The sequence below is a fragment of the Ranitomeya imitator genome, chromosome 2 (genome assembly GCF_032444005.1).
Source record: "Ranitomeya imitator isolate aRanImi1 chromosome 2, aRanImi1.pri, whole genome shotgun sequence".
Lineage (NCBI taxonomy): Eukaryota > Metazoa > Chordata > Amphibia > Anura > Dendrobatidae > Ranitomeya > Ranitomeya imitator.
In genome coordinates, this window is record NC_091283.1 from 513,850,256 (window position 1) to 513,972,151 (window position 121,896).

The window sequence follows — 121,896 nt, forward strand, 5'->3', positions numbered from 1 at the left end:
TGTAAAAAATAAAAATGTCTTATGTAAGTATATAATGGCTTAGAGGATAAATGGCAGACCATTTGGGCAAGACACTATTAGATGGGAAGGAAGACACTGAAGAAACAAGGTCATCACAATTAGTAAGACAAAAAGTTGAAAGTATAAAATATAATATTTATTGAGACAAATCATAAAAGGTAGGCAATGTTAGCACTTACAGCACTTAAAAAGTCCCTGCAAACACCGGAAGGACCACACATATGAAAGGCAAAAATAATGTGAATACCGTGGAACGTGAATGGTATGGCATGGTATGGAAATATACATGAATAACAGTAATGTTAAAAGGATATTAGATACCACCATTCATAATAGGATACATACTGGAGATGCCTCACAATGTGAAAAAAAAACATATTAATATGTATGTAAACTGAAAAGGGATCAATAAAGAGTATGTAACAAGTATTGGGATTAGTGCTGAGATGTAGATAATGTGTGGCAATGGGGAATACAATTAATAGCAGCGCTACGCAATATAAATCTACAATGGGTGTATGAAATAAGCCAAACTGTGCTGCAAAAAAATGAATCAGATTGCCCAGATATATAAACACTGTCCCTATCTGTGTGAAATGATAGATACAAAAGATGAGAGGCTAAAGTGACATGATTAAATAGGGATTACCTGTGCAGTCAGGCGGGTGGATGCAGGAACGCGCCCTGACGCGCGTTTCGGAATATCCTTCGTCAGGGGGTAGGAGGTATTTAATCATGTCACTTTAGCCTCTCATCTTTTGTATCTGTCATTTCACACAGATAGAGACAATGTTTATACAGTGGGGCAAAAAAGTATTTAGTCAGTCAGCAATAGTGCAAGTTCCACCACTTAAAAAGATGAGAGGCGTCTGTAATTTACATCATAGGTAGACCTCAACTATGGGAGACAAACTGAGAAAAAAAAATCCAGAAAATCACATTGTCTGTTTTTTTAACATTTTATTTGCATATTATGGTGGAAAATAAGTATTTGGTCAGAAACAAAATTTCATCTCAATACTTTGTAATATATCCTTTGTTGGCAATGACAGAGGTCAAACGTTTTCTGTAAGTCTTCACAAGGTTGCCACACACTCTTGTTGGTATGTTGGCCCATTCCTCCATGCACATCTCCTCTAGAGCAGTGATGTTTTTGGCTTTTCACTTGGCAACACGGACTTTCAACTCCCTCCAAAGGTTTTCTATAGGGTTGAGATCTGGAGACTGGCTAGGCCACTCCAGGACCTTGAAATGCTTCTTACGAAGCCACTCCTTCGTTGCCCTGGTGGTGTGCTTTGGATCATTGTCATGTTGAAAGACCCAGCCACGTTTCATCTTCAATGCCCTTGCTGATGGAAGGAGGTTTGCACTCAAAATCTCACGATACATGGCCCCATTCATTCTTTCATGTACCCGGATCAGTCGTCCTGGCCCCTTTGCAGAGAAACAGCCCCAAAGCATGATGTTTCCACCACCATGCTTTACAGTAGGTATGGTGTTTGATGGATGCAACTCAGTATTCTTTTTCCTCCAAACACGACAAGTTGTGTTTCTGCCAAACAGTTCCAGTTTGGTTTCATCAGACCATAGGATATTCTCCCAAAACTCCTCTGGATCATCCAAATGCTCTCTAGCAAACTTCAGACGGGCCCGGACATGTACTGGCTTAAGCAGTGGGACACGTCTGGCACTGCAGGATCTGAGTCCATGGTGGCGTAGTGTGTTACTTATTGTAGGCCTTGTTACATTGGTCCCAGCTCTCTGCAGTTCATTCACTAGGTCCCCCCGCGTGGTTCTGGGATTTTTGCTCACCGTTCTTGTGATCATTCTGACCCCACGGGGTGGGATTTTGCGTGGAGCCCCAGATCGAGGGAGATTATCAGTGGTCTTGTATGTCTTCCATTTTCTAATTATTGCTCCCACTGTTGATTTCTTCACTCCAAGCTGGTTGGCTATTGCAGATTCAGTCTTCCCAGCCTGGTGCAGGGCTACAATTTTGTTTCTGGTGTCCTTTGACAGCTCTTTGGTCTTCACCATAGTGGAGTTTGGAGTCAGACTGTTTGAGGGTGTGCACAGGTGTCTTTTTATACTGATAACAAGTTTAAACAGGTGCCATTACTACAGGTAATGAGTGGAGGAAAGAGGAGACTCTTAAAGAAGAAGTTACAGGTCTGTGAGAGCCAGAAATCTTGATTGTTTGTTTCTGACCAAATACTTATTTTCCACCATAATATGCAAATAAATTGTTAAAAAAACAGACAATGTGATTTTCTGGATTTTTTTTTCTCAGTTTGTCTCCCATAGTAGAGGTCTACCTATGATGTAAATTACAGACGCCTCTCATCTTTTTAAGTGGTGGAACTTGCACTATTGCTGACTGACTAAACACTTTTTTGCCCCACTGTATATCTGGGCAATCTGATTCATTTTTTGCAGCAGTTTGGCTTACTACATACACCCATTGTAGATTTATATTGCTTAGCGCTGCTATTTATTGTATTCCCCATTGCCACATATTATCTACATCTCAGCACTGATCCCAATAATTGTTACATACTCTTTATTGATCCCTTTTCAGTTTGCATACACTTAATGTTTTTTCACGTGTCAGATACCATGCTTTGGTTTTTTAAATATTAATGTTTTTTTTCACATTGTGAGGCATCTCCAGTATGTATCCTATCGTGAATGGTTGTATGTAATATCCTTTTGACATTACTGTTGTTCATGTATGTCATGGATCCCACTCCGTGGTGTCACTAATTCGTCACGTGTCCGCTCTCACACGTGACTTGGGGTTGTGCCTGCAAGGGTTATCTATCTCCCCTCTCTCAGTCCAGCATTCGACCTCTGTCCTATGCTGTAATGGGAGCATAAATCACACACCGACCCAGGCCACACACCTGCTCATACACGGGCGATGAGTCCCGGAACTAATAATACTAATAATGTCTATCACTCATAAGGCTCACACACCTTAGGCTATGGATTCTTTTAGAACATTCAAGGTTCAACTTGTTAAAGGTTTATACTTTAATAACAAAAGGGTCAGTGCTTACAATAAGAAAAAGTAAACAGAAAAAATATGATAATAAAAAGACATACAACTTATGCAAAACAGTATAAAATAAAGAGGAGAACTTGCAGAAATTATCTAACTGGTAGTTGCTTTCTGCTCCCTGAGGGTAGGACGAATGTAGATTGGATCACACCAGCTTCTCAGGCTGCCCCGATCATGTGAACACAATTCTCTGTCTGCAGCCTAAATTTATAACTTTGGTCTGGAGGTCAGGTTTCTAGACCGGCCCCTCAGGTTAATATCATAATTGCTGTCTGTTTGATTGGGCACGGCCGCTCTACTAATGAATATATATTATTTTCCTCTGGAGACACTTGTGAGATAGTTCCCAGGAATAGCTAACCTCAGGCCGCAATTAACATCTCCCCTCCAAGCACTAGGAGGTGTCAAGTGTTCCTTTCTTCTTTGCCCTAGCTAGACCTCCTGGTGAGATATGGAGACACAATTTCTACTAGTCCCAAGGAAGTACCTATTAACACCTAGGTGCGACTTGCCTTCAGGATAGATGTTACATTATCACTAGTCACACATATAACCCTAGACATATGTCACTACACACATACAGATATATCTACTATATAATTGTCCAAGGGTCACTTCCGTCTTTCTGTCTTTCCTTCTTTCTGTCACGGATATTCATTGATCGCGGCCTCTGTCATGGAAATTCAAGTCGCTGATTGGTCGCGGTAAAACAGCCATGACCAATCAGCGACGGGCACAGTCCGGAAGAAAATGGCCGCTCCTTACTCCCCGCAGTCAGTGCCCGGCGCCTGCATACTCCCCTCCAGTCACCGCTCACACAGGGTTAATGCCAGTGATAACGGACCGCGTTATGCCACAGGTAACGCACTCCGTAACCGCTGCTATTAACCCTGTGTGACCAACTTTTTTACTATTGATGCTGCCATGCAGCATCAATAGTAAAAAAAGATGTAATGTTAAAAATAATAAAAAAACAAAAAACCTCCTATTCTCACCCTCCGTAGTCCGCCGAGCCGCACGCGCCTGCCGCCATCTTCCGTTCCCGGCGATGCATTGCGAAATTACCCAGAAGACTTAGTGGTCTTGCGAGACCGCTAAGTCATCTGGGTAATTTCGCAATGCATCCCGGGAACAGAAGATGGCGGCAGCCGCGCGTGCATCGCCGGAGCTTCGCTGGATCCCAGGGGTGAGTATATAACTATTTTTTATTTTAATTATTTTTTTTTAACAGGGATATGGTGCCCACACTGCTGTATACTACGTGGGCTGTGTTAGATACCGCGCGGCTGCTATATACTACATAGGCAGTGTTATATACTATGTGGGCTGTGTGATATACTGCGTGGGCTGTGCTATATATTACGTGGCCACTGTTATATACTGCGTGGGCAGTGTTATATACTATGTGGCTGCTATATAATGCGTGGGCTGTGCTATATAGTACGTGGCCAGTGTTATATATTGCGTGGCCTGCTATATACTACGTCACCTGTGTTATATACTGCGTGGCTGCTATATACTGCGTGCGCTGTTAGGGCAATCCCACACGTCCAGATAATTCCGGTACCGGAAAAAATCGGTACCGGAATTATCCGTGTCCGTGTTCCCCTGCGTTTCTGTGGCACATCAGTGTGGCACACATGTGGCGCCCGTGTGCCCACTGGGTACCACACGCACCGTGCAGCAGACAGCGCTAAAGTTTAGCGCTGTCCCCTGCATCGTGCTGAAGCCGCGATTCATATCTTCTGTGCAGCAGTGTTTGCTGTAAAGAAGATATGAATAATCCATTTTTTTGTGGTTTTTCGTGTGTAAAATAAAGCTCCATGTCCCCACCCCCTGTGCGCCCCCCGCTGTTCTGAAAATACTCACCCAGCTCCCTCGTTGGCTGTCGCTGCTTCCTGTCCTGGCCACACCTTCTACTGTATGCGGTCACGTGGGGCCGCTCATTTACACTAATGAATATGCGGCTCCACCCCTATGGAAGGTGGAGCCGCATATTCATGATTGTAATCGGCGGCCCCACGTGACCACATACAGTAGAAGGTGCGGCCAGGACAGGAAGCAGCGACAGCCAATGAGGGATCTGGGTGAGTATTTTCAGAACAGCGGAGGGGCGCACAGGGGGTGGGGACATGGACCTTTATTTTATACACGAAAAACCAAAAAAAAATGGATTATTCATATCTTCTTTACAGCAAACGCTGCTGCACAGAAGATATGAATCGTGGCTTCAGCACCACGTGGGGGGGGGGGGCAGCGCTTACTAGAGCGCTGTCTCCTGCACGGCACACAGACTGCACACGGACACACGGAGACACGGTCCGCAAAAAATCAATGACATCTGCACAGATGCATTGATTTTAATGCGTCTACGTGTGTCAGTGGCTCCGGTACGTGGGGAAACTGTCACCTCACGTACCGGAGCCACTGACGTGTGAAACCGGCCTTATATAGTACGTGGCTGTTATATATTGCGTGGCCTGTATTAACGCATCGGGTATTCTACAATATGTATGTATATAGCAGCCACATAGCATATATAGCACAGGCCACGTAGTATTTGTCTGCTATATACTACATGGCTCCTATATACTACGTGGCCTGTGCTATATACCATGTGGCTGCTATATACATACATAAATACATATTCTAGAATACCCGATGCGTTAGAATCGGGCCACCATCTAGTAAACACATATTTCACCACAATGTATATTTCCATACCATTCACGTACCACGGTATTCACGTTATTTTTGCCTTTCATATGGGTGGTGTTTCTGGTGTTTGCAGGGACTTTTTAAGTGCTAACATTGCCTACCTTTTATGATTTGCCTCAATAAATATAATAGTTTATACTTTCAACTTTTTGTCCTACTAATTGTGATGACCTTGTTTCTTCGGTGTCTTCCTCCCCATCTCTCATGCCTGTAGTTTATATAAGAAGACATTGACCCCATATATTCGGTCGTACTAAAAGCTCGTCACATACATTATCTTTTTTATTTATAAGTGAACCCCAGGGGCGGAGAAACCATATAGGGGCCACGTCCACCTCCAAAGCAGCACATAAAGGCTGCTGTCACACTATCAGTATTTGGTCAGTATTTTACATCAGTATTTGTAAGCCAAAACTGGGAGTGGGTGATAAATACAGAAGTGGTGCATATGTTTCTATTATACTTTTCCTCTAATTGTCCCACTCCTGGTTTTGGCTTACAAATACTGAGGTAAAATACTGACCAAATACGGATAGTGTGACGGCAGCCAAAGGGGTACATAATGACAAACCAGTGGCCGGCGGAGGCCCCCAGACTGTTCGGTGTGCTGAATCCGGTACACATCCTATTGGGGGCACTGGCTGGGGGGATACAAGGAGCTCACTTTGTCTTTCAGGATCCCTGTGATTCAGAGGAACTGATGTCATTGTGTCACGGGGTATGCAGACTGAATGGAGAGGAAAAGAGGTGGTCTCTGGGAAGAGGAGGGAGCATGGTGATACAGCAGGACAATACCAGCCAGACCTTCTGATAACAAGCCCGCCAGCTTCCTGGGTGCTGAGGAGAGTGGGCCGTCAGCTGCTCTCCATCCTTCCTCACTGCACCGGCCGCCAGCTGCTCTCCATCCTTCCTCACTGCACCGGCCGCCAGCTGCTCTCCATCCTTCCTCACTGCACCGGCCGTCAGCTGCTCTCCATCCTTCCTCACTGCACCGGCCGCCAGCTGCTCTCCATCCTTCCTCACTGCACCGGCCGTCAGCTGCTCTCCATCCTTCCTCACTGCACCGGCCGTCAGCTGCTCTCCATCCTTCCTCACTGCACCGGCCGTCAGCTGCTCTCCATCCTTCCTCACTGCACCGGCCCGCCAGCTTCTCCATGTTGCCCCCGTGGCTAGCTTAGCCTTCTACAGTCCATTCCACACTCACACACACAGAAGTTGCCGCTGGCTGCAGCGCCCGAGAGCCTGGACGGCGGCGACCAGAACTTCCTGCGACAGTGGACGCCCCGTGTGTGTGGGACCCGTCCAGAGTAACACTGCCGGCCTCACAGGGCGCCGAGTGCAGAGGGCTCCGCGCCACTTGGCTTCTCCCGCTGCACCTGGACATGGACTCGGTGTTCGGCGATGACATCAGCATCATTGCCCAGGAGACATTGGAGGACGAGGAGGAGGATGACTGGGTGGACAGCCCCAACACGGACCAGTCCGGGGACCTGTGCTCCGCCTCACATTTCGCCTTGATAACTGCATATGGTGACATCAAGGAGCGGCTCAGCGCCCTGGAGAGGGAGAACGGCTCACTGCGCAGGAAGCTCAAAGTCTATGAGGGCAAGGTGGGCACCTCAGCTTTCCACAGTTCACAGCCTGGTAATCCTAGTGTAGAGGGCATGTGCTAATGACAACCCGTATGGCTATGGCGCTGACATAGACCGCAGCGCCTCACAATGTAGGTACATGATGGGTCACTGGCTCCTACTATAGCACTGCATGGGATAAGACAAGAATTAGAGGAAGTCTGACAGAGAGAGAGACTATCAATTAATTACCTGCAGCATATCAAGACGTATCCTAGATGACAAGTCACAGAATAGAACTTTCCTGTGCGGATCATTCATCTCATGTCTTATTGATAAATATCACCCCCGATTATTAGTAAATCTAGCTGGTCACTAGGTAAACATCACATTTATAGCACGATGTATCCTACCGCCTTGATGTGTAGCATAGAAGTCTCGGAGAATAACAGACATGTTCTGTTACATACTGATGTCACCAGATGCCAACCCCAATGATTTATCATCATCTTATGTATCTGAGGTGTTACATGATCCTCATCCTACCGGAGGACACCGGATCTGAGGCACACGTAAGACATAAGTTGACACTCAGGCTGCCGTCACACTAGCAGTATTTGGTCAGTATTTTACCTCAGTATTTGTAAGCCAAAACCAGGAGTGGGTGATAAATACAGAAGTGGTGACGTCTTTCTATTATACTTTTCCTCTAATTGTTCCACTCCTGGTTTTGGCTTACAAATACTGATGGAAAATACTGACCACATACTGCTAGTGTGACGGCAGCCTAATGGAAACATATGCCCCACTTCTGCATTTATCACCCTCTCTTGATATTGGCTTACAAATACTGATGTAAAATACTGACCAAATACTGCTAGTGTGACCGTAGCCTTACTGTTGTATACCAGGGATTTGCAATCACCAGACACATCTTATATGACTGCATTATCACATAGCCGATAAATGATGAGGATGCTGTCACAGATCAGTGATGGCCACGAGTCATTTAGAAGATGTGGGGTAACCTAGCGTGTAAATTATAGACCACACTTTCCATTAGCTAATACATAAGAGACATACAAGTTCAGAGCTTGTCTTCTTGATAAGTTGAACAAGAGGAAGTAAGAAAGTGAAGATACTGACCATGTAACTTTCATGTATTTATCAGATTATCGCTAATATATGATCACTTACGTTACGACTTCTGATATATGGTGAGGAATATGTATCACTGCTGCACACAAGGCAATGTAAAATATTATGACCCTTTGAGGAGCAGACACAGGCAGAAGAGCACCCTGTGCAGTCCAAATATTCAGGAATATGCCCAATTTCACCTGCTTTGGAGCTGCAAGTGGCCCCTTACTTCTTGGGCCCCTGTGCGGCTGCGCAGGTTGCACCAATGGCATGGACTCTTTTTACATGGGCTTATAATTAGCCCCTGTAAACATTGCAGCAATCTGCATCTATTATGCAGCCTAACATCTCCCCATGTAAAGCCTCAGTCAATGATTTTTCTTGGCCATGTGAGCGACCACATATTATAGTCTATGTGTTATATTCATGGAAAACACAGAGAACACGTATGTAATAACTGGTTGTCTGAATTAGGCCTAAATAGGATGTGCTGATGACAATGTGCAAATTGTCTGGGGACAAACGCTTGTTCTAATGATCACTGGTCCACCTACAGGTTGCAGTAGCTGGTGCAAAATGGACTTAGAACAACTACTGCACTTAGTATTTAAATAGGTTACTTGCGTTTTTTCATTGTGTCTTTGTGTGCATTTTTTTTTTAACATGTTTGAATCACTTTTTCGATGTTGCATTTTTTGTCTTTGTTTGATGTTTACACTTCCTGTTTTTTTTTTTTTTTGCTTTCACAAAACGTTATTGACATACTTAAGTGCAGATTACATGAGTTTTTGATAAGTTTTTTACCTGCGGAATTTCTGCTCTAATGCAAGTCTATGGGGAAATTCCACACAGAAAACACAGCGCACTCACAAAAGAAATTGACATGTTGCCGTTTTGAAGCATGCACTGCAGCTCAGTTTATGTTGAGTAAAAAAAAAGCACAGTGGCTAGGAGATTTCTATAAATCCCATCCACTCTGCTGGAGCTGTAAGACGCTGTGTTTTGTACGCAGGAAAAACACGCAGCATCAAAAACGCACCATAAGCTCAATGTGGGAACATTGTCCGATCTGTGAAAATAAAATAATATTTACCACATATGTTGAAAAGGAAAAAAAAAATAGAAACCCCAGAAATAGTGTTTTGAGTGAAGGTACTTCCACCAAAAATTCAATTAATAGAAATCAAACTGTCTTATGTACCCTAAAATGGTAGCAATAAAAACATCAGCTCAGCGCTAAAAAATAAGACATCGGAAAAATAAAACAGTTTCGTCTGGCTGAAAGTGACAACACAAATCAAATTTTTGTTGCAAAAACCCTGAATGTGTAAGGTTCTTATAATCACTAATGTACCGTATGTATCTATCTATCCCATATCTATCTATCTCATATTTATCCCATATCTATCTATCTATCTATCCCATATCTATCCCATATCTATCTCATATCTATCCCATATCTATCTATCTATCTATCTATCTATCTATCTATCTATTTATCTATCTATCTATCTATCTATCTATCTATCTATCTCATATCTATCCCATATCTATCTATCTATCTATCTATCTATCTATCTATCTATCCCATATCTATCTCATATCTATCCCATATCTATCTATCTATCTATTATCTAATTATCTATCTATCTATCTATCTATCTATCTATCTATCTATCTATCTATCTATCCCATATCTATCTATCTATCTATCTATCTATCTATCTATCTATCTATCTATCTATCTATCTATCTATCTCATATCTATCCCATATCTATCTATCTATCTATCTATCTATCTATCTATCTATCTATCTATCTATCTATCTATCTATCTATCTATCTATCCCATATCTATCTCATATCTATCCCATATCTATCTATCTATTATCTAATTATCTATCTATCTATCTATCTATCTATCTATCTATCTATCTATCTATCTATCACATATCTATCTATCTATCTATCTATCTATCTATCTATCTATCTATCTCATATCTATCCCATATCTATCTATCTATCTATCTATCTATCTATCTATCTATCTATCTATCTATCTATCTATCTATCTATCTATCCCATATCTATCTCATATCTATCCCATATCTATCTATCTATTATCTAATTATCTATCTATCTATCTATCTATCTATCTATCTATCTATCTATCTATCTATCCCATATCTATCTATCTGTAAGAATCTGGTATCACCATCAACGTACTTACCTTGAAGAATCATATTGCTATTTAATTTTCATTCCACAATAAATACATTATTATTATTATTTATAGTTATAGCGCCATTTATTCCATGGCGCTTTACATGTAAGGAGGGGTATACATAATAAAAACAAGTACAATAATCTTAAACAATACAAGTCATAACTGGTACAGGAGGAGAGAGGACCCTGCCCGCGATGGCTCACGATCTACAAGGGATGGGTGAGAATACAGTAGGTGAGGGTAGAGCTGGTCATGCAGCGGTTTGGTCGATCGGTGATTACTGCAGGTTGCAGGCTTGTCGGAAGAGGTGGGTCTTCAGGTTCTTTTTGAAGGTTTTGATGGTAGGTGAGCATCTGATATGTTGGGGTAGAGGGTTCCAGAGTAGGGGTGATACGCGAGAGAAATGTTGTATACGATTGTGGGAAGAGGAGATAAGAGGGTAGTAGAGAAGGAGATTTTGTGAGGATCGGAGGTTGCGTGTAGGTAAGTACCGGGAGACGAGGTCACAGATGTATGGAGGGGACAGGTTGTGAATGGCTTTGTACGTCATGGTTAGGGTTTTGTACTGGAGTCTCTGGGCAATGGGGAGCCAGTGAAGGGATTGACAGAGGGGAGAAGCTGGGGAATAGTGGGGGGACAGGTGGATTAGTCGGGCAGCAGAGTTTAGAATAGATTGGAGGGGTGCGAGAGTGTTCGAGGGGAGGCCACAGAGCAGGAGGTTGCAGTAGTCAAGGCGGGTGATGATGAGGGCATGGACTAGAGTTTTTGCAGATTCTTGGTTGAGGAATGAACGGATTCGTGAAATATTTTTGAGCTGAAGTTGGCAGGAAGTGGAAAGGGCTTGGATATGTGGTTTGAAGGAGAGATCAGCGTCAAGGATTACCCCGAGGCAGCGAGCTTGTGGGACTGGGGAGAGTGGGCAGCCATTTACTGTAATGCAGGGGTGTCAAACTGCATTCCTCGAGGGCCTCAGACCATGCGTGTTTTCAAGATTTCCTTTGCATTACACAAGGTGCTGGAATCATTCTGTGCAGGTGATTAAATTATCACCTGTGCAATACAAGGAAATCCTGAAAACATGACCTGTTTGCGGCCCTCGAGGAATGCAGTTTGACACCCCTGCTGTAATGGATAGATAATAAATACAATAAATGTAATAAAAACAATAAATAAATTTATTATGTAATAAATACATAAAAACAAAATACAAAAACACAATGGCAGAATTTTTTTTTTCCCACTATTTCAGTCCACATGAAATTTCAATCACATTTTCAGAACATTATATTGTAAAATCAATAGCATCATGTAATACTAGAATTTTTACCACAAACAAAACAAGAGCTAATGTCAGCCGAAAAATACAAAAGTTATGGTTCAAGGTAGAAGGGGGGGATAAGGGTACGTGTCCACGTTCAGGATGGCCGGCGGTTTGGACGTAGTGGCGAAATCGCTCCGCCCAAAGCTCCGCCCCCTTCTGGGGACGCGATGATGCCGGATGTGTTCATTGCACACATCCGGTATCATCGCACCCCACACATAGGGCCCTGTGTTATACCTTCCGGCGGCACAGCGTCGTCGCAAAGTATATGGACATGCTGCCATCTAAAAAGACGTGCCGCATGTCCGGAATCGCAGGGCCGCCGGATGCGTGTTACCACGCATAGTGGAGACGGGATTGCATTAAATCCCCTCCACTATGCTATAACATCTGGACGCTGCGTGTTTGACGCTGCGTCTCTATGCAGCGTCAATCACACAGCGTTTCCTGAACTTGGAAACATACCCTAATTGTGCAAAAGCAAAAAATATGCCTGTCATGCAGGATATATATGTGAAGTTAAATCGGTTCCAAAGGCATTAATTAAAAGGAATCTGTCTCCAGGTTTTTGGTACGTAATCTGAGAGCAGCATGATGTAGGGGCAAATATCCTGATTTCAATGATGTGTCACTTACATAGTAACATAGTAAGGCCGAAAAAAGACATTTGTCCATCCAGTTCAGCCTATATTCCATCATAATATATCCCCAGATCTACGTCCTTCTACAGAACCTAAATAGTAACATAGTTAGTAAGGCCGAAAAGCACTTATTGGGCTGCTTGTGGTAGTTTGCTAAAATCACTGTTTTGTCAGCAGGAGATTATCGCTAGAAGACTAGTAAACCTGTTGCCATATAGTCCAACCCCACACCTGTATAGCAGCTTTCTGCCTATGCACAGTGTACACAGAAATTAGAAAATAAGTGGTGGGGGTGGGTTATTCAGCATTCGGAGAACTGGGAGATTTACAACACAGAAAACATTTAATGGGAGTCTGTCAGCAGGTATTTGCTATTTAATCTGAGAGCAGCCTAATATAGAGCACAAGAGCGTGATTACAACAATGTGTCACTTATTAGGCTGTGTGCTGTAGTTTCAATACAATCTGTATTTTATCTGCAGATTAAGGCCGGCGTCACACTACCGTGTTTTACGGACGTAAGAGAGATGCTGAAAATACGGATTGCATACGGTACAATAATTCTCTATGGCCCAGCTCCTATCAGCCGTATTTTACTGATCCGTATTATACGGTCTTCTACGGCCGTAGAAAATCGCAGCATGCTGCGTTTGTCACCGTATTGCGCAAAAAATACGCCAATGAAAGTCTATGGGGGCGAGAAAAATACGGATTACATACGGACCAGCAGTGTGACTTGCGAGAAATACGCAACGGTGTTAGAGAGAAAAGCCGGCAATTCAGTGCGGCGTACAGTAAAATCACACTGACAGGTTAGAATAGAATAGGTGGAATAAATGTGTACACATGGAATAGGTATATATGTGTATATATATATATATATATTTATATATATATATATATATTAATATTTCATCCAGCGCGAGATAGCTTAAAAGCCGGTAATTCAATTGTCGGCTTTTGCTATCTCCTTCCTAAACCCGACATGATATGAGACATGGTTTACATACAGTAAACCATCTCATATCCCCATTTTTTTGCATATTCCACACTACTAATGTTAGTAGTGTGTATGTGCAAAATTTGGGCTGTCTAGCTATTAAATTAAAGGGTTAAATGGCGAAAAAAATTGGCAGTGGGCTCCCGCGCAATTTTCTCCGCCAGAGTAGTAAAGCCAGTGACTGAGGGCAGATATTAATAGCCTGGAGAGGGTCCATGGTTATTGGCTCCCCCCTGGCTAAAAACATCTGCCCCCAGCCACCCCAGAAAAGGCACATCTGGAAGATGCGCCTATTCTGGCACTTGGCCACTCTCTTCCCATTCCCGTGTAGCGGTGGGATATGGGGTAATGAAGGGTTAATGTCACCTTGCTATTGTAAGATGACATTAAGCCAGATTAATAATGGAGAGGCGTCAGTTATGACACCTATCCATTATTAATCCAATAGCATGAAATGGTTAAAAAAACACAGACAATATTGCAAAGAATTGCAAAGATGTTCCTTTTCTGGGGTGGCTGGGGGCAGATGTTTTTAGCCGGGGGGGCAATAACCGTGGACCCTCTCCAGGCTATTAATATCTGCCCTCAGTCACTGGCTTTACTACTCTGGCGGAGAAAATTGCGCGGGAGCCCACGCCAATTTTTCCGCCATTTAACCCTTTAATTTAATAGCTAGACAGCCCAAATTTTGCACATACACACTACTAACATTAGTAGTGTGGATTATGCAAAAAAAATGGGGATATGAGATGGTTTACAGTATGTAAACCATGTCTCATATCATGTCGGGTTTGGGAAGGAGATAGCTTAAAAGCCGGTAATTCAATTGCCGGCTTTTTCTATCTCGCGCTGGATGAAATATTAATATATATATATATATATATATATATATATATATATATATATATATATATATAGACAGTACATGTTTTTGTGTTTTTGGGAGCACATGGATCCATTGTATGTCCGTATGTCGGTTTTGCAAGTCTGCGAGAAAATCTCGCAGTACGGATGCCATACGGATTACAGAGGATGCCATGTGCAAAATACGCTGACACACCCTGCCTACGGAGGAGATACGGACCACTATTTTGGGTATTTTTCTGCATATTACGGCCGTAAATTACGGACCGTATTTTTATACGCTGAGTGTGACGCCGGCCTAACACTGCAGACTACAGATCATGTGCCAGGCTAATCAGTGTAACCCAGCTACCACCACTGTCAGCAGATTGCTTACAATTCACAGTGTACACAGGAAGGTGTCAGTGTGGGTGGAATGATACACAGCCCAAAAGGCTTAAGTCTGCTACATCTACCTGTAGCTAACAAGGATTCTATCAATACTGTATCAAGCAGTCCAGTTAGTGATACATTGCCGGAATCAGGCTCTCTGCTCTATATTATGCTGTTCTCAGATTAAATAGCGAAAATCTGCCGATAGATTCCCTTTAATCAAAACTGCAACCAGTAGAGTGGTACATTGCTGGTATCATGGTCTCTGCCCTTACATCATGCTGCTTTCAGATGGGGAAGTAAAAAATCTGGTGATAGATTCCCTTGAGGCTATGTGCACACGTTTCGGATTAGGCCGGCTTCACACTTGCGAGTTTTACGGACGTAAGAGCGCAGAAACTACGTCCGTAAAACTCGCAAAAAATACGGCACAATTACTCTCTATGCCCCTGCTCCTATCTGCCGTATTAAACTGATCAGTATTATACGGCTTTCTACGGCCGTAGAAAATCGCAGCATGCTGCGTTTGTCACCGTATTGCGCAAATAAAACGCCAATGGAAGTCTATGGAAGCCCCAAAAATACGGATTACACACGGACCAGCAGTGTGACTTGCGAGGAATACGCAGCGGTGTTAGAGAGAAAAGCCGGCAATTCAGTGCGGTGTACAGTAAAATCACACTGACAGCTGACATTAGAATAGGTAGAATAAATATGTACACATAGAATAGGTATATATATATATATATATATATATGTAAGTGAGACACATATATGTATATATATTCTTACTCCATACAGCCGCGATATAGCAAAAAGCCGGTAATTCAATTACCGGCTTTTTCTTTCTCCTTCCTAAACCCGACATGATTTGAGACATGGTTTACATACAGTAAACCATGTCTTCTCTCCATTTTTTTTGCAGATTCCACACTACTAATGTCAGTAGTGTGTATCTGCAAAATTTGGCCGTTCTAGCTCTTAAAATAAAGGGTTAAATGGCGGAAAAAATTGGCGTGGGCTCCCGCGCAATTTTCTCCGCCAGAGTAGTAAAGCCAGTGACTGAGGGCAGATATTAATAGCCTGGAGAGGGTCCATGGTTATTGGCCCCCCCCCTGGCTAAAAACATCTGCCCCCAGCCACCCCGGAAAAGGCACATCTGGAAGATGCGCCTATTCTGGCACTTGGCCACTCTCTTCCCATTCCCGTGTAGCGGTGGGATATGGGGTAATGAAGGGTTAATGCCACCTTGCTATTGTAAGGTGACATTAAGCCTAATTAATAATGGAGAGGCGTCAATTATGACACCTATCCATTATTAATTCAATTGTAGTAAAAGGTTAAATAAAACACAAACACATTATTTAAAATTATTTTAATGAAATAAAAACAATGGTTGTTGGAGTATTTTATTGTACGCCCAATCCAGTCACTGAAGACCCTCGTTCTGTGAAAGAAAAAACATAATAAACCAACAATATACTTACCCTCCGCAGATCTGTAACGTCCAACGATGTAAATCCTTCTGAAGGGGTTAAAACATTTTGCAGCAAGGAGCTTTGCTAATGCAATGCTACTCCTCGCTGCAGAACCCCGGGGAATGAGTCTAAATATAGATCAATGAGCTATATTTAGCTTCATTTGCGGTGAGGCGCCCTCTGCTGGCTGTTCATAGATCGTGGGAACTTTCCTAGAAAGCCTGGAGCCTGGAGCCTGGAGCTTTCTAGGAAAGTTCCCACGATCTATGAACATCCAGCAGAGGGCGCCTCACCGCAAATGAAGCTAAATATAGCTCATTGATCTATATTTAGACTCATTCCCCGGGGTTTTGCAGCGAGGAGTAGCATTGCATTAGCAAAGCTCCTTGCTGCAAAATGTTTTAACCCCTTCAGAAGGATTTACATCGTTGGACGTTACAGATCTGCGGAGGGTAAGTATATTGTTGGTTTATTATGTTTTTTCTTTCACAGAACGAGGGTCTTCAGTGACTGGATTGGGCGTAGAATAAAATACTCCAACAACCATTGTTTTTATTTCATTAAAATAATTTTAAATAATGTGTTTGTGTTTTATTTAACCCTTTACTACAATTGGATTAATAATGGATAGGTGTCATAATTGACCCCTCTCCATTATTAATTTGGCTTAATGTCACCTTACAATAGCAAGGTGGCATTAACCCTTCATTACCCCATATCCCACCGCTACACGGGAATGGGAAGAGAGTGGCCAAGTGCCAGAATAGGCACATCTTCCAGATGTGCCTTTTCTGGGGTGGCTGGGGGCAGGTGTTTTTAGCCAGGGGGGGCCAATAACCATGGACCCTCTCCAGGCTATTAATATCTGCCCTCAGTCACTGGCTTTACTACTCTGGCGGAGAAAATTGCGCGGGAGCCCACGCCAATTTTTTCCGCCATTTAACCCTTTATTTTAAGAGCTAGAACGGCCAAATTTTGCAGATACACTCTACTGACATTAGTAGTGTGAAATCTGCAAAAAAAATGGAGAGAAGACATGGTTTACTGTATGTAAACCATGTCACATATCATGTCGGGTTTTAGGAAGGAGAAAGAAAAAGCCGGTAATTGAATTACCGGCTTTCAAGCTGTATAGCGCTGGAAAAAATATTAATATATATACATATATGTGTCTAATGACATATATATATATATATATATATATATATATATATATATATATATATATATAGACAGTATATATATATTTTTTGTTCTTTTTGGGACACATGGATCATTTCTATAGCGGTATGTTGGTTTTGCAAGCCTGCGAGAAAACCACGCAGTACGGATGCCATACGGATTACATACGGAGGATGCCATGCGCAAAAAACGCTGACACACCCTGCCTACGGAGGAGCTACGGACCACTATTTTCGGGACATTTCAGCGTATTACGGCCGTAATATACGGACCGTATTTTCATACGCTGAGTGTGAAGCCGGCCTTAGGCTTAGGAATTTCTGGTGCAGATTCTGCCTCTCCTGGCAGAAAACGTACCTGCGGTTCCGCATCGTTTTTTGTGCGGTTCCGCAGCGTTTTTTGTGCGTTTTTGCTGCGGTTTTCTTGCGGATTTGCTGCGGTTTTTACCCCTGCGCTTTTCTATAATGGAATGGGTACAAAAACGCTGCAGATTCACAAAAAAGAGGTGACATGCTAGTTCTTTTAAAGAGCAGCATTTCCGCAGTGGATTTACCGCAAAGTGTGCACAACATTTTTTTTTCTCATTGATTTACATTGTACTGTAAATCAGTTGTGGATCTGCAGCGTTTCTGCACCTCAAAAAACGCTGCGGATCCGCAGAGAATCCGCAAAGTGTGCACATAACCTTAGGCTTCTTTTACACTTACCATTTTTTTTGTGGTCTGTAATTGCGGGCCTTTTTTGCAGGCCATATCGCTGCAATTTTCAAGGTCTGCCACAATAATGGACCGCAAGAAACTTGCGGATTGCTGTCTTTCGGGTTCCCAACACTATAGCAAAAGTATTGGGGAAAAAAAACCCGGCGGTCTGCAAAACCGGAAGTCACGGAGCACCGCAAAAACAACCTTCCGTTGTTTTTGCGACCCCATTGATTTACAATGGGGCCGTGTCCATAAGCCGTGAAAAAGATCAAGCAGGCGCGATCTTTTTTCACGGCCGTAAATACGACCCTCACAGCCACACGGGGCGCCGTGGAATAACTGCGGCCCCATAGAAATTTATTGAAGCCGCAAAATCACGGCATGTGTAAAAGAAGCCTTAAGACATACAGTACATATGGTGCACAGCAGGAGTAGCGCCATCATACAATGCCCCCTGTCTCATACATGCTGACCTCATGCACTTGTGAACATTTAGTGTCATAGAAACCCAAGAAATTACATACTTTCAAGAAACAATATATGTTAACCTGAAATAGTGTCACCGTTATATCTATCACATAAAAAAATTTCACTGAACCCTTTTGGGGCAAGTTTCTCCAACCTCTGTATCCAAAAAAAACTCCCTTTTCAGGAGTCACCTTGTGTTAACCCCTTGTCTCCCATCATTATACACTTTTTCCATTATTTGCCAGTGCAAATTGCTCACATTATGTTATTTTTTTCTAAATAATGTCACCCTACATTTCTTTTCTTCTCGATCCATTACACCTTTCTGCTTCACAGGAGGACTTAGGCTACGTTCACACTAGCGTTGTGCGCCGCTGCGTCGGCGACGCAACGCACAACGCACGCAAAAACGCGGCAAAACGCATGCAAAAACGCTGCTTTTTTTGCGACGCATGCGTCGTTTTTTGCCGAAAATCGGATGCAAGAAAAATGCAACTTGTTGCGTTTTCTTGGTCCGACGCTTGCGGCAAAAAAGACGCATGCGTCGCACAACGCAACAAACAAAAACACATGCGTCCCCCATGATAAATATAGGGGCGCATGACGCGTGCGTCGCCCGACGCTAACCCGACACACACTAGCATAACGCTAGTGTGAACGTAGCCTAAGATAGCAGTGTTGAGGTTCTTCAGCAGGCCTCTGGCTATCATGGTAATTCATTGGTGTTCCCTGCAATTGATCGTGTTGCAGGGTGTCATTAAAATGTCAGTGTTGATGATTGACAGCAGCATATAAATGATTGAACTGAAGCGATTGGAGAAAGCTCTGCTTGCTGCAGCTACAATCAGATGCCGGCTATTTAACACAATCTGCAGCCACGTGGTATGAAGCTGGCTATTCAGACGGATCATGCTTTCCTTAGCAACCTATAATGAATGACAGCCCCATTCATCTCTATGAGGCTGCCGTCACACTAGCAGTATTTGGTCAGTATTTTACATCAGTATTTGTAAGCCAAAAACTTTTCCTCTAAGGGCTCATTTCCACTTGTGATAGACAAATCGGTCCGTAATCTGGACCGAAAAAAGGGATGAAAAGTATGCGTTTGTCATGCGTTTGTGATGCGAGTTCAATGCGATTTTGTAATCGCACTATCCGTTTTACATCCGTATGCAATCCGTTTTTTTTCTCTGCAACTATTTTTATACAGTCATTTACAGGACTATTTACAGTGTTCTATGACACATAATGGTAAGGTATCCGTAAAAAACGGATGGAATACGGATCTTCCGTATGCCATGCGTTTTTTTTATCGCACCCATTGACTTGCATTGGTGAGTCTCGTCCGAGACTCGCAGCAAATCGCAGCATGCTGCGATTTTTTTCTCAGTCCGATTTCGGCTGAGAAAAAAATCGCAAATGAAAAGACACCTATTGAATAACATTGGTCCGAGTGCAATCCGATTTTTTATCGGATTGCACTCGTCCGTTTTACTCGCAAGTGGAAATGAGCCCTAATTGTTCCACTCCTGGTTTTGGCTTACACATACTGATGTAAAATACTGACCAAATACTGCTAGTGTGACGGCAGCCTGAAAGTTGCAAAAATCTGTGTCTATACAAATGCTTAAGATTACCTGTTTTAAGCCATAGAAATTTCTGCAATAAAATCTTGAGAATCCAACCAAGGTATATGGCTGCAATTGTTTTCAAGGGAAAATGCTTTCCTCGTGCTGTTTCTACAGCGGTGGCTTTCTCCTCCGTGAATTTGAAATAAGTATCATGGAAATTGCAGAACTGTTTCTGTATGTAAAATACAAGGGGCAGCGGCGCCAAATTAGCCCCGTTGAAAATGGTAACTCTTAAGGCCGGCGTCACACACAGCGTAAAACAATACGGTCCGTATATTACGGCCGTAATACACTGAAAAGTCCCGAAAAAAGTGGTCCGTAGCTCCTCCGTAGGCAGGGTGTGTCAGCGTTTTTTGCGCATGGCATCCTCCGTATGTAATCCGTATGGCATCCGTACTGCGTGGTTTTCTCGCAGGCTAGCAAAACCAACATACCGCTATAGAAGTGATCCATGTGTCCCAAAAAGAAAAGAAAATATATATATACTGTCTATATATATATATATATATATATATATATATATATATATATATATGTCAGTAGACACATATATTAGAGAGAAAAGCCGGTAATTCAGTGCGGTGTACAGTAAAATCACACTGACAGCTTACAGTAGAATAGGTAGAATAAATGTGTACACATAGAATAGGTATATATATATATATATGTCAGTGAGACACATATATGTATATATATTAATATTTATTCCAGCGCTATACAGCTTGAAAGCCGGTAATTCAATTACCGGCTTTTTCTTTCTCCTTCCTAAAACCCGACATGATTTGAGACATGGTTTACATACAGTAAACCATGTCTTCTCTCCATTTTTTTTGCAGATTCCACACTACTAATGTCAGTAGTGTGTATCTGCAAAATTTGGCCGTTCTAGCTCTTAAAATAAAGGGTTAAATGGCGGAAAAAATTGGCGTGGGCTCCCGCGCAATTTTCTCCGCCAGAGTAGTAAAGCCAGTGACTGAGGGCAGATATTAATAGCCTGGAGAGGGTCCACGGTTATTGCCCCCCCCCTGGCTACAAATATCTGCCCCCAGCCACCCCAGAAAAGGCACATCTGGAAGATGCGCCTATTCTGGCACTTGGCCACTCTCTTCCCATTCCCGTGTAGCGGTGGGATATGGGGTAATGAAGGGTTAATGCCACCTTGCTATTGTAAGGTGACATTAAGCCTAATTAATAATGGAGAGGCGTCAATTATGACACCTATCCATTATTAATCCAATTGTAGTGAAGGGTTAAATAAAACACAAACACATTATTTAAAATTATTTTAATGAAATAAAAACAATGGGTGTTGCAGTATTTTATTCAACGCCCAATCCAGTCACTGAAGACCCTCGTTCTGTGAGTAAAAAAACATAATAAACCAACAATATACTTACCCTCCGCAGATCTGTAACGTCCAACGATGTAAATCCTTCTGAAGGGGTTAAAACATTTTGCAGCAAGGAGCTGTGCTAATGCAGGCTGCTCCTCGCTGCAAAACCCCAGGGAATGAGGCTAAAAATAGATCAATGATCTATATTTAGCTTTATTTGCTGTGAGGCGCCCTCTGCTGGCTGTTCATAGATCGTGGGAAATTACCTAGAAAGCCATAATTGACGCCTCTCCATTATTAATTAGGCTTAATGTCACCTTACAATAGCAAGGTGGCATTAACCCTTCATTACCCCATATCCCACCGCTACACGGGAATGGGAAGAGAGTGGCCAAGTGCCAGAATAGGCGCATCTTCCAGATGTGCCTTTTCTGGGGTGGCTGGGGGCAGATATTTGTAGCCAGGGGGGGGGCCAATAACCGTGGACCCTCTCCAGGCTATTAATATCTGCCCTCAGTCACTGGCTTTACTACTCTGGCGGAGAAAATTGCGCGGGAGCCCACGCCAATTTTTTCCGCCATTTAACCCTTTATTTTAAGAGCTAGAACGGCCAAATTTTGCAGATACACACTACTGACATTAGTAGTGTGGAATCTGCAAAAAAAATGGAGAGAAGACATGGTTTACTGTATGTAAACCATGTCTCAAATCATGTCGGGTTTTAGGAAGGAGAAGGAAAAAGCCGGTAATTGAATTACCGGCTTTCAAGCTGTCTAGCGCTGGAATAAATATTAATATATATATACATATATGTGTCTAATGACATATATATATATATACCTATTCTATGTGTACACATTTATTCTACCTATTCTACTGTAAGCTGTCAGTGTGATTTTACTGTACACCGCACTGAATTACCGGCTTTTCTCTCTAACAGCGCTGCGTATTTCTCGCAAGTCACACTGCTTGTCCGTGTGTAATCCGTATTTTTCACGCTTCCATAGACTTTCATTGGCGTATTTCTTGCGCAGTACGGTGACAAACGCAGCATGCTGCGATTTTGTACGGCCGTAGAAAGCCGTATAATACTGATCAGTAAAATACGGCAAATAGGAGCAGGGGCATAGAGAATAATTGTGCCGTATTTTTTGCGAGTTTTACGGACGTAGATTCTGCGCTCTTACGTCCGTAAAACTCGCATGTGTGACGGCGGCCTAATACAGAGAGGGCAATTTAAACTCCATATCCACAGCAGAAACTTGGCTGTCAACCTCAGATTCCACTGCAGAAACTTGTTGGAATCCTCATGATTTGCATTCAGATTTTTATCAGATTTCACCCTTCACTTCGCCTGTGAATTTTCATGTTTATTTTTTGCTGACGTTTGCGGTGGATCGCAGAGGTGATTTAGTAATTCCACCATTTGTGATCATACCCTGCAATACCAAAGACTGCCCTTAACAAGAGTGGCACTATTTCTGAAGGACCGCAACCTTGTGACTTGTGAAAAAATTCTTATACAGATAATAAAAGAAATTGCTAAGAATTTGTTAATCAAGTAAGAGACCAATCGTGACCCACAGCTTCCACTATTATATAGAACAAAGGTGATGCTCTAGAGAGGGTCATAAAACAATCTGCAACAGAGAGATGAACTATATAGTATGTACAGTATTTATTAGTCAGGGTTGTGATCATTTATCTGTCTATGCAGAAAGTTAAAGGGGTTGTCCACCACTTCATTGCAAGTTCATAGACATCAAACATGTCTAGGTTCTTTTTTTTTTCTAAGTGGTGAAAAAAAATCCAAACTTTGCAAAAAAAAAAAATTGCACAATTTTCCGATACCCATAGCGTCACCATTTTTAATGATCTGGGGTCAGGTGAGGGCTTATGTTGGTTGGTGCAGATACAATCTTTTGATCGCCCGTTATTGCATTTTAATGCAATGTCGCTGTGATCAAAAAAACGTAAATCTGGTGTTTGACTTTTTTTTATCGCTACGCTGTTTAGCGTTCAGGTTAATCCTTTTTTTTATTGATAGATCGAACGATTCTGAAAGCAGCGATACCAAATATGTATAGGTTTGATTTTTTTTTTATTGTTTTATTTTGAATGGGGCGAAAGGGGGGTGATTTAAACTTTTATATATTTTTTTTTTCTTCATACTTTTAAAAACTTTTTTTTACTTTTGCCATACTTCAATATTCTCCATGGGAGGCTAGAAGCTGCCACAACTTGATTGGCTCTGCTACATAAAGGAGATGCTCAGACCACAGGGTGGTGCTCATAGCAATCCGGCATCAACAACCATAGAGGTGAGACCTCTGGTTGTCATGCTGACACACCAATGACCCCTTATCATGTGAAGGGGGGGCCACTAGTGCGCGCATATCCGACCGGATGGCCGGAAGTGCTTAATAAATGCCGCTGTCAGAGTTTCACAGCGGCATTTAACTAGTTAATAGGAGCGGGTGGATCACGATTCCACCCATACCTATTGCGGGCACATGTCAACTGTTTTGAACAGCTGACATGTCCCGGCTTTGATGCGGCTCACCACCGAAACCCACCTCAAAGCGGGCATACTACCATCGGATGTACTATTCCGTCCAATGGCAGTAAGGGGTTAGTGTTTGACAGCATCCAAACATAAAAACCAGATATAAATCTGGTACAGCTGTAATCGCACTGACCCAAATAATAAAGTCACCTAATCACTTAAACCATACGATTTCCCTATAATGAGGCAGATGGAGTCACTGTGGACGCCATTGGACCTGTGATCCGGCGGTGTCCGTCTTTTTAGGATTGTATAAAAGTGCCATCGGCCACAGTTTTCTGCACTTCTGGAAAGAAGGACACCGCTGAGCAGAGGCCAGATGGAGTCCAGAGTAACTGTTGCCTCATTATAGTGAATAGATCCCTCAGGGGGTTTCATCTGAATCACGTAAATTAGAGAATTAGATGGAAACCCCAAAGTAAGCGGCCAATAAAAGCTTCAATGCAATCCACATAAACAGCAAGTCCCAACTCAGATCTGTCGTCTGTTAACGGGAATATAGGGGGCTTTCACGTTACTGGTAGTACAAAGGCTCTGGAAGAGCAAAATGGCTCCTCAGCCACCAAAAGAAATTCAGCAAATTCTCCTCTCCCAAATCCAAATTCCCCCTCCTTTCTGAGCCCCACAGTGTACCTAAACAGTGTACACGTTTCGCATTTCTGAAGCAATGAGAGCATGCCTAACTTACGGGTGCATGTCTCCAGAAGCACTGGCTGGGCATACCCATGGAGTCAAAATTGTCACTACACCTGTAGATACATTTCCCAAGGGGTATAGTTTCCAAGAAAAGTTTCACTTGAGGGGGGATTCTGCTCTTCTAGCAATTAGGGGCTCTGTATATGGAGTCCGCAAACAGCAAATAGCTCTCCGTTCCTTCTGAGTTTCTGTGTATGGCTAAGTAGTACTGTACAGCCACCTTCTGTATGAGGTATTGCTATGTTCAGTAAAAATTGTGAGACAAACTATGGTATTTACCCACTCCTTGTGTGAAAATGTAAAATCTGGGGGTAAAACAAAATTTTGTTAAAAATGGAGTTATTTTTTCTTCACTGCCCAGTGGTATAAAATTCTGTGACACACCCATGGTGGCAATATGGTCACTGCACCGCTAGATGAATTTATTGAGAGGTGTAGCTTGTAAAATGGGGTCACTTATGGGGGGATTCTGGCACCCTGTAGGCTTTGCCAGTGGTCATGGCACCTGTAAACCATAACAGTAAAGTCTGGCGCTCTTTGCCTTCTGAGCTTTGCACTGTGCCTGAAAAATAGTTCCTGATTACATGTAGAGTATTGGCGCACTCACGATTAAATGGACCTCAGTTTGTTGTAAAAAAAATTTTCTATTAGCCCTTAGAACAATTGCAAATTTGGGGCTAAAACAACATTTCTGTGTTTCCAAACAGTAATTTTCTCCCTCCTATTTGGTATTGATGTACTCGGGAGAAATTGTACAACAAACTCTATGGTACATGTTCTCCCGTTACCCTTATGAAAATGCAATATACTGTATTTTGCTAAAACATATTTGTGGGGAAATGAGAGTTTTTATTTTCATTTTTATAGCTCAACGGTATCAACTTCTGTGAAGCACCTGAAGGTTCAAAGTGCTCACCACACATCTAGATGAGTTCCGTGAGGGGTCTAGTTTCCAAAATGGTGTAACTTGTGGGGGATTTTCACTGTTTAAGCACATCAGAGGCTCTCCAAATATGACATGGCATCCAACAATTGTTCCAGCAAATTTTGCATTCAAAAAGTCAATTGGCTCTCCTTCCGAGCTCTGCTGTGCTCCCAAACAGTGGTTTTATCCCTCATATGGGGTATCACTCAGGTGAAATTACAGAACAAATTTTGTGGTCCATTTTTCCTGTGACCCTTGTCAAAATAAAAAAATGTGGATTTGAAGTAAATTTTTGGTGAGAAAAGTTAAATGTTCATTTTTTTCCACATTCCAAAAATTGCTGTGAAGCACTTGAAGGGATAAAAAAAACTTCTTGAATGTGGTTTTGAGCACCTTGAGGGGTGAAGTTTTTAGATGGTGTTACTTTTGGGTATTTGCTATCATATACAGTACAGACCAAAAGTTTGGACACACCTTCTCATTTAAACATTTTTCTGTATTTTTATGACTATGAAAATTGTGCATTCACAGTGAAGGCATCAAAACTATGAATTAACACATGTGGAATTATATACTTAACTTCAGTTGTTTCACACTTTTTTGTTATGTCTTATATTCTAGGTTCTTCAAAGTAGCCACCTTTTGCTTTGATGACTGCTTTGCACACTCTTGGCATTCTCTTGATGAGCTTCAAGAGGTAGTCACCGGGAATGGTTTTCACTTCACAGGTCTGCCCTGTCATGTTTAATACGTGGGATTTATTGCCTTATAAATGGGGTTGGGACCATCAGTTGTGTTGGGCAGAAGTCTGGTGGATATAGAGCTGATAGTCCTACTGAATAGACTGTTAGAATGTGTGTTATGGCAAGAAAAAAGCAGCTAAGTAAAGAAAAATGAGTTGTCATCATTACTTTAAGAAATGAAGGTCAGTCAGTCTGAAAAATTGGGAAAATTTTGAAAGTGTCCCCAAGTGCAGTGGCAAAAACCATCAAGCACTACAAAGAAACTGGCTCACATGAGGACTGCCCCAGGAAAGGAAGACCAAGCGTCACCTCTGCTTCTGAGGATAAGTTTATCCAAGTCACCAGCCTCAGAAATCGCAGGTCAACAGCAGCTCAGATTAAGAGACCAGGTCAATGCCACACAGAGTTCTAGCAGCAGACACATCTCTACAACAACTGTTAAGAGGAGACTTTGTGCAGAAGGCCTTCATGGTAAAATAGCTGCTAGGAAACCACTGCTAAGGACAGGCAACAAGCAGAAGAGACTTGTTTGGGCTAAAGAACACAAGGAATGGACATTAGACCAGTGGAAATCTGTGCTTTGGTCTGATGAGTTCAAATATGAGATCTTTGGTTCCAACCACCGTGTCTTTGTGCGACGCAGAAAAGGTGAATGGATTGACTCTACATGCCTGGTTCCCACCGCGAAGCATGGAGGAGGTGTGATGGTGTGGGGGTGCTTTGCTGGTGACACTGTTGGGGATTTATTCAAAATTGAAGGCATACTGAACCAGATGGCTACCACAGCATCTTGCAGCGGCATGCTATTCCATCTGGTTTGCGTTTAGTTGGACCATCATTTATTTTTTAACAGGACAATGACCCCATACACACCTCCAGGCTGTGTAAGGGCTATTGACCAAGAAGGAGAGTGATGGGGTGCTACGCCAGATGATCTGGCCTCAACAGTCACCAGACCTGAACCCAATCGAGAGGGTTTGGGGTGAGCTGGACCGCAGAGTGAAGGCAAAAGGGCCAACAAGTGCTAAGCATCTCTGGGAACTCCTTCAAGATTGTTGGAAGACCATTCCCGGTGACATCCTCTTGAAGCTCAACAAGAGAATGCCAAGAGTGTGTAAGATATTTAGAATTGAGAGATCTCAGTGTGCAAAGCAGTCATCAAAGCAAAAGGTGGCTACTTTGAAGAACCTAGAATATAAGACATAATTTCAGTTGTTTCACACTTTTTTGTAAAGTATATAATTCCACATGTGTTAATTCATAGTTTTGATGCCTTCAATGTGAATGTACAATTTTTATAGTCATGAAAATACAGAAAAATCTTTAAATGAGAAGATGTGTCCAAACTTTTGGTCTGCACTGTAGACCCGTCAAAGTGACTTCAAATGTGAGATGGTTCCTAAAAAAATGTTTTTGTAAATTTTGTTGTAAAAATGAGAAATAGCTGATCAAATTTTAACCGTTCTAACTTCCTAACCCCCAAAAAAATTTGATTCTAAAATTGTGCTGATGTAAAGTAGATATGTGGGAAATGTTACTTATTCAGTATTTTTGTGACATATCTCTGTTATTTAAGAGCATGAAAATTCTAAGTTGGAAAATTGCAAAATGTTAAAAATGTTTGCCAAATTACCGTTTTTTTTCTTCACAAATAAACGCAAGTCATATTAAAGAAATGTTACCACTATCATGAAGCACAATATGTCACAAAAAAAACATTCTCAGAATCACCGGGATCAGTTGAAGTGTTCCAGAGTTATTACCACATAAAGTGACTGTAGTCAGAATTGTAAAAATTGGCCTGATGATTAACGTGCAAACCACCTAGAAAATACTTACACAGGCATGTAAAAGTTTGGGCACACCTTGTCAAAATTACTGTTATTGTGAACAGTTAAACAAGTTGAAGATGAAATCATCTCTAAAAGGCCTAAAGTTAAGCATGACACATTTTCTTTGTATTTTAGGAAAAAAATATTTATACCATATATTGGCATTTCTTTTCATTTAAAAATTACATTAACCCCTTTCTGACATGGGACGTACTATCCAGTCGAGGTGGGGTGGGCCCCCATGACCACGGACAGGATAGTACGTCCAGCGCGATCGGCGGCGCTCACGGGGGGAGCGCCGTCGATCGCGGCCTGGTGTCAGCTGTTTATCGCAGCTGACATCCGGCACTATGTGCCAGGAGCGGTCACCGACCGCCCCCGGCACATTAACCCCTGGCACACCGCGATCAAAGATGATCGCGATGTGCCGGCGGTATAGGGAAGCTTCCCGCAGGGAGGGGGCTCCCTGCGGGCTTCCCTGAGCCCCCCGCAGCAACGCGATGTGATCGCGTTGCTGCGAGGGTCTCACCTCCCTCCCTGCTTCCTCCAGCCCCGGATCCAAGATGGCCGCGGATCCGGGTCCTGCAGGGAGGGAGGTGGCTTCACAAAGCCTGCTCAGAGCAGGCACTGTGAAGGCTGCAGCGCTGCATGTCAGATCAGTGATCTGACAGAGTGCTATGCACACTGTCAGATCACTGATCTGTGATGTCCCCCCTGGGACAATGTAAAAAAGTTAAAAAAAATTTTTCAAAATGTGTAAAAAAAAAAATAAAAAAAAATATTGCTAAATAATGAAAAAAAATATATATTATTCCCCTAAATACATTTCTTTATCTAAATAAAAAAAAAAAAAAATAAAAGTACACATATTTAGTATCGCCGCGTCCGTAACGGCCCGACCTATAAAACTGGCCCACTAGTTAACCCCTTCAGTAAACACCGTAAGAAAAAAAAAAAAAAAAAACGAGGCAAAAAACAACGCTTTATTATCATACCGCCGAACAAAAAGTGGAATAACACGCGATCAAAAAGACAGATATAAATAACCATGATACCACTGAAAGCGTCATCTTGTCCCGCAAAAAACAAGCCGCCATACAGCATCATCAGCAAAAAAAAAAAAAAGTTATAGTCCTGAGAATAAAGCGATGCAAAAATAATTATTTTTTCTATAAAATAGTTTTTATCGTATAAAAGCGCCAAAACATAAAAAAATGATATAAATGAGGTGTCGCTGTAATCGTACTGACCCGAAGAATAAAACTGCTTTATCAATTTTACCAAACGCGGAACGGTATAAACGCCTCCCCCAAAAGAAATTCATGAATAGCTGGTTTTTGGTCATTCTGCCTCGCAAAAATCGGAATAAAAAGCAATCAAAAAATGTAACGTGCCCGAAAATGTTACCAATAAAAACGTCAACTCGTCCCGCAAAAAACAAGACCTCACATGACTCTGTGAACCAAAATATGGAAAAATTATAGCTCTCAAAATGTGGTAATGCAAAAAATATTTTTTGCAATAAAAAGCGTCTTTCAGTGTGTGACGGCTGCCAATCATAAAAATCCGCTAAAAAACCTGCTATAAAAGTAAATCAAACCCCCCTTCATCACCCCCTTAGTTAGGGAAAAATTAAAAAAATGTATTAGGGCTAGGGTTAGGGTTAGGGTTTGGGCTAGTGCTAGGGCTAGGGTTAGGGCTAGGGTTAGCGCTAGGGTTAGGGTTAGGGCTAGGGTTAGGGCTAGGGTTAGGGTTAGGGCTAGGGCTAGGGTTAGGGTTAGGGCTAGGGTTAGGGCTAGGGTTAGGGTTAGGGCTATGGTTAGGGCTAGGGTTAAGGCTACAGTTAGGGTTGGGGCTAAAGTTAGGGTTAGGGCTATGGTTAGGGCTAGAGTTAGGGCTACAGTTTGGGTTGGGGCTAAAGTTAGGGTTGGGGCTAGGGTTAAGGCTACAGTTAGGGTTGGGGCTAAAGTTACGGTTAGGGTTTAGATTACATTTACAGTTGGGAATAGGGTTGGGATTAGGGTTAGGTGTGTCAGGGTTAGAGGTGTGGTTAGGGTTACTGTTGGGATTAGGGTTAGGGGTGTGTTTGGATTAGGGTTTCAGTTATAATTGGGGGGTTTCCACTGTTTAGGCACATCAGGGGCTCTCCAAACACGACATGGCGTCCGATCTCAATTCCAGCCAATTCTGCGTTGAAAAAGTAAAACAGTGCTCCTTCCCTTCCGAGCTCTCCCGTGTGCCCAATCAGGGGTTTACCCCAACATATGGGGTATCAGCGTACTCAGGACAAATAGGACAACAACTTTTGGGGTCCAATTTCTCCTGTTACCCTTGGGAAAATACAAAACTGGGGGCTAAAAAATAATTTTTGTGGAAAAAAAATAGATTTTTTATTTTCACGGCTCTGCGTTATAAACTGTAGTGAAACACTTGGGGGTTCAAAGTTCTCACAACACATCTAGATAAGTTCCATGGGGGTCTAGTTTCCAATATGGGGTCACTTGTGGGGGATTTCTACTGTTTAGGTACATTAGGGGTTCTGCAAACGCAATGTGACGCCTGCAGACCATTCCATCTAAGTCTGCATTCCAAATGGCACTCCTTCCCTTCCGAGCCCTCCCATGCGCCCAAACGGTGGTTCCCCCCAACATATGGGGTATCAGCGTACTCAGGACAAATTGGACAACAACTTTTGGGGTCAAATTTCTCCTCTTACCCTCGGGAAAATACAAAACTGGGGGCTAAAAAATAATTTTGGGGGGAAAGATTTTTTTTTTCAATTTTCACGGCTCTGCGTTACAAACTGTAGTGAAACACTTGGGGGTTCAAAGCTCTCACAACACATCTAGATGAGTTCCTTAGGGGGTCTAGTTTCCAAAATGGTGTCACTTGTGGGGGGTTTCTACTGTTTCGGTACATTAGGGGCTCTGCAAATGCAATGTGACACCTGCAGACCATTCCATCTAAGCCTGCATTCCAAATGGAGCTCCTTCCCTTCCGAGCCCTCCCATGCGCCCAAACAGTGGTTCCCCCCCAAATATGGGGTATCAGCGCACTCAGAACAAATTGGACAACAAATGTTGGGGTCCAATTTCTCCTGTTACCCTCGGGAAAATACAAAACTGGGGGCAAAAAAATAATTTTTGTGGGAAAAAATTTTTGTTTTATTTTTACGGCTCTCCATTATAAACTTCTGTGAAGCCCTTGGTGGGTCAAAGTGCTCACCACACATGTAGATAAGTTCTTTAGGGGTCTACTTTCCAAAATGGTGTCACTTGTGGGGGGTTTCTACTGTTTAGGTACATTAGGGGCTCTGCAAACGCAATGTGACACCTGCAGACCATTCCATTTAAGTCTGCATTCAAATGGCACTCCTTCCCTTCCGAACCCTCCCATGCGCCCAAACAGTGGTTCCCCCCCACATATGGTGCATCATCGCACTCAGGACAAATTGGGCAACAAATTTTGGGGTCCACTTTCTCCTGTTACCCTCGGGAAAATACAAAACTGGGGGCTAAAAAAATAATTTTTGTGGGAAAAATTTTTGTTTTATTTTTACGGCTCTGCATTATAAACTTCTGTGAAGCACTTGGTGGGTCAAAGTGCTCACCACACATCTAGATAAGTTCCTTAGGGGGTCTACTTTCCAAAATGGTGTCACTTGTGGGGGGTTTCAATGTTTAGGCACATCAGTGGCTCTCCAAACGCAACATGGCGTCCCATCTCAATTCCTGTCAATTTTGCATTGAAAAGTCAAACGGCGCTCCTTCCCTTCCGAGCTCTCCCATCCGCCCAAACAGTGGTTTACCCCCACATATGGGGTATCAGCGTACTCAGGACAAATTGCATAACAACTTTTCGGGTCCAATTTCTTCTCTTACCCTTGGGAAAATAAAAAATTGGGGGCGGAAAGTTAATTTTTGTGAAAAAATATGATTTTTTATTTTTACGGTTCTACATTATAAACTTCTGTGAAACACTTGGTGGGTCAAAGTGCTCACCACACATCTAGATAAGTTCCTTAAGGGGTCTACTTTCCAAAATGGTGTCACTTGTGGGGGGTTTCAATGTTTAGGCACATCAGGGGCTCTCCAAACGAAACATGGCGTCCCATCTCAATTCCAGTCAATTTTGCATTGAAAAGTCAAATGGCGCTCCTTCGCTTCCGAGCTCTGCCATGTGCCCAAACAGTGGTTTACCCCCACATATGGGGTATTGTCGTGCTCAGGACAAATTGTACAACAATGTTTGGGGTCTATTTTCTCCTGTTACCCTTGGTAAAATTAAACAAATTGGAGCTGAATTAAATTTTTTGTGAAAAAAAGTTAAATGTTCATTTTTATTTAAACATTCAAAAAATTCCTGTGAAGCCCCAGAAGGGTTAATAAACTTCTTGAATATGATTTTGAGCACCTTGAGGGGTGTAGTTTTTAGAATGGTGTCACACTTGGGTATTTTCTATCATATAGACCCCTCAAAATGACTTCAAATGAGATGTGGTCCCTAAAATAAAATGATGTTGTAGAAATGAGAAATTGCTGGTCAACTTTTAACCCTTATAACTCCCTAACAAAAAAAAATTTTGGTTCCAAAATTGTGCTGATGTAAAGTAGACATGTGGGAAATGTTACTTATTAAGTATTTTGTGTGACATATCTCTGTGATTTAATTGCATAAAACTTCAAAGTTGGAAAATTGCGAAATTTTCATAATTTTCGCCAAATTTCCGTTTTTTTCACAAATAAACGCAGGTACTATCAAAGAATTTTTACCATTGTCATGAAGTACAATATGTCACGAGAAAACAATGTCAGAATCACTGGGATCCGTTGAAGCGTTCCAGAGTTATAACCTCACAAAGGGACAGTGGTCAGAACTTAAAAAATTGGCCCGGTCATTAACGTGCAAACCACCCTTGGGGGTAAAGGGGTTAAGGAAAATGGGACAATGCAAAAGTTTGGACATCCTTGGAGATTTGTGTGCTCAGATAACTTTGACTAAGGTTTCAGACCTTAATTAGCCTGTTATGGTTATGGCTTGTTCACTATCATCGTTAGGAAAGGCCAGATGATGCAAATTTCCCAGCTTTATAAAAACCCAGCCTCCTCTAAACTTGTGCTAAACCACAGCAGCCATGAAAATGGTATATAAAAAGATTGCAAAGCTTTTTCAAGTTGCCTTTTCCTCAGTTTGAAATGTAATTAAGGCTACGTTCACATTAGCGTTGTGCGCCGCTGCGTCGGCGACGCAACGCACAACGCACGCAAAAACGCTGCGTTTTGCGACGCATGCGTCGTTTTTTGCCGAAATTTGGATGCAAGAAAAATGCAACTTGTTGCGTTTTCTTGGTCCGACACTTGCGGCAAAAAAGACGCATGCGTCGCACAACGCAACAAACAAAAACGCATGCGTCCCCCATGTTAAATATAGGGGCGCATGACGCATGCGTCGCCGCTGCGTCGCCCGACGCAAACCCGACGCAAACTAGCATAACGCTAGTGTGAACGTAGCCTTAGAAATGAAAGTTAACAGGAACAGTAGAGGTCAAGATAAGGTCTGGAAGACCAAGCAAAATTTCAGTGAGAGCTGCTCATAGGATTGCTAGAGAGGCAATTGGCAACCCCCACATGACTGTAAAACACCTTCAGAAAGATTTAGCAGACTCTGGAGTTTTGGTAAATTGTTCTACTGTTCAGAGACACCTGTATAAATATGGCCTTCATGGACGAGTCCTTAGAAGAAAACCTCTCTTCTGTCCTCACCATAAAATTCAGCATCAGAAGTATGCAAAAGAATATCTAAACAATCCTGATGCATTTCGGAAAAAAAGTTCTGTGGACCGATGAGGTTAAAATAGAAATCTTTGGCCACAATGATTAAACGCATGTGTGGAGAAAAAAAGTGCACAGAGTTTCATGAACAGAACATCTCGCCAACCATTAAGCATGGGGGTGGATCAATCATGCTTTGCGACTGTGTTGCAGCTAATGGCATGGGAAATATATAATGGGTAGAGGAAAGAATGGATTCAATGAAATTTCAACAAATTCTTGATGTAAACATAACACCATCTGTAAAAAAGCTGGAGTTGAAAAGAGGATGGCTTCTACAAAAGGATAATGATTCTAAACACACTAGATGGTGGCCCGATTTTAACGCATCGGGTATTCTAGAATATGTATGTACTAGATGGTGGCCCGATTCTAACGCATCGGGTATTCTAGAATATGTATTTATGTATGTATATAGCGGCCACATAGTATATAGCACAGGCCACGTAGTATATAGGAGCCATGTAGTATATAGCAGACAAATACAACGTGGCCTGTGCTATATACTATGTGGCTGCTATATACATACATATTGTAGAATACCCGATGCATTAATACAGGCCACGCAATATATAACAGTGGCCACGCAGTATATAACACAGCCACCCACGTACTATATAACACAGCCCACGCAGTATATAGCAGCCACGCAGTATATAACACTGGCCACATAATATATATCAAAACAGACCACGCAGTATATAGCAGCCACGCAGTATATAACACAGCCATGTACTATATAACACAGCCCACGCAGTATATAGCAGTCACGCAGTATATAACACAGGCAACGTAGTATATAACACAGGCCACGCAGTATATAACACTGGCCACATAATATATAACACAGGCCACGCAGTATATAACACTGGCCACGTAATATATAGCACAACCCACGCAGTATATATCAGCCACGTAGTATATAACACTGCCCACGCAATATATAGTAGCCATTTAGTATATAACAGTGCCCATGCAGTATATAACAGTGGTCACGTAATATATAACACAGCCCATGCAGTATATAACACTGCCCATGTAGTATATAGCAGCCACGCGGTATCTAACACAGCCCACGTAGTATACAGCAGTGTGGGCCTGTTAAAAAAAATAATTAAAATAAAAAATAGTTATATACTCACCCGGCGGGATCCAACGAAACTCCGGCGTTACGCGCGTGGATGCCGCCATCTTCCGTTCCCAGAATGGATTGCGAAATTACCCAGATGACTTAGCGAGACCGCTAAGTCTTCTGGGTAATTTCGCAATGCATCGCCGGGAACGGAAGATGGCGGCCGGTGCGAGTGGATCATCGGACAACTGAGGGAGAGGATAGCAGATTTTTTGTTTTTTTTATTATTTTTAACATTAGATCTTTTTACTATTTATGCCGAATAGGCAGCATCAATAGTATAAAAGTTGGTCACACAGGGTTAATAGCGGCGGTTACGGAGTGCGTTACCCACGGCATAACGCGGTCCGTTACCGCCGGCATTAACCCTGTGTGAGTGGTGACTGGAGGGGAGTATGTGGGCGCCGGGCACTGACTGCGGGGAGTAAGGAGCGGCCATTTTCTTCCGGACTGTGCCCGTCACTGATTGGTCATGGCTGTTTTGCCGCGACCAATCAGCGACTTGAATTTCCTTGACAGACAGAGGCCGCGACCAATGAATATCCGTGACAGGACAGACAGACAGAAAGACGGAAGTGAGCCTTTGACAGTTATATAGTAGATGTATGTATGTGTATATAGCAGCCACATAGTATATAGCACAGGCCACGTAGTATATAGGAGCCATGTAGTATATAGCAGACAAATACTACGTGGCCTGTGCTATATACTATGTGGCTGCTATATACAAACATACATACATATTGTAGAATACCCGATGTGTTAATACAGGCCACGCAATATATAACAGTGGCCACGCAGTATATAACACAGCCCAAACAGTATATAACACAGCCCACGTACTATATAACACAGGCCACGCAATATATAGCAGCCACGCAGTATATAAGACAGGCGACGTAGTATATAACACAGGCCATGCAGTATATAACACTGGGCACGTAATATATAACACAGACCACACAGTATATAACACTGCCCACGTAATATATAGCACAGTCCACGCAGTATATAACACTGGCCAGGTCGTATATAGCAGCCACGCGGTATATTACACAGCCCACACAGTATATGACACTGGCCACGTAATATATAACACAGCCCACTCAGTATATAACACTGCCCACGTAATATATAGCACAGCCCACGCAGTATATAACACTGGCCAGGTCGTATATAGCAGCCATGCGGTATATTACATAGCCCACACAGTATATAACACTGGCCACGTAGTATATAGCACAGCCCACGCAGTATATAACACAGCCCACATAGCATCTAACACTGTCCAGGTAGTATATAGCAGCCACGCGGTATATTACACAGCCCACGTAGTGTGGGCACCATATCCCTGTTAAAAAAATAATTAAAATAAAAAATTGTTATATACTCACCCGCCGGGATCCAATCCAGCGAAGCGCTGGCGATGCACGCGCGGCTGCCGCCATCTTCCGTTCCCAGGATGCATTGCAAAATTACCCAGATGACTTAGCGGTCTCGCGAGACCGCTAAGTCTTCTGGGTAATTTCGCAATGCATCTCTGGGAACGGAAGATGGCGGAGGCCGCGCGCAGCTCGGCGGACTACGGAGGGTGAGTATAGCAGGTTTTTTGTTTTTTTATTTGTAACATTACATATTTTTACTCTTGATGCTGTATAGGCAGCAGCAATAGTAAAAAGTTGGGGACACACAGAGTTAATAGCAGCGGTAGCGGAGTGCGTTACCCGCGGCATAACGCGGTCCGTCACCACTGGCATTAACCCTGTGTGAGCGGTGACCGGAGGGGAGTATGCGGGGGCCGGGCACTGACTGCAGGGGAGTAGGGAGGGACTAATCGGACTGTGCCCGTCGCTGATTGGTCGCGGCAGCCATGACAGGCAGCTGGTGAGACCAATCAGCGATGCGGGATTTCCGTTATGGAAGTTGCAGACAGACAGACAGACAGACGGAAGTACCCCTTAGACAGTTATATACAGTGCCAGCAAAAAAATCTTTACAAGTTCAATGAAACCATAAAATCTTAATATTCAAGTGGATTCAAATGTTTTATTGTGGATATTTTATTACAATTAGTATTTTGTCATGTCACCCTTACATTTTATCACCATCTGCAGTGGTTTAGGCATGTATTCAGCACCCCACAACATCACACTGTCAGGGTGTCTAACAGTCTTAACTGTATATTTTGGGTCATACCGTGACACGGTACTCGGACGACGCACGACCTTTCAGCCTCCCCTGACCAGCCTGAAAGTGCTCTCATCACTAAACATCACTTTCTTCCACTCTCAGATGTCCAATCTTGACATTTCTTACAAAAGGCAAGCCTTTTCTTCTTCATTGCTGCTGTGAGCAGGGGCTTCTTTGCGGCATGGCAACTTGGTAGACCCAGGTCGTTCTGCTGGCGGTGACGAATTGTCCTAGTTGCGATGTTCTGGAGGAGCATAGTTTACTTGTTTTTTAGTTCAACAGCAGTTATAGAAGGATGTGACATCACTTCCGGCTTCAGAAGCTTATCAGTCCTTGGTGAAGTCTTCTTAGGTGCACCAGAGCCTGACTTCCTCTGCGGTACCATCCCAGGAGGCAATGATGCCGCTGACCACTTCAGTTTATAAATTGCTTCTTTTGACACTCCCAGATCTCTAGCTACAGCAATCACCAAATCCCCCTTCTCAAGCAGAGTCAAGGCACGGGATTTCTCTTCCGTTTTAAGCTTCTTTTGACCCATTGTGGGAGATAATAAAAAACTGAGGGAGATAATAAAAGACTGCATAATAGCAAAACTGGCTGAGCTGCACATAACAACCAATCAGAGTGCAGCTTTCGCTTTACCAGAGAAGTGAAAACTGAGCGTTGATTGGTTGATATTTGCAACAAAGCCAGCTTTAATATTAGACAGTTTTTTATTATCTCCCCCATTGTGTACACTTTTAAAAAGTGAAATTATGATGTTGATTTTACATGTAAAGTTTTTTTTTGCTGCGCAAGTGTAAAGATTTTTTTTGTCGGCACTGTATATGGATGTCAAAATCCACAATCATAGACTACCTAAAAAGACACAACCTGAAGGTTCTACAATGGCATTCACAGTTCCCTGATCTGAACATCAATGAAAATCTATGGCTAGACCTGAAAATAGCAGTGCGTGCAAGGTGACCCAGGAATCTCACAGACATAGAAGAATTTTCCAAAGAAGAGTGGATGAAAACCCCTCTAACAACAATTGAAAGACTTGTCTGGCTACAACAAGTATTTACAAGCTGTGATATGTTCAAAAGTTATGCTACTGGATACTAAACATCAAATACACAACAAAATTCCTAGTGAATTGATGTCCACCAATGACCATAGAACTAATATCAAAGTGAACATAAAACGATAATCACAAGGAAGAAAAAGTATAAAAAATAATTTTATTGAAAGTAAAAATAAAATATACAAAAAAGGAAAAGACAACTGAAAAAGCCACTTAGGCGAAACGTACGTTGGAGTCGGAGTCCTTGAGGGTCACAGATTATCTCCACACTGGTACTAGTATTTTTCCAGAGATTTATGCACTTTTTTGTCTAGGTTAGACTATTTATCATTGATGCATATGCACTTTATTGAGATGGATGGCTTATTATTAGTGTCATCTATTGGGTCTTTTTTGCACTTTGGAGGGTCATATATATTTTTCTAGTATATTTTTCTAGTATCTTTTATATTATATGGATCTGGTCTCCTCATTTAATATATATTTTGTAACATGGTGTAGTATTATTAGTTGTCTTTTCCTTTTTTGTATATTTTATTTTTACTTTCAATAAAATGATTTTTTATACTTTTTCTTCTTTGTGATTATCGGTTTATGTTCACTTTGATATTGGTTCTATGGATACTAAACATGCAGGGTACCCAAACTGTAAAAGATGAAAAAAATCTAAAATACAAAGGAAACATGTCATCTTTAACATTAGCTATACAATATCAAACATAACATGTCAGTAAAAATAGATATATTAGATGCACCTGCTTGTCCGTATATGTGGCACTACTTGACCGCAGAGGTTGGCACCCTAAAGATAATCACAAATGGTGCCCCCGCTCACCTTCTGTTCCTGTGATCCCGTAGGAAACCCTAGGTTTAAATGCATATCTACAGTGGGTACAGAAAGTATTCAGACCCTTTTAAATTTTTCACTCTGCACCCCATCTTGACTGAAAAAAACAGAAATGTAGACATTTTTGCAAATTTATAAAAAAAAAAACAACTGAAATATCACATAGTCATAAGTATTCAGACCCTTTGCTCAGACACTCCTATTTAAGTCACAAGCTGTCCATTTCCTTTTGATCCTCCTTGAGATGATTCTACTCCTTTGGAGTCCAGCTGTTTTTAATTAAACTGATAGGACTTGATTTGGAAAGGCACACACCTGTCTATATAAGACCTCACAGCTCACAGTGCATGTCAGATCAAATGAGAATCATGAGGTCAAAGGAACTGGCCAAGAGCTCAGAGACAGAATTGTGACAAGGCACAGATCTGGCCAAGGTTACAAAAGAATTTCTGCAGTACTCAAGGTTCCAAAGAGCACAGTGGCCTCCAGTGGCCTTAAATGGAAGAAGTTTGGGACCACCAGAAGTCTTCCTAGATCTGGCCGTCCGGCCAAACTGAACAATTGTGGGAGAAGAGCCTTGGTGAGAGAGGTAAAGAAGAACCCCAAGATCACTGTGGCTGAGATGGGTGTAGCTAACAGTGAACAGCTGAGAGCCTTAAAGCAGGAAAGCTTCCAAGAGCTCTCAACTGAGCAGATTAACCCCTGCACTGCTAAAAGAAATATGCACCATTTAATATGAAGGTGAAGTGCTTCTTAAAGTGCAGGAGTAGCAGAAATCAGCCTCTGCGGTCTTCTGGCTCCTCTTTGCCGCAGTAAACCCGTGACAGTGCCTCAACCCATTTCCCCTTTGGATAGTAGCTCATCAAGAGGCCCATGGAGTGAAGGGTATTCTCTTGAGTAATGGATGCTGAGCTAATAAGCGTGCACCTTTATGCTAATTTCTGATATTAAAAGTACCCATCTTGATTATGTCAAACTTTCCTGAATGCTAGAGGACGAACCTGATAGAAATAGTTATCCTTATTATCAGTAGAGTGCACTTGTCCAAAGCATTGATATCACAGAGCACATGTGTATCTCGTCTTGTCACTAGAGGTCACAGTGAAGTATACACACAGTTGGGGCATGCACACTTGTGATCTATACAGACGCCGAACATCTAATCTACCGTGTCTGACATCAAGCACATGCGCATACATCAGACTAAAAATATCCTACATAGATGCTAGAAGACAATATGCATTGTACATTTTTGTTATTCTATATGTCTCAAACTTTCATTTAAAATAAGCACTGGGGCAGATTCCCTGGGAGATCAGTGTCTGTCACAGAGATCTTAACAGCTCATTTGCATATTAAGAAAAACTGGATTTCTGGGGAATAAGACATCGGATAGCAGATATCAATATATCATTTTATTCAGCTTCCTATGAACCACATGCTCATATAGACAGGTTAGGAGGATAGATCCGCTAGGTGATAATTTAACGGAGGGGAGGGCTATCTTATGTCTATATCTGGGCAAAATTTTTCACGGATAATAGTTATGTCTTAATTACAGTGAACATGTAGGCAATTTATTTGAGAATGGGATATTTTAAAACAGTCAATGTGACGTTTGTCGCTGATCCTCTTAATGACTAATGTTGCCGTACCCTGTGTTATGTCATAACTCCCTTCTTCTTACTCTTAGTATCCAATTATCACTGAATTTGGGGATGAGCAGAACTTTTCGCCCTATGATACTAAAGAAGAATCTCTACTTCGCAACGATATCTCCCAACATGAGGTGAGTGGGGAAAATTCTTCAGCTTCGCTTGGCACAGCTCCCACCTTTCTTCATAGCTATGTATATGTATATATATCTCCGCTGGCACTGCTACCCCAATGACTCATGCGTATATAAAATCTCATTCCACCCCCTCTCTCCTTTCTAGAGTAACTACTTATAGTAATAATGACACACTGCGTAAATGGCAACGTACTCCCACCTCTTTCACACTCTCCTAGGGGTGATTCTCAAGAGGAAAACAACAATATGGCAGTGACATATTACACAATAATGGCACTAGGTGACTGCACTTTGAGTCCTAAAAACAATATAGTAAGGTAACAAACAATAGGAGGTATGTACATTGGAATGAATATAACATATGAGCTGTGGCAGTCCCTTTGTAAACCAAAAGATATATCGTTATTTAACTTTTTCAGGTGTTACTAGTTACAAAAATATATATATAATTTTCCTGTAGTGGTTATGTGAGGACATGTCTTATGTGTCAGATTTACTTTGGATTGGTCACTCTGACAATCCAGACCCTGGCATCACCACAATCTACAGACTAAACAGCACCAGCTCGAAAAAAAAAGTCTTATATGGTCAATACACCCAGAAAATGTCCAGTAAGCCCTAAAAATAACTATTTTTTTGTTAAAAAACGGAAATATGGACTGGTTATCACTACGTGATAAGTCTAACTATATTGTTTATATGCCTTGTTATTTTAAAATTAATAAAAAGAATAAAATAAAAAAACGAAAATATAAAAAGTTCTGCCACAATACGTTTCCAATAACCATGTTTTACAGTGCCTAATAATGATATGATACAGTTCAAAATAATAGTACCATACAGATCCCACATAATAGTGCCATACTCTACCAATAACTTTGTTACATGGAGCTCTAATGTTACAGTACAGTGGGTACAAGGACGGGTTGAAGAAGGGCAATTGCACCAACAGATTACTAACCAAACCTTTCTATCTCTGCCAGTGCATTAAATAGATTTTTGTAACAATTATTATACGTGGAAAGTCTTTTATTCAGATTTTATCAAAATTTGACTATTAAAAGGGTTATATAGGAATTTAACAATCATAGTTGGTTTCTGTCATGGATGCCTATAGCTAAATTTCTACTTTCATGCTTAATGCAAGTCTCTAATTTAAAGGGTCTACATTGTGTGCAGAATTATTAAACAAGTTTATAATGATTTTTATGCAGATTTTCCAAATCCAAGCTGTATAAATTTGAATGTTTATTGGATGAAGCAGGTGATGTGTATTTGTGTAATGAGGAGGGTGATAAAGGATACAACAGCCTCTATCAAGGTGTTCAGAATTATCAGGCAGCTAGTTTTCCTGAGGCAAAATGGGTAAAAAAAAAAAAAAAGAGATTTAACTGATTCTGAAAAGTAAAAAATTGTTATAAGTCTTATCCCCCAAGTGCCCTCACTTGTCTTCCCTTCCTTTGAGGTCCATGCTGTCAGACTCTACATCCCCTTCTCCATGCGAGTGGCGGTGGTGTATCGTCCTCCCGGCCCCTCTCATCAGTTCCTGGATCACTTTGTCACCTGGCTTCCACACTTTCTCTCCTGTGACACCCCCACCCTCATCATGGGTGATTTCAACATCCCCATTGCTTCTCCCCTCTCCCCATCTGCTTCTCACCTTTTATCTCTAACCTCCTATACATAAAACAACTCAGCACAGACGGCAACAACCGTGGCACACGCTGCAAACACGTTTCCTGCAGCGGTGCTCCAGGTGCGCCGAACGTCTGTGGAGAAAATCTAATCTACCCGAAGATTTCATCGATTATAAGTTCATGCTAAAAACATACAACTCTGCCCTTCACCTCTCCAAACAAACCTATTTAAACACCCTCATCACCTCACTGTCCAATAACCCTAAACGTCTCTTTGACACTTTCCAGTCCCTACTCAACCCAAGAGTGCAGGCCCCAACCACGGATCTCCGCGCTGACGATCTGGCCAATTGCTTCAAAGAAAAAATTGACCACATTCGACAGGAAATCCTCTCCCAATCTCTTCATACCATTCACTGTCCTCTCTCCCCTACTGCATCTAGTTCACTTTCTGATTTTGAACCAGTTACAGAAGAAGAAGTAATCAGGCTCCTTGCATCTTCTCGCCCAACCACTTGCACCAGTGACCCCATTCCGTCACATCTCCTCCAGTCCCTTTCCCCGGCTGTCACCTCTCACCTAACAAAAATATTCAACCTTTCTCTCACTTCCGGTATTTTTCCATCCTCATTTAAGCATGCCATCATACATCCATTACTTAAAAAACCATTCCTCGATCAAAACTGTGCCGCTAATTATAGACCTGTCTCTAATCTTCCCTTCATCTCTAAACTCCTCGAACGCCTGGTCCACTCCCGTCTTACCCGCTATCTCTCAGATAACTCTCTTATCGACCCTCTTCAATCTGGTTTCCTCTCTTTACACTCTACTGAAACTGCCCTCACTAAAGTCTCTAATGACCTACTAACAGCTAAATCTAATGGCCACTACTCCATGCTAATTCTCTTGGATCTCTCCGCAGCATTCGACACTGTGGATCATCAGCTCCTCCTCACTATGCTCCGCTCCATCGGCCTCGACACCGTTCTCTCCTGGTTCTCCTCCTATCTCCCGATCCTTCACTGTATCTTTTGCTGGTTCCTCCTCCTCTCACCTTCCCCTTACTGTTGGGGTTCCTGTTATGATAAGGTAATTCAGTACCACAATGGACATAGAAGTCAGAGCACATACAGTGACCTGACAATAACCCAAAAACATAGAACGAGCTCTGAGACGTGGGAACTCTGCTGACCGCAATCCCTAATCCTCTCCAACCACACTAGAGGCAGCCGTGGATTGCGCCTAACGCTCCCTATGCAACTCGGCACAGCCTGAGAAACTAGCTAGCCTGAAGATAGAAAATAAGCCTACCTTGCCTCAGAGAAATACCCCAAAGGAAAAGGCAGCCCCCACATATAATGACTGTGAGTTAAGATGAAAAGACAGACGTAGAGATGAAATAGATTTAGCAAAGTGAGGCCCGACTTTCTGAACAGAGCGCGGATAGGAAAGGTAACTTTGCGGTCAACACAAAACCCTACAAAAACCACGCAAAGGGGGCAAAAAGACCCTCCGTACCGAACTAACTGCATGGAGGTACACCCTCTGCGTCCCAGAGCTTCCAGCAAGCAAGAAAACAATATTAAGCAAGCTGGACAGAAAAAATAGCAAACAAAATAGCAAAAGCAGAACTTAGCTATGAAGAGCAGCAGGCCACAGGAACGATCCAGGAGGAAACAGGTCCAATACTAGAACATTGACTGGAGGCCAGGATCAAAGCACTAGGTGGAGTTAAATAGAGCAGCACCTAACGACATCACCACATCACCTGAGGAAGGAAACTCAGAAGCCGCAGTACCACTCTCCTCCACCAACGGAAGTTCACAAAGAGAATCAGCCGAAGTACCACTTTTGACCACAGGAGGGAGCTCTGCCACAGAATTCACAACAGTACCCCCCCCTTGAGGAGGGGTCACCGAACCCTCACCAGAGCCCCCAGGACGACCAGGATGAGCCATATGAAAGGCACGAACAAGATCGGGAGCATGGACATCAGAGGCAAAGACCCAGGAATTATCTTTCTGAGCATAACCCTTCCACTTAACCAGATACTGAAGTTTCCGTCTTGAAACACGAGAATCCAAAATCTTCTCCACAATATACTCCAACTCCCCCTCCACCAAAACCGGGGCAGGAGGATCAACAGATGGAACCATAGGTGCCACGTATCTCCGCAACAATGACCTATGGAATACGTTATGTATGGAAAAAGAATCTGGAAGGGTCAGACGAAAAGACACAGGATTAAGAACCTCAGAAATCCTATACGGACCAATGAAACGAGGTTTAAATTTAGGAGAGGAAACCTTCATAGGAATATGACGAGAAGATAACCAAACCAAATCCCCAACACGAAGTCGAGGACCCACACAGCGTCTGCGATTAGCGAAACGTTGAGCCTTCTCCTGGGACAAGGTCAAATTGTCCACTACATGAGTCCAAATCTGCTGCAACCTGTCCACCACAGTATCCACACCAGGACAGTCCGAAGACTCAACCTGCCCTGAAGAGAAACGAGGATGGAACCCAAAGTTGCAGAAAAACGGCGAAACCAAGGTAGCCGAGCTGGCCCGATTATTAAGGGCGAACTCAGCCAAAGGCAAAAAGGACACCCAGTCATCCTGATCAGCAGAAACAAAGCATCTCAGATATGTTTCCAAGGTCTGATTGGTTCGTTCGGTCTGGCCATTAGTTTGAGGATGGAAAGCCGAGGAAAAAGACAAGTCAATGCCCATCCTAGCACAAAAGGCTCGCCAAAACCTCGAAACAAACTGGGAACCTCTGTCAGAAACGATATTCTCTGGAATGCCATGTAAACGAACCACATGCTGGAAGAACAATGGCACCAAATCAGAGGAGGAAGGTAATTTAGACAAGGGTACCAAATGGACCATCTTAGAGAAGCGATCACAGACCACCCAAATGACTGACATCTTTTGAGAGACGGGAAGATCTGAAATAAAATCCATAGAGATATGTGTCCAAGGCCTCTTCGGGACCGGCAAGGGCAAAAGCAACCCACTGGCACGAGAACAGCAGGGCTTAGCCCGAGCACAAATCCCACAGGACTGCACAAAAGAACGCACATCCCGCGACAGAGATGGCCACCAAAAGGATCTAGCCACTAACTCTCTGGTACCAAAGATTCCAGGATGACCAGCCAACACCGAACAATGAACCTCAGAGATAACTTTATTTGTCCACCCATCAGGGACAAACAGTCTCTCCGCTGGGCAATGATCAGGTTTATTAGCCTGAAATTTTTGCAGCACCCGCCGCAAATCAGGGGAGATGGCAGACACAATTACTCCCTCTTTGAGAATACCCGCCGGCTCAGATAAACCCGGAGAGTCGGGCACAAAACTCCTAGACAGAGCATCCGCCTTCACATTTTTAGAGCCCGGAAGGTACGAAATCACAAAGTCAAAACGGGCAAAAAACAGCGACCAACGAGCCTGTCTAGGATTCAACCGCTTGGCAGACTCGAGATAAGTCAAGTTCTTATGATCAGTCAATACCACCACGCGATGCTTAGCTCCTTCAAGCCAATGACGCCACTCCTCGAATGCCCACTTCATGGCCAGCAACTCTCGGTTGCCCACATCATAATTTCGCTCAGCAGGCGAAAACTTCCTGGAAAAGAAAGCGCATGGTTTCATCACCGAGCAATCAGAACTTCTCTGCGACAAAACAGCCCCTGCTCCAATCTCAGAAGCATCAACCTCGACCTGGAATGGAAGCGAAACATCTGGCTGACACAACACAGGGGCAGAAGAAAAACGACGCTTCAACTCTTGAAAAGCTTCCACAGCAGCAGAAGACCAATTGACCACATCAGCACCCTTCTTGGTCAAATCGGTCAATGGTTTAGCAATACTAGAAAAATTGCAGATGAAGCGACGATAAAAATTAGCAAAGTCCAGGAACTTTTGCAGACTTTTCAGAGATGTCGGCTGAGTCCAATCATGGATGGCTTGGACCTTAACAGGGTCCATCTCGATAGTAGAAGGGGAAAAGATGAACCCCAAAAATGAAACCTTCTAAGCACCAAAGAGACACTTTGATCCCTTCACAAACAAAGAATTAGCACGCAGGACCTGAAACACCGTTCTGACCTGCTTCACATGAGACTCCCAATCATCCGAGAAGATCAAACATCCAAGTACACAATCAGGAATTTATCCAGGTACTCTCGAAAGATGTCATGCATAAAGGACTGAAACACTGATGGAGCATTGGCAAGTCCGAATGGCATTACTAGATACTCAAAATGGCCCTCGGGCGTATTAAATGCAGTTTTCCATTCATCGCCTCGCTTAATACGCACAAGATTATACGCACCACGAAGATCTATCTTGGTGAACCAACTAGCCCCCTTAATCCGAGCAAACAAATCAGATAACAACGGCAAGGGGTACTGAAATTTAACCGTGATCTTATTTAGAAGGCGGTAATCTATACAAGGTCTCAGCAAACCATCCTTCTTGGCCACAAAAAAGAACCCTGCTCCTAATGGCGACGATGACGGGCGAATATGCCCCTTCTCCAAGGACTCCTTCACATAACTCCGCATAGCGGCGTGCTCAGGCACAGATAAATTAAACAGTCGACCTTTTGGGAATTTACTACCAGGAATCAAATCGATAGCACAATTACAATCCCTATGCGGAGGTAGGGTATCGGACTTGGGCTCATCAAATACATCCCGGTAATCAGACAAGAACTCTGGAACCTCAGAAGGGGTGGATGATGAAATAGACAGAAATGGGACATCACCATGTACCCCCTGACAACCCCAGCTGGACACAGACATGGATTTCCAATCTAATACTGGATTATGGACTTGTAGCCATGGCAACCCCAACACGACCACATCATGCAGATTATGCAACACCAGAAAGCGAATAACCTCCTGATGTGCAGGAGCCATGCACATGGTCAGCTGGGTCCAGTACTGAGGCTTATTCTTGGCCAAAGGAGTAGCATCAATTCCTCTCAATGGAATAGGACACTGCAAGGGCTCCAAGAAAAACCCACAACGCCTAGCATACTCCAAGTCCATCAAATTCAGGGCAGCGCCTGAATCCACAAATGCCATGACAGAATAAGATGACAAAGAGCAGATCAAGGTAACGGACAAAAGAAATTTTGACTGTACCATACCAATGGTGGCAGACCTAGCGAACCGCTTAGTGCGCTTAGGACAATCAGAGATAGCATGAGTGGAATCACCACAGTAGAAACACAGCCCATTCAGACGTCTGTGTTCTTGCCGTTCAACTCTGGTCAAAGTCCTATCGCACTGCATAGGCTCAGGTTTATGCTCAGATAATACCGCCAAATGGTGCACAGATTTACGCTCACGCAAGCGTCGACCGATCTGAATTGCCAAAGACATAGACTCATTCAGACCAGCAGGCATAGGAAATCCCACAATGACATCCTTAAGGGCTTCAGAGAGACCCTTTATGAAAATAGCTGCGAGCGCACCTTCATTCCATTGAGTGAGTACTGACCACTTTCTAAATTTCTGACAATATACCTCTATCTCATCCTGACCCTGACGCAGAGCCAGCAAATTTTTCTCTGCCTGATCCACTGAATTAAGCTCATCGTACAGCAATCCGAGCGCCAGGAAAAACGCATCGATATTACTTAATGCAGGATCTCCTGACGCAAGAGAAAATGCCCAGTCCTGAGGGTCGCCACGTAAAAAAGAAATAATGATCCTAACTTGTTGAACTGGGTCACCAGAGGAGCGAGGTTTCAAAGCCAGAAATAGTTTACAATTATTTTTGAAACTCAAAAATTTAGTTCTATCTCCAAAAAACAAATCAGGAATAGGAATTCTTGGTTCTAACATAGAAATCTGAACCACAAAGTCTTGAATATTTTGTACTCTTGCCGTGAGCTGATCCACACATGAAGACAGACCTTTAATGTCCATCGCTACACCTGTGTCCTGAACCACCCAAATGTCTAGGGGAAAAAAAAGGCAAAACACAGTGCAGAGAAAAAAAAAATGGTCTCAGAACTTCTTTTTTCCCTCTATTGAGAATCATTAGTACTTTCGGCCTCCAGTACTGTTATGATAAGGTAATTCAGTACCACAATGGACATAGAAGTCAGAGCACATACAGTGACCTGACAATAACCCAAAAACATAGAACGAGCTCTGAGACGTGGGAACTCTGCTGACCGCAATCCCTAATCCTCTCCAACCACACTAGAGGCAGCCGTGGATTGCGCCTAACGCTCCCTATGCAACTCGGCACAGCCTGAGAAACTAGCTAGCCTGAAGATAGAAAATAAGCCTTCCTTGCCTCAGAGAAATACCCCAAAGGAAAAGGCAGCCCCCACATATAATGACTGTGAGTTAAGATGAAAAGACAGACGTAGAGATGAAATAGATTTAGCAAAGTGAGGCCCGACTTTCTGAACAGAGCGAGGATAGGAAAGGTAACTTTGCGGTCAACAAAAAACCCTACAAAAACCACGCAAAGGGGGCAAAAAGACCCTCCGTACCGAACTAACGGCATGGAGGTACACCCTCTGCGTCCCAGAGCTTCCAGCAAGCAAGAAAACAATATTAAGCAAGCTGGACAGAAAAAATAGCAAACAAAATAGCAAAAGCAGAACTTAGCTATGAAGAGCAGCAGGCCACAGGAACGATCCAGGAGGAAACAGGTCCAATACTAGAACATTGACTGGAGGCCAGGATCAAAGCACTAGGTGGAGTTAAATAGAGCAGCACCTAACGACATCACCACATCACCTGAGGAAGGAAACTCAGAAGCCGCAGTACCACTCTCCTCCACCAACGGAAGCTCACAAAGAGAATCAGCCGAAGTACCACTTGTGACCACAGGAGGGAGCTCTGCCACAGAATTCACAACAGGTTCCTCAAGGATCAGTCCTAGGCCCCCTCCTTTTCTCTTTGTATACTGCCCCTATTGGACAAACAATCAGTAGATTTGGTTTCCAGTACCATCTCTATGCTGATGACACCCAATTATACACTTCTTCTCCTGTTATCACGCCGACCATTTTATTAAACACCAGTGATTGTCTTACCGCTGTCTCTAACATCATGTCCTCCCTCTATCTGAAACTGAACCTGTCAAAAACTGAACTCCTCGTGTTTTCTCCCTCTATTAACCTACCTTTGCCTGACATTGCCATCTCCGTGTGCGGGTCCACCATTACTCCAAAGCAACATGCCCGCTGCCTTGGGGTCATACTTGATTCCGAGCTTTCATTCACCCCCCACATCCGATCACTGGCTCGCTCTTCTTATCTGCATCTCAAAAACATTTCTAGAATTCGCCCTTTTCTCTGATCGCCCATGACGGCACCACGAAGGGCACCACGGAGAGAGGGGATCCGCCCACCAAGGACAGGAAACCTACGGATAAAAAGGCGGTACCACTCTCCTGCATTAGTTGGTTTCCTGTCCTTGATGGGAGACCTACGGACTTACCAGTTCGACGTTGGAATTCCGGGGCCAACCAGTCCAACTCAGGCAGCTGGGGTCCCTCTGCCTCGGCTGGGGTGGTGACCCGAAGCACCACCGCTGGGGGCTAGTGGGCCTCTAGGGTGAGTGGGGGAGGTGACAAGGAGTTTGCGGTCACCTCCCCAGGTAAGATGCAGCAGCGGCAACATCCATGGGGGTCCCTCTGTGGTTGCGGGAGGTGCGGCGCGGCCCTCCCCTAGCACGCGTCAGCCTGCACACTGCACTGCCATCGGGCATGCAGAGCCGCGCGGTAGGGTCTGCATAGGACCGGGGGTGCCGGTCAGCAGCGCCATATCTGCACTCTGGGCGGCTATCTTGAGAGTATGCCCGGAGTTAAGCTGGTCTCGCGAGACGCTGGAGGAACCCGACTGCGCAGGCGTCGGCGTTCGGCGCTCCTCGCCGTTGTCTGGGCTGCGCAGGGACGCCGATCTGACGCTTGTGCGTTCCAAAGGCGCCGCAGAAGTGTCTGCGCAGGTGCCGGCGTTCAACGCTCCTCGCCGTTGGCTGAGCGCTACTGCGCAAGCGCCGGCGTTCAACGCTCCTCGCCGTCGGCTGAGCGCTACTGCGCAGGCGCCGAAAAAAAAAAAAAAAAAGGCGGGAGCTTTAAAAGGGAGAATCTACTTCCTCCCAGTGGCTCTGCAGTATATCGGCAAGAGCCTTAGGAGCTACTAGTTGTCGCAGCAGCAGCGCAGCACGCGTTATTGACAGCAGACCAGCAGCAGTATGAGCGACCCGGCATCTCCCTTGCCTGAATCACCTCCACGTATAGCATCGCCGCAGCAGCAGCAGCAAAAGAGGCGACAGCAGAAAGGTCACCAGGACACCAGCAAAGAACGCCAAAGGTATCAACACAGCAAGGAGTCCAGCACGGCGTCGGGGAAAAAGCCAGAGGCAGAGAATCCCCAACCGGTATTTATGGGTCCTGGAGGTGGTAAGTTGATCTTCGTGAAAGTTAGAGACAGTAAGATTATTATTTGTCTCTTTTTAGGGGAGGAAAAGCGTAGGTAAAACAAAGCACAAAATCTGTGCCATCTGTAAAGAGGATCTTCCACCCGCATGGGAGAAGCAGCTATGTAATTCCTGCATACAGCAGACTGTATCCGAAAGCCTGCCCGGGTTTGCAACAGATCTTAAAAACCTGATTAAAGAACAGGTGGAAGACACCTTTAGATCCCTTAAAAGGGGAAAAAAACGGAGAAGGACCAGACACAGGTCCCCGTCCCCAGTCTCTAAATCTGACAGCGATAGTGCAAGTTCAGTATCCTCCGACTCCTCCTCCTCATCTTCATCATCCACTTCTTCCTCAGGAGGTCACAATTGTTTCCTGCTAGAGGACACCGATGGCCTCATAAAGGCAGTGAGGAGTACTATGGGATTAGTAGACTCCCACCCTAAAAAGTCAGCACAAGACATCATGTTTGGGGGCTTAGAGCAAAAAAAGAGAAGAGCTTTCCCGCTTAATGAAGCAATTGCAGCGTTAATTAAGAAGGAATGGAAAAAACCCATGAAAAAGACTCTCCTAACTCCAAAAAGGAAATACCCCTGCGAGGATGAATCCTGCTCCTTTTGGGAAAAAGCCCCCAAATTAGATGTAGCAATAGCTAAAGCATCAAAGAAATTCGCTCTCCCGTTTGAGGACATGGGGGTCCTAAAAGACACTATGGACAAGAAGGCGGACGCCTTCCTCAAGGGCTCTTGGGAGTCAGCGGGAGGAGGCCTGAAACCGGCAGTGGCAGCAGCTTGCACATCCCGCTCCCTAATGATCTGGTTAAATCAACTAGAGGGTCAATTAAAGGGGAAAACTTCCCGAGACTCGATGCTGAAGACGTTACCTGTAATAAGGGGAGCTGCGGCTATTCTGGCTGACGCCTCGGCAGACTCTATCAGATTAGCTGCCAGGTCAGCAGTGTTTGCCAATGCGGCCAGGCGTGCCCTCTGGCTTAAGAATTGGCCTGGCGATCTGCAAACAAAAACAAAACTGTGTACTATCCCCTGCGAAGGAGAGTTTTTGTTCGGTTCCACATTAGACGACATCTTGGAAAAAGCAGGGGACAAGAAAAAGTCCTTTCCCTCTCTAGGTCTCCCCTCTTACCGGAAGCCCTTTTGGAACAAGAGGTTTTCCCGCAAGAACCCTGGGAGAGGCCAGGGAAAGTGGGAGGATAAGAGGAACAAAAACAAGGGGTTCATCTTTAACAAAAACCCCAGCGATAACAAGAAACCTTCTCAATGAAGGTTCACCCCAGGTGGGAGGTAGATTATCTCTCTTTCTCCCAGCCTGGAAAAAGATCACCTCCAGTTAATGGATTCTGAATATTATAGAATCAGGTCTGAGGCTGACATTCAAAAGACGCCCCCGTCCCTCTTTTACGATGACATCTATAAGATCTTCGGCAGAAGAACAGCTGGCACTGGAAAACGAGGTCATCGGGTTAGTAAAAAAGGGAGTACTCCTGGAGGTTCCCCCACAAGAAAGAGGGCAAGGGTACTATTCCCCTCTATTCCTGAGGAAGAAACCAGACGGTTCCTTCAGGACCATTATAAATCTAAAAAAACTAAACGATTACCTGGAAGTTCAAGCATTCAAGATGGAAACGATAAAATCATCTATCAAGATGTTGTTTCCCCAATGCTTCATGGTGGTCCTGGACCTAAAGGACGCATATTATCACGTCCCAATACACAAGGATCACCAGAGATTCCTCAGGATGGCAGTTCACATCAGGGGAGTCATAAATCACTTCCAATTTTCAGCTCTACCATTTGGTCTTGCCATAGCCCCGAGGGTTTTCACAAAGCTGATAGCAGAGGTAATGGTTCACCTCAGAGAAGAAAATACCCTAATCGTTCCATATCTGGACGATTTCTTGGTGATAGGCTCGTCCCCGCAACATTGCGAGGATCAACTGGCAATAGTGATACATTCCTTAAAGAATCTGGGTTGGCTAATAAACATAGAAAAATCCAGACTAATGCCTTCTCAGGTCCAGGAGTACTTGGGTCTCACTCTAGACTCCAAAAAGATGGAATGTCGGCTCCCGGAGAACAAGATACAAAAACTAAAAAGTTTAGTATCGAGAACCCAATCTCTCCCCTCCATAACACTCCGTCAGGCCATGTCCCTCTTAGGCTCTATGACCTCTTGCATCCCCGCAGTCCAGTGGGCCCAATTACATTCAAGAGATCTTCAATGGCAGATATTGTCGGAGCAAATCCATCTAGGAGGGCATTTAGACGGGCAGTTAACTCTATCTCCTCGCACCAGTCACTCTCTGACATGGTGGAAATCGCAGGAAAATCTTTCCCAGGGAGTCCCATGGGTAATTCAGATCTCGAAAGTCCTGACTACGGACGCAAGCCCTTCAGGGTGGGGGGCTCATCTGGGCGACCTTGTAACCCAGGGCATTTGGTCTCCATCTACAGTAAACAAATCCTCCAACATGAAGGAGCTCCTTGCAGTAAAATATGCCCTTCAGGAATTCTTGGGGGTCCTTCACTCTCACCATGTAAGAGTAATGTCGGACAATCGGGTGGTAGTATCTTACCTAAATCACCAGGGGGGTACCCGTTCCAAAAATCTAATGGAAGTGACCAAATCAATCCTGCAAATAGCCAAGAGCAACCTCTTATCCCTAACAAGCCTACACATAAGGGGAGTAGACAACTACAAAGCAGACTTCCTCAGCCGGTCCAGCCTAAAACAGGGGGAATGGGAACTAAATCAGATGATATTCACCCAGATCACAGAAAGATGGGGTGTTCCCAAAATAGATCTCTTTGCGAGACATCTAAACAAAAAAGTAACCTCCTTCTGCTCCCTATCTCCCCTGGGGAACCCAGTAGCTGTGGACGCTTTCCTGATATCTTGGGGTCACCATCTGGTCTATGCCTTTCCTCCTCTTATTCTGATTCCAGCAGTGCTGAGGAAGATTCGGGAGGACGGGGCGCTGGTCATCTTAATTGCCCCGTTCTGGCCGAAGAGACCTTGGTTCTCATGGATGAGGAAGATGTCAATATCCGACCCTTGGGTATTGCCAGACCACCAGGATCTATTGTCGCAAGGCCCAGTCTGTCACCCTCGAGTCAAGAACTTGCACTTGACAGCTTGGCTTTTGAAAGGAAATTATTAGAAAGCAGGGGGTTCTCTCCAGGGTTAATTTCAACTCTGTTACAAAGTAGGAAGCCGGTTACAACAAAGCAATACGGCAAAGTATGGAAAAAATTTCTGTCTTCTTCAGGTGAAAAAATAGGGAAAGAAATTCCCCTTGCTTCCATACTAGAATTCCTACAAAATGGGTTGGAGATGGGTTTAGCCACTAGCACCCTAAAAGTTCATGTGGCGGCATTGGGAGCTCTATTTAACTTTGACTTGGCTTCAAATAGGTGGGTCTCTAGATTCATCAGGGCGGCAGGAAGATCAAGGCCTCTTCCAGTAAAAGTTGTTCCTCAATGGGACTTAAACTTGGTCCTTAAAGCCCTGACTAGTCCGCCATTCGAACCATTACACGAATCTACAATAAAAAACCTATCTCTCAAAACAGCTTTATTAGTCGCCCTTACTTCTGCCCGTAGGGTTAGCGATTTACAGGCTCTCCCAGTTAACCCTCCTTACACACAATTTCTAGAGGATAGGGTCATTTTAAAAACAGACCCAGCATATCTCCCGAAAGTGGCTTCAAAATTTCACAGGTCTCAAGAGATATCTCTCCCCTCCTTCTGTCCCAATCCTAAAAATAAGGAGGAACAAACACTACATACACTAGATGTAAGAAGATGTCTCTTACATTACCTAGAAGTCACTAGAGAGAGTAGGGAGGATTCCTCTCTGTTTGTGTGTTTCCAGGGTCCCCGGAAGGGGAAAAAAGCATCTAAAGCCACCATAGCAAGATGGATCACGGACGCCATCAGTCTCTCATACTCAGCAAGTGGGATGTCCATTCCCGGGGAGGTTAAGGCTCACTCAACAAGGGCAGTACCGACTTCCTGGGCGGAGAAGGCTGGAGCTTCCATTGACCAGATATGTAGAGCTGCTACCTGGTCCTCACCATCCACATTCTATAGGCACTATAGATTGGACCTAATCTCCTCTTCAGACCTTACTTTTGGTAAAAGGGTTCTGGAGGCAGTGGTCCCTCCCTGAATGTACTATCTATGCAGTTCTCTCCGTGGTGCCGTCATGGGCGATCAGAGAAAAATATAGTTCTTACCGATAACGGTATTTCTCTGAGCCCATGACGGCACCCGTACATTCCCTCCCTTCACTTGTGGGTGCTCACATCAAAATAGTGCCATAGTCTACTCATAGTTTTAAAGTCACGCGGTATCTAGTTATGATAAACAGTTAAAATTAACAAATGTTTAGTAGTCTCCCATCGTTCTCTATGTAAAACAACTGATGCAGGAGAGTGGTACCACCTTTTTATCCGTAGGTTTCCTGTCCTTGGTGGGCGGATCCCCTCTCTCCGTGGTGCCCTTCGTAGTGCCGTCATGGGCTCAGAGAAATACCGTTATCGGTAAGAACTATATTTTTCTTACTTTCGACTCTGCAAAAACTTTTACTGTTTGCGTTTGATACCGTGCCGCACAAGAGGTTGGTACACAAAATGAGAATGCTTGGTCTGGGGGAAAATGTGTGTAAATGGGTTAGTAACTGGCTTAGTGATAGAAAGCAGAGGGTGGTTATAAATGGTATAGTCTCTAACTGGGTCGCTGTGACCAGTGGGGTACCGCAGGGGTCAGTATTGGGACCTGTTCTCTTCAACATATTCATTAATGATCTGGTAGAAGGTTTACACAGTAAAATATCGATATTTGCAGATGATACAAAACTATGTAAAGCAGTTAATACAAGAGAAGATAGTATTCTGCTACAGATGGATCTGGATAAGTTGGAAACTTGGGCTGAAAGGTGGCAGATGAGGTTTAACAATGATAAATGTAAGGTTATACACATGGGAAGAGGGAATCAATATCACCATTACACACTGAACGGGAAACCACTGGGTAAATCTGACAGGGAGAAGGACTTGGGGATCCTAGTTAATGATAAACTTACCTGGAGCAGCCAGTGCCAGGCAGCAGCTGCCAAGGCAAACAGGATCATGGGGTGCATTAAAAGAGGTCTGGATACACATGATGAGAGCATTATACTGCCTCTGTACAAATCCCTAGTTAGACCGCACATGGAGTACTGTGTCCAGTTTTGGGCACCGGTGCTCAGGAAGGATATAATGGAACTAGAGAGAGTACAAAGGAGGGCAACAAAATTAATAAAGGGGATGGGAGAACTACAATACCCAGATAGATTAGCGAAATTAGGATTATTTAGTCTAGAAAAAAGACGACTGAGGGGCGATCTAATAACCATGTATAAGTATATAAGGGGACAATACAAATATCTCGCTGAGGATCTGTTTATACCAAGGAAGGTGACGGGCACAAGGGGGCATTCTTTGCGTCTGGAGGAGAGAAGGTTTTTCCACCAACATAGAAGAGGATTCTTTACTGTTAGGGCAGTGAGAATCTGGAATTGCTTGCCTGAGGAGGTGGTGATGGCGAACTCAGTCGAGGGGTTCAAGAGAGGCCTGGATGTCTTCCTGGAGCAGAACAATATTGTATCATACAATTATTAGGTTCTGTAGAAGGACGTAGATCTGGGTATTTATTATAATGGAATATAGGCTGAACTGGATGGACAAATGTCTTTTTTCGGCCTTACTAACTATGTTACTATGTTACTATGTTTCACTTATTCATTCTCGTCTGGACTATTGTAACTCTCTACTAATTGGCCTCCCTCTTACAAAACTCTCCCCACTCCAATCTGTCCTGAATGCTGCTGCCAGGATCATATTCCTCACCAACCGTTACACCGATGCCTCTACCTTGTGCCAGTCATTACACTGGTTACCCATCCACTCAAGAATCCAGTAAAAAACTACTACCCTCATCCACAAAGCTCTCCATGGCTCAGCACCACCTTACATCTCCTCTCTGGTCTCAGTCTACCACCCTACCCGTGCCCTCCATTCCGCTAATGACCTCAGGTTAGCATCCTCAATAATCAGAACCTCCCATTCCCGTCTCCAAGACTTTACACGTGCTGCGCCGATTCTTTGGAATGCACTACCTAGGTTAATACGATTAATCCCCAATCCCCACAGTCAGGTACGGACTGGGGCTGAAATTCAGCCCTGGCATTTGAAATCACACAGGCCCATGTTTTCTCCATCTCCAAGCACCAGATGGGATATATTACTAATATTACCCTGGACAGAGGGAAAACGAGATTTACTACAAGACCAATATGTTTGATGATACCTGTGGCCTACTGGGGTAAGTGACGAGTCAGCGACTTTGTGCTCCGTCACAACTCTTAACAGTATGGGTGTCCTGATAACACAGATTTTGTTAACAATGCAGCAGCAAGGCAGCCCACAACCAGACCGGCCCTTCTGGCATTTGCCAGAATTGACAAATGGCCAGTCCGGCCCTGCCCACAGTTTTAAGCGTGCCCTAAAAACTAATTTGTTCAGATTGGCCTACCACATCAACGCATTAACCTAACTATCCCTGTGTGGCCCATTAAAAAAAAAACATAATCAGGTTCCTCGCAACATGTTCTCATACACTTTATGCAGTTATTAGCCCTCTGTGTCTGTACTGCTACATACTTAGGCAGTTAACTGGTTCATGCAGCTTTACATGAACACCAGAGCCTTACATTATGGCTGGTCCGAATAACTAAAGCAGTTGTTACCATCCACCTCTCGTGTCTCCCCTTTTCCTCATAGTTTGTAAGCTTGCGAGCAGGGCCCTCATTCCTCTTGTTATCTATTTTGAACTGTGATTTCTGTTATGCTGTAATGTCTATTGTCTGTACAAGTCCCCTCTATAATTTGTAAAGCGCTGCGGAATATGTTGGCGCTATATAAATAAAATTATTATTATTATTATTACAGATGTATGAGCAGTATTGAGATTGGTAAAATCATGATCATGGTCATGATCACAGAATCATCAAAAGTTTTGTTGCAAATAGTCAAAAGGGTCTTAAAAACAACTGGTTGAGAAAAAAAGACGCACATTAGCTGCAGAGGATGTGAGAAGAATCAATCGTCATGTAACCAGGAACCCATTACCCTGCAGTGCAGTCTTATTCCTGAACTACAACCTCCCTGAGGCCCAAGAGTAATGATAATAATCATTTTTATTTCTATAGCGCCAACATATTCTGCAGCACTTTACATTACAAAGTCAACTTGTACAGACAATAAAGACATAACAGAATAACACATCATTCAACAGATACCAAGAGGAGTGAGGACCCTGCTCGCAGACTTACAATCGCAAGGTGTTCAGTGCTCAAATGACCAAGACATGGCCAATGTAAGGAAGGCTGAAACCTGACCACCACTGAATAAGATGCGGTACATAATTTGAAATGTCAAGACTGGGCCAAGAAATATCTGAAGACAGACTTTTCAAAGGTTTCATGGACTGTTTAGATGAGAGCAGTGGCATAACTGGTTTCTGATGGGCCCGATGCAAGATTTGGACAGGCGCACAATATCCAAAATAAATTACAAATATATATGCACTATCCATCCTGGTATATATGTCTCCCATCCTGGAAAATATATCCCCCATCATAGTCAACCATAAAGTATAATGCACATTCCATAGTCCTCAGACGCACATTCATATTAAGTGTATTGCTCCGCACAGATCCATCGGTCTGTGCGCCACAATACACGCTGATAGCCAGTCTGAGGCCAGCAGCTGACTTCAGAGTGCATGTGACTGAGGGCACATGGCAGTGTCGTCATGCGCTCCAGTGGCATGCTGAAGTCAGCTGCCGTCTTCAGCAGAAGACGCGTGCGGCGGGGGAGCGAAGGGAAGGTGAGTATTTTTAAATCAGTGGCCATACTACTACATGAATGACTATGGGCTGTGCATTATATTTTATGAGTGACTATGGGATGTGCATTGTACTTTATGGATGACTATACGGTGCATTATGCTTTATGGGTGACTATGGGATGTGCAATATACTTTATGGATGATTATGCGGTGCATTATGCTTTATGGGTGACTATTGGATGTGCATTATACTTTATGGGTAGTGGGTGTAACTAGAGTCAGATGGGCCCTGGTGCTCTGCCAGCTCCACAATAACCCAAGAAAGATCATTAGCTGCCACCACCAATTTATAGGCCAACTGGACACACGTTACAAGTAGCATATGGCTTCATGGTGCGATATATTTGCCTCTGAAGGTCGCAGGCGATAGATATTGACAATATATTTTTGTCATGAGTTAACCGTTACCCAGAGACCACGCGTGACCTGGTTCGCACCATCTATCAGACTGTTATTTGATTGGATGAACTCCAGTGACCCCATGGTAATCTGAGTGGATGCGTTCTGTTTGTCCCTTCGCTACGACGTAAAAAATCTATATCTCGTAAGTCTCGGATTGATACAAACCACAATATTTTTACCTGTACCCCGTAGCCGGATTTTCTACAATCTGTTCCTGGGACAGCATACTTCTCCACCTCTTGTAAGCGTGTCCTTTTCTTATTGGGTTCCCAGAGAAGACTTTTCAAGTGTGATTACCTGGACACTGCAGGGAGTCCTAGCTTCAAGAGGAACATGAATGCCTAGTTCTTCCTATCATAATTAGTGTTAATTACTTTTTCTGTCCCTAGCCATAATTGTTTTCCGCTTCCCGGTATTCTTAGACCTTTGTCCCTGATGTTCTGTGTGAGGAGGGGGGGGAATTGAATGTGCCCGCCCAGGAAATGTCTTATGGATTTTAATTTTTCTCTTTGACAAACGGAGACAGACCTTCTCTTCGATTCAGACACCCGCAAGGTAGATATGGGGTACTGCTATGGCCTGGTATTATTAAAGATGAGCTAGTTGGACCTTTTCAGGTTGAAGATGGACTCAACATCAACTCCCAAATCTACTGCCAGTTTTTAGAAGACATTTTTTTTCAAGTAGTGGTACAGGAAAACGTCTGCATCTTTCAAAAAAAGTATAATTTTAATGGAGGACAATGCTCCTTCATTGCAGCATCGAAGTTTCCACTGCTCTGCTGTCAGTAATGACTTAAAGATGAAAGAAGGATAACATGTTTCCTTTCTCACCTGACCTAAACACTATTGAAAACTTGTGGGCTCTACTTAAATGGGAGATTAAGGGCTTGTTTTCACTTGCGAGGAACACGTCCGTGTCTCGCATGTGGAAACGAAGCTCTGGTGCCGGCACTGTGGAGCGGAGCGTGCGGCCGCATAGCAACATATGGAGCCGCACGCTCCACTCTGGAGTGCCGGCGCCAGAACTTCGTTTCCACATGCGAGACACGGACGTGTTTCTCGCATGTGGAAACAAGCCCTTACAGTGAAGGAAAGCAGTCCCACTCTGAACAGTATCTGGAAGGCTGTAGTTGGTGCTGCCCAAAAAGTTTATTGTCAACAGACTAAGAGCCTGACAGACTCCTGGATAGAAGGCTTATGACTATTAGGCTGGGTTCACACTGCGTTGTGTGAACCCATTTAATGGACTACATTACACCGCGGCATAACGCGGTGTAGCGCAGTCCGTTAATGCCGCCATTACTTGCAATGGCGAACGCATCGCTAGCGCATGCCCACAATGGGCGTGCGCTAGCGATATGCCGTCATTGAGTGACGGACCCAAGACGCAGGCTGCAGCGTTTCCGAGTCCGTCACTGCTAGCGCAGATGGAGCTAGCAGATGCTCCATCTGCACTAGCGCAGTGCCAAAGTCGGCACTTGCGTTAGTGCAGTCCGTTTAACGGATTTGTTGAACAGACTGCACAACGCAAGTGTGAACCTTTTTTTTTAAAAGTCACAAATTAATTTTTGTTCATTTTGAGTTGTTTGGTCATTTTTGTTCTCACTTAAACAGATGAAAAAAAATTGAGATGGAAATATTTACGTTTTTCATTTAGTTGCATAATAAATCTGCACACATATTCTCCTAAAAAATACAAAACCTCTCTTTAAATATTCAGGTTTATTATCCTTTTGGATTGACCAACAGCACTGTAGTTGTTCAATAATAAAATTAATAATCAAAAATTCAAATTGCCTATTAGTTCTGCACATAGTGTGCTTGCCAACAGTATCGATTTTGCCAAGACATTGCCATCTCTTGGGCCAAAAAAGGGGTGAGACTCAAGGAAGCCCCAATCTAAAAATAGCATTTTGAGGATTTGCTACCTATCCTATGGGTTGGGATTACTGCCCTAGTTTTGACCTTCAAAATGTTGACATATTAAAGGGGTTGTTCAAAATTAGAAAAACATGATTTTTTTTCTCTTCCAAAAACAGCACTAAACCTGTCTAGCAGTTGTGTGTACTATTGCATGTTAACCCTTGATTCAGTAGCAAGTGGGGATGACATTTAGGATCTGGATTGTTAGTATGGCAATAATTTGCTGCATTTTTTCCTGCAGCTTCACAATAGTCAAGAAAAAGAGGAGCAGCTGGGAGAGATGGTGCGTGCATGTGAAAAGATGTGCGCCGAAAGGAGTGAGCTGCACGAGGAGTTAAGTGAAATGGTGAGTGTAAGGCACTGGAAGGAAATACATGGGGAGAGGAGATAGAAGCAAGGACAGTGTAATAGTACAGGACTACATAAATGTCCATCAGAGTATGTTTCTCCATTGTGATTAGCACTTGGGCTTTTTTCTCTATAATTTGGATATAAGCCTTGCTGTGTTATTTCATATCCTGTAGAGACGAGTAAAATGTACTGTACTGTCTTCCCATAAATGTCAGGGCTGCTCTGTTTACTCAGGAAATTATTTTGAAGTTGTTCATTGCATTGCAGTCAATCTTCTGAAAGGTGATTTCTAATTTCATAGGTTTAGCAAATAACCCAAGCAATGTAACGTACTGTACAGCAAAAAAGTCAATGTCGGCATCTGACAATCGAATCAAAAAAATGAAAGAGCAGATCAGTGTGTGCACTGACAGATAATACAGCTGTATCTGCTCACAATGTTCTCTTCTAGGTTCTTTGACCTTTTAAAGATGAATGCAGATAGTTGTAGCAGTGAGTGCTAAACACAATGCCACCCACCAAACCACAGATTGAGGGGGCTGTAGTTTGTTTCCAGTCAAGTAGGTGGTGTGATATGAGGGAGTATTTGCCTCTCCATGATCTCAGCAGATTAGTGACATCTAGAGCTTCTTGACTTTGGAATGGTGCTAATTGACTAAAGCTACAAAAGATATCTGATGGCCGATCATTCGTTCAGTGGACAGCTATCCCTCAAAAGTCAATCCCGAACATGGTTACTTAGTTTAGTTGGGCTTTCATGGTTTTTCAGTGGGAAAAGAGTAACACCTCGGGAGACACCCATAAACATCAGATAGCTGGCAAGTGCCACCAAAATTGGTGTGTTCAGCTTTTATTTATTGTACATGGAGGTCTTTATAGGAAAAGTGACATTACCTTATAATTTGCCACCTACCTGACAGAGATTGTGCCACTTCTGGATCTGTAGTTCTGACTAGAGATGTGCGAACCCGAATAGTAAAGTTCGGCGTCCGTACCAAACACCAACTGTTCAGGCATGGACACCAAACATGGACTTCACCAGGAAGTCTGTGGTACTGTTCGGGTTCGGCTTCCCCGAACACTGGGTGTTTGTCGTGCTGTCATGTGCATGACAGTGAGGCAAACACTAATTCTGATCAGCGGTGAAATCATCACCGCCGTCAGACACCCGCAGCTCCCACGCTGTCAAATGACAGCTTGAGTGCGCAGCTATGATCGGAGGTATAAAGTTTACCTACGGTCATTGGTGTCGGCTGACGGGGCTACTGCTCCCATCAGTCGACGCCTTCTTCCGCTAATAACAGCGAGAGCAGAAGTGGCTAATGGGAGTATTCATCAACTGGTGCCAGTGCACTAAATAATTAATAAATAAAAAAACAAACACGTGGGTTCGCCTGTATTTTTGATAACCAGCCAGGCAAAACTCAACTGCTGGGAGCTGCATCCCTAAGCTGTCAGCAAGGTTGGCTATCAAGAATAGAGGGGTCCCCACACCGTATTTTTAAATGATTTGAATAAATATTAATACAAATGGCGAGAAGTCCCCCACATTTTTGATAACCAGCCTTGCTATAGCAGACAGCTGGGGGCTGGTATTCTCAGTCTGGTAAGGGGCCATGTATATTGACACCCCCCAGCCTAAACATAGATGCGCCGATTCTGGTGCTTTGCCGGACTCTTCCCACTTGCCCTCTAGCGGTGGCAAGTGGGGTTCATATTTGTGGGGTTGGTGTCACCTTTGTATTGTCAGGTGACATCAAGTCCACGGATTAGTAATAGAGAGGCGTCTATAAGAGACCTATCCATGCACATTGCAGCATGGAAAACACTGGATGTTCAGGTCCCCCCTTAAAGTGAATGGGGTTCGGGTTCAGGTTCGGGTATCGTTCTGGTACCTGTGTTATGATACGGTGGTCTAGGAGCAACATGGAACGAGCTCTGAAGGAAGTGGTAACTGTACTGACCACAGTCCCTAAGCTCAACACAACACTAGAAGTAGCCGTGGAATGCTCCTAACTCTCCGTAGGCATCTCGTCACAGCCTAAGAGCTAACTACCCCTAAAGAAAGAAGCAGGAAAGCTATCTTGCCTCAGAGAAAATCCCCAAAGGATAGATTAGCCCCCCACAAATAATAACTGTGAGTGGAGAGGGAAAAGACATACACAGAATGAAACCAGGATGAGCACAGGAGGCCAGTCTAGCTAAATAGATAGGACAGGATGGAATACTGTGCGGTCAGTATAAAACACTGCAAAAATCCACGCAGAGTTTACAAAAAATCTCCACACCTGACTAAAGGTGTGGAGGGCAAATCTGCCTCCCAGAGCTTCCAGCAAGACAGAATTAATTCACACTGATAAGCTGGACAAACATAGAAAGCACAGAATAGATAAGTCCACAATCTATGGACAGAAAAGAGCAAGCAAAAACTTAGCTTTGCTGAACTGGTCAGGATAACAGGGAACTCCAAAGAGATGTGAATCCAACCAGGAACCATTTACAAGTGGCACTGGCTGAAGAAAGAGCCAGGCCTAAATAGCAGAGCAGAAGAGACGATAAGTGGAGGCAGCTGATGACAGCTAACTCCAAGGAGCAGCCATAACACTAGAAACCACAAGAGGGAGCCCAAGATCAGAACTCACAAAAGTGCCACTTACAACCACTAGAGGGAGCCCAAGAGCGGAATTCACAACAGTACCCCCCCCCTTGAGGAGGGGTCATCGAACCCTCACCAGAGCCCCCAGGCCGATCAGGACGAGCCAAGTGAAAAGCACGAACCAAATCGGTGGCATGGACATCGGAGGCAACAACCCAAGAATTATCCTCCTGGCCATAACCCTTCCACTTGACAAGATACTGAAGCCTCCGCCTCAAAAAACGAGAATCCAAAATCTTCTCAACCACATATTCCAACTCTCCCTCAACCAACATCGGGGCAGGAGGGTCAACCGAGGGAACAACGGGCACCACATATCTCCGCAACAAAGATCTATGGAAAACATTATGAATGGCAAAAGAGGCTGGAAGAGCCAAACGAAAAGACACCGGTTTAATAGTTTCAGAAATTTTATAAGGACCAATAAACCGAGGCTTAAACTTAGAAGAAGAAACCTTCATAGGAACATGACGAGAAGACAACCAAACCAAATCCCCCACACGAAGCCGGGGACCAACACACCGATGGCGGTTAGCAAAACGTTGAGCCCTTTCCTGAGACAACGTCAAATTGTCCACCACATGAGTCCAAATCTGCTGCAGCCTGTCCACCACAGAATCAACACCAGGACAATCAGAAGGCTCAACCTGCCCAGAAGAAAAACGAGGATGAAAACCAAAATTACAAAAGAAAGGTGAAACCAAAGTAGCCGAACTAGCCCGATTATTAAGGGCAAACTCGGCCAACGGCAAGAAGGACACCCAATCATCCTGATCAGCAGACACAAAGCTTCTCAAATAGGTCTCCAAGGTCTGATTAGTTCGCTCAGTTTGGCCATTAGTCTGAGGATGAAACACCGAAGAAAAAGACAAATCAATGCCCATCCTAGCACAAAAGGCCCGCCAAAATCTAGAGACAGACTGAGAACCTCTGTCAGACACAATATTCTCCGGAATGCCATGCAAACGAACCACATGCTGAAAAAATAATGGAACCAGATCTGAGGAGGAAGGCAACTTAGGCAAAGGTACCAGATGGACCATTTTAGAGAACCGGTCACAAACAACCCAGATAACAGACATCTTCTGGGAAACAGGAAGATCCGAAATAAAATCCATGGAAATATGCGTCCAGGGTCTCTCAGGGACCGGCAAAGGCAAATGCAACCCACTAGCGCGGGAACAGCATGGCTTGGCCCGGGCGCAAGTCCCACAGGACTGCACAAAAGCACGCACATCGCGCGACAAGGAAGGCCACCAAAAGGACCTAGCAACCAAATCTCTGGTACCAAAAATCCCAGGATGACCAGCCAACACTGAACAATGAACCTCAGAAATTACCTTACTTGTCCATCTATCAGGAACAAACAGCTTCCCCACTGGACAGCGGTCAGGCCTATCAGCCTGAAATTCCTGAAGCACCCGCCGCAAATCAGGGGAGATAGCAGAAAGAATCACCACCTCCTTAAGAATGCCAACCGGCTCAAGGACTCCAGGAGAATCAGGCGAAAAACTCCTAGAGAGGGCATCAGCCTTAACATTCTTAGATCCCGGAAGATACGAGACCACAAAATCAAAACGGGAGAAAAACAGGGACCATCGAGCCTGTCTAGGATTCAGCCGCTTGGCCAACTCGAGGTAAATCAGATTCTTATGATCGGTCAGGACCACAACGCGGTGTTTAGCTCCCTCAAGCCAATGTCGCCACTCCTCAAACGCCCACTTCATAGCCAACAACTCCCGATTGCCGACATCATAATTGCGTTCCGCAGGTGAAAACTTTCTGGAAAAAAAAAGCACACGGTTTCATCAAAGAACCATCAGACTCCCTCTGAGACAAAACGGCCCCTGCCCCAATCTCAGAAGCGTCGACCTCGACCTGAAAAGGAAGAGAAACATCCGGCTGACGCAACACAGGGGCAGAAGTAAATCGGCGTTTAAGCTCCTGAAAGGCCTCAACAGCCTCAGAGGACCAATTCGTCACATCAGCGCCTTTCTTCGTCAAATCAGTAAGGGGCTTAACCACACTGGAAAAGTTGGCAATGAAACGGCGATAGAAATTAGCAAAGCCCAAAAATTTTTGAAGACCCTTCACAGATGTGGGTTGGATCCAGTCATGAATAGCTTGGACCTTAACAGGATCCATTTCTATAGACGAGGGAGAAAAAATAAAACCCAAAAAAGAGACCTTCTGAACTCCGAATAGGCACTTAGACCCCTTCACAAATAAAGCATTATCACGAAGGATCTGGAACACCATTCTGACCTGCTTCACATGAGACTCCCAATCATCGGAAAAAATCAAAATATCATCCAAATATACGACCATGAATTTATCAAGATAATTGCGGAAAATATCATGCATGAAAGACTGGAACACAGATGGAGCATTAGAGAGCCCAAATAGCATCACAAGGTATTCAAAATGGCCTTCGGGCGTATTAAATGCAGTTTTCCATTCGTCACCCTGTTTAATACGAACAAGATTATATGCCCCTCGGAGGTCAATCTTAGTAAACCAACTAGCCCCATTAATCTGAGCAAACAAATCAGTAAGCAAAGACAAGGGGTATTGGAATTTGACCGTGATCTTATTAAGAAGACGATAATCAATACAGGGTCTCAAGGAGCCATCCTTCTTAGCAACAAAAAAGAAACCCGCTCCCAATGGTGACGAAGAGGGCTGAATATGTCCCTTCTCCAAAGACTCCTTAACATAACTCCGCATGGCGGCATGCTCTGGCACAGACAGATTGAAAAGTCGGCCCTTAGGGAACTTGCAACCAGGAATCAAGTTAATAGCACAATCACAGTCCCTGTGCGGAGGAAGGGAACTGGACTTGGGCTCATCAAATACATCCTGGAAATCCGACAAAAACTCAGGGACCTCAGAAGAGGGGGAAGAGGAAATTGACATCAAAGGAACGTCACTATGTACTCCTCGACAACCCCAACTAGTCACCGACGTAGTTTTTCAATCCAGCACCGGATTATGTTCCTGTAACCATGGAAATCCCAGTACAACAACATCATGCAGGTTATGCAACACCAGAAAACGGCAATCTTCCTGATGTGCAGGAGCCATGTACATAGTCATCTGTGTCCAGTACTGAGGTTTATCCTTGGCCAAGGGTGTAGCATCAATACCCCTCAAAGGAATAGGGCTCTGCAAAGGCTGCAAGGAAAAACCACAGCGCCTGGCGAATTCTAAGTCCATTAAGTTCAGGGCAGCGCCTGAATCCACAAATGCCATGACAGAAAAGGACGACAATGAGCAAATCAGGGTCACAGATAAGAGAAATTTAGGCTGTATAGTACTAATGGTAACAGACCTAGCGACTCTCTTAGTACGCTTAGGGCAATCAGAGATAACATGAGCCGAATCACCACAGTAAAAACACAGCCTATTCTGACGTCTGAATTCCTGCCGTTCTATTCTAGTCAAAATCCTATCACATTGCATAGGTTCAGGACTTTGCTCAGAGGATACTGCCATATGGTGCACAGCTTTGCGCTCACGCAGACGCCGATCAATCTGAATGGCTAGAGACATAGATTCACTCAAACCGGCAGGCGTAGGAAAGCCCACCATAACATCTTTAAGGGTTTCAGAAAGACCTTTTCTGAAAATAGCAGCCAGAGCCTCTTCATTCCATTTAGTGAGCACAGACCATTTTCTAAATTTCTGGCAGTATAACTCTGCCGCTTCCTGACCTTGACACAAGGCCAACAGGGTTTTTTCTGCATGATCCACAGAATTAGGTTCGTCATACAATAATCCGAGCGCTTGAAAAAATGCATCTACATTCAATAATGCTGGATCCCCTGTTTCAAGAGAAAAAGCCCAGTCTTGAGGGTCACCACGCAGCAAGGATATGATGATTTTCACTTGCTGAATGGGATCACCAGAAGAACGGGGTTTCAAAGCAAAAAACAATTTGCAGTTATTTTTAAAGTTCAAAAACTTGGATCTGTCCCCAAAAAACAAATCAGGAGTAGGAATTCTAGGCTCTAAAGCCGGAGTCTGGACAACATAGTCCTGGATACTCTGTACTCTTGCAGCAAGTTGATCCACATGAGAAAACAAACCCTGAACATCCATGCCAAAGCATATATCCTGAACCACCCAGATATCAAGAGGAAAAAAAAGACAAACCAGAGCACAGAAAAAAAATGGTTCAGAACTTTCTTTTCCTTCTTTTGAGATGCATTTAATTCATTTTTGGCCACTTGTACTGTTATGATACGGTGGTCTAGGAGCAACATGGAACGAGCTCTGAAGGAAGTGGTAACTGTACTGACCGCAGTCCCTAAGCTCAACACAACACTAGAAGTAGCCGTGGAATGCTCCTAACTCTACCTAGGCATCTCGTCACAGCCTAAGCGCTAACTACCCCTAAAGAAAGAAGCAGGAAAGCTATCTTGCCTCAGAGAAAATCCCCAAAGGATAGATTAGCCCCCCACAAATAATGACTGTGAGTGGAGAGGGAAAAGACATACACAGAATGAAACCAGGATGAGCACAGGAGGCCAGTCTAGCTAAATAGATAGGACAGGATGGAATACTGTGCGGTCAGTATAAAACACTACAAAAATCCACGCAGAGTTTACAAAAAATCTCCACACCTGACTAAAGGTGTGGAGGGCAAATCTGCCTCCCAGAGCTTCGAGCAAGACAGAATTAATTCACACTGAGAAGCTGGACAAACATAGAAAGGACTGAATAGATAAGTCCACAATCTATGGACAGAAAAGAGCAAGCAAAAACGTAGCTTTGCTGAACTGGTCAGGATAACAGGGAACTCCAAAGAGATGTGAATCCAACCAGGAACCATTTATAAGAGGCACTGGCTGAATAAAGAGCCAGGCCTAAATAGCAGAGCAGAAGAGACGATAAGTGGAGGCAGCTGATGACAGCTAACTCCAAGGAGCAGCCATACCACTAGAAACCACAAGAGGGAGCCCAAGAGCAGAACTCACAAAAGTGCCACTTACAACCACCGGAGGGAGCCCAAGAGCGGAATTCACAACATACCTGTACTCAAACTTTTTGTAACTGTTCGGCCGAACCCACCTGACCCGAACATCCAGGTGTCCGCCCATCTTTAGTTCTGATTGGTTGTTTAGTAAAGGCGGTGTATAAGCCCCTATATATATTAGATTGCTGGTAAAGATGCTAGGATCTACCACCATTAATCTAAATTACATGGGAAAAGCAAAATCCTAACTGGAATATAAGAAACTAGAAGCCCTACACGGGTATGAAATGGTGGAGTATAAAAATACGGTTTAATAATATAGCGCTGCTAAGAAAATTAAGTTGACAACCAGGGAGATAGTTTTGTTAGCAGGACCTGGGCACTGAGTGAGAAGAATGACGAGGTTATAAGTAAGCGAGATGCTGTACGCTTGTGTGGAGCGAGGAAAAGGCAATTGTGGGGACGGCGTATGGGGAAATGATGGATACACAAGAAAGCAGCGAGCTAGGAAGTGTGTGGGAGGGGAATGAAGAGAGAATGAGATGGGAGATTATAGTAGGAGTTTAAGAGCAAGGCAATAGCTTGTCTGTAAAACATGAAATGCCAAGTGTGGGAGAGGGGCACAGAGGTGATCCACTCACTGTCAAATCCTAAACAGAATATTGCCCCACCGGAAGCTATGGTATAATGATTGCGTGGAAAAAAACATTATAAATAGCAGCTTGGCTAAGATGACACAAGTAAAAGTAATATTGATATTCAGTGAGGAATAAAAAAGTCTCTGTGGATACAAACAATCCTTAGTGGGTAAAAATAAACATGTGGATTTGTATATAAAACAAAACGATACATAATATCCACAGATACACAGTTCAGTGTTCCATGTATTTCCTCCCTGCCCACTAAGGCTTGGAATACGGCACATTCCCAAGTGGCTGGAAATATATTATTCTAGGATGTATGCATGGGCTATCTAAGTGATGTCTATGTAGCTTCTATACAACATGCTATATGATCTACAGCAGAATATTATGTCATTGTCAATTGGGCAGCGCTGGGGTCCTGGGCTCAAATCCCACCAGGGAAAACAACTGCAAGGAGTTTGTATGTTCTACCCGTGTTTGTGTGGGTTTCCCCCGGGTTCTCTGGTTTACTTCCACACTCCAAAGTCACACTCCAAAGTCATACTGAATGGGGATTTTTATTGTGAACCCAAGTGGTGACAGTGATGCTGATGTCTGTAAAGCCCTGTGGAATATGATGGTGCTATGTAAGTAAATATATATGTATATAGTCCTCTCTGCACATTTAAGCATCCTGTAGAACAGTATCCTAAATCAACCTATTTGCAATTTTTCCCATCTTAGACATTTCTGAAATATCCATAGGATGTACTATAATTGTCTTAAAAATGTGAGTCCCATCCCAGAGCTATCTCCACAACATGATTCCTCGAAATGTTGTCCCAACTGGTAAAATGGCCATGCATTGCCAGAGTGAAATATCCTTTAAGCGAGTTATCCACTGTCCTATTAGATGGGGAAACGAGTAGTTCTCTTACTTGATTTTAGTACACCCTTTATTGCTACATGGTGTTACAGCAGGGGAAGTGTGGGCCTGCTTAAAGCTGGACCCCTGATGACCAGTTCATTGTTTGGGGCAACTCATTTCTTTTTTCTTTATCATGTTGTATCCTACAATAGAATACATCTGCATAGTTGGCATTGGTAACATGGTCGTTTTTCTCTGCATCGGTTTTCATAAATATCTTGTCTATTTTCTTGATAACTTTGTTCAAAAATTTAGAAAAAATATGACACAGAAGAAAAATGTGGTAGGAATGAACCAGTCTGTGCATCTGAGCCAAGGGGTAGCAGATGGCGATGGCATTTTGTAGTGGTGTTAAAAGCAAAAGAGATGGCAGAGTAAAGAGCAAAGTTTTGCTCGAGCGGATTCCAATTTCTATATAACATATGACAACATGTTCCTACACTATGTGCAGACATACACTGCGAATGCCGCATACAATATTTATAGGCAGCATTATAAGTGTACCCCTCCTGAGTAGAGATGAGCTTCGTGTGCTGTAGGGGTTGCTTGATATGTTATACATGTGCATCTATGTATTACAGAAGGGCCTTGTTCTGAGCCATGTTGCCCACATCCAGTCTCTGGAGCAGCAGTTACAGATGTGTGCCGAGCCGCACCCGTTCCCAGGCTCTGCCCTCTCAGACCCTGATATGCAGTATTTGTCTTTGCATCGCGGACCAGATATCCCACATGGTGAGTCAGTGACATGTAAAAACGGGGAGGTATACAAAGGGGTGCACAAAAATGAGACCTTTTTCCTGGTGTCCCCTTTCTTTTCTAACATATTTTGGTAACATTCATGGATAAAAAAAATTATGAAATCAATTTCCCACCCCTAACCTACCATTCTTCCTTCTGTGGCATTGCTTATATCTTGATCTGAGTTAGTGTAAGGGGATGGCTTCACTATGCCCCCTATACTGTTCTAACATGGTCTGTTACTGGTAATAGGTAATGGTAAATAGTTAGGTATTGTCCATCAAATTACAGAGATTTTACTCTGTACTCTAAGTTCAAGATTGCCCACTGGAGCCAAGAATGAGGGGCACCAAACCCATGTTTTCAAGACAAGTACTATGAGAATGTACCATCCTTTTCCATAGGGATGAATGGGGGTATCAGAAAAAAACAATTGTCATCCCAAAGGTGAAGGAATCTGCCAGGAGGTTTTGACTATGTAATCTGAGGACAGCATGAGATAGGGGTTAAAACACTGAATTAAATGATGTGTCACTCATCAGATTGTGTGCTGTTGTTTACTTACAATGAAGGTTTGATCACTAGGAGATTATCATTGATGGGACATGCTGCCTCATGCCAAGTTATCCGACCACGCCCCCTCCAGTGATAAGCAGCTCACTGTCAATAGACTTTGTACACAGAGAGTCTGGTGTGGGTTGGGGCAGCTTCTTCAGCTCTGCTTTATTCCACATCTAAGAATGCTGATTGTATCACAACTGCTACATACAGTAAACTAAGTGATACATCATTGGAATCGGGGTCTCTTTTCCTACATTATGCTGCTCTCAGATGAAGAAACAAAAAACCCAGGGAAAGATTCCCTTTAAGCCATTAATGGTTCTTGAATGTTAGTGTTTTGACCTTGTAGTATCACACTACCTTCTTCATACTTAGCAATACCATAGCAGCTCACCCTGAATTTACTGTCTCGACATTTTCTTGAGTTTCCTCAATTCCTAAATTGTGCCAACTTTTCTTGAAAACACAATATAGAAAATTGTATTGTGATATTATAACATCACAGCTTTAATTCCCTCATCGTAATGATGCCTTCTGATATTGGGATTTTTACTTTGCCTATCTTCAGACTTTTTGAAAATGAAGTCTGATTCTCTCTCACTCTTCTAATACAATTAAACCTGACGTCACTTGCAGTATCTCAACATTTCCTTCTTGGCATTTTATCACTATCTTGTGGACTTTTCACAACCATTCCAAATGTTTTGCCCTTTTGTGTGTGACCTTGTTATAATATCTTCATGCTGCCCTAAAAACAGATAAAAGCAAAAGTTGTCATTGTAACCAATATCTTCTTCTTTGCCAAGTCTTAGAACATCCTTTGAGCTGGCAGGCTCCCCGCAGCTTAGATTTACAACGCGATATGGCGGCACAGAGGAGAGACGCTGAGCTAGAAGAGGCCAAAAGAGACCTGCAGAATGCTCAGCGCAGGGAGAAGCAACTGAAGGAAGATATCTTGCGTCTTGAAGAGGAGCTCAAACAACTTCAGGAGACCCGGGAGCAGGTAAGGAGAGGAAAGGCTCTGCCTAAATTTGTTTACAAAATGTTGTTAATCCAGCCATTTTATCTCATCTCTGCCCTAAAACCAAATTTACTCAAACTGAAAACAGGAGTAATCTGAGCCGGACTTGTTGAAATGGATCTGTTGTCTGACATCCCCATTTAAAAGACTATGGTTGTCAGGTAGAGTATCACTGAAAAACTAGCCCAATATAACGCTGGGCTAACAGCAGAGAAGGAGGAAACATGCTTGCCTGCAGTCCTGCCAAACATTTCCACATACCAGGCTCCATTGAAATTTTTACACATATTTAGGTAAGGAACCTATATTAAAGTTACAAATGTGTACCCTGAAGAGGATGACATCTGCCAAGTGCGTGAAGACTATATGGATTATATGAGAAGACTCTGGGAGTAACAATCCAGGTGCATTTAATATAACCGTAATAAAAAAAAGACTTGGACCACACATCCATAACTTACACATTGATCTATTGCAGCTAAGCAAAAATGTACAAAACTGAACACTAGGGGGCGATTCATCTAAGCTTTTCCACTAGAATACTGCCATAAAATGCTTTGAAAGGTTGTAAACTTTTTGTGCACCTTGGAGTTGCACAAAAATGTTTGCAACTTTTGGCATTTTCATTTTGAAACTGCTTGTGTAAAAATGGGAGCAATCAGGGCATGTCATGGCTGCACCCAAACATCAAATTTATTAAAAGTGCCTATGTACTTTAATGCAGAATGTACTATAATGTACTTTAATGCAGAAATTATACTCCAGTCTCTGACTGGAGTAACTTTTCTGGTGAGGTGCACGACCACAAACACTATGCGTACGCCACATCATACTCCAAAGATCTCTTCATTAAAGGTACCGTCACACTAGACGATATCGCTAGCGATCCGTGACGTTGCAGCGTCCTGGCTAGCGATATCGTCCAGTGTGACAGGCAGCAGCGATCAGGCCCCTGCTGTGATATCGCTGGTCGGGGAAGAAAAGGTACCGTCACACTAAGCGACGCTGCAGCGATACCGACAACGATCCGGATCGCTGCAGCGTCGCTGTTTGGTCGCAGGAGAGCTGTCACACAGACCGCTCTCCAGCGACCAGCGATCCCGAGGTCCCCGGTAACCAGGGTAAACATCGGGTTACTAAGCGCAGGGCCGCGCTTAGTAACCCGATGTTTACCCTGGTTACCATCGTTAAAGTAAAAAAAACAACCACTACATACTTACCTACCGCTGTCTGTCCCCGGCGCTGTGCTTCTCTGCTCTGGCTGTGAGCGCCGGGCAGCCGGAAAGCACATCGGTGACGTCACCGCTCTGCTTTCCGGCCGCTGTGCTCACAGCCAGAGCAGAGAAGCACAGCGCCGGGGACAGACAGCGGTAGGTAAGTATGTAGTGTTTGTTTTTTTTACTTTAACGATGGTAACCAGGGTAAACATCGGGTTACTAAGCGCAGCCCTGCACACAGCCCAGAGCACACAGCCAGAGCAGAGAAGCCCAGCACCGGGGACAGACAGCGGTAGGTAAGTATGTAGTGGTTGTTTTTTCTACTTTAACGATGGTAACCAGGGTAAACATCGGGTTACTAAGCGCAGCCCTGCACACAGCCCAGAGCACACAGCCAGAGCAGAGAAGCCCAGCACCGGGGACAGACAGCGGTAGGTAAGTATGTAGTGGTTGTTTTTTCTACTTTAACGATGGTAACCAGGGTAAACATCGGGTTACTAAGCGCAGCCCTGCACACAGCCCAGAGCACACAGCCAGAGCAGAGAAGCCCAGCACCGGGGACAGACAGCGGTAGGTAAGTATGTAGTGGTTGTTTTTTCTACTTTAACGATGGTAACCAGGGTAAACATCGGGTTACTAAGCGCGGCCCTGCGCTTAGTAACCCGATGTTTACCCTGGTTACCGGGGACCTCCAGCGACCAAACAGCGACGCTGCAGCAATCCGGATCATTGTCAGTATCGCTGCAGCGTCGCTTAGTGTGACGGTACCTTAAGACTAGTGTGCGGAATTCCAGTCTTAATGAATCGGCCCCTAGGTTCTTAGCTAGGGGTCATTTCTGTTTTTGTTCTCTGCTTTTTGGTTGAGTCCAGATGTAAAACAATATTTTCTTAGATCTATTCATCTGGTGTTCTCCTCCTTCTGACGCAGTGTCTCTTCTGTGCTCGTGGCCTCATATTTCTTGTGTGGTATCGCTTCTGCTGCATTTTTAAGTTCAGGGACCCTTTAAGAGCTTCGCTGTGAAGCGGCAGTGGCCTGTATACATTCTGTTCACAATGGTAACTAAGACTTTCATGATCAATTTGTAAATTTTGCTGAGCCGCAATAGATTAATGTAAAATATTTGGCTACTCACTCAGGTCTTTTTTTCTAAAGTTACGCTATAATCCAAGTGTATCGTGCCTTCTTGTTACAAATCCATAATTAAAACAAAATATCTCATAAAAGACTCACAAATAAATCCCAAATTAGCATCATGCACAGAATAAATAATGGGACAGAGAATAGAGTGGTCTGCCTATAGATAGTGTGTATGTATATAAATACAGTGAAGGAAATAAGTACCGGTATTTGATCTCTTGCTGATTTTGGAAGTTTGCACACTGATAAAGGCTATAATTTTAAGGGTAGGTTAATTTTAACATTGAGATATCAAAAATTAAATCCGGATAATCATATTGTATAAATTATATAAATTTATTTGCATTTATTCTGGTGGACAACTGTTCATTATTAGGTTATGCCTGAACTAAATGTTTATTCCAACCGCTCTCTGACCAAATTCCCTATTAGGAGAACCCATGACAAATGGTGCATTTCTATATCTCTTTGGGAAAATCCCTACTTGTTAGGATGCTCCTCTGACAGTAAGTGATAATCTGATCCCAAAGTGACCTTCTTGGATTCTCGGAGATCAGCTCTATGGCAGACCTGGCAATAAGGAGCCATTTATAATTTCCACTACAATAGATTTTTGATTTAACCCCTTTTTGCCATTGGACGGAATAGTACATCTGATGGCAGAACCCCCGCTTTGATGTGGGCTTCGGCGGTGAGCCCGCATCAAAGCCGGGACATGTCAGCTGTTTTGAACAGCTGACATGTGCCCGCAATAGGCGCGGGTGGAATCGTGATCCACCCACACCTATTAACTAGTTAAATGCCACTGTCAAACTCTGACAGCGGCATTTAACAAGCGCTTCCAGCCATTCAGCTGGAAATGCACACACCGGTGACCCCCGTCACATGATTGGGCGTCATTGGCACATCGGCATGACAACCAGAGGTCTCCTTGAGACCTCTATGGTTGTTGATGCCAGATTGCTGTGATCGCCACCCTGTGGTCGGCACTCATAGCAATGCCGTAATTCTAGTACGTATGTAGTATGTATGTATAGAGGCTATTGAAGCATGGCAAAAGTAAAAAAAAAAATGTTTTTAAATATATGAAAAAAATATATATACAATTTTAAATCACCCCCCTTTCACCCCATTCAAAATAAAACAATAAAAAAAATCAAACCTACACATATTTGGTATCGCTGCGTTCAGAGTACCCCGATCTATCAATAAAAAAGGATTAACCTGATCGCTAAACAGCGTAGCAATAAAAAAATTAAAAACGCCAGAATTACGTTTTTTGGTCGCCACGACTTGCATTAAAGTGCAATAACGGGTGATCAAAAGAATGTATCTGCACCAAAATGGTATCATGAAAAATGTCATCTTGGCATGTAAAAAATAAGCCCTCACCCAATCCCAGATCACGAAAAATGGAGCCGTTGGGTATTGGAAAATTGCGCCTTTTTTTTTTTTTTAAGCAAAGTTTGGAATTTTTTTTCCACCACTTCGAGAAAAAAGAACCTAGACATGTTTGGTGTCTATAAATTGTAATAACCTGGAGAATCATAATGGCAGGTTAGTTTTAGCATTTAGTAAACCTAGCAAAAAAGCCAAACAAAAAACAAGTGTGGGATTGCACTTTTTTTGCAATTTCACCGCACTTGGAATTTTTTTCCCGTTTTCTAGTACACAACAAAACGTCATAAACTATGTGGTCATTTCATCATTTCATGTTTACTAATTTGAGCCTTTTATTTTACTTTTTTTTCCAAAACTCACAGAACTTAAAAAAGTTTGTTTAAGGGGGATTGGGCTATGTGTGCGGTGACCAATTTACTATAATTAGTACAAATTGGTGTAAATTCTAGAAAAAAATTACCACTGTTAGGCCAGCTTTATTTTTTGGCACACACATTAAGAGACGCATTGAATTTATTAAGGAACGTGCCCCTTGTAAAAAAAAACGCTGGTCTTAATACATTTCCCATTTAGTCTTGGCAAGTGGGGCTTAAATGGTTTGTGCACTTTCTACAAACGTTTGCCCAAACACTCAGGTTCTTAAAGGGAACCTGTCACCTCATTTTTAGCTATTAAACTGGCCCCAGTGTGCTGTTAGTGATGCAATGTGCATCACTAAAATGTTTTTGTCAAAGAAAATCTCCAAGTTTTAGGTTTAAAATACACTTTATATCATTAGAGGATTCCCTTGCATACCTTTCCGTTCAGTCATAGGGGTGGCGACTTTATCTTTTTAGTCAGTGTACTTTTGAAATTAGGCACGCTCACAGCATTGAATTTGACTGGCCCGTAGTCACTGCAACCACATATCAAATCCCGGCACGTGTGCACTGCCCATCAGCTCCCCAGGCATGCGCACTGTCTCTAGGTGTACAGCCCCCGCTTCATATCAGATATGCGCATGTGCCAGAGCACACAATGGAGGAGGACACAGTAGCGCGCATAGCATGCGCGCTCACACATCATGTGGCCACTGACTTAGTGCAACTCTGGCACAGGTTTTTTAACCTAATACTTGGAGCTTTTATTTGGCAAAAACATGTTAGAGATGTACATTGCTTCACTATCACCACACTGGGACCAGTTTAATACCCAAAAATAAGGTGACAGATTCTATTTAAACGAAAAAAACGCAAACAAGCTGAGCTTAACACGATTACAGCCAATCGCTGAGCTCATTGGCTCTGTTTATGTAGAGTCTACATTGTAGAGAGTTCCTTAAGGCTAAAAGTAGTAAAATCCTTAAAGTGCTGAGTAGCTTATCATTAAATACTGATTATGATTTCTTATGTCACAAGCTTTGAATAAGAATATTCTGATTCCTCACACAAACCATTCGCTCGTCTCAGGACCCATAAACATAGACACCACATATCACATCCATAGGAACCAAAGATTCAGTCACTTGGGCAGCACCAACCTACTGAAAGACTCCACCGTCACCACACATGGACAGGGCAGACAGCAGTATGTTGAGGTCATTCCCACAGGCAACACATTCTACATAAAGAAGAGTATATTTCAGATTAAGTGAGATTTTATTCTGACCTGTCCTACGATGTTACATAATAATGCAACTTATGTAATTTTTCTATGTCTCTGTGACTATAGGAACTGGCTACCAGACACACCCAGAGGGAGATGGCGTGGTTGAAAGAGGTTGGAGATGACCAGTAAGTCCCTGTTCTATCAAGGTTTTGTTTAAAGGGTAATTTAAAAAAAAAAAAAAACCTGTTCAATGTTGTGACAATACATGGATATTATGTTCGTTTGTATGACTAGAATTAAAAAACTGCCTTGGCATGAAAGTAATTTACCCAGCAGGGTGCGGTCTTGCATCAAAGTAATGCGTATTTCCCAAGTGCCCCGGACATAGCGGGACAGTCCAGAAATTAGTAAAGTGCCCCGGAGGTCAGGATTATCTCCCGACTTCAACTGAATCTGTGTCTTCAGGGAACAAATCAGTTTAACATAGTGACGGCGTAAGGAACCATGAGATCCCTGCTTTTTAAGGTCATGTGACTGGACAGCAGAGACCATCTCAGTCAGTGAAGCAGGTATGCCAGCAACTGGGATGCTTGTGTGGGAGCAATATACTGTACTTTCCGGGGTGGGGGCTGTGGATGGCATCTTACTTTGGCAGTACTTGTTAGGGGCATCAAGCTGTGTTGGAGGACTGTGTGGGCATCATACTGTTTGGGATAAGAACTATTGGAGCAATATACTGTATTGTGGGATTGTTGAGGGCATGATACTGTGTAGGGGGATTGTGGGGACATTATACTATGTGTGAGTGCTGTGGGGGCATAATAACAGTATACAATGTCAGAGGGTCTATGCGAGCATTATACTGTATGGAAGCATTATACTGTGTGGTGGGTGCATTATACTTTGTGGGGTCCTGTGGGAGCATTATACTGTGTGGAGGACTGTGAGTCCACCATACTGTGTTGAGGGAATCTGTGGGGGGCATCAAAGTGTGGAGGTGACTGCGGGGGTATCATAATGTGGCACAGGCAGTAAGTATCATAACATGTGGGGTTTAATGTATGGGTGATAACAAGCATCATATTGTATCGTGGACTATGGGGGCATCATACTGTGTGTGGTGGAAACTTTGCCGGCCATGAAAGGAGTATCGTACAATGTGAGAACACTGATGGGTTTTATTAAGAGCATTATTCCTGTATGAGCATATATAAAGAACTGGGTAAGGTTAAGGTTTTGGCTTAGGATAAATTAAAAAGTATATGTCCCTCTTTCCTAATTTTCAAATTGGAAGATATGGTCTTGAATAAAAGTAGACAAAAGAGTGAAGTACTGGGAACTCTCTTTGGTTCCCTTTTTAAACAGGTCTAGGCAGTACTTGACTTGTTGCTCCTCTTGAATCAGGTCCATACTAACAGACAGAGAACAATGCATGCTTTTCAGCTGTGAAACCACTGAGAAACCAATTATCTTTATTTACACATGATTTACTGTTACTATTAAAACATTCAAAAATATAGATATTTTTGACCAGTGGCTTTCACCAACTTTAATCCGACCCTCCTGTGAGTAAGTGGGAGAATGTGGTAACCAGCATTCAAAATGAATACTTACAGTTGGTTGCAACATTTTGTCAGAAGATGGTGCTCTACACTCAAGTCTTACATTGTGTGCTTTCATTGTGTGTACATGATTGTATTATACTCTGTATAGTTATTTCATGATTGTCTAAAAACTGTTATTGAGTTATATCAAGTATCAAAAGAACTCATCAGCAAATTGGTATACTGTTAAAAGTATAAAAATTATTGTCCATAGCAAATTAACTTTTTCTTTTGTAGTTTTTTCATGTGAACTATGATGAACATTTAGTATCACCCTGTGAAGCATGACTGTGAAAATACATTTAACCCATTGACAATTTAGATTTTTATCTGCCTTATTGTGGGTAGGATAGGTCCACACTAGCGTTCCATTTTTTTTCCCATTATAGAACTTGCTGCAATAGATGAGCCCTGTGCCCCACTCTGTTGTCCCTGCAAAATGGTGCAACCATCCACAAGGTTGTAGCAATACAGAGAAATCCAGGAACCAGGGCACCATCTTCCTTTGGTAACTTTATTAGTACAGAAAAATCACAACTTTTCGTCCGCACAGAGCTTTTATCAAGCCATAAAAAGAGAGAAGTTGCTGCACTATAATAGTGTCAGTTTGTTCCTTCAGGAGGACATAATTTAAAAAATAAAAAAGTCGCATGCTGGTGTTTTGTTCCAGTAAAAAGTAGAACGTGCGATGGAGCTTCCTTATAGAATGAGAACCTAAGGCTAATTGTAGTGGGTCCCCTAAAATATCACAGAAGCTAGATTTATTTAGAAACGTGGCACAACTTTACAGTTTGGTTTTTAACTGCAATTGGGGACCTCCGCAGCAGCTCCAAATATGTATGCCGTATTGTGCCACTGAAGGGGATACAGGGCCGGTTTGCTGTGGGCCGGAACTGAGTTCTCTATGACCTGAAAACCCTCTTCTAAACAGGAGTCAGACAGGTGTAGGGTGTTCGGCTTTATTCACTGTTCCTCCATAATGTTCCTCCAGGAGTTATGGTCACCTCCCTGTCCATGGGACCAGGTCCGGCTTTAGCTTAAGACTAGACCGGAGACCTTACGTCCGGGTTAACAGGGTGAGCTTCACAGTGCAATTCGGTTACACACGGCTGCAGCATTCAGAATAAGACAGTCGCTATTTAGTGATATTATCTGTTTTTGTCCTACTAGTCTTTGTCTCCGTTCTGCCCAACTTGTCCCTAGCCCAACTGTTCTTGCTGATCCTAGGGACCCTCCTTCTTGCATAAAAGCTTCTAAGAGGACCACCATCTTTCTCTGTGATCCAGACCAAGATCTTCCTCACAGGGGAGACAGAGGTATGGCACTCAGTACCTCTCCCTGACCTCAGGCTCAAAACGATTCCGTTGTCCAGACGAAATTTCAGATGTATCGTGATGCTGTGAGGAGACTTGAACTGACAGCACCTTCTCACCTCTGCTGCATCTACTTTTCTTAGAACCTGTTAGCACTGTAATGTCTAGCTTTGCTTCCACTCACTCACACCTGAATAAACTGTCATTTAACTAGAACTTCCCTCCCAAAATATGGGCTAATCCCAACACTATTAACTACCTAATGCCCTGTGTAATGCAAGCTATATTCCTATACCTAATGTGGTTCCCTTAGTGGATAGATCTCCCGCATTCCCTGGGACGGCCTTAAGGCATAGCCTAGAGAAGAATTGAACACAACATCGGCCGTAGGAATAAAATGAAACCTTTTGTCACACACAAGAACATATTACAACCATAAACCACAACATACAACCCCTTTGTTGACATGATGTCTTCATCTACCCTCCCAAACCATTAAACCGCAACATGTCACTGAGAGGCTATCTACTGCAAGACCTGTCTGCCCCTCCTCTACGTCACTCATTAGACTGCACCAGTCATCGCACATTATGCCTTTCACATCCTTTTTCCTACAACCAAGAGAATTGCCTTAGATTCAGTAGGGCAATCACAGTTAAAGGGGACTGTCCTCAACTTGACCATCCCTGATATATTTGGGGTTTCCACAGGAAGGAAGTTATATACTCACTAGATGGTGGCCCGATTCTAACGCATCGGGTATTCTAGAATATGTATGTATGTATGTACGTCGCGCTTAGCACAGCCATGTAGTATATAGCACAGCCACGTAGTATATAACACAGCCACGTAGTATATAACACAGCCACGTAGTATATATCACAGACAGCCACGTAGTATATATCACAGACAGCCATGTAGTATATTGCACAGCCACGTAGTATATAACACAGCCACGTAGTATTTAACATAGACAGCCACGTAGTATATAGCACAGACAGCCACGTAGTATATAGCACAGCCACATAGTTTATAGAACAGCCACGTAGTATATACCAGTGATGCATTGCGAAATTACCCAGATGACTTACATCTGGGTAATTTTGCAATGCATCACTGGGAACGGAAGCTGGCGGCAGCATAGTGCGCATCGGTGGACGTCGGAAGGTGAGAATAGCACAATTTTTTACTTTTTTTTAAATTATTTTTAGCATTATGTCTTTTTACTATTGATGCTGCATAGGCAGCAAAGTTGGTCTGGGATGGGGCGACACACTGGCACTGACTGGAGGGGAGTAGGGGGGGGGCACTGACTTGAGACTAGGGAGGGGCCAATTCGCGGCTGGACTAAGCCTGTCGCTGATTGGTGGCGGCCTGCCGGCTGCGACCAATCAGCGATGCGGGATTTCCATTACAGACAGACAGACAGACAGACAAACAGACGGAAGTACCCCTTAGATGATTATATAGGTAGATTTCATAAAATAGAAGTCCATTCTGTCCATTGATCAAAAACTCTGAAATCTAGCCTGGGAGTCATGCTCTTGCTTTCCAGTGCGCATCACTTATTTTAGGCCTGCTTTTGCTAAATCCCGTGCACAATGTTCCTGTGTTTGCATACACACGCAGATATATGTTCTACAGAAGTGTGCAAATACTTAGGCATGTGTGAAAAAAATGTTGCAAAGTAAGAATGCCTTCAGAAGTTTTAATAGTTTTTATAATCAATTAACAAAATGCTAAGATAATGAACAAAAGAGAAATTGAAATCAAGTAAATATTTGGTGTGACTGCCCTTTGCTTTCAAAACATCATCAATTCTTCTAGGTACTTGCATACAGTTTTTCTTGGAACTCTGCACGGAGGTTGTTCCAAACATCTTGGAGAATTAACCACAGATCTTCTGAGGATGTAGGCTTGCACAAATCATTTTGCCTCTTCATGTAATCCCAGACAGACTCAATAATATTGAGATCGGGTCTCTGTAGAGCCATATACCGTAATCACTTCCAGGACTCCTTGAGCTTATTTACACTTAAGATAGTTCTTACTGATATTGGCTGTATGTTTTGGGTTTGTCTTTCTGCTGCTAAATGAATTTGTTGCCAATCAGATGTATTTCTGATGGTATTGCGTGATGTGTAAGGATCTGCCTATATTTCTCAGCATTGAGGACACCATTAATGCTGATCAAATCCACAACTCCCACTGATTACTGCCAGTTCTGAGCTGATGGCACTGCTAGACACCTTCCGATTTGAAAGGGTAGTAAGCATGATGTGTCTTTCATCTGTTGCACTAAAAACATTAGAGGTTATGGTGGTGCGCTCCGAGTAGAATAAGTGAGGATGTAGTAATTAAAAACAAATGCCTTTTATTTTAGGATTTTCAAAAATCACAAACCGGTTTTCGGTGATATCACCAGACGAAGGCTCTATTGCAGAGCCGAAAATCGGTTTGTGATTTTTGAAAACCCTAAAATAAAAGGTATTTATTTTTAATTACTGCATCCTCATTAATTCTACTGATAGTGCACCAACATAATCTGTTATGTTTTTATCTCTTCCGGTTTTATTAATGTAAGGCTACGTTCACATTTGCGTTGTTGGGCGCAGCGTTGTCGACGCAACGCACAACGCATGTCAAACGCATACACAACGCAGTGTTTTTTGACATATGCGTTGTCCTATACAATTGAAGATCAAAAACGCCCCCCCCCCCCAAATACATTAAGTCAAAAGGCGCATGCGTCAAAAAACGCGGCTCAACGCAGGCACCTGAGCCCTATGCGTTTTTCATAGACACTAATGTGTTTTTTTGCCGCATTTACGACGCAGGTGCAATGCATGTGTTTTTCTTCGGAAATGTGACGCATCAAAACTGCAACCTATAGTGGCATCCGCGCCCTGTCTGGTGCGCCAAAAAAACGCATGCGTCATACAACGCATGACAACGCATACCGGCGCATGTCCATGCGCCCCCCATGTTAAAGATAGGGGCGCATGACGCATGCATCGGTATCCGTCGCCGACGCTGCGCCCAGCAACGCAAATGTGAACGTAGCCTAACATGGATATTGTTTGATGCTGCAAATCACCCCCTCAACTCCAAATGTTATAACCCTCACCATTGGACTTAACTGCCATTTCAGCGCCACCATGCTCACCAAAGCTGTTGCAGCAAGTTTCCTTGGCTGAACACTGCGCCTATCATTCTTAACTTTGGCCATTTCTTGGTGTTTCTTCTAAAGAGCTCGAACAACACATCGTGAAACCCAGTCTGCTTTGAAATCTTACCTATGAGAAACCTTGCTGATGCAGTATAACTACCTACTTGTTGCAGTACTCAATACTGACATTATTTATGACCTGTGACATGAAGCTGTCTTTCACAACCTCACCTTTGTAGGAGAGTCTGCCTGTTCCTCACCCAGTTTCAAGCCTCCTACACAGCAATTTTTGCTTCACTTAATCACTGTGTTCCAATCTACATATGTAAATGATGATCATTGTCACCTGTTTGGTATATTTGGTTACTCATAAACCTGCATATAATTCTACACAATCTCTGATTTTAGACAAGCATAACTAGAAGAATTGATTTTATTCTGAAAGCAACACTCAATGTTGATTAGATTTACATTTATCTTTTGTTCATTCAATTTTCATTTTGCTAATCGATAAAATAAACTATTTTTTAAAGAATTGTTGCTTTGCAGCTTTATCCCACACCTGCCTAAAACTTTTGCAGAATATTGTATATATATATTTATAATTAGACTTTTAAGGCCCAAAGAAAGGTAATTGAGCTGCATATAATAATTTCCACTGACAGTTTGAGTGGGATTTGTTTCCACCTTCCACATAATGCCCCCAGGTGTTGACTCAGAGACCCCTTCTGTGAATCATATCCACTGTGCGTCCCTTGGTGTTATTTTCCAATAATAGTTCTAAGAAAAAAAGCCCCATAAGGTTATGTGAAGCCTTAGAAATTAATTCCACATCTCTAAAACAGATATTTATTCATAGCGGTCAAGTGGTTAAAAGACCTTTTGACATCATGTAAGATCATCACCATGTATCCTAATTACAGAAAAATAAGCCAAAGTGTATCTGCTTAGTCTGATCGATATAGTCAAGCTATGTGTTTCTACAGATATGTGTGGGTCTTCTAGAGTAAGATCTATATATTCACTGAAATCATTGTAAATGTACACCCAATTGCCATTATTCTCACTTTAAATATTTTCTTCACGAATGACATTTATCAAGCCAGGATTGGTACTTCATGTACAATTGTTGAAGGGCCCACTGCAGTTCCAGGTTCTTCTCACAAAATTAGAACATCATCAAAAAGTTAGTTTATTTCAGTTCTTCAATACAAAAAGTGAAACTCATATATAATATAGAGTCATTACAAACAGTGATCTATTTCATGTGTTTATTGCTGGTAAATTTTGATGATTATGGCTTGCAGTCAATGAAAACCCAAAAGTAATTATCTCAGTAAATTAGAATACTTTATAACACCAGCTTGAAAAATAATTTTAAAATCCGAAATTTTTTTAAAAATATAAAAAAAAAAAATAAACAGTCAAATCACCCCCTTTTGCCCCATTTCAAAATAACACAATAATAAAAAATACACATATTTGGTATCACTGTGTTCAGAAACGCCTGATCTATCAAACTATAAAAAGAATTAATCTAATCGGTAAACGGCGTAAAACGCCAGAATTATGGTTTTTTGTTGCCGCAACATTGCAATAACAGGCGATCAAAACATTGTATCAACATTGTATCAATAAAAACGTCCGCTCGGCATGCAAAATATAAACCCTTACCCAGCCCCAGATCCTGAAAAATGGAGGCGCTACGAGTATTGGAAAATTGCGCCATTTTATTATTTTTTTTTACAAACTTTGGATTTGTTTTCACCACTTAACTAAAAAAGAACCTAGACATGTTTGGGATCTATGAACTCGTAATGACATGGAAAATTGTAATGGCAGGTCAGTGTTACCATTTAGTGAACCCAAAAAGTTGTACTTTTTTTGCAGTTTTAACGCACTTGGAATTTGTTTCCTGTTTTCCAGTATATGATGTGGTAAAAATCAGTGGTTTACAACCTGGCCCGCAAAAAAACAAGCCCTCACACCGCCATATGTATGGAAAGGTAAAAATGTTATGGCTCTGGGAAGAAGGAGGGGCGGAAAACAACTAAAAAATGGAAAATGGCCTGGGTCTGAAGGGGTTAAAAATATAAATCTGAAAACTGTGACGGGCATTTGTATTCAGCCCATTGTAGTCTCATACCCCTAAATAAAGATCAGAGAGACTATTTGCCTCAAAAAGTCACATAATTAGTAAATTGAGTCCACCTGTGTGCAATATATTCTCAATATAACTACAACTGTTATGTGAAGGCTTCAGAGATTTGTTAGAGAACATTAGAGATCAACATCATGAAAACCAAAGAAAATACCACACAGATGAGGGGCAGAGTTGCGGAGAAGAGTACAGCAGGGTTAGGTTATAAAAAAGTAGCCCAAGCTCTAAACATCTGGAGCACTGTTCAGTCCATCATCCAAAAATGGAAAGCTGCAAACCTACCAAGACATGGCCGTCCACCTAAACTGACATCCCATGCAAGGAGAACACTAATTAGAGAAGTAGTCAAGATTCCCATGGTCACCCTGGAGGAGTTACATAGATACATATCTCAGGTGGGAGAATCTGAGGACAACTATAGGTCATATACTTCACAAATCTGACCTTTATGGAAGCGTGGCAAGAAGAAAGCCATTTCTGAAAGCAAGCCATAAGAAGTCCAGTTTTCAGTTTGTAAAAAGCCATGTAGGGGTACACAATTAACTTGTGGAAGAAAGTTCTCTGGTCAGATGAGACCAAAAGAGAACTTTTTGGGTTAAAGACAAAACGCTATGTGTGGCGGAAATCTAACACTGCACATGACCCAGAAAACACCACTCCCACCATCAAACGTTGTGGTGGCAGTATCATGCTGTAGGGATGCTTTTCTCAAAGGTGAGAAAAAGATGGATGGCGCTAAATACTGGGCAATCTTGGAAGAAAACCTGTTACTGCAAAAGTCTTGAGACTGGGGCGTGGATTCTCTTTTCAGCAGGACAGCGACCCAAAAGATACTGCCAGAGCTACAATGGAATGGTTTATATCAAAGCAATCTAGACTTAAATCCCATTGAGAATCTATGACAAGACTTCATAATTGCTGTTCACGGAAGCTCTCCATCCAATCTCACTGAGCTAGAGCTAGTTTGCAAAGAAGAATGGGAAAACATTTCTGTCTCTGTCTGTGCAAAGCTGGTAGAGACATAAACCAAAAGACTTGCAGCAGTAATTGCAGTGAAAGGTAGTCTTACAAAGTATCAGACTACAGGGGGGGCTGAATACAAATGCACATGACAATTTTCATATTTATATTTTTAAAATATTTAGAAAACCACGTATCATTTCCTTTACACTTCACAAATACTTGCTAATTTGATTTGGTATATCACATAAAATCCCAATAAAATACATTTAAAATGGGTTTTCCCACTAACTAAAGTTCATTTTATTCACTGAATCTTGGAATAAAAATAAGTTCCACAATTGGGTGTGATTAAAACAAATGTTCCTGTGTCGAAATAATGTTACCAAATGTGGTCCTTCTTTGTACTGTTTAATGGCTGTCTGACCATGCATGGTCATGGTCTAATCATATCACAGCTCTTGAGCAGGGAAGGATGCAAAAGAATATACAAACAGTGGGACAGGATGTGATCACAGGGGATTCTGTGAGGTAAAACATTGTTTAAAAACAGGCAAAGAAGTGTTTTACCTCATAAAAAGAATCAGCTGCAAACCCATGCTGTAATGTCTGTATACTCTTTTGCTTCCTCCCCTGCCCAGGATGTGGTATGATCAGATCATGTCCCTGCATGGTCACACACAGCCATTATACAGTACATGGCTGGGGCCAGGATAAACTAATTTGGTGCCATAGCAAGATGAAGTTAATGCCGCCCCCACCTCCACACTCCAAAGCAAAGGAATGGCTCAGGGACTAAGGTAACAGTGTAAAGTATGGTTACCACAGCTCCTCATATACTTTGCTGTCCCTCCTTCACAGCCCCTCATTTCATGGCCCAAATGCAGAGCCCCTCATTTCATGCCCCCCTGCACAGACCCTAATTTTACGCCCTTCGGCACAGCCCCTCATTTTATTCCCCCCTCTGCACAGCCCCTCAGTTTTCCCCCCATCTGCACGGCCTCTCAGTTTATTTCCCACCATCTGAACAGCTCCACATTTTGTTGCCCATCCATGCAGCCCCTGTTTATTCACCCCCATCTGCACACCCCTATGTTTATTCCCCCATCTACGCAGCCCCTAATTGTATTCTTCCCCCTGCACAGACCCTTATTTTATTCCCCATCAGCACAGCTCTTAATTTTATTCCCCCCATTAGGACAACCCCTCATTTTATTCCCCCCATCAGCACAGCCCCTCTTTTGATTCCCCCCACCTGCACAGCCCCTCATTTTATGCACCCCTGCACAGTAATATAAGAATTAAATAAAAAAGGCTTATATTCACTTAATCCTGGATCCCATCCAATGTTTCCGCTTCTATGCAGTGCAGCAGTGGATGGAGTGGGTCGAAAGGAGAGATAAGGGTGAGCGGTGTCAGTGACAGAAATCACTCACCTCCGTGCCTGTGCCCCGACCGTTAATGTGCTGAATGTCTGCAGCTGCAGGAAAATGCCGGGCGACCGCAGACATTTATCTTTTTTTTTCAAAGTGTGCCCCCCTCAGATATGTAGGAGGTGGCCCCCTAGGCAGGTGCCTACCTCTCGTCCTGGCTCTGACAGGGGCACATGTACAAGATTATCTCAGCACAGCAACATTTTTTTAATCGCTTCCTATTGTGGACCTTATTTTCATTCCAAGATCTAGTGAATAAAACTAACTTTTATTTGTGGGAAAATCCCTTTAAGTTTGTGGGTATAATGTGTAAAAAATGTGAAAAAGTTCAAAGGGTATGAATACTTTTTAAAGGCACTGTATACTAATAATAGTATATGTACATCTAGAATATTATGTATATATAATATAGCAATTAGTCTACATGTGAACACACGGTAACCGTTACAGCAGACCTTCAGACCTATTTAGGTTACATTCTCTTTGCATTTTAAACTTTGAACAAAAGAAACAGCACAAATGCAAACAAGATGTTTTTTAGTAATTTCCTGCTATTGTCTATATCTCATTTTAATAGCACAGTTAGGTAAATTCGGGAGGTGTTAAAATAGGTGTGATAATGAGCTTTGTGACTGATAATTTTTACCAGAGGACTAAATGAACTGGCACAGCAGAAGGCACAGCTGCAGACCAAAGTATGACCCACATGTTGTGTGAGTATATTATGGATTAAGGGAAGGGTAATACCAGGGAATGTGGCGTTTTTCCTTCCACAGAATGACTGCTTATTTGCCCCTATTTTACATGATCATTTGTTCAATTCTCCTTGTTCGTGGTTGCTATTGTATTAGGGCCTGATGATAGGGGGCTCTGCACACAGGGTATCATCACCCAAAAGTAAGAGATGCGCCCAATCCGACTCGGATCCTTTCTCTTCAGATGCTGGGATGAGACTAAAGGCCCCATACAGTTTATACAACTCTCATTCAGCCTACAATTAGATTTCCTGGCTTCTGTATACTTATAAATATTCGGCTATGCATTCATGTCTTCGTTACGGTGAGAGAGGAGATGCTGCTGTTAGACTCATTGGGCAGCGACTTATCTGCCTGCAGAACAAAATATCGGGTCATTGCAATGTAACCTACTTGCTTTTTATCCCCTAAACATTATCTTTTGGGGAAGAGCTGGAAGGGCCCCATAACCAATGAAGGGTTATCCAATCCTGACGAACATCGGCGAGTTCATAGGACTTTTCTCGAATGTGTGTAGGGATCTTCAGTGATTGCTAGAGAACAACAAATAAACTTAGCACTACATTTGGAGGCCATTTATTAATGTAATGTTAGGAGTAGTCAGGGGCCCTTATTTGTTTTGATGATTATGGTAAGTGGTTGCGAGGCTGTAAGGCCACAGTCAGGAACACTGAGGTGGAGCACTACAGCAGAAACATGCCCACTCGAATGTATGCACCAAAAAAAGAAATAGTCTGAGAATTTGTGACATCTATATGTTCATGGCTTGTTTTTAGTCCAAAGGACTTAAAGTTTAATCTCTTAATGACCACCAATACGTCTTTTTACTGACCTGAGACATAAGAGACTAGCATCCCCATACAGGTGACAATTAAGCAGCTTTCGGCTGACAACTTGCTGCATCAGCCACGATCGGTGTTCGTACCGACGATAGCCGTTTAACCCCTTAGATGCTGCTGTCAATAGTGACTACATCATATAAATGGTTAACAGAGTGTGGCTTCTCCCTCTTGATCCCCATCGGTGCCCGGAGATCATGGTTTTGCGGTCTTGATGTTTTGCCACGGCAATTCACAGCCAAATAGCAGCCTTAGAGTCTGCCGGCTATAGTGGCCTGTTCAGAAGTTAGCAACATTTAGGTGGTAAAAATACACTTTTTCATTCCTGTTATGTCATTTTGCATTCATTACTGAAAATCACATGAACGGTTAATAAACTACCCGACAGCAGTTTTCAATATGTCGGGGAGTGCTGTTTGCATAATGGTATCACTTTTGGAGGTTTCTCAATATACTGTATAGGACCCCCAAAGTCACTTCAAATCTGGATAGATCCCTAAAAAAATTTATTTTGTAAATGTCCTTGAAAAAATAAAAAATTGCTGCTACATTTTTAACCCTCCTAAAATGCTAACAAAATAAAATAACATTTTACAAATGGTGCTGATGTAAAGCTGACATGTGGGAAATGTTATTTAGTAAAGTTTTGTGTGGTATGAATATCTGGATTAAAAAGATAATCATTCAAAGTTTGAAAATTGCAAATTTTTAAACATTTTTCTCAAATTTCTGATATTTTTTGTAAATAAACACGAAACATATCGGCCTAAATATACCATTATCATAAAGTATTGTGCCACGAAAAAACAGTCTCTAGATCACTGGGATATGTTGAAGCGTTCCAGAGTTATTACTACATAAAGTAACACTGGCCAGATTTCAAAAATTTGGCCCGTCACTAAGGGTTAAAGGGACTATTTCACCAGCTTGTTTATCTTTGTATCTATCTATCTATCTATCTATCTATCTATCTATCTATCTATCTATCTATCTATCTATCTATCTATCTATCTATCTATCCCATATCTATCTATCTATCTATCTATCTAGATGGATGGATAGATAGATATGGGATAGATAGATATGAGATAGATAGATAGATAGATAGATAGATATGGGATAGATAGATATGAGATAGATATGGGATAGATAGATAGATAGATAGATAGATAGATAGATAGATAGATAGATAGATAGATAGATAGATAGATAGATAGATATGGGATAGATAGATATGGGATAGATAGATATGAGATAGATATGGGATAGATAGATAGATAGATAGATAGATAGATATGGGATAGATAGATAGATAGATATGGGATAGATAGATAGATAGATAGATATGGGATAGATAGATTGATAGATATGAGATAGATAGATAGATAGATAGATAGATAGATAGATAGATAGATAGATAGATAGATAGATATGGGATAGATAGATAGATAGATAGATATGGGATAGATAGATAGATAGATAGATAGATAGATAGATAGATAGATAGATAGATATGGGATAGATAGATAGATAGATATGGGATAGATAGATAGATAGATAGATAGATAGATATGGGATAGATAGATAGATAGATATGGGATAGATAGATAGATAGATAGATAGATAGATAGATAGATATGGGATAGATAGATAGATAGATATGGGATAGATAGATAGATAGATAGATAGATAGATAGATAGATAGATAGATAGATAGATAGATAGATAGAATCTGTTTGTATTGACTCCAACAAAACGTGATGGAGCCCCATGTTATATCCATTAGGCTCTACGCCGTGATTCTTTACATGCACTTGTTACAAAGAATAGTTATATAATTAACACTATAATTCAGCTGACATGATAGAACAATCAAAACCAGTAAAGCATTCAAATGAGTGTATATATAGCCTAAAAATGTAAACTGTATCTTTACCTATATCACCTAAAATATATTCGTGAAAAATGTGTAGTTTCAACAAGCAGTTGCACTCTTCTCACCTTTATTATTCATTCAGTTATTTTCTCTACTCTTTCTTACTTTTGCTTTCATTTTACATTTTCTTGAACTCTTGAAATTTTCAGTAATTGCTGAGTTTTGTTATAATAGTGAAAACACTAAAATACACAAAAAAGACAATGAATGCAGGAAGAAACCAAATGTGGGTAACTTTACTAATATGGAGAACTGCACACATGACTAATTGATGAGGTTTTTTAGTCATATTTCCTTTAAGCTAATACGTTACCATTTGATCACAGAAAATACAGAAAATAAACGCAGGTTCACCTGTTCGCCCACAAATGCTGTCCAACCATTCTGCTTTGTGGATAGCTCCCCAAACTTTACTCAGAAGATAGCACTATAAAAATGACGTACATAATTTACACTACTTTGGTATTGTCGGGAAATTAGGTCCTAGTAGGAGACATTGTACCTTTCGGGGTTTTTTGCTTAATACATTTATTTTTTCATAAATTTTTTGGAAACAATTCAACAAAAAACACTGACATTTTGGGAATTGTAAAGTATTTGACTAAGCACTTTCAGGTTTACTACTCTGCCTTTCATTGATTCCAAGTGCCTTATCCATATTGGTGCTTTAGAACAACTCTTTCTTCCATTAATGCTTCCATTTTGTTTTGTTGGCACCCCTTCTGTCTCGAGAATTAATTAAAGAAAATCATTATTTCATTATATTTTTTTAAATGGACAAGGAATAAAGCAAGACCACATTTATGGGCATTATGGTGCTATTATGGTGCGAAACAGCTCAGGGTGCTCCCTCAGATGTAGACACGTGGTTAGATTTGTAAACAATACGTAAGATAGGTTTCTGGATATCTAACACTTTAAGGCTAGGCTCACACCAGCGTATTTTCTCTCATCCGAGAGAATTGGGACGATCATCGTAATTACACTCTGATCAGAGTGTGATCATGGTGCAATCCGATTCTCTCCATGTGGAGAAAAGGGAGACTTTTTTTCCCCAAAAGCACTCATTGAGGATTGTTGCTAAACAGAGAAAGTATGCTGCGTCTTGCAAAACTATAGTCAAACTTCTTGTCAATTTTTTTAGTGGGGATCCATCTCTGAATTCTAGTTATGCCTTTGGTGTGTCATGGTCATGTTGAGGTGGGTGGTTACAAGCAATTCATTGTTGGATGCATGAGTGAATAAGTAAGCCGGTATGATTAAAGGAAATCTGTCACCACTGTCACCAGGTGTTTACTACCCCATCTGAGAACAGCCTTATGTAGGGGCAGAGACCCTGATTTTAGAGGTGTGTCACTTACTGCTTGCTGTCATGTTGATAAAATCACTACGTCACTGGGCAATATACTACATGGCTCTGTGCTGTACATCACTGGGCAATATACTACGTGACTGGGCAATATACTACGTGACTGGGCAATATACTACGTAGCTGGGCAATATACTACGTGGCTCTGTGCTGTATACTACGTTGCTGGGCAATATACTACGCCGCTGGGCAATATACTACCTGGACATGCATATTCTAGAATACCCGATGCGCTAGAATCGGGCCACCATCTAGTATATATACATATATATATTTATATTCAATCAGACTACAGTCTGAGTATATTTATGTTGTTGACCGGGATCTAGATTTTTTGTCTCTAGGATGATCAATATGTATGTATGCTTGGCCTCATTTTGAAGTCAGTGATTTTTTATGTTTGCAAAACACTGAGTGTCATCAGTGTTTGATCAGTATTACAGCTTTTACCATTAATGTTTCATCATTGATTTTCACATATGAAAAATAAAAATAATTTGCAAAGCTTCTCCTACATTTTGCAATGTTAATCATGGACAGCATAGGGATTACACACTGATGCCATCCACGTGGTGTCCATGATTTTCAGGGACCCATAGACTTGTGTGAGTAATTTTTATCTGCGACTCAATCAAAAATGGATGTGTCTCGTGATTTTTTTTTTATAGACACAAGTATGACACATGGTCCGAAAAAAACATGTAAATGTAAATAGCATCATAGACTTTACTAGGTATGTGTTCTATCCATGAAAATCCCAGATTCACTGACCTCTGAATGAGCCCTTACATATAGGCAGAAAATTTGTGTTATTTATCCCCATATTTGGTAAAATTGAAGGGAAGCCATGAGAGTGTTCATGACTGCCAAAAACTGTGATAGGACATTTGGCAGCTGGCATGAGTTGTGTACCACCGGGAAATGGATAATGTCATCTGAACAGATAGGAATCATTTAATTTGAAATTCGTGCACATTTAAATAATACTGGAGAGATTTTGTTACTTCTTTGCTATGAGCAATCGTATTAGGAAACAGGCTTGGGACACAGACGTTGTTTGCTTATTGCAAGATGTTTGTCACTGTTTAGTATGTGGAAACATATTGTAAATGGTCAGTGTGAATGCTCCCAGCAGATGGTGATTATGGAGCTGTAGGACGTCTACCTTGCATTCCTCCTGTGGGGAATAGTAATGGCTGACTGTGTCAATTATGATATGAGCTTTAGGATATTTGAAATTGCCTTCAAATAATCATCTGTTTGTGTAATGTTATTATGGCATAGGGCAGCCTGTGGCAGCGGATGTAGTAATGCAGTGTTTAGAGACCACTGGTCTTTGGGAACATTATCTTATACAACATAGTTCTCGACACCAGCGACAGGAGTGACAGCACAGCCACGCTTCTAGCCGTATCGATCACCATTATTAATTTCTACATTGTTCGGTGTCTGAAGAAGGTCTAAAATGTCAGGCTGAAACGTCACTGTGTGTATTTTTGGACTGCTTTCAAATAAATGATTTGTTCCATTTTTATCACTGAAAGGGAACCTTTCAGCAGGACTGTGCCCAGTGACCTACAGACAGCGTCAGGTCGGCACCATTATACTGATTACAATGATATCTGGTGACGAAATCCGTCTTGTGGTTGTTGTTTAATCTTTATTTTCAGTTTTTAGTTAATGATATGCTCGTGCACCGATGCGACCTGTGTGGGGGGTCTTCATGTGGTGCTCTGATTAGGTATTCATAATGCAGACTGCTGACAGTTCACTGATCCCTCACTGACCTGCCCCCTATTTTGCATAATGAATACCTGTACATACGGAATAATAATAAAAAAATAACCTTCTGCAGGCAGGTGCCGGCCGTGGCACCTTCGCTGCAGCATAATTTCATATGTACCGTGTAGTTACTACATGTGGTTGAGCTTTTCCTGAGGAATATAGCAAAAAAAAAATGTTAAAATGGTACCCGCCGCGCCTGCGCAGTAGTAGCTATTGGTGTACATAGCTGAGATCCGATAGCTGCTATTGAGCATGCGCCAGTGGCACCATAGTAACATAGTAACATAGTTAGTAAGGCCGAAAAAAGACATTTGTCCATCCAGTTCAGCCTATATTCCATCATAATAAATCCCCAGATCTACGTCCTTCTACAGAACCTAATAATTGTATGATACAATATTGTTCTGCTCCAGGAAGACATCCAGGCCTCTCTTGAACCCCTCGACTGAGTTCGCCATCACCACCTCCTCAGGCAAGCAATTCCAGATTCTCACTGCCCTAACAGTAAAGAATCCTCTTCTATGTTGGTGGAAAAACCTTCTCTCCTCCAGACGCAAAGAATGCCCCCTTGTGCCCGTCACCTTCCTTGGTATAAACAGATCCTCAGCGAGATATTTGTATTGTCCCCTTATATACTTATACATGGTTATTAGATCGCCCCTCAGTCGTCTTTTTTCTAGACTAAATAATCCTAATTTCGCTAATCTATCTGGGTATTGTAGTTCTCCCATCCCCTTTATTAATTTTGTTGCCCTCCTTTGTACTCTCTCTAGTTCCATTATATCCTTCATGAGCACCGGTGCCCAAAACTGGACACAGTACTCCATGTGCGGTCTAACTAGGGATTTGTACAGAGGCAGTATAATGCTCTCATCATGTGTATCCAGACCTCTTTTAATGCACCCCATGATCCTGTTTGCCTTGGCAGCTGCTGCCTGGCACTGGCTGCTCCAGGTAAGTTTATCATTAACTAGGATCCCCAAGTCCTTCTCCCTGTCAGATTTACCCAGTGGTTTCCCATTCAGTGTGTAATGGTGATATTGATTCCTTCTTCCCATGTGTATAACCTTACATTTATCATTGTTAAACCTCATCTGCCACCTTTCAGCCCAAGTTTCCAACTTATCCAGATCCATCTGTAGCAGAATACTATCTTCTCTTGTATTAACTGCTTTACATAGTTTTGTATCATCTGCAAATATCGATATTTTACTGTGTAAACCTTCTACCAGATCATTAATGAATATGTTGAAGAGAACAGGTCCCAATACTGACCCCTGCGGTACCCCACTGGTCACAGCGACCCAGTTAGAGACTATACCATTTATAACCACCCTCTGCTTTCTATCACTAAGCCAGTTACTAACCCATTTACACACATTTTCCCCCAGACCAAGCATTCTCATTTTGTGTACCAACCTCTTGTGCGGCACGGTATCAAACGCTTTGGAAAAATCGAGATATACCACGTCCAATGACTCACCGTGGTCCAGCCTATAGCTTACCTCTTCATAAAAACTGATTAGATTGGTTTGACAGGAGCGATTTCTCATAAACCCATGCTGATATGGAGTTAAACAGTTATTCTCATTGAGATAATCCAGAATAACATCCCTCAGAAACCCTTCAAATATTTTACCAACAATAGAGGTTAGACTTACTGGCCTATAATTTCCAGGTTCACTTTTAGAGCCCTTTTTGAATATTGGCACCACATTTGCTATGCGCCAATCCTGCGGAACAGACCCTGTCGCTATAGAGTCCCTAAAAATAAGAAATAATGGTTTATCTATTACATTACTTAGTTCTCTTAGTACTCGTGGGTGTATGCCATCCGGACCCGGAGATTTATCTATTTTAATCTTATTTAGCCGGTTTCGCACCTCTTCTTGGGTTAGATTGGTGACCCTTAATATAGGGTTTTCATTGTTTCTTGGGATTTCACCTAGCATTTCATTTTCCACCGTGAATACCGTGGAGAAGAAGGTGTTTAATATGTTAGCTTTTTCCTCGTCATCTACAACCATTCTTTCCTCACTATTTTTTAAGGGGCCTACATTTTCAGTTTTTATTCTTTTACTATTGATATAGTTGAAGAACAGTTTGGGATTAGTTTTACTCTCCTTAGCAATGTGCTTCTCTGTTTCCTTTTTGGCAGCTTTAATTAGTTTTTTAGATAAAGTATTTTTCTCCCTATAGTTTTTTAGAGCTTCAATGGTGCCATCCTGCATTAGTATCAATGGTGCCATCTTGCTAGAAAAGAAATAAAAATTTCCTCTTCCAAGATGGCGCCGCCCGCGCCTGCTCAGTAATTTTAAACCTATGTTTAAATATTTTTGTAATTTGATTTGTGTGTAATGCATCAGCACTAAATAGTCTAAGTTAGTGAAATGAGAAAAATATATGCATAAATTAAACTTATGGGATCAAATAAGTAAAAATTGGCATGTGCATATATATTCATTCCTTTTGCTGTGAAACCCCTAAAAAAAAATCTGATGCAAGCAATTACCTTCACAAGTCACATGCTTAGTGAAAGGAAGCCCACCTGTGTGCAATCTAAGTGTCACATGGTCTGTCAGTATATACACTTTACCTTTTCTGAAAGGCCACAGAGGCTGCAACACCATTTAGCAAGAGTCACCACTAACCAAACAACACTATGAAGACCACGGAGATCTCCAAACAAGTCATAGACAATGTTGTTGAGAAGTACAAGTCAGGATTGGGTTATAAAAAAATATCCCAATCTCTGATGATCCTCCAGAGTATCATCAAATCCATTATCATCAAATGGAAAGAATATGGTACCACAACAAACCTGCCAAGAGAGGTCCGCCCACCAAAACTCTCAGCCTGAGCAAGAAGGGCATTAATCACAGAGGCAGCACAGGTAACCCTGAAGAAGAGGCAGAGTTCCCAAGCTGAGACTGGAGTATCTGTCCATATAACCACAGTAAGCCGTACACTCCATAGAGGTGGCCTTTATGGAAGAGTGGGCAAAAAAATACTTTACTTACACACAAAAATGGTAAACCTCGTTTTGAGTTTGCCAAAAGACATGAGAGAAACTCCCAAATGTATGGAGGAAGGTGCTGTGGTCAGATGAGACCAAAATTGAACTTTTTGTCCACCAAGGTAAACGCTATGTCTGGCGCCAAACCAACACAGATCCTCACCCCAAGAACACCATCCCCACAGTGAAACGTGTTGGCAGCATTATGCTGTGGAGATGTTTTTCAGCAGCAGGTACAGGGAAAATGGTCCGATTTGAGGGGAAGATGGATGGTGCAAAATACATGGATATTCGTGAGCAACACCTGTTTTAGTCTGTCAGTGATTGGGACAGAGGTTCACCTTCCAACAAGACAATGACCCAAAGCATACTGCTAAAGCAACACTCGAGTGGTTTAAGGGGAAACATGTAAATGTTTTGAAGTGACCTAATCAAAGTGCAGACCTTAATCAAACTGAGAATCTGTGGTCAGACATAAAGATTGGTGTTCACCAGAGGAAACCATCAAACTTGAATGCTGGAGCAATTTTGCCTTGGGAATGAGCAAAAATCCCAGTGGCAAGATGTGGGAAGCTCATACAGACTTATCCAAAGCAACTTGCAGCTGTAATTGCTGCAAAGGAGGCTCTACATAGTACTGACTTTAGGAGGGTGAATAGTAATGCACACTGAAGTTTTCAGTTATTTTGTCCTATTTGTTGTTAGCTTTAAAAAGAAAACCAAATGTTCACAGTTGTAGGCGTGTTCTTTACATGATCTGATGCAAAACCTGAAAAAAAAACAGTGAAATTCCCGATTGTGAGGTAGCAAAACCTGAAAAATGCCAAGGGAGGTGAGGAGTAGATGATCCCCTATAGAAGACACACAAATCTTCTCTAGCCATTCAAGTTTAAAGGGTCTTTGTTTTATTAAAATATCTCTTTAATGCCATGCTTATAAAAAATGCTAAAATAATGCAAATCCATGTTAAAATGTAAGACAAATATAAAGTGTGCTCCACTTACCGTATATACTCGAGTATAAGCTGAGATTTTCAGCCCACTTTTTTGGGCTGAAAGTCCCCCTCTCGGCTTATACTCGAGTCATACCCAGAGGTCGGTAGGGAAGGGGGAGCGGGGGCTGTCTAATTATACTCACCTGCTCCTGGTGCGGTCCCTGCAGGTCCCTGGCTTCCCCGGCGCCGGCAGCTTCTTCCTGTACTGAGCGGTCACATGGTACCGCTCATTACAGTAATGAATATGCAGCTCCACCTCCCATAGAGGTGGAGCCGCATATTCATTACTGTAATGAGCGGTAACGGTGACCGCTCAGTACAGGATGAAGCTGCGGCGTCGGGGAAGCAGGGACTGCACCGCACCAGGAGCAGGTGAGTATAACGGGGAGGAGGAGTGTTGCGCAATATTCACCTGCTCTCCGTTCCGGGCGCCGCTGTGTCTTCAGCAGTGATGCTCAGGTCAGAGGGCGCGGTGACGTGGTTAGTGCGCACTCTCTGCCTGAACGTCAGTACTGAAGACGCTGAAGATGGAGTGGCGCCGGAACAAGGAGCAGGTGACTATTGAAAGTGCTGGGGGCCTGAGCGACGGAGAGGTGAGTATGTGATTTATTTATTTTTGTCGCAGCAACAGCAAATGGGGCAAGTGTCTGTATGGAGCATCTATGGGGCCATAACGTTTGTGCAGCACTATATGGGGCCATAACGTTTGTGCAGCACTATATGGGGCCATAATGTTTGTGCAGCACTATATGGGGCAAGTGTTTGTATGGAGCATCTATGGGGCCATAACGTTTGTGCAGCACTATATGGGGCCATAACGTTTGTGCAGCACTATATGGGGCAAGTGTTTGTATGGTGCATCTATGGGGCCATAAAGTTTGTGCAGCACTATATGGATCCATAACGTTTGTGCAGCACTGTATGGGGCCATAACGTTTGTGCAGCACTATATGGGGCAAGTGTCTGTATGGGGCCATAATTAACGTTTGTGGAGCATTACGGTATATGGAGCAAGTGTCTGTATGGAGCATCTTATAGGGCCATAATCAAGGTTTGTGCAGTACTATATGGGGAAATATCTTTATGGAGCATCTTATGGGGCCATAATCTGCATTTGTGCAGCATTATATTGGGCAAATGTGTCTATGGAGCATCTTATGGGGCCATTATTAACCTTTATGCAGGATTATATGGGACATATTTTAATATGGAGCATCTTATGGGGCCATCATAAACTTTATGGAGCATTATATGGTATCCTGATTCAATATGGATATTCAAAAACACTTAACCTACTGATGTCTCAATTAATTTTACTTTTATTGGTATCTATTTTTACTTTTGACATTTACCGGTGGCTGCTGAATTTCCCACCCTAGGCTTATACTGAAGTCATTAAGTTTTCCCAGTTTTTTGTGGCAAAATTAGGGGGGTCGGCTTATACCCGGGTCGGCTTATACTCGAGTATATACGGTATCTTACTTTTTTACTCTGTCGGTAAGATTAGCTGTAAAACCCTCTTTACTGTCTTACTTCATTAGACTGTTTTTTATAGTTACAGAGATATATAAAGCAATAAAAATAGGTCTCGGCATCAGCAACAAAATTATTATTTCTGTCATGTTCAGAAAAGCATTTAGCCAATTCATCTTATCATTCCAAGAGATCTACGTGTTCATACAGTGAGATAGTCATCACAACCACAGCACTGAGCTGAAGACCACACAGGGAGACGGATATCTGTAGGACAATTATAGAGGCAGTGGCACTGGCTAGTATAGTTCGAAATGAGTCATTTATTTCAATTCCTTTAGTAAAAATATATACCAGATCTCCTCTTATATTTTAAAAGGATGTCAAAGATACAATAATATTAATTAGAAAAATAAAACAGCCCCCTCTTATTTATACAGCACGATGCATTTCTGCAATTAAAATATTGATGGCCTATCCTTAGACTGGAGGGGGCCAGGCAATTAGTATGAGGGGGCCCGCAGCACTCCTGTATGTGATGCAGCCTCTTCAATGTATACAATGCTCCTGTCTACCACCATGCCAATTGCTTAGTAGCACTGCAGCACTTATTCACTTCAAAGGGACAAAGAAGCCGCTTCACACTGCTGATCAGCAGATGTCCTGAGAGTTAAACCAGTGGATAGGCTGTCGATATTATTATAAAACCCAAGAAAAAAAAACCAAATGAGCGTATACCCTGTAGTAAGAAAATACATAATAATAGTACATGGGTAAAACTTTTGATCAAAAAAAGAGTAAAAGTCATCTCACCACAACAAGGTGTACCCAGACGGGACAGTTCTAGCCTCTCTATAGTATTAAAGCCTTAACCTTGTGTCAGACGACCTCAATGTGAATAAGATAGGATAGTACTGTCCCCACTGGGTACACCTTGTTGTGGTGGCTTTTACGCTTCTTGATCACAATGGTATTATACAAGTACCCTGTGTTATTAACAAGTACTATTACTATTTACTTACTACAGGGTATATGCTTGTTTTGTTTTTTTCTTCGGTTTGGTCTGTAGAATGACCACAGTGTGAACATGCTTCTACATATTGCACATATACCAACTTATGATCCAGCTCATTTCTTTGGTTTTGCTGTCGATATTATTATCCCTAAAATACCCATTTAAGTAATAAGTTCTCTATGAATGCAACCTGTTAACTTTACCCAAATGTATAATGGCACGAGTGGTTATTAAGATGTGGGGGCTTAATGAGCCCGGACGTGTCTATAAAAAGAAGAATGTGATCATATAGAAATTCTACATTTTTATATAATCTTTTTTTATTTTATTTTTTTATTTTTCTCATGGCTATTTTATCTATCTCACAATGTGTAATATTTCTTATATGTGTTCATAAATGCAACTTTGCACTTCTTTACGTAAATTCAAGAATATAATATATAATGATTGTAAAGAATGAAACCCAATCTTACATTCATGACATTGTAGATTAGCGTTGTGCCTTTCCTTCTGTCTGCGCAGGTGCCATAGTGTTTGAGCTTCCTGTTATTGTTGTCTATTTCTGGTAATTCCTGGTTAGCACAAAGGACATGTAAATTCAAATTTTGCTATGAAATGCTAATTAACATGGTTTAACTTAGTTTTAAGCAATATGAATAGTTTCCAGAGCATTAGGAACGACTGTGAATCTCCAATAGCGGCTAGTTATAACCCTATGCCCTGTAACCATCATTGTCCACCAAGTCATTATAGGCGTCTGTCATGTCAGAACATTTGCCATTTATTTGAAGCCCAATTGGGCATCTATAGGTGATGATTGCCACCATATACGTTGTCACAGGTATCCATTAAATGGATATATCATGAACGTTTCACAACGTATAAATTAAACAGATTCCATTATACCCTATAGGTCACAGATGCCTGTGACGGACATCTAACAGAGGCATGCGTCACCCAAAGGTTTAACAGCATCGTTTTAATGGATAATAATCAATAGCTCTTGAAAAGCTCCTGATGTGCCAACTATATGCTTACAGATGACAGACAGCATTGTAAGCCATCCATCAAAGCCTACTGTATACATTGGAAGCTTATTCTCCTGTATACGTCAGCGGAATAGGTAGCTTTGAGGCTTCTGAATCCTGCAGCCGCATTGTCAGTAGTAGCGTTTCTCTGCTATGAAAATATAGCATATATATTAGAAATACATGAAATATATACACCGGTATTTCCTAATAGGTAGACAAAAATATAAAACATGAAGATTGTGAGCATGTGTTTTAGAATTAAAATGGAAATATAAATGTATAGGTCCTGTCCTTTCTGCAAGCCACAGATCAAACATCAGATTGCAGATATAAATACAACCATGTGTAGAAAGAGAGGGCCATTTCACACCCCGGGTACAGGATGTGTTCTGTGAATTTATTTTTTTTTACTTCTCTATTCGTTTTCTTGATGTTCTGGATGTATTCTTCGTATACATAGAATGAAACCGTGTCTGGCGATGATAGAGTTTGTAGTATCGTATTCCCACAATATTGTTCTTAAAGGGCTGTTTGAAGTTTAATATAGCCATTGCTCATGGCATATATTCCACTATGACAGTGAATTAAACTTATAATATAAATATAACATTTTATTGAAGAATTATCGTTTCCCCTCACATCCTCCCTTCACCTCTCAAGCACCAAGGTCCCTTTCACACATTGGATTTTCTAATATGTGTCATTTGTTTTTCTCAAGTAGAACACGTACCCATTTTAGCCTATGTAGCTGTTCATGTGTTTGTTTTCTTGTGGGCTAAGTGACTAAAAAAAAAGAAAACAAATGTCCAATTTTTATCCATGCAAGTCTATGGGTCAGAGAAAAACTCGGCAGCACACTGATGGCATCCTAGTTGCATTTTAGTGCTTGTTTGTTTTTAACCAAAAAGCTTGAGAAACTTTATCTCCTTAACGACTAAGGGTATTTCAGTTTTTGAATTTCCGTTTTTTGCTCCCCTTCTTCCCAGAGCCTTAACTTTTTTATTTTTAGTGAAAATGGCCATGCGGGGGCTTGCCTTTTGTGGAACGAGTTGTAGTTTTGAACAACGCCATTGGTTTTAACATAATATTGTGTACTGGAAAACAGGAAAAAAATTCCAAGTGCAGTGAAATTGCAAAAGAAGTGCAATTCCACAATTGTTTTTTGTTTTGCGTTTTTACTAGGTTCACTAAATGCTAAAACTGACCTGCCAGTATGAATCTCTCCAAACATGACTAGGTTTCTTTTTATTTAAGTGATGAAAAAAAATCCAAAAATTTTGTACAAAAAAATGGCGCCACTTTCTGAGACCTGTAGCGTAAAAAAAAGCGTAATTCTGGCTTTTTTAATTTTTTCCTTGTTACATTATTTAGTGATCGGGTTAATTATTTTTTTCTATTGATAGATCTTTTCTGCTACACACAGGTGATGAAGAGATCGCCTGTGTGTAGCAGAAATGCTCACTTGCTATGAGCGCCGATCACTGCAGACCTCTGATTGTCATGCTGACACATCGGTGACCCGCAATCCTGTGACGGGGTCACCGATGGGCGGGATTAGCAACACGCTTTCGGTAAGCGCGAGTTAAATTCCACTGTCAGAGATTTACAGCAGCATTTAACTAGTTAACAGCAGCGGGTGGATCACGATTCCACTCGCAGCAGTTGTGGGGACATGTCAGGTGTATAGATCAGCTGTCATGTGACTGGAAAGGTGCTGGCATAGTGTTGGAGTCCACACCAAACAGGGGAAGTCTGGCATGGGCGTACTATTACACCCAATGTCGGAAAGGGGTTAATCCGTTTTCTTTGCATACTAGTAAAAACTGATGAAACATTGTGAAACACCAATGCTAAAAAGTGACACACTGACCAAACACTGATGACACAAAATGAACATATACCCTGCTGTAAGTAAATAAGTAGAGCATCCTCACAGCGCACAGTAAGTGTGATGTGAGGATTTACCAGTATGTAGTCACATAGAGTGACTACAGACTTGTAGGTTAAAACCGGACAACCCTTTTAACTAATGGCACACAAAGTCTCGGTACTGACAAACCTGTTCTATTCAAGAAAGATTAGGAAGTCTAAACCATGCCTTGAGGCAAACAACTTTTAGAAGCCTTAAAAAGATGTGTTATAAAGATGTTGAAGCTAGAAAAAGTTGCAAAAACGTTGCTAAAGACCTGGTTGTACATTGATACATAAGCAAATCGTCTATAAATGGAGAAAACTTCGGACTGTTGCTTCCCTCCCCAGAAGTAGGCTTTATGTTAAAGTGTAATGGTCATTTTCAAAATTCTCAATTCACAGCTACAATCTGTATTCAGTGAAGACAGATTGTTACATTACTGAGATAGAATCTTCTCAGAAGCATCTGTCATCTATATAGCAAGAGGGCCAGGAGCTAGAAGCAGAGATTCTGAATCCTCCCCATCCTGTGTATAGAATCTTACCAGTAGTGACTGTCATCTCTCTCAGTAATGTAAAAATCTGTCTACACTGATTACAGATTTTACTAGAAAATACAACACATTGGAACACGCTGAGCTACTTGCAAAGCCTGACATGGAACATAAGAAAATCTAACAGACAGGGACAACTGCGTAACAGCTGTTTTGTTTTCGATACTTTTAAGTATTTGGCTTTTGACTAAATTTCGTTGATACATGTGTAGATTACTCTTTTTTACCTGCAGATTTTTTTTGTAATTCTATAGGGAAAATCTGCACATAAATCTCAGCGTAACCGCAAGAGAAACTGAGATGTTGTGGATTTCAATCACACACCTGAGGTCAGTTTATACAGTGTTAAAAAACACACAGTGGAAAAGAGATTTCTATAAATCCCATCAACTTTTATGGAACTGTAAGATGCTACATTTTTTTTTTGTGTAGAGAAAATATGCAGCAAAACGTAGGAACTGAACCTTAGTGTGTGTAATGGAGTCCTGATGAATCTGCTGATGCAAAAACTGCATAGTTGAAGACTTCAGATACTGCATGTGCACCTAAATATAGATCCAACTGATACTTTCACAGGTAGTTGCGTATAAACTTATACATGCTATTAAATTGCTCAAAAACTGGACTAGCAAAGGGGTAGGTTTGATGGATTTCTGTATTTTAAGCCCTTAGGGATGTTGCCTAGTTTGGTACCTAATGACCAATTAATTTTTATCTCTGCATTTCAAAAGCAATTATTTTGTTCTTTTATTTTCTGAGTATAACGTCATATGAGGGCTTGATTTCTTGCAGAGTGAGTTTTACAGTTTTCAATGGCACTGTTTTTCAGTTGCCCATAATGTATTGTCTAACTTTTTTTTTTTCTTCTATGCATTTTGAACTCCAAATATTTAAGTATGTTGCAAGATCTCGGGGAAATCAATACCGCACAACCTTAGCACATTACATTAAGCAGGATTTCTGGTTTATTATTGTACAGTTCAAGTTTAAATAGTGTCACAAACAAAAAAAACTTTCCAACAAAAGATGTGACCAATAGCAATTTATGTGAACAGAAATGTGAAACTTCTCCTCCCTGTAGAGTTAGCGATTGATCACCATGCAACAAGAGTTATGAGACAAAATGTGTACAGAGACAATATGGAATATGTTTTCTAACAGGTGTAGCCTTAACTCTTTTAATATAGATATTACAAAGCAAATGGGTTAATATGGCTTCAAACATAGATCTTGGCTTTATATCATTCTATAACTAACACCAAATTGCATGATATAAGGTTCAAAGATTTTTATGAAATTATATCTAACCTTTATTGATAGACAATTAACACAGCTACAAAAGAAAAGACCATTGGAAAAAAAACCTCTAACCCAGATAAAAGGAAAATGGGCAGTGTGGTCAGAATAATAAATAGCATGAAAATACAGTGAAAGTCAGGCAGTATAATAAAGTAGAACAACCAACAAAAATGTGATTTGTGTCCTAAAACGGACAACTGGCAAAAACAAAAACTCCTAATAACGTATCTTTATTAATGATATAGCTAAAAAACAGGTATTAACATCCTTATATGTATAAAATGGGTCATACAAAGGAATAGGGAATTGGGAACTAATTCGCCCTAGCTCATTCCAATACTGCCCGCAGAGGTTGCCACCCTATAAGTATGATATGGCACCCCCACTCAAGGAATACTATCCCTCTTTGACCCTATTAGATAACATTATATGTGGTAATTACCCAAATGACAATACATTTTCATCCCACAAAAAATAGCGTGTGTAGACCTAGGTGGTGAACAACACAGATTTAGAACACAATAGACAATATAGATAGTCTCAAATGGAGTTACTATGGCCCCTGAATAAAAAAAGGTACTTAGCTTTATGAACTTCAAGACAATTAGCTTAGTACCACCATAGTCTGCCGGTACTGGGCAGTGTGATCTTGATTCATGATGGCACATGTGTATTGAATCCAGTTGGTATTTCATTTTACATGAGCACTGATGCAAGAGTGCTCTTTGATTGATATCCAGTGACATGATTGGTTATTTGTAGCATCAGTGCTTTATCTATTAAGAGACTGGTTATATTATTATTTATTACGCTGTTATATAAACGCTATGATTCTGTAATCCTATGCTGTTATTACTTTGTTATACTGCCTGACTTCCAGTGTATTTTCATGCTGTTTACTATTCTGACCGCACTGCCCAATTTCCTTTTATCTGTTTTCTATGGGTTTTTTATGTTTTTTTTTTTTTGTAGTTGTGTTAATTTATTGTCATTCAATAAAGTTTATATCTATTTTGATAAAAAATCTTTGAATTGTATTTCAAGTAATTTGGTGGTAGTTATAGGACTATGCATTGCATTTCTGGTACCCCCAAAATTTAATTACCGTATATTAATATAATTAATAATTAAATTTTGAAAATAGGTCTAATTTTCCAGTTTTGGCTATTAATCTTAGCTTAGCTTAGAGTATTTAAAAATATGTGTCCAGTATTGTATCATATGCTACATGGAAGAGTCAGTTTGTCTTTACAAGGTGTTTTGCTGAGTCTGAGTTGCTACAGTGTAAATGTTATCTATAATTGCAGGGTGAATTTGGCTTTGGCATATACTGAACTGACAGAAGAGCTTTACCGTCTACGTGACCTTACTGCCCTGCAAAGCCGCATTCTCCGGTCATTGCTAGAGGAACAAACAGGTAAAAGGCGACCAATGTTTTATAAAGGCTCATATAACCTCACCTAGGTGACTATAGATTTTAAATTTTGTCAAGATTTAAGGAGCCAATTCACCAGTGATTTCAGTGCCCTGTATATCTACATTGAAGTGGAGGAAAAAATGTTTTATGTATATTCCTGCTTCGATTAGCAGGAATGTACAGTTTATAAGACAAAAATTGTTGAAAGGTCTTCCTTAAATCAATGAGCTATCTGTGTAATGCACCAACACAGGGGGTTTTCCTGGGAGGAAGTTAGAAGAGTGCAGAGAGCACCACTCTGACAAACAGATCAAGGTATTGAACATTAGACTAAAATGAGAATTTTTCAGACAAACCTTTTGGGCTTTCTTTGGTTGATAGATCAACGGGAAACACAGCCACCAAATACTATAATATGGATCTGGAATTGGTGTAAAAACACCTATTATAATTGTCAGTTCAGGTGCAAATAAACTAAGTTGACTGAGAGATGATGTCCATATTGAGTTTGGGGACGGAAAAGAAAGAAGAGGCAGCTCTTAGCCAGTCAGGAATCAGATTTAGTTGGGATCAAATAGCCAAATAATGTCTATAGTTGTTTGGAAGATACCCGGGAAGGAATTTTGACATGCCTGATCCTGTGTTCTTCAGTGAGATAAGTGTGCTATAAGATGTAGATGTGTCTCATAGCAGCTTATCCCGTTCCATCATTGAGAATATATGCATGCTCAACTGTATATAAAGAGGCTGGGAATAATTGTTGACTGAACTAGCATTTGACTGACAAATGTTGGAGGTGTATGGCTACCTTTAGTTTCCAAAGTGTCTATTAATATCTATATATATAATTGTCTAAGGGGTACTTCCGTCTGTCTGTCTTTCTGTCTGTCATCACGGAAATCCCGCGTCGCTGATTGGTCTCGCCAGCTGCCTGTCATGGCTGCCGCGACCAATCAGCGATGGGCACAGTCCGATTAGTCCCTCCCTACTCCCCTGCAGTCACTGCCCGGCGCCCGCATACTCCCGAGTCCCCTCCACTCACCGCTCACACGGGGTTAATGCCAGCGGTAACGGTCCGCCGGTACCACACTCCATAACCGCTGCTATTAACCCTGTGTGACCAAGTTTTTACTATTGATGCTGCCTATGCAGCATCAATAGTAAAAAGATCTAATGTTAAAAATCATTAAAAAAAACCAAAAACCTGCTATGCTCACTGCGACGATGCGAGATCGCTAAGTCTTCTGGGTAATTTTGCAAAGCATCTCTGGGAACGGAAGATGGCGGCATCCGCGCGCATAGGGACAGCTTCGCTGGATCCCAGCGGGTGAGTATATAACTATTTTTTATTTTAAATATCTTTTTTTAACACAGATATGTGCCCACACTGCTATATACTATGTGGGCAGTGTTATATAGTGCGTGGGCTGAGTTATATACAGCGTGGCTGCTATATACTACGTGGCCAGTGTTATATACTACATGGGCAGTGTTATATACCGCGTGGGCTGCGTTATATACCGCGTGGCTGCTATATACTATGTGGCTGTGCTATATACTACGTGGCCAGTGTTAGATACTATGTGGGCTGTGTTATGTACTGCGTAGCCTGTGCTATATATTACGTGGCCACTGTTATATACTGCATGGCCTGTGTTATATACTACGTCGCCTGTGTTATATACTGCGTGGCTGCTATATACTGCGTGGGCTGTGTTATATACTATTTGGGCTGTGTTATATACTGCGTGGCCTGTATTAATGCATCGGGTATTCTACAATATGTATGTATGTATATAGCAGCCACATAGTATTTGTCTGCTATATACTACATGGCTCCTATATACTACGTGGCCTGTGCTATATACTATGTGGCTGCTATATATATATACATACATACATACATTCATATTCTAGAATACCCGATGTGTTAAAATCGGGCCACCATCTAGTTATATAACTGTTTACAAATATATTGGTTACACCAAGTATCTATTTTTTAGGACAAAGACACTCTCCTCCACATCGGCACTCTCCTTGTCAACTCCGCCACTCTCCTTCTCTACGCCACTCTCCTTCCTCTCAACGGCGCTCCCCAGTTCCACAGTGTCCATCTCCCATTTTGCAGAGAAGATCTCCAGTCCCACAATCTCCAGTACACCAACGTCGATCCCCAATACCTCCCTCTTCACCCTCACGTAGATCTCCTGTACCCTCCCCATGCCCATCACCTGTGGGCACAGATATTTCATATCCTAAGTCCTCAGTGCACCAAGCAAAAGCATCATTCCAAGCCCGCCGTAGCTATTCTGAAATCAGCGAGCCTACAATGTATCCACGAAAATCCCGCTCGCTATGGATGCCAATAGGAACTGCAACCCTGCCCAAGCAGTTGTCCTACAATGAGGGGTATGTTGGCAGCCCACCTACTATCCCTTGCTTCCAAGAACCCCCACAGCAGTCTTCAGATGAGGATGAATGGAGTCCCCCATCGCCACCTAGTCCAGAGCCCGGAGCAGTACGCTGTGCTTCCTTTTGTGCTGGGTTTCCCATTCCTGATGCAGCAAGTAGAAGAATGTCGGCATCATACTCCAGAGCGGAACATGCACAGTCCTGGCCTTCCATCAATGTGAGTGTGCAGGTGGGGAAAATATTTGGGCTTCAGACAAGATCCAGTTTGGGTAGAAAAGAGCAATTCTAGTCCGATAAGAACAGTCTCTGTATATATACTTTTCATTTGGTTAATTATTCCTAGCATGGTGTAGTAAAGATATGTCATTTGTCAGTGTCACAAGCCACAATTCTGAGGCATGTTTACGTTTAGAGCTGGTACCACTTTCCTTCATGCAATGCTCTAGGCTGGGGGTAATATGAGCAAGAGCATAAACCTACATTTTCTTCTATCCTTATGCATGATCGAAGCATTGGTAAAATGATGACCTATTAGCAGCATATGCCATCACTTCATGTTTAGTGGGGGCCCAACTTCTGGGTCCCCCATGAATCCTGAAAATGATGGGACTGTTGCTCTATCAGAAAGCACAGGTATGTGGGCCAACTACAGTTTCCATTTCCCATGTTGCTTGAGACACTGTTGTGCAGGGAAAAGCACTCAAGGGCTTCTGAACAGAAGTAAGCTATCACTGTTAGAAATGGGACAACCACTTTAAATATAGCAATGTATATTATGCTTGAAACATTACATCTGGTCATTGCGAATATCTGTTGAACAATGTGTACATTTACCTTCTTCTCTTTGTGTCTGCTTTTACCTTTTTGCAGTTACTAATGGAGACAGTGGACTCAGAAGTTAGAAGCTGTCCTCTCTGTCAGCTAGCCTTCCCAGTGGGATACCCCGATGATGTTCTAATAAAACATATTGACTCCCATCTTGAGAACAGCAAGATCTAACAAATCACTAAGTTTTGGGCCCCAAAATGACAAGTTATGGGAACTAAAGCAAACCAAACACTTACTAATGGCCAGGATAATAACCCCAGTTCTTATTCTACACCTTCAAGAACATAGTATGTTGTGTAATGATACTGAGTATCTATAGAATGATTGCACAATCCAGTAGAATGACTGATTTTTAATGCACCAAGTTACACAGTGAAAATCATTGGTAATTGATTAACTTAAATAGTTGTGTAATTAATGCAAGTCTTTGCACAATATAATAATCATGAGTATTGAGTCACCTAAAGTGTATGTTCCCATGTTGGGGTGTTGAAAGCAGCCTAAACCACACTCACGTTTTATGGAATGCATTTTCAAATAGAATGGCTATATAATTTTGACAATATTATCGCTGTTCTACATGCAAAACTGCCAGACTTATAACACTAACAATCATATATGACTAGCAAAATCAGGTTGCCAAATTAACACTGTTTAAATCCCTTCCCAGATTATGTGGACATGGTTTTGGCTACACGCAGTGACCCAACGTCACCTTAATAAACACTGTAAAGTAATAGTCGTTATATATGCACTCTAACAAAACACATTGCACAGAATCGCCAGTTTATGTGGAACCAACAGTCTCAGCATACCTCGCCTCCGGCTGCAATGCCTAGACCTGACTTGATCTTCTACAACTCAATTCATAGTGAACTAAACAAAATAAAAGGAATCATTTTAACAGATCCTGTAACTTCTTACTAAACAAAGGAGTAGGTATCATTTTTTTTAAAATAGCTGCTACTTTAGTTAAATGTTCTGCACATCAGTCAGGGTCCAGATCCTGAGACCCCAATAGATCGCTCAAAGGCCAAGTTCACATGAATGTATTTTTGATCTGACATCTGTCCATGAAAAACTGGATAGATAACGGACAGCATTCAGGTCAATATTATTCAATGGGGCAGTGCAGCTGAGCGATTTTTTTTTTTTCATGGACTGAATCTGCTCATGAAATCAGTTGCAGCCGGATCTGGTTTCTTCTGTGAGATTGATAAGACTAAAGACTCCACCATTCAAGTCTACAAATCAGATTCCATACACAGTAGCAGCTGATTTGGAAACTGTATTTGGTCTTGCATATTTTTAATAACTGCTGAAGTATAAAAATGGATGCCATACGGATTATATAAGTATGACAAATAAGCAAAAAATCGTTTGAGTTTTCTGGATGAATTTCGTATGATTTTTGTTATACGCTCATGTGAACTTGGCCAAAAACTTCTCTAAAGCGCTTTACAAAGAAGTAAGAAATGCTCAGCACATGCACAGAGCAATGAACAAGCTCATACTTTCTATTTAGCACATTCACCACTTTAGACCCTAAACCAACGTCATTATGGAAAGCATCTTAATTGTTGATTATGTCTATACCTTTGTATTATAAGTCTGTTTCTATAGGAGGTTGTTTATGATAATGGGCTTACAAGTGCAGGAGGCTTGTTCCTGTACTTACAGCTCTCCAGCCTCTCTCCCTTATTCTCCTCCTGCCTCTGGCCTCCTGCTAATAACTGACAGGTCAGTCTTCTCTGACCTGCTGGAAGTGTTGTCATTCTGGCGCATGGATAGTATTGTCATGATGACGTTGTGAGAGCTGAACTATCAATCCGTGTATATGCCGCCCTTCTAAATGACGGAGCTGCGACGCACACCAGGGCCACGGGGTACTAGGAACCGGGTCAGGCAGTTCTTTGGGGAAGTCATGGGGCCGTGACTCGACTCTGTGGCCCTGGGCGTGCAATAAAGATGATGCAAGGGGAAAAGTTTATATGGTTTTGATTCGTGACACCACCCGTGGTACTCTGCAAGGGATTGCCGACGCTGCGGTTCAGGTCTACTGGGACCAATGGTGACGCAGCAAGGATGTTTCAGCTCTCCACGGGTGGAGCGGGGCCCCAGGGCAGATATAGGGTAGATTAGATGATGGGTACTGTTGCAGTACTGGGCAGGTGACGCAGCAAATAATTCTGAGGACACAGAAGGGTGCATTCTTCACACTTTATGCACAGTTTGTTTGGTACAATCACCAGCCGGGTGCTGTGTCCTCCGGGTTTGTGGTCCAGCCAGCTCTCAGGTAATTTGCGTGCACTTTTCCGGGGACCCCTTCTTGTGTACATTTCTGGGTCATCACTCCCTGTGCTGGCCCGTGCTCTCCTGCCCTGCGCCTTACACACAGTGTCCCAAGCCAGCAGCCTTAGGTCCTGTCAGGCAACATCCTCCTGGTCCCCTTGACCCTATGTGGTTGCCTTTTTAGCAAATGTGCATAGATTTGCCTGTGGCACATACAGACACCACAGCCTCCGGTTTGCTAGCTGAGTTCTACAGTCTCTCCACTAGTCTGGGGCTGGTCCCCCTACTGCGACCTGGTCCTTCCACACGACTACAGCTGGTGTGGATTCGGGCACTACGGGTGGATTCTTCACTTCCCTGGCCCCTAGGACCCCTTCTCTCTTGAGCTCCTCTCACTCCATCGCATCTCTCACTCCTCTCTCTCACCAACTCACTGACTAACTAACTCTGCCCCACTCCGTTTCCATAACAACTCCTCACTCCAACCACACCCTCTACCTAGTTCCCTCTCCAGCCTGAGATGGGGCCCTCCCTAAATAGGGTCCGCCCAGATTCCATGGCCTGGAGTGATGTGGCGTTGGATGCTAGTGTGCGGGTACCGGTTAGTGCCCCCTCCTTACTCGAGAGTGGGTACAACACCTGTGGCTGAGGTACTGTACCTCTGTGGCGACTGGACCCTCGGGCCCCACAGAGCCTGCACTAGATCTCAGATGAGGGGTCAAGTCACAGAGAATAGTGACCTGTCAACTACTAGCAGGAAGGAGGCCATTACCGAGAGGAGAAAGAGAGAGAGAGGCCAGGAGCTGTAAGTGCAAGCCAAGCCTCCTGCAGTGGTGAGATCATTTGTATAAACATACACCAATGGATTTCTAGAAAACAAAGAAACAAACTTATAATACAGTGATATAGACATATAATCAACATTTCAGATGCTTTACATAGATGATGTTAGTATAGGGTCTAACCTGCTGACAGGTTCCCTTTAAGGTCACAGTTATTGTAGTAGGTGACTTTTTGTATATAAAATGCAGTATAGTGTCATACTGAAGAAGGGTCCCTGCTGGATGTTAGAACACAACCCCTCTTCACCTATACCAACACTTCCTGACCTGACTTGTAGAAAGAGGGGTGGTGTTGTGTAATGCCTCTGCACATCAGCAATACTTCCTTTTCCAGTTGATAATGCTGATTCACAGAGACTTTATAGCAAAACTTCTTCATCGACACAAAGCTGTGCTGCACGGTGACTTTGGCTGCAACACAAGTTGCATGGCCATAAACCACTGTCTGCCTCATTGCAGCATAGTGCAAGTGAATTGGGGACACATTGCAACCCATTAGTACCATGATTACGACAAGCAAGACACAAAAAATCAAAGGCAGATGGATTTTTTGTGGCTTGCTTTTTGCTCTACCTAGTGGGTCGAAATGCGATCCCATTCACTTACACTATGTGATGAGTTGAATTTAACTATTAGCTTGGTGATCTTGGTGGGCGGACAGTCTGGGAAATCCAGCATTCGTAAAAAGAATCTGTCAGCAGGTTTTTGCTATATAATCTGAAAGTAACATAATGTAGAAATAGAGACCCTGATTACAGATATGTGTCACTTACTGGGCTGTGTTTTACTGTTTCAACACAATGTCATGATTCCACCACACACTGTGTCCTATGGACGCTATGAGAATGATCAGACCATTGCCATTTGTAGCTTTGTTCAAGTGGTGTGTGTGCTTGATCTGTCTCTGAGTTCTGAGTTGTATTCTGATCTCTGTTGCTGACCTTAGATTTACCTTTAACAATTCGTTTTACTTACCCTTTTGTCTTCATCCACTATCTTCATGATAGGCTGCCCTCAGACTGTTACCTAACTACGCTTTTGTCTTTTCCCTTTGTCTACTATGAGCCCTCTTGGTATTGATCCTGGACCTCTTGGTTATCCTGCCACAGGGCAAGTCCATGAATAGTGACTAGTGTCACATACAACCAATCTTTTATCAGCAATAGATTATCATTACTGGACAACTGGCCTTGTACCTTGTAGTCCAACCCCACCCCAGCACTGATTAGTAGCATTCTGTCACTATACAATGTACACAGAAAGCTGTGGTGTGGACGGAATTATACACAGCTCAACAACTGCTCTGCTCAGTCTGAGGCTGAGAAAATTGTGACTATCATAACTGCTGCTCCCAGTATACTAAGTGACACATTGCTGGAATTGGGGAGACTGTCCCTAACTCATACTGCTGTCAGATTGCGTAGCAAAACCTGCTGACAGATTCCCTTTTAGACGATGCCGCATTGATGTCATGATTAAGATTATTCTGTAAGTAGTTTCTTATTGTTTCACGTAATGCACTTTCTATGGGGGTAAAGTGAACGGATTTCTCCATATACAAAATTAAAGCTGTGATTCCACTAATTGCCATGGTTGATGCACTATTTTTTTTATATGGTTCAATGCATCAGTATTGTTAAACAAAGCAAAGGAAACATATGGGATTAAAGGTTCTGTGTAATGTATAATATCAATTTTGATGTGCCATATAAAATAAATCTAAAGTATCTGCATAATGTAATATAAAAATACAGTTTGTCCTGTCCGTAAAGTCATGGTGCACTTTAGACCAGCCACTGGATAGCAACAAAAAAACGATAGAAATGTGAAATCTGCTCCAAATAAAAGAAAAACTCTCAGTTCGATGTGGGCTCCATTTGTTGCCCTACACACATCCAAACGATATAGTAGAAAAAAAAGTTCTTGCCACACACGGGTAAGGACGTCTGGTGTAACAGAGTGAATAACGTTTGTGATTCTCTGTTTTAAGTGATTAATGTCGTTAATACGTACAATGTACACATGTTGCTTCACATGACCCCAAAAGTAAAAGTCTAAGGGCATTAGATCTGGGGATCGTGGTGGGCATGGCTTGACAGAACCCCTGCCTATCCACCGCCGGGGGGAATGTTCTATCCAGAAACTCACGAACAATGGTGGTGTAGTGTGGAGGAGCGCCGTCCTGTTGAAAGATGACATCTTCTGGAAATTGTGGCACTGCATACAATTCCAACATGTCAAGATACGTGTTTGCCGTCACAGACCGCTCCGCGAAAAAAAATGGGCCTATCACAGGGTTTCTCCACCAAACTGCCAGTTTCCTTCCACTGCTTATCCCTATTCGTATGTGGTGGCACTTCGTTATAAACGCGCCAATATTCACTTAGCATTTTTGTCACGGATTCGAATTTAGCGAGCCAGAGAACACACTGAACTTTCCTCTGTACCATCCACATCTCGACTGGCATGGAAAAACACACAGCTGGTATAAGCTTGTGGTTGCATGATGTCACATACCTGGCAGTGTATTAATCAGAGCTCAGTTTATCAGGGGTTAATCTGACTGGGGGCTCAGCAACAGCTTAAATTAGTTTGTGTTGTTTGATTGGTTCTTGTTATCTCTCCTCATGAACAGGTCTGATATGATTGGGCCAGAGAAAGGGCGCCAAAATGTAAACTATAAATAGATCCTGTGACTGGTCAAAAGTGCACCATGACTTTAAGGACATCTATATATATAATTGTCTAAGGGTTTTTCCGTCTGTCTGTCTTTCTGTCTGTCTGTCCTGGAAATCCCGCGTCTCTGATTGGTCGAGGCCGCCAGGCCTCGACCAATCAGCGACGGGCACAGCGACGATGATGTCATAAAGGACGTAGACATCCCACGTCTCTGATTGCAACAGGCACAGCGACGATGATGTCATAATGGTTGCCATGGCGACGATGATGTCATAAAGGTTGCCTCGACCAATCAGCGACGGGAACAGCGACGATGATGTCATAATGGTTGCCATGGCGACGATGATGTCATAAAGGTTGCCTCGACCAATCAGCAACGGGCACAGCGACGATGATGTCATAATGGTTGCCATGGCGACGATGATGTCATAAAGGTTGCTTCGGCCAATCAGCGACGGGCACAGTCTGCCGCGAATTCGCCTCGACCAATCAGCGATGGGCACAGCGACGATGATGTCATAATGGTTGCCATGGCGACGATGATGTCATAAAGGTTGCTTCGGCCAATCAGCGACGGGCACAGTCTGCCGCGAATTCGCCTCGACCAATCAGCGACGGGCACCGTATCGACGTAGATGTCATAATAGTTGCCATGGCGACGATGATGTCATAAAGGTTGCCTCGACCAATCAGCGACGGGCACAGTCTGCCGCAAATTCTGGAATCATCATTGTCCATATACTACGGGGCATGCATATTCTAGAATACCCGATGCGTTAGAATCGGGCCACAATCTAGTACTGTATATATGTACATCTCTGATGATTGTATAGTGCCCCTTCTTCACTAACACAGCTTCTGGTCACACTCCTGCAGTTAAGGTACCGTCACACTAGACAATATCGCTAGCGATCCGTGACGTTGCAGCGTCCTGGCTAGCGATATCGTCCAGTGTGACAGGCAGCAGCGATCAGGCCCCTGCTGTGCTGTCGCTGGTCGGGGAAGAAAGTCCAGAACTTTGTTTCGTCGCTGGACTCCCCGCAGACATCGCTGAATCGGCGTGTGTGACACCGATTCAGCGATGTCTTCGCTGGTAACCAGGGTAAACATCGGGTAACTAAGCGCAGGGCCGCGCTTAGTAACCCGATGTTTACCCTGGTTACCATCGTTAAAGTAAAAAAACAAACACTACATACTTACCTACCGCTGTCTGTCCTCGGCGCTCTGCTTCTCTGGTCTGGCTGTGAGCGCCGGGCAGCCGGAAAGCAGAGCGGTGACGTCACCGCTCTGCTTTCCGGCTGCTGTGCTCACAGCCAGACCAGAGAAGCAGAGCGCCGAGGACAGACAGCGATAGGTAAGTATGTAGCATTTGTTTTTTTACTTTAACTGGGGGGATCCTATGGCTTACTATGGGAATAAGCAAGTTTGCAATTGACTTGCTTTTTCTGTCTGCTGTCATTCTTCTGCTGTCAGAGCTCTTGGGGCACCGGACCCTGGTCGAGTGGTGCACAGTAGTTACATTTCATTCAGGAGAGGCGTGAACTCACAAGATTTCAGCAACCTCTCTCTAGTCCTTCGATTTCTATACAGCAGTTAGCTGCTCGCCTCCCTCCCCCCTCTTTCTCTGCTTCTAACAGGGCTCTTTAAAGTCCTGTAGAATCAGGAGAGTCAGTTTCCAGTGCAGTTCTCCTAATCATGGCTCTCACTGTCCTGAGTTGTGTGCTTGTTCAAATGTTCTTTTATCTCTATATGCAAATAAAGTGAAGAGTGTAAACCCAGAACAATATCATTACAATACATACAACCCATACAATGCAACCAAGAAGTGAAGAGACTGCAGAGCCCTGAGCTACTCAAGAGACAACGTGAGAATAACCTTAAGTTAGAAAGCATTTTGGAAATGTGTGTAACTTTTTATTGTACAAACAATAACCTTTGCTGAAACCAGAACACCCTTTCCATTTTGTACTTGCAAAAGAAGCAATTAAGTAGAATATCCTTATAATTCTTGCATGTTTGGTGACATCCATCAGACATTATACTGGATACATATTGGAGTGTTTGTGGCAACTACGTGCCATTTGTATGTTTGATATGAACTGATTTCCAAGGGACTACAAAACCTGTAGTAAAATTCAATAGATTATAAAATATGATATAACAGGGGCTATTTTCTATGATGATACATTTACACATTATTCTGTGATTAATATAATACTGTAATATGTATTTTTCCATTGGTGATCTCTGAGCAGGGATATGTATAAATGGAAAAAAAAGCAATCAATTATTCACTTTCACTTTGCACTTTGTTAGTATACCACTCTTCTATGTTTCTGTCCCTATGATCATCTTGAAACGTTATTATGTGAAATAAGTATGCATGAGAATACGTATTAATTCATTAGTAACTACTGACGTCTCTGGTCACTTTTTTAGGTAAACAGTGGAGGCAGCCATTTTTTGGGTCCAATCAAGTAACATTTATGCTGCCACCTTAAAAAGGAGAGAATCTTGTGCCCAATCTCTTTTCTAACGTAACTGCCAGGATGGAAACACGTCCTAAATTTGTGTGCATGGCATAATCTCTTACACGTAAACATGAACCTGGATACATAATGGAGTCTCATCACCTATAGGTGTTGCTGCTGTGGCCTCTTTATTAAGACTTTGTGAAGAAATGAATGAGTAATTAACTATAACAAACATGGATTTTAAAGGACTACTAAAATGGACTAACGGCTCTCTGCACCTCTCAACCCTTTCACTGCCAGACAGGCCTGCAGTGCATTGCCAAGAGATATCTCCATCGCATGCAGAAATGTGTCTCTGGCCAGGCCCTGGCATGTAGGGAGTTAAAATGAAAAAAAAAAGCTTCCTGATGGGAGTTATCTCTCCCTGAAGTGTTATACCTCAACCCTTAACTTATGTGTAATGTATGCATATACATGCCTATATGAATATATATGTGTGTATATACACTGAGCCTGCACAACAAGGTCTGTATTTATGGCTCTGACGGTCTCATGTCTTCCCTCCATGTCTGGTCCAGTGACACTGTGAGCTGGAGTGGTCTGCAGATAGCTTTTCTTTGTGATGTGCTGCAGTGGAATGCCCTGCTCATTCGTGTACTGTGATCCTTATAGTGACAAAATACTTCAGTTCCGTAAATGCACAGTACATACAGCACTGTGATGCCAGGGTGGCATACCATACAGGATGGGTCAGTGTGGCGTATTGCATGTCACTCTGCTGTCCTCAGAGTGGTACGCTGTTCTGCATTCTTCAGTATGACATACTGCTCTGCAGTTTATATTGTGGCCTAATGCTCTGCAGTCCTCAGTGTAGTATGATGTTCTGCCTTGTCCAGTATGGCATACTGTTCTGCATTGCTCATTGTCACATAATGCTCAGTGGTGTTTGGTGACATGTTGCTCTGCAGTTTTTAACGTGTACAGCATAAAATACAGCTCTGCAGTTCTCAATGGGCAGCATACTGCTCTGCACTGCTCCTTGAAAGATATTTGTTGCTCTGCAGACCGCTCAGCTGCTCTCACAGTTCTTTGCCTATTCCTGTCCTGTGTAAATGAATAAAAAGTGTTTTTTATATACATATATAATACATTGTCTGTCTGCTGTTATTCCAGTGCTAATTTGCATACCTTGCCGCCAAGGGAGCATTGCCTGGCTTGTAAGACTCCAAATATACAAGCTGGCGGTCTCCGCCTGCAGAAACAGTGTCAGGGCCATTGGTATGTACTGTATATACACAAGGAGTGGAAACATCTGGGTGTTCGCATGTTGGCCCTGAAGGTAGCCTAGATCCTCCACATGGCACAGATTGTTTGAAAGTCCAATGTGCAAA

At 42.4% G+C, this 121,896-nt stretch overlaps 1 protein-coding gene across 2 annotated transcripts; it reads left to right on the forward strand.

The window, feature by feature from the left end:
• Positions 1-6,554: 6,554 nt before the first annotated feature.
• On the forward strand, positions 6,555-121,649 carry TBKBP1 (TBK1 binding protein 1). Of its 2 annotated transcripts, XR_011318383.1 has the most exons (10): positions 6,555-7,410; positions 41,251-41,346; positions 61,987-62,091; positions 71,863-72,013; positions 73,387-73,583; positions 79,068-79,129; positions 108,869-108,978; positions 110,982-111,607; positions 112,261-112,505; positions 120,471-121,649. XR_011318383.1 is itself a non-coding variant. In XM_069751712.1 (9 exons), exons 1-9 carry the CDS (start codon positions 7,183-7,185, stop codon positions 112,387-112,389), a joined length of 1,704 nt encoding a protein of 567 aa, XP_069607813.1. In that variant the 5' UTR covers positions 6,555-7,182; the 3' UTR covers positions 112,390-112,955. The 2 variants fall into 2 exon arrangements, 1 of the variants encoding a protein (XP_069607813.1); XM_069751712.1 differs by lacking the exon at positions 120,471-121,649 and having other exon boundaries at positions 112,261-112,955.
• Positions 121,650-121,896: the final 247 nt, after the last annotated feature.

Excerpts from the sequence above, each read along its gene's own strand:
- TBKBP1 (XM_069751712.1), top strand. The coding sequence starts at position 7,183 with ATGGACTCGGTGTTCGGCGATGACATCAGCATCATTGCCCAGGAGACA. Across the intron at positions 62,092-71,862 it reads ACGAGGAGTTAAGTGAAATG|AAGGGCCTTGTTCTGAGCCA; the intron begins GTGAGTGTAAGG and ends TATGTATTACAG. Across the intron at positions 108,979-110,981 it reads ATTGCTAGAGGAACAAACAG|GACAAAGACACTCTCCTCCA; the intron begins GTAAAAGGCGAC and ends TCTATTTTTTAG.